The following is a 144,179-nucleotide window of genomic DNA, read 5'->3' as shown; positions in this document are numbered from 1 at the left end:
ATGGCATGCAGGCAGGCATTACACCTCAGCACACTTGGCCCTTTGCAGTATCTTCACCCTATCTTTAAATATTTTTGGAAATTGGGAAAAATGAATGTGATCTGGAACGATGGAACCAGAAAATGCCAAACACTGCGTTGCCCTATATGCAATATAGGGTATATAAAATATATACCCTATATATATATATATATATATATATATATATATATATATATATATATAAAGAAAAAATAAGACCATTAGGCTATTGTATGAAAAAAAGTAACCAACTATATTACTGTTAAAAACAGCCCAAATTGGCAAATTACCTATACAAAAAGAGGCTAATATTGTGGTAATATCTGATCTTTGTGAGGTGTTGTGAGCTTGTAGATCTGCTATTTTCAAAATATTTCTGTGTAACTGAGACAAACAAAATGTAATGCCTCAACTCTTACACTTACTATAGCTTCAACAACTGTACCCCCCCCCCCCCACACACACACACACACACACACACACACACACACACACACACACACACTCTCTCTCCAATATTTGATCTAGGCTGTGTGCGGGGGAGAGCCATCATCATCAGGCAGACTTGTCTTGTGTCAAGAGCCCCACACATTATAACTAACCCTAACCTCACACTAACATATCATTGTACAGACTATTGCCCCCCCCCCCCCTTCCCCTCCACAATTCAGGGTCCAACTCAAACTGGTGTCTGTGTCTACCTGCAGTAATGAATGTCTAACGCTGTGACTCCCAACGGTACAATGTGTGACGAATGGACTGATCTAAAAGGTTTTGGACAGTTGAGCGTACACTCTGGACGGTGGCATGGTTTATGACATACATATAGTGTCAGTGGGATGTGTGTGTGTGTGTGTGTGTGTGTGTGTGTGAGTGCTGAGGTAAGGAATTAGGAACCATTAGTGGCTGAGAGCCTGAGAACAGGTGGCTTTGGCTCCAACTCCACCACACTAGCATATACCGTACACTCGATTTTGAGGGGCTCCTATATGCCCATCTTTGTGTGTTTTTGTGTACCCCATAGCGATGGTTTGATTGGTAAATGATGCATGTATATAGCACCTTTATCCAAGGCGCTTTACATAGATTGTGCATTACATTCACCCATTCACACACACACATTCACACACCGATGGCGGCGGAAACCATGCCAGGCACCAACCAGCACATCAGGAGCAATTAGGGGTTCAGAGTCTTGCTCAAGGGCACTTCGACACTAACTCTGGGGGAGCCCACAGGGTTCGAACTGGCAACCTTGCGGTTGCCATCCAGCCACTCAACCCCTGAGCCACCGCCGCCCATTGGCTGAGCAACCCATTGCGATGATTTGATTGGCGGAGCAATGTATACGTATTAAGTCGGGACAGAAAAGGGAAGGTGGAAAAGTAAGGACGGTTAGGACGCACATTGATTGGCTAGAATGAGATGATGTATAGATGTATTGATCATAAGAGCGCCCCTCACTTCACACAGATTTTCTTTTTAATACAATATAGTATTTTTTTGTGTGAATTTTGTGACGGACAACGGGCAAGGTACAATTATAGGACAAAACAAAACGCACAACATAAACCAGTAAGATGCCCTGAGGGCCTCAACCTTTAGGGCGAGAAGCGACCTCAACCTTTTGGGCATGCAGCACAGCTACCTGGGTGGCTGCAGACGGCAGACTGCATAATTATGGAATGTCAGCTCCATATATGAAGGGTTTGAGGTCAAATCAAATCAAATCAAATTTATTTTATTTGTATAGCACATTTAAAAACGACTCTCATCAAAACAATACACTCACTCAAGAAAACAATACAATACAGTGCAATACAATACATCAGTGAAACAATAAAAAAAAATCCTATGTATAAAGTGCAAGAGTAAAATTAGGGGGACTGGAAGGCTTGTGAGTAGAGGAAAGTTTTGAGCCTAGACTTAAAACTCTCAGTGGTGGGGGGGCAGATCTAACAGCGAGTGGGATGCTGTTCCAAATTTTGGGGGCTGCGACAGCAAAGGCTCGGTCGCCCCTGAGCCTCTTCCTTGTCACTGGGACATTTAGGAGTCGACTGTCTGCTGACCTGAGGGTCCTGATGGAGGTGGAATATGAGAGGAGGTCAGAGATGTAGGAGGGGGCCAGTCCGTTTAGTGCTTTGTATGTGAAGAGAAGTGTTTTGAATTATATTCTGAACCGGACCGGCAACCAGTGGAGAGAGGCAAGGACAGGGGTGATATGGTCTCGTCTCCTGGTGCCAGTCAGGAGTCTGGCAGCCGCGTTTTGCACCATTTGGAGACGGGATAGGGATGACTGGGAGATTCCGGTGTAGAGGGAGTTGCAGTAATCTAGACGGGATGAAATGAGTGCATGAATGACAATTTCGAGGTCGTGTGTGGAGAGAAATGGCTTAATTTTGGTGATGGAGCGGAGGTGGAAGAAACTCGTTTTGACTATGGTGTTAATTTGTTTGTCGAATTTAAAGGCGGAGTCAAAGAGCACCCCGTGGTTTTTGGTGTGGGGTTTGACAAGAGGGGCGAGGTCGCCAAGGTCATTTTTTATTTGTGTGATGGAGTCAGGTGGACCAAATAGTACTATTTCAAATTTACTGTTATTTAATTGAAGGAAATTTTGAGCCATCCAGCTTTTGATGTCGGAGAGGCATTTATTTAAGTTGTTTAGTGTGGATTGATCGTTGGGTTTCAGAGGGAGATATAGTTGGGTGTCATCTGCGTAGCAGTGGAATGAGATGTTGTATTGTCTGATGATTTGACCAAGGGGAAGCATATAGAGGGAAAACAAGATGGGGCCTAGGATGGATCCTTGAGGGACTCCGCAGGAGAGGTGGGCAGGGGGAGAGGAGAAAGTTCCCATATTGACAGAGAAAGATCTGTCCTTGAGATATGATTCAAACCAGCCCAAGGCTGTGTTTTGGACTCCAGCATGGGACTTGAGGCGGTGCAGTAAAATGGTGTGGTCCACGGTGTCGAATGCTGCGCTGAGGTCCAGCAGTAGTAGGACACCGCAGTCCCCAGCGTCAGCAGATAGGAGCAGGTCGTTGTGGACCTTCAGGAGGGCTGATTCTGTACTGTGGAGGGGTCTGAAACCTGACTGAAATGTTTCCATTATATTATTGTGTTGAAGGTATGGCATTAACTGGGAGAGAATTACTTTTTCTAGGATTTTGGACAAAAATGGAAGTTTTGATATGGGTCTGTAATTGCTGGGTATGGAGGGGTCAGTGTTGGGTTTTTTCAGGAGGGGTTGAACTACTGCATGCTTGAAGCAGTCCGGGACTATGCCAGTGGCCAGGGAGCTATTTATTATTGCCAGGATGCTGGGACCAGCGGTGTCGGCAACCTCTTTCAGGAGGGCAGAGGGGACAATGTCAAGATGACAGGTGGAAGGCTTCATGGTGGAGATTATCTTGATGAGGCTGGGGAGTGTGGTGGGAGGGAAGCTGTCTAATATGGAGGTGCAGGCCGATGGGGTCGATAGGTCAGATGTGGGTGGGGGGATATTTTGTCTGATGTTATTTACTTTTGTGATAAAAAATGTAAGGAACTCGTTACATTTTGCAGCAGAAATGTCCGTGTTATTGCCGGGGGGAGGGTGGATAACTGAGTTTATGGTTTTGAAGAGGATCTGTGGATTATGGGAGTTGTCAGAAATGAGTTTAGAGAAGTAGGTTTTACGTGCTGCGTCTATTGCATCCTGATAACTAAGGAGGTTGTTTTTCAAAATGTCGAAGGAGATCTGAAGTTTGTCACTTTTCCACTTCCTTTCCGATTTTCTGCATTCTCTTCTCAGGGCTCTGGTGGTGTCATTTAGCCAAGGGGAGCATTTTGGTTTGGATTTTTTATGTTTTAAGGGAGCAATATCATCTAGGATTGTGGCGCAGGTGGAATTAAATAGGGAAAGAAGTTCCTCTGTGTTCATTTCTGGTGGTGGGGCCTCAACAATACAGGTGTTTGGGGCAGCAGTGAGGGCCTCTGAAAAAATCGCAGCAGTTTGGGAGTTAAAGTGACGTGAGTAACGAGTTGGGAGATGAGGTTTTGACAGGGGGAGAGACAGAGCGGCATCAAATAAAATGGTGCAATGGTCGGAAAGACATGGAGCTATTATCTCCATGTTAACTATATTAAAACCACAGGATAGAACTAGGTCCAACGTGTGACCCAGCCTGTGTGTGGGACCGGTGTTAAGGAGTGAAAGATTAAAAGACTCAATTAAATGACTAAAATCGTTAGCTAGAGGCTTATGAGGGCAACATAAATGGACATTTATGTCACCTAGAATCAAAGCCTCGTCAAAGTTGGGCATAATGGTTGAGAGGAAGGCAGAAAATTGAGAAATGAAGTCCTTGGACTTTGGTGGGCGGTATACGAGAATAATTAAAAGTGGATTTTCAGAGTCCACTCTAATGACTTGGACCTCAAAACTGGGGTAGTGATCTGTGTTAACTAGGCGGCAGTTAAAGAGTTTCTTAAATATAGCCGCTATGCCACCACCACGTCCGGATCTGGGTGAACTGAAAAATGAGTAATTCTCCGGGCATGCTGCTATAAGTGGTGAACATTCATTTGTATTGAGCCATGTTTCAGTTAAAAATAAAAAATGTAAGTTATGGTCAGAAAGCAGTGTACTAATAAAAGCAGTTTTTTGGGTTATGGATCTTGCATTATATAGGGCCATTTTAACTAGGGTTGGGTATTTGGGTTGTAAGGGTTCTCTTTTCAAGGTGGAGAGGTTCTGGAGAACTACACCGCGGTGTGAGGTACAAGTGTTAATATTTTTTCTGTCTAAAACAAGGACAGGAATGGGTTTCACATGTGTGGGGACATATGGTGTGATTAAGGATCTATATTGATTATGGCTATTTTTGGTGGATTTATGTAGGGGGGGCAGGGTGGATGAATTAGGTTGTTAAACTCAATTCCGTGGGATTTGGGGTTATAGTGCGGTCGTTGGCCGATTTGAACAGGGATTGAATACTGTGTGTGAGTATTTATGGAATTAAAAATGATGGGTGAAGGTAAAGCGAGAGTGGTAGGAGGACCGCCCGGCCAGAAGGGGGCGATATAGCGGGTACGGGTTGTCAGGTGATGGTGGTGAAGGTGAGCCGAGGCAATGAGTCAATGTTGTTGTTGTTGTTGTTGTGAAAAGTTGTTGTGGGCAGCTACGGAACGGCGAAGGTTACGTTTGAGCATTTCACAGCCAAGTTTGCTTGGATGTAGCCCGTGAACATAAAAGGAGGGATGATTGCAGAACAGAAAAAAGTTATGGACGTAATGGAGGTTAGCGGCGAGACAGGCAGATTGTAACCAGTAATGTAGCTGAAGCAATCGGCTGAGACGCAGGTCGCCACGATTCCAGGTGGGAAGTGGACCGGAGATGTGGATTGAAAGACCAGTGCTTCTGAGGAGTGTGAAAATCAATTTGAAGTTGGAGCGGGTTATTAGCGATTGCGTGTCATTTGTTCCAACGTGGACGATAACGTTGGTGACGGTGGATGGGAGAGAAGCCAGACATTCGGGGAGTTTAGTGAGGATGTCGGCGGTGGTCGCGCCCGAGAGAGAGTGGTAATGACGTTCGGAAAACGGACAAACTTTATCTGTGAATCACCGATGATGGCCACCGTGGGGGTGATCAGGGGGAGCGGAGTGGACACGGGACGCTGCGACAAGGAGGACAGTGGTCCTGTTGTTGGGAGGCTGCTGGCCAGCGTGGGGGGGGTCAGTTTGGCAGGGAGAGCTGAGACCTTTCGAGTGCCTGGCGACAGCCGTCCTCAGGAGTTTACGACGACTGGAGGGACCATGCCAGACTCCAGGGGGGTGTCGATGCGAGGAGGGGTTTCGGGGACATCGGCCAGGAGGGAGAACCTATTTTTTAAAGTTAATGCTGGTGGACGAGGACGGGGCATCGTATCCCGACCGCGACCCCGGCCAGCTGTTCTCCACGCCGGGGTAGAGCTGGCCACGGGCGGGCGCTGAGCATCCTTCCGGACCCAGTCCAGAGGGACCGGAATGGTGTCGTTCAGTTCGGCAGGGCGCCTGGGGACGTCTAGGACGGGCCCAGGAGTATCCAAGCATGCCGGAAGAGTGTCGTCATACACAGCCGCCACTGGAGCGGGTCCAATTGAGATCTCGGAGGGGTCCGAGGTCGGTCCTTGGGTGATGTGGACTCGGAGTATGGAGTCTATGAAGAGTTCATTGTCGCGGATTTTGTACAGACTGGAGATTCTGTCCTCGAGTAGGGACACCTTCTGGGTTAAGCGGAGGCAGCTGTCACAGTCGGAGGATGATGAGGTATGTACTGTTGTCATGTTGTCTGGGGATAAAAAAAGAACTATGGCCAGTAAAAGTGTGAAAATATGCAAGTTACAGTGAGGTATTGGGTGACAGCAGTGCCGGTTCTAGGCCTTTTGAGGCCCTAGGCAACATATTATACAGAGCCCAAAATGTTTATAAACAAATCACAAATGTTTATAAACAAATCACAAATGTTTATAAACAAATCACAAATGTTTATAAACAAATACCAAAATGTTTATAAACAAATCCCAAATCCCTTGGTCCTACCCCCCCGACTATGAGACTTACTACAGGTAAACTGGTAGTGGTCCTACCCCCCCCCATGAGACTTACAAATCCCAAATGTTTATAAACAAATCCCAAATGTTTGTAAACAAATCCCAAATGTTTATAAACAAATCCCAAAATGTTTATAAATAAATCACAAATGTTTATAAACAAATCACAAATGTTTATAAACAAATACCAAAATGTTTATAAACAAATCCCAAATCCCTTGGTCCTACCCCCCCGACCAATGAGTGCCGGTTCTAGGCCTTTTGAGGCCCTAGGCAACATATTATACAGAGGCCCCCCCCCTCCTGCTTTGCCACGCCGGATAAAAATTGTAAATTTGCCATGAAAATGCTTCAATCTGGTGCACTTTGAGATCAAAATTAAGAAGCTAGGTGGGGGCCACATGTGGCCAGTAGCCCATGTAAGGGATACATGAAAAAAAAAATCTTCTCCCTGTGACGAGGCCCCCTCAGTGGTTGAGGCCCTAGGCGACCGCCTAGTTCGCCTATGCCTAGAACCGGCCCTGGCCGACTCCATATATGCAGATCTAGGTGATGATCCAGTCTTCTCCATGTATGGTTATCCATTAGTAGAGGGTTTGATGATGTCAGATTGACATGCGTATGGAGCGTGTCCCGAGGTGTGATGGACTGACAACCATACATGGAGATCTAAGGGTCTTCATGATGTCAGGAGGCGTGACCATATATGAGATGTGATGTCACAAGGCGTGACCATATAGTGTTCTCTCTCCTGATTGGATGAAATAAGGTGTCCCGCCTGATCATGTATTTGAAACCTGTATACTGTCTGTCAGACTTTCGTGTGTGTTTTTTTCTCACACAGCAAGGTTCATTCTAAGAGCATGGGGCTGAGCCTCCCCTCCCAAACAAACGAGACTCAGTCGCACGAGATTTTATTTGTTTGCCTTTAGCCGTGGCTTCTTGTGAGGCGCGGTTTATGATGTTTGGTGAATTAATGTCTTTGTCATGCCTGCGGTCGACTCCGTGAGCTCAACATGCACTCTGTACTTTTGTTTTGAACGTATAATTAGCAAATAAGCAAATGCTGTGTGTGCTCTTGGCGTACGGAGCAAAATGTATTCCGTATTCTTTTTTTCTCGAGATGGTGAATTTATTTTCAGGGGGAAAAGCGGTGAAGTTGAAATTCAGCAAACAAGAAGGCAACAGACAATGAGGATAGGAACTTCTGTTAATTTTACTGGAATATAATCAAAACATGCTTAGCTAATGGAGGGCAGATGACCTGGCTGTATAATCTACATTTTGATTAGGGTTAGAGTTTCACATTGGCTCTGTCGAGGTTTAGGAAGCCAACATTTCCTCCATAACTGGCAGTGGTGGAAATACTAAATGTAGCAATGCCACAATATAGAAATACTATACTGAATGCAAGTAAAGGTTCTGTATTCAAAATGTCACTTGAGTAAAAGTATAAAGTATTGGCGTCAAAATCTAAATAGGAAACGTAATGCATTGTGAGCAGATGTGATGACCTATTTGTGAATACCTGAAATATAGATATTTATTTTGTGTATTGCCAGATGTCCAGTTCAACGTTGTGTTAGCCATGCCCTTGTCTTTGGCCGTACGTTGATGAGGCCGGCTTCTAAAGGTGGTCCGTATAGGGAGAAGGTGGTAATTGATATGTTCAGCAGTCTGCTTATACGCTCGCCGCACTCGCATGCTGAACCTCCCCTTCCAAACGAACGAGCCAGGCCCCACTTCTTCCAGGATTTGTTGTTGGATTTGTTGAAGCATCCGACCCTCCGAGTGTGCGTTAGCAGCAGGGATCTTCAATGTTTTTGGGGCAAGGAGGACCCCTTAGCTGAGAGAAACATGAAGCAGGGACTCTACATAATTTGTATACAAATGTGTTGCAGATTAAACTTTTTCATAGATAGCTTAGACCTGTTTGACTGACAGCACTAGGCATATATCATCAGTGTCATCTTTTCTACTACCGGTCATTATTTTGGCCTGTTAATGTGTATTTTCAGACTTTTAACCACTTAAACCCTCAATATACTAACCAAGGGTTTAACGCGCTGCGTTGTGAGCTTGTAGAACTGCTATCTTTGGCAAATGTTCCCACTAAATATGGATGCTACGGTTCATGTAAAAAATCACGACCATGTGAAGTGAGGGGCGCTCTTCTCCATCATAATACATTATCTCATTCTGGCCAATCACAATGTTTGTGTTTACACAAACACTCAAAACTAGTCATAGGTGGTGTACAGGGGGTCCCGGCAACCCTGTTGAAGACCCCTGGTTTATACAGGTCCTCACTCCACCCACCTATAGAAAGGAGCAGCTCTTGTGCCTCCTTGTCGTTGAGTCTTGAGTTTGCCCGGGGGCACCGCTGTTGTGCATGTATCATGCAAGTGCCAGACTGCCAGTCATGTTTCTGGACTTTCCTTGCCAGGTCGAGGGTAGCAGGCTAGCAGCCTCCTGTTGGAGGCCCGGCTCTGGTGATTCCCTATGGACTGGCGGTATAGAACACAATTATGGGGTGGGCTTCAGGGTCCTTGAAATAAAGAAAAGATTGAGAATCACTGGTCTTCACTATATGTGCATGTGCCTTGACATACGGTATATTGTATTTGAGTGTCGTGAGAGTGTACAGCTCCGTCTGCACCATTCATCTTTGTGTGGTTTGTGTGTGTACGTATGTGTATGTGTGCGTGCGCAGGATATTGGAGTCTGTCATGCAGACAAGCTGTGTGTGTGTGTGTGTGTGTGTGTGTGGTGCATTTGGATATTGGAGTCTGTCATGCAGACATGCGTGGGAAAGCTTTGTCGTGGCCTGACGCTATGTGTTTATTCATGGCCACGTCTGTTATTCACAGCCTTGTCTGTTTAGTGCTACAAGTGTTGTTGTTATTTCTTTTTATTATTCTTTTTACTTAAGTGAAAGTATCACTACCACAATGTAGAAATACCAGGCTGTTACAAGCAAGAGGCCTGTGTTAAAATTTTGATTTTTATTTGAGTAAAAGTACAAACCTATTGGCATGAAAATAGATTTACAGTACCAACGTAAACGCACACATTAAAGCACCCAAAATTGTACTTTAGTATACAGCACTCGTGTACTGTAAATGCACTTAGTTACTTTCCAGCAGTGTCGATCTGTTTTTGTTTTGTCTGTGTCTAAGGAACTGTGTCGAGCGGAACTTCACCTCCAGCCAGTACGTGTTTAATTATAAAAACCACATCCATTTAAACACCACTTTATTATAGTTGTCACCTTGGAAGGCAAGACAAAGAAACACAACAGATAATGCTGTAAAGTTATTTGTTTCATAGCCGTTCACTCACGCCATGGTGGCCCTTTTATGTGTTGACTATAAAATAAGAAAGAGTTGTACAGACGATTATTACTGATGTTAAATGATTTAGAAAACAATATAAACCGTTTACAAAGTCATTGACATGCAAGAATAACAAAAGAAAATCAGAATCAGTTGAAAACCAAGAAAGCAATTAAGGTACCACAGCGTAGGAAATTAAGAAAAATATGAGAATACAATTATAAAATAAAAGTATATCTTATGACAGCATCACACAAAAACAAGTCTATAAAACAGTATGAGTCTATACAAATAGGTTTTAAGAAGTGATTTAAAGATGCCACTATTTATGTTACACTATGTTATTGTTCCTCATCTGGTAGAAATCAGTGATGTTATGAAACCCTTTATTACATATTCATTTCTCACAAATCTGTCTATGACACCAATCTGTGGTGTACAAGTACATTACTTAAATTCTGTACTGGATTTTCTATGCAATTATTTAAAAACTTTAGTCAGTAGATACTTGCGTAAATCTAGACCAGGCGCAAGCAACGGTTTTGGCATGAATGTATTCATAGTCAGTGTGCCGTTTCAACATTAGGTTTAATTATGACACCCCATCAAAATAAAATACTTCTAACATATTTGTATTGTTCATAACCACACCTATGTTCCATGATCTCTTTTACTAATCAGTCAGGTCAGAGTTTGCATATACCTGGACACATGACGTTTGATTGACAAGATCATGTTTAGTCTCAAAGTGGCATCAACCCCCCCGCCGCGGGTGGGAGAGGTGTGAAGAGCATTAGAAGAGATGCAGGGAGAGAGTGGCCAATGGAATTGCACGAAAAACATGGTCATCCTGACCGTTTGCCGTCAGAGTAGTAAGTGAGTTGAGTTCAGACATGCTAGTGTTAACAATGTTGAACAAACACAATTTCAAGACAAACATAAAGAAAACCATATATTTATCTATGAGGGCTGGAGTGCCTAAACATTTGCATTTTTTTGTCTCCTTGTTGTACACAAAACTAAATGGGATAGTCTGAGGAAGGATTATGTGCAACTAGGCGAACAACACGTTGCATTGCAAATATGTGGTGCAAGCTTTTACTGTAGGCCTAGATTTCGACACATTTTGAAAACTTTAGAAAAAACATGTTAAATGAAAATTCCAGACAATGACTACTATTACATTTGATACTTTGAGTATTAGGCTATATATAGTATATTGGTTACTTCCTCAGTGTCACTTGCCTGTTTTCAGCAGCTTTTCTGGCCTTTAAAACTTGCATTTCAGCCGCCAGAGTTTAAGGCAGCCCTTTTCTCAGTAAGCTGTAGTTTATGATGTCGAGGCGGACTGGACTTGGAATAGGTTCTAATCTAGGGCGTAGCGTGGGGGCCCCCAGGGGCCCGGTGTCGTGATGTTGTGTCTGACATCAGTGCATTCTGGCTTTCGGACTCCTACTGTACATAATCCAGTTTGTTCACACACACACACACACACACACACACACACACACACACACACACACACACACACACACACACACACACACTGGTTTGTGTGTGATTTAGTCTTGTTTTCAATTTTGTCCGTGTTTTAAGATCACAGGAAAATGTTGCTCTACATAAAATTACATAATTCATAAGCAGCTTTTGAAGTCGTATAAACAACTCTGCTAAGACACACACACACACACACACACACACACACACACACACACACACACACACACACACACACACACACACACACACACGGCTTTGAACCGTAAGATGAAGCTCTCCATAACTCATGTGATGTATTCTTTAAATGCCATTAACCAATGTAATGGATCTCTGTAGAATTTAGGCCTGAGTTGTTAAGTGTGGTGCTCTGTGTACTTCAGTGCTGGGAAATAAGTGAGTATATTTACTCAGGTATATACTGTGTAAGTTATGTAATTTGAGGTACTTTTTACTGTCTTTTACTTTTTATTATTTCCCCCCTCAATATTTTATATATTTATATATACTTATACGCTATACAGTACATCTCAGGCAAATGTGGTATACTTAATTTTTTACTACACTACAATTATATGAAAACTTCTTTGTAGATTCTTTTCATTATTCTAAAACATATATTCACTGAAAACTGAATATGTACCAATTTTGATCCGGTTTAAAATGTCATACTTTAATGCATTAATGCCAATTAATTGTCAATAGGTTTTGTACTTCTACTCAAGTAATTTAGTTGAATACAAGAGTTATACATTGAGTTATTTGCTACGTTTACTTAGCCTAAATAAAAGTATCTTCCTCCAGAGGCGGTCTGGTTCCAGCAGAGCCAGGTGGTCCTGAGTTGACTGTAGTTATGTTTAACGATCTATTGTGACCCGCTGGGATATGGGGATGGATCCAGGGCAGGGGAGTGGTGAACACACTGAAGACAGATGAGGACACGCACGCACGCACGCACGCATAGCCTACACACAGACCAATTCCTGTACATGCACGACATATAGATACCCACCCATGTGCACACACGCATGCACACACATATTCACACACACACACACACACGCAGACACGCACATATGCATGCACGCAGGCACCCATGCACGAGCGCACTTTACTTCCCACTCGAAGGGCCCTGTGGGATTAATGGTGGTTTCTTGGCAGAGAGCCTGTGTGTGTACGACCACTTGTTGGTGGGTCCCATCTTAGGGTGGGGGTGGGGGGAGGGAGGAGGGGGGGGGGGGGCATAACACACTTCTTCATCTAGTTCTCAACGTCTGGTCCATATATATCCGGGTTCCATTATACACACTTTCAGAGTTAAATTAACACCGTGGTTTTTAACAATGGGGGGAACATTGGGGGGGAGCCGAGATAAAAGTGTTATCAAATGGGGGTCTGTGGTCCTAATGCATACCAAAGTGTAAATGTTGAAATATGGACTTAATCAAGTAAAGGAAAAGTAGGCTACCTCAAACTTGTGTGTTGAGTGTGTGCAGGATTATAGCAGCACATCAGGGCCATGTTTCATTTCACCTCTAGCCGCACAACAAGAGAGTAATGGAGAATATTAATACTCCCCCAGCATCTCATCTCCCCACAGCACTTCAGCACAAGCAGCAGAGTGGGAGTGCGTGTGTGTGTGTGTGCGCTCGCCTGTGTGTGTGCATGTGCTCGCGTGTTCCATGTTATTGTTCTTCTGCACCCAAGTAAGCATTCTGATTGGCAGGCTGTTAACGTATATAAAGCGCACGATAACGTGTGTCTCTGAACAACATAAACACTAGTTTATATAATCCATCCATTTTGTATTCTCTTCAAAACACTAATCTTGCTACTATACTGTACTGTATTGCTACAGATTTTGTTCAAAAAACACCATGGACAGTGCCGACGTGCAACACAGTTGTTGTGATGAGTTCTTTCCCCTTTTTCCCCTTTTTTTCCTCGTCCGTCCATCCTCGTGACACGGTCCATATATGTCCAATACAGAATTCATTCCCTATGTTGATCTGACCTCATCTGACCTCATCAAACTCTGTACACTCAAGACACTGCCCCTGCTGCCACCCTAGGATCTCAATATATGGAGATATACCTGTTCTGACATTCCATATGTTGACCTGACCCCCCCATGCCACTAAATGGAACAGAGCCTTCCTTCATTGGTAAGGCCCAATTTCATCATCCCGTCCTTCTAATGTTCATAAAACCTCGGCTGATGAAATGAACAAATTCATGCATCATAACACTTGTGCACGCACGCACGCACGGATGGACACACCAAATGTTTAATGGTTTCCGTGGAAAGTTGCCAACCACGCCAAGAACTCCTTCCCTCTCCCTTCCTTTCTCCCACTTCCTCCATCCATTTTTCTTTTACCCATCTCTCTCTCTCTCTCTCTCTCTCTCTCTCTCTCTCTCTCTCTCTCTCTCCATCTCCTTCACTCTCTACCTTTGTTTTTCTGCACCCACCCACCATATCTCCATGTTTCTCTTTCTCTGTTGGACAGCTCTTATCAAGCGCCCACCCACCCACTCATCCACGCACGCACGTACGTACGCACGCACGCACGCACGCACGCACGCACGCACGCACATCCTTATAAAAGCATCCAGGAGAGAGAGAAAAGATGCTGCAATCTTTCATCATGCCCGTGAGTGTCACACACACACGCTCGCTCACAGTCGCACAAGCTGCACGCGAGCACGCACACACACACACACACACACGCACACAAACACACACGCTCCCTCACAGTACCACACCATCTCTATATCATCTCTCCTCTGTGGGCTAAAAGCACTTGGACAAGATCGTCCGTTTTATTTCTTGGCATTTCTCATCAGTGATTTAAACACAGAGGTCGTCACTGAGGTTATTGCAACAAGCCTCGTGCACAGAAAGCACTGAGGAGGGGTGGGGGTGGGCGGGAGTCGGGGGTAGGAATGTGGAGGAGCTATCCTGCATTGATAAAAAGTTTGCCTCAGACCACTTCCACCACCCACCCCTGTGTCAGATGGATTTGTTGCTGCGGGAATGAAACCTTGTATATCCATAAATCTTTTTGTTTTTTGTACTTGGTGCCACTTGTCATCGTATGACACTGTCAAAAATAGTGAAAATAGCAGGTTCTTAGCTCACAAGGTCACGATGCAAAGCATTGTGAGCTTGTAGATCAGCATTTGTTTTGCAATTTTTGTAGTTTTACCTTTTCCCCCCCATTTCCTGAAGAGTGAAGTTTATTTTTTACATGCAAGGTTTCCACCTGACAGCGGTGATTTAATTTGCTGTGTGCTGCCTGCGCACAAAAAGCTGTTTTAAGATGTTGGAGATAACACCAGGACATGACAGGGTGTCCACCAGTATAAGGGAGTCAGATTGGGTGGGTGGGGGGACTTGCTGGGGGGTTGAATGCCATTACAGGGACTTTAATGGTCTGTATTAACCCACTGATAATAACCTGCTACACATTAGGAGGTGTTTAGCCTAATCTTCTTCACATGACACCCTCCATCATCACCATCATGGCACCTGCCTGCCTGTCGGGTCCAAACCTCATATCTCCAAAGATGTTACTTTTCAGGAAATGGAGGAGAGAGAGAGAAAATAACGTTTCATTGGTTGGATTTTTTTATTACACGGCATGGATGAGCTTTATTCTGTGACCTGCATGTCAGTCATTTCTTGATAACAGACCGCTGCATGGACAGGCAGCTGTTATTAACGGAGAATGTGCAGCTGAATCAATCAATTTACAATTTAAGCATTTAGCAGCTCTTAATCCAGAGTGATTTACATTAAGCAAGAACAAGAACATGGCAATACATAAAAAATAGTAATCAATCAATCAATCAATCAATCAATCACATTTCTGGCATAATCTAATAGACTTTTATCTTTACCATGAGAAAGGAAATCCCTTTTAAATCAATGAAATCAGGGTCGCCACAGCACAATTTACGGTACACCTACAGTAATTAGGCCTAATAAGGTGTAATTTGTTATTAGACAGAAGTTATACCTGTCACAGTATGTGGCTCTGTGTTGCCATACTGTGGCTGTGTGTGGGTGTCGGCTTTCCTCCCAGCTTCCAGCCTTGGCACACCTGTCTGTGGTCACCTCAATTGACACACCTGTCAGCCATCTCCACTACTCCTGTGTTAATTTGGCTCTGCTTTTGGGTTCAACTTTCTGCAAACCATGACAAACTTATATGATGTGCTCCATAGTTTGCTCCTCACCACATGCACACAGTGGGCTTTGGGCTACTGCCCCATTTGTGAAGGCTGGCCAAGCAGGGGCCATGTGTAACCGTCCAGTCCTGAACCTATTGAGCGTAGACCACTGTCTCCTTGGGAGGGTGGTGCCAGGGACCTGTTGGTTGGGGTCCGACACCAGGTGTTTGTTTGGGACCTCATTGGACTCCCATTCCCTTTTCCAAGCTGATTGGATGGTGAAGTTAGCTGATGGTTCCTCCAAATTGGTCGTCTAGATGGGAGTCGAGCAGTGGGTGGGTTGTATATGTCTGCATGGATTGGTAGATGGGGAGAGTTTTTTACCTTTTGAAGCATCCTTTGAGAGACTGCTGCTCGCCGGATGTGTGAGGGTGCTATGTTTGATAATACTGGGAGCCAGGGGAGTGGTGTGTAGCGGTTATGGTTCTCATGGTGGTATTGAGCTGGGTGTCCACTTGGTGTGTGTGTGTGTGTGACACACATGGTCTTATAAGAAATTGCATAAGAAAGCCTAATAACATGTTCTTTATTATGCTTTTATCTCGTGTTATTTCAGGGACATTATATCTAATTAAACATCTTCTATACTGTAAATTGAACAGTATAGAAGTTCTGTAGCCCCAACTTCTATAGCCTAGATAGATAAGTCCATTTTCCTGTGAGGGAAATCCAGTCCAGAATAAAGAAAATATAATTTCTAATGAAGCCTAAGCAGTGTTCATGGAACATGACTGGATTTCTCTCAAGAGAAAATTAACGTCTATCTATAGAAGTTGGGGTCATGTTCAATTTACAGTACAGAAGATGTTAAATTAGATATAATGTCCCTGCTAGTAAACGGAAATAATTAAAAGCATAATAAAGAACACATGTTATTAGGCTTTGTTACAGTAGGTCTTATGCGATTTATTATAGACCATAATTTAGGGGTAATTGTATATAATTAGCGTATAACTTCTGTCTATTAACGAACACATTATTTCTAATTATGTCTTATGTCTAATTAGGTGTACCGTAAATTGTGCTGCAACCGAAATGGGTTTGTAGTTATTTTACGTAGATTTATTTCTTTCCGTAGGCTATTAATTAGGCTAGTAATTAACAAGCTGTGTAAAAGTGTGGCCGTTGTGGTCCCACAGACACACTTACAATACAACACATGGGCATTTCATTATAGGCACAATTTTTCTAAATCATTCAAAAATAGCGTACATTTTACATACTGGCTCACACATTATTTGTGCAGTTTTTGGCTACTTTTCTGCCCAACACTGCCATATAACACTATAAAGTATAGGCGATAAAAAGTATAAAATAGAATATAAATCTATGGAAAAAAGATGAAACATGGAGATACAAGGTTTCTGCCCAACAGCGAAGATGTTGAATGTATTCCACTGTACTCTAAGTGACTGTACTCATTGTGAACTTGTTCTCTCCACATTCACCTCGTATCCCCCTCTCAGTTTCCTTCTCCATTTCAGGAAAATAACCCCCCCCCCCCCCCCCCCACACACACACACACACACACACACTTTTCACGCTCATCCTTTTAATGGTTTCCTGCTCCTTTCGGCGTGGCAGGAAGTCCCACGCCACGACCCAGCTGAGTCTAATGACAGGTCAGCGGTGACACACGACACAAAGCGCTCACTGACTGATTTTCAGGGGGCAGCCCTGGGGGTCCTGAACTATAGAATGAGGTTTGGAACCTCTGACCTATTGTAAAATTGCACCTACTGTATGTTCTATCTACAGTAGGATATTGCCCTATAACTGCCTGAGTGCCTTAAAAAAATTAACCCAAAATATTGGGTGCTCAGGTGAGGCAGTGGTTAAAGTCCCTGCCCCCCCACTACAGTAACCTGACTGTCAGATGGGGGCGGTATTGAGTTCACAATACAGCCTCCATCTGGGAATGCAGGGTGGGTGCAGTGGCTTAGGGGTAGAGTGGCTGGTAGAGCTCGTTCGATCCCGGTCTCCCCCAGAGTTGGTGTCGAAGTGTCCTTGAGCAACACACTGAACTGCTCCTGATGAGCAGGTTGGTACGTTGCATGGTTTCTTCTGCCATCTGTGTATGAATGTGTATGAATGGGTGAATTAGTGCACAATCTATGTAAAGCGTTTTGGATAAAAGCACTATACAGTAAATGCACTATTTACCATTCATTGCGCATGCAGGCATTGGCATTGCAACCAACCCCCACTGAGGCATACCAATCAGCGGCGGCTAGCTAATTGAATAGGATCTAGGCGAGAATGGGTGTGATGCCATCGAGAAGCACTTGTTGCAATTGTATTTCAAGCGAAGACATGACCTACACATCTGACACGATAGTGAGGTTTTTTTTGTGATGAACCTAATGCTATCAGGCCTTCGTTAAAATGTATATTGCTTACAGGGATTGTTGACATATGGTCCCATCCAATCACATGGCAAGTAGTTTTAGCGATTGGGCTACAGAGATCTAAGATGGAAGTATACGTTGTGAAACAAATGTGATTATGAAGCAATTAATCTCTTCCATCTGGCGGAGTCAGGTTACCACCACAGAGGTTGTGGGTTCAAATCCACCGTGGTGCAGCCGGCTTTGTCAGGTGTCTATGCGGACACGATTGACCCGTGTTCGGGGGGAGAAGCTGAGCAGGGAGGGTGATGATTGTCACTGCATGTACGTATATCTAGGATGAGGAGTAGGATGAAAGCCCTATATCCTATGGGGGAGTAACAACATAAAAATGTGTTTGTTAGCTCAACCTACCTGTAGGCTGCCAAGCCAGCCAGACGGCGTGCCGCGGGTTTGACTCCCGAGCCTAACGGCCTTTGCCGTGTGTCACTCTCCATCTCTCTCCCCCTTTCCTGTCTGTCTACTACTGTTCCCTATCAATAAAGGCATAAAAAAGCCCCAAAGCAAATCTTAAAAAAGTGTGTGGGCAAGAATCAATTGGCATGACGACTACATTTGGGATAAAAAAGGGGGTACAAAAATAATTGGCTGTATAGAAAAAAATAATATTGGGCACAGTCGTAGGGTGCGGTCTGAGAAAAAGTAAACTGCAGAGACTGTGAGCTTTCGCCTGCTTGTGGTTTTTTTCCCCAAACGAGGGATGCCATTATGTTGTTTTGTTTGGAACATAACGGCTAACATTTGACGGTTTTTGTTTCTCATCGATTCTGAGATGTCAAGTTGACACTGAGGGGAGGAGAGGATCGAGGACGTCACTGCAGGGCGTCCTCGACGTGCACTGTGTTCTGTTCCTCATGGTGCAGATCAATGGTGTGACCAGCGGCACATTGTGGGGGCCTTTAAACCAAATCAGATGTGTTGTGGTTTTGATCAGCGAAACCCGGCGAAGGGGGAAATCAAACACTTCCTCTGCTCGTCGTAACACATGGATCTGCGTTGGCCTTTCATGATCCATCATGGCCCAGACATAGCGGAACAACGCGGGCCATTATAATAGCTCCTTTGATAGCGTTATTAAGGGGATATATATATACGCCATCGTTGTTTAAGCGCTGTGACACATCCGTCTGGTTTCTCATCCTCGTCTCACCAGATCAGATGGTCCTCGTTTTCGGCTGCATGCATTTCTTTTTTGTTTTTTTCCCCGGCCACACAACATGCAGTGGTGGTCCTATAGGCAGTGGTGGACACAGTAACCGTTACTGTACTTGAGTACTGTACCTAAGTAACTTTTTTGAGTAGGCAAATGTCTAGGATTGAGAAAGGGGGGAAGTAAATTATGACATGAGAATTATTTGAGAACCATTGGTTTAAACAACATTAGGAAACAAGCCCAAATAAGAAACTACACCAAAAAAATGCAACTAACAATACTTACAGAAAAACAAACCGAATTCACTTCGTAATAAGCAGTCATGGCAACTCTACCCAGTACTGTAGCTCAGCTGGCACTAGTACAGTACACTGGTTGACCTGGACAGCCTCCAGCCCAGGTGTGAATGAAAGTATTACTGCATGAATGGAGACGCAGGGTGTGCGTTGTGTGTACTCAGCCTTTCCCTCCCTGGATAAATACAGGTAAAGGAAAGGAGAAAAATAAGTCATTGATCTCTGAGACTCTATGAACAACATAACCGCTTAAGCCCTATAAACTTCCTACACTCAATAGAGAATATGCTGTAAATGGTGCTTTTATAGTGCCTTTATCCAAAGCGCTTTAGGTTATATACATTGTGCATCATTCACCAGGAAATCATACAAAGCATGAGACTGCTCATCAGGAGCAATTAGAAGTTAAAGGACAACTTCACCACTTTTCAACCTATCTTCATATAATTGGTCCTCACTAATGTTCATGTTAAAATGCCACAATGTTTTTTCTACTCTGTCTCATAGGAGGGATGTGGGGTTGTGGGCAGTTCAGAAAGTTTTAAAAAGATTAAAAGAAAAAAATAACTTTATTTTTATTATCGTGAGAACGATGCATGGCTTCATTTTCGCAAATATATAGCTGCTATTTGAACTTGTTGTGCAGTTTGTAGATGGGCTATTTCTTATGTCCCGAAGGCAAGACCCCTACCTACTGAGCTAGAGCTATCCGGACACAATCAGTTGTTGTATTGTTAACAGCAAAATCATTCAAGAAGGCAATAAGCAAAAATACTTTGAGTACCAACGCATAAGTACTCTAACAGATCTACATGTGTAACACCCAGGATTTGAACTCAGGCCTCCTGCGTGAAAGTCCAACATCTTAACCACTAGACTAAAGGGATATCCCTCTGGACTGGGGGAGATATTAGACTTTTGAGGCCATCAGGCCGAGGCTCTGAGCCAGCTACACATGCTCATATAACACGTCACATCACAGATCAGCTTTGTAACCATTTTTGTATTAACAATACAATATGCAATAATACGATTACTAAAGCTATCAATTGCTGTAATTGTAGTTGGGTATAATAAATTAACACCACACCTACCATCAGTTCCCAGGACTTCCAGCAAACTTGTAGCACCAAACCAAGCTAATCGTCATACACGGAGTTGGCAGTGCCCAGATTTGAACCCTTGACCTTGTGTTCCAAAGGCGGTAGCTAGCTCTACCGACTGTGCTGTCCAGACACAATCAGTTGTTCTATTGTTAACAGCAGAATCATTCAGTGTTTGTGATGACAATTCCGTGTGTCCCCTGGTGCATTATTCATTACTGTGTTCGCTGTTCATGTTTTTTTAAGGCTGGTTTCAGTGCTCATTTGGCATGACCCTCTATCATATGTAAAGCATATGACGCTGCATGTATGTAATGGGGACAAAAGAAGATTTTTCACAAAACGGCAATTTTCATTGGCTCATAAAACCTTAATTTTTTCACTTACTATACTTTCCCGTGTCCGTATAGGTCCAAAGTTCACGTGTAGAACTTTTCGTGCATTTTGATCCAAGATCCCGGGAGGAGATGCATTTTAGTAAGAGCACGAAACTTGTTCGGCATGAGGAGGGATGTGTATCGAAGATTCATTGCCCGACGGTCAAACGATTCATGAGCTATGCGTGGTCAAAGTTTGCATTTTCAATTGAGTGCTATAGCGCCACCCTTTGGCTAATGGTTGTGGGCTTTGCATCCTCACTGTTTGGCATGGCCCTCTACCATATCTCAAAATTTTGAATAACCGACTGCGACTGCACGGTTCAGCTAGAACTGCTATTTTTGGCGGAAGGAGAAAGAGGAGAAGACAAAAAGAGTCCTTTCAGGACTGCTTGGTCCTTTAATAATAATACATTTTCATTCTTAGAAGTGTTAAGCGGCATGGGCAGGGGTAAGGCGATATGCAAGATACGGCCCTATATGTCTTATTCAGTTTGACACTCGGCAACCTTCCTTTTTCCCAAGCTGCCACGCTACCTCATAAGCCACTGACAAGCTCACAACACTGTTTAAAAAAATACGTATATCTCTCCACTTGTAGTCTGATTGACCATGGTCTCTTGTCTTGGCTAACCCCCAGGCTGGTGAGGGGAAGGAGAAAGCATCCTAGGAGGCGAGAGGCCTGGTTGTGGGAGTTCTTAGCCCCCCCTCCTGCTCTCCCTCCACTGCATGGGTCTCCCAAAAACACATCCTTAATATCGTTACTGTCGGGCTGAAACCTTGTATTTCCAGATTCAAACGTTCAATGTTTTATATCTAACGCACTACTTCATACAGGAGTATATGACGCTGTGTGATCTGTGGGCTCACAATGCGTTGTGATGGCGGGACTTGCGAGGTTTCAGCGACGATATAATAATAAAGCAGGTCGGCTGAATGGGTTTCTGTGCCGCTGCAGACGGGGGGGGGGGGGGGGCGGGAGGGGTAATGCTCTGTGTTTTCTAACCAGGGGGAGCGGAGGAGGGCCTTTCAGAGCGAAAACATGCTGATTACTGTATTGTAAAGTGGCTTTTGATTCCCCCCTCTTGTCTCCTTTTAATCCCCGGGACACAACAGTACTCCTGTCTCCCCCCCCACCAATGGGGCCAATTGAGACTCTGAGAAGACTTGTATTAACAGCGAACGAGCGGGAGGGGGGGATTAATTGTGAACCCGATGGGTCATTAAAGAAGGCAGGGACGACTGCATTGAGACCTCTCAGGGCCCGGTGGAGTCCTCCAGCGCTTTTGACCGCTGTGCCTCTTTCTTCCTGGTACTACGGGTTCACAGTTTGTTGTTTCAAAACAATGCGTCCATCCCTATAGGATGAATACGAACCCCCCACCACGCCCAACTATAGGGTACTTTCTTCCCCCCCCCCCCCCCCCCCCCCCGCCTTTTATCGGGTTTTTTTCACCCTCTTCTCCTGTCGTGGACTCTTAAGGAACGCAATTAAAAGTGGAGAATTTGTTGATGGGAGTTAGTGGCAGTGGAGGGGAATTGGAGGGGAGAGAGAGAGAGAGGGCCAGTCAGGCTATTATCCATCTCATAGGGCTGAATGGCTGCCCTCCTCCACCACCACCACCACCACCACCACCACCTCCCCACCCCAGTAAACACAAAAAGAGTGGTCGGAGGCGCTATATCTGAAGAACAGTGCATCCACTCCACTGGCCTCACAGTTCAGGATGTCCACCTCTGCTCTCAATAATTGATAAGTTGATCACATGATAAGATGGCATGATGTAACCATTTCAGTAGTTCTATATCACATGTCCCCATTAGGGGGGAGGAGGGCGCCTAGAGTGTTCATAGACTCCAGGCAACTGAAGTGTATATATAGGGTTTAAGTGGTAAAAAAAACCCAATAACAAAACCATGAAATTACAAACAAATCTAATATCCATTAAATATCCTAACTGCAGTCTCTTTAGATTGTTATTGCTTCAAGATTAAGTGATCTTTGCAAAAAGGTGGCACAGTGAAGGAGTGACAGTGAAAGTCACAAAAAGACGACACACAGGAAATAAACTAAAGTGGTGAGTCGCACCGCGGTTCTAAAACCCAAATTGCGCCGTGACCTTGATCCAACCTTGATGTTGCGGTCCACGCATCCGTCATGTTAAGTGACGCATGACTCACACGACACACGGGAACACAACACTCAGCAGAAGCCTTATGAATAACATACAATACCGCACACCACAATGGCCCGTTATGGGGACAAGCCAGGCTAAACCTTTGGCTTCGGGTTTTGGTTGTTTTTTCACCCCCTCTGAGACATTTCGGACGGATTTAAAAACTGAATTGGCACTCCCTTTTATCCCGGAATTCTTCGTCCGGGCTGCCACACTCAATCCCCGGGACAATGTGGATTGAGGACATTCCAGGGCCCGGTCGACCCACTACACAAAGTACAAATTTGTTTGGAGCACCGCAATAGGCTCTATGCCATATTGGAAATAAATTGGGCCTCTTCCTTCACAGGTGTTACTAATGATACTAATGATGAAGGCTCTGTTCCATGTAGCCAGTGGTTCTCAAACTTTAATTTCAGGGACCCTCAATGAATTGAATTGAATTGAATTGAATGGGGCATTGGGGTGTTGTGCTAATTTGCTTATTTCCATCGCTCAAAATATTATTTTTTCTACATATCCTCTCTTCTTAATGTAAATAGTATCCCAAGCGGCACACTTTAGCACAAAAACCCAACCCCCAGTGAGTAACAACTACTAGCCTTCTAGCATGGAATTCTCCTTTAATATATTAGAGTTAGATTAACGGAGGTTACACGTAAAACATACCTGTATGTATTCAGTTTGAGTCGTTGTATTGTCAGGTAAAAATCACACCTGTGTGAAGTGAGGGGCGATAATATATTAATGTTTGTGTTAGTGACTAAACTAACATTAATTTCTCTTCATTGTCAATGGCGTTTTTAAAACAAACATTGACCTAAACACAAACATTAAACCTGTATATTATAGGAGGGGCTAGCGCCGCTCAATAATACAAAAATCACACCTGTGTGAAGTGACGGGCGCTCTTATCATCGTAGCCTACATTCATCATACATCAATACGTCAATCAGAATTTGCCTCCTCACTTTTGTCTTCAATATATACAACATATCAATGTTTGTGTTACGCAAATTTGTGTTTACACTATGATGTAAAATTGTTAATGGGAGTTGAATGTTTGTGCAGGACAAAGTTTGTCCTTTTTTGAGCGCCCATCATCAACGATTTGGAAATCCATGATTTGATTTGACTTTCTAAGATCACGGTTCCATTTTCTTTTTAAATTACACAAAATGAGATATTTCTTATCCTGGTGACTTTTTGCAAACTTAACTACCAGTGCACACTCTTCACATCAAACAGCTCTTTTTGAGGGGTGCTAGACCCTCCAACATGCCTGGCTTTTAGAAATTAAGCCTACGTCATGTGGCAGCCAAGTCTATGGAAAAAAAGTTTTGAAAAAGAAAAAAAAATGTCACTTGTGTGAAGTGAGGGGCGCCCACTGTGGCTGGCAGTAAAAAGCCAATTTTCTTCTTGTGCTTTAGTGGTGTGGCTAACAGTCTGACACTATCATCATCATCCTCATTGTCCTCCATGAAATATGAATGCAGTTTGTTATTATTGTATAAAGCGGAATCAGTCACAAGATGTATTTATATTCCTAAACAAACATTAAAGTCCATAGACTTGGCTGCCACGTGACGTAATCTACAAAAGCCATGCATTGGCGGGGCTAGCGACCCTCAAAGACTGTCTGTTTTTCCTATATACAGGTTTAATGTTTGTTTTTAGTTCAATATTTGTTTTAAAAACGACATTGACAATGAAGGGAAAATTTACGTCATCTTGTCCCTAAGACAAACATTAAATCCCATTAACAATAAAGATAATTTAATGTTTGTTTTGTCACCGTTTGTTTTACATCACCATCACATCACCTAATCAACATGAGTTAGACTTTAATATATTAGCGACCCTCACTTCACACGGGTGGAGACTGGAGACTCTGATCCAGGACAGGCTTCAGACGTGCCTCCTCAAGAGACTAGAAGAGAATAGAAAATATGAAAAAGCTACTACTGTGGAAGGGTTATCATGTATTCATTTACTTGTATTGATCCTATAAACAGTTTAATATAGGGTATAGTTTGCCCACCAATTTTGGAGCTCTAGCTCATGGTCTAAAAACCAAAAAGAACTGAACCGGTTCCCATCGGGAACCAACCGGTGGAAAGGGGGTCACAGTGTAGTGTATAGTTCCCCCTCCCTCCCCCGAACACATACGGCCAGTATAGTGTTGGTGCAGATGCACAGCAATAAGCCACCGTGTTCTGGAGTTATGAGGGGCTATGCCCAGCTTTCCGGGTTTCTGTAAACACAAACATTGGCTTGTGATTGGCTGATCATCCCATAGCAACGATTTGATTGGCTGAGCAAAGTACACATATTGAAGATAAAAGTCAGGGCAGAAAAGTGGAGACGGAAAGGCGAGGACACAGATTGTGATTGGCCAGCATGAGATGATGTATGATGATAAGACCACCCCTCATTTCACAGGGGTGTGACTTTTAAAGATCCACAGTGGTTGGGGTGCATGTACCTCACCGTTGCACCACCCGATTCAAGTATTCAATGATTGATTATTCAGATTTGTATTGATTTCGGTGACACCTTTGAGTATTCTCATGTTGTCTTCTGCGCGCTAGTAAACCACTGGTCCAGCAGCGTCTTGCTGTAGTGGAGCTGCCAGCCATGCAGCGGCACAGCGACCGCCATCACCAGGCACATGACCACGCCCAGCACGTGGAAATAGGCCTCGCCGTGGCGGTGGAGCCACAGCGCCACGGGGAACATCTCCATGGCGCCGTAGAGGAGCGGCGCCACGCTGAAGAACCCCACGCTGATCATGGAGACGACCAGGCGCTTGGCGTCGTTGCGCGGCAGGGCCATGAAGCTGAGCGCGGTGGGAACGATGCTGAGGAGGTACAGGTACTTCCACTGGAACGGATCGGCCAGCGCGCCACGGTGGGACGTCGGGCTCAGCTGGCTGGCGATCACCTGAGCCGCCACCAGCAGCCAGATCAGGACGTGGGCCGCGTTGAGCTTACGGATGGAGGACTTCAAGGCCACGCACGTCTGGTAGCGCGCGGCGACCGTCTCGCGGTGCTGGAAGTCACTGCCGTCTGTGCCCTTCACTCTGGGACCCGCTCGGGATGCCATGATGAGCGATATGGCCTTCTGTTCCAACCTCTGAGCCCAACGCTGGTTACAGTTTCCTTTGGGATCAAACTAAGACGACACTAAACCATGTGGGCAGCCTGTGACATCGGTCACCTATGACATATATGACTAAAACACAACGCAAAGGGACTGGTTGTCCGACTCTGGGAGTGGAGTCTGGCGGGAATGTAACCGAGATGTCAGTCCTGATGATTAAGAACAGTGGACCTGAAGAACCCTGTACAATGGCCGAAGCAGTTCTAATGTGAACTTGTGTCTTGGAGATAGGCGAGGATTGACTTAAATACTTCTTGCTTCTGATGGCCACCCGTTATATAGTGACTTGACTGGATCTTGTGACGACATTAGCATGATGTCAGGCTTGTCAGCTGCATTAGATGTCTCCATAAAATATGGAGCTCTATAGATCATCCATGTCCAAATAGGTCTCTTAAATATTCCACCCACAAAAAAGAGGCTCAGGGGGCGACCGTGCCTTTGCTGTCGCATCCCCTACACTGTGGAACAGAATTCCCCTCGCCGTTAGGTCTGCTCCCTCCCGTTGAGTCCTTTAAATCACAACTGAAAACGTTTTTATATTCACAAGCCTTTGAATCCCCCACATGATCTTGTACCTTTCTGTTTTAGATTTTGTTTTAAGTGCCTGTTGTTTTAGTATTGACTGTCTTCTGCATGTATTTTACTGCATTGTATTGTATTGCATTGCATTGTACTATATTCTGACTTGTGAAGCACTTTGGTACAATGAGAGTTGTTTTTAAATGTGCTAAATCATTTTAGTGAATTGGTGTCCTCACTTTTCTGTCCTCACTTTTTATCCTCAATGCGTACATCGCTCAGCCAATCAAATCATCGCTATGGGGTACACACAGACACACAAAGCTGGGCATAGGAGGGGCTAGTGCCCATCAAAAACGTGTGTGTGCTATTTACACTTAGCATATGATATCCATCCATATATGTGCATGAGGTTTATGTATATACGGGAAATGTGTTATAGGAGAGTATGTGGTGAGACCAGCTATGTTGTATGGTTTAGAGACAGTCGCACACGAGGAAAATACAGGAAGCAAAGCTGGAGGTAGCAGAGACTAAAATATTTTGAGGTTCTCTCTGGGAGTGACGAAGATGGATAGGATCATCAGAGGGACAGCGCACGTTAGATGTTTTGGAGATTAATCCAGAATTTAATTGGACATTGTACAGAGGAGGGATAGTAGTATATCTGTATAAGGATCGGATGCTGAGGTTGGAATTGCAAGGCCTTATAGAGGAAGGGAGATTAAGGTCTGTTACTTTTGTGGCAGCGCTGGTGTCGGTGAGTCACAGACTGAATTGTAGGCAAAGACATTTTTAGGCTCCTTCTTTAATATTATTATATTATAACTTCCTTTACGATCAGTGCTGCTACTGTAGCAACATGTATCTTCCATAGCGTAGCACACATACAGTACAGAACAACAACTTATTATTACTTCCCTCCAAACAGACATGCATGTCGTCACATCCCCCGAAGTCCCTCTCATTCGCTGGCACTTCCCAGAATGCAATACACCAGCAATCCGCAGCGGGCCGCTGCACTAAAACGTAGAATGTCGAGAGACATGTGGTGCGACGCCTCAGTCGACAGTGATGCTGATTTTCTTTTTTGTGTTATTTCATTCTGACTTTTCTTGCCTTTATTGATAGACCACAGTAAAGAGAGAGGAAATAGAGAGAGAGAGAGTTGGGGAGTGACTTACAGCAAAGGTCTGCCACTCCTACACACACACACACACACACACACAGGCACGCACTAGCCTACTTTAAATTCAAATGTGCCTGTTCACAATGATTTTCCTCTGCACTCTCACGTTGCTTGCTCCTTTGCGTTGACACTTTGTAAAGCTGTTTTGCAGTCCACCGGCGGCCATCACATTTTCCTTCCCATGTCACCCCTCTCTGCCTGTGACACACAGAGGGGACCGCGAAAAAAAAGGTCAGGTCTTACGCACTTTCACCGCGCGCGTATCAGGAAAAATCGTTACCCTGCGGCCGCAGAGGTTTAAAAACAGAGTGCACAGCCAACACGAAGTGAGTCTCCCCGCTATATTGGGCTGTGTGGTGGAGTTTACTGTACTAGGGGGGGAGAGAGAGAGAGAGAGAGAGACTTGGAGTGAGACATGATGAGTGCATTGCATGGCAGAGAATGGGAGACAAATAAAGAGGGAGAAAGAGTGTGTGAATGATAACCTTACCCCGCCACGCCGCGCCCTGGAACACTGCCATGTTAATAGTTTCCACAAGGGCCGAGAGACCATGCAGAGAAAGAGAGAGAGAGAGTGTTTCTGTGTGTATGTGTAGTGGAGGATACTTCCTGTGTGGCTTGATGGGTGCTGGCCACAGGATGGAGGAGGGAAGCCCAGCTGGATGCTGTGGAAGAAGTGATGAAAAGCACCCTCCTCTCCGCAAATACAAATTGTTTATGGTCTTACCAATGGGTTGGGGCTGGGTGGGTGCCCTCCTCCTCAGGTTGCTATGACAACGGGTCGGGGCTGGGTGGGCCCTGTAGCAGCTCAGCAAGGCTACCCCACAGTCACAGAGATGCCTAATTGGGCACAATAGTTAACTTTGTTAACGGGCCGTGTATTGCTTAGAACAGTGAGTTTCATGTCAAGGACCCCTACACCGATAATTATGTATTTGGCAGCAGACCACCATCTGAACATGTTTTGTGTTGGACACAACCTTTGACACGATCATGTTTCTGTTTTGACACTAATTAAGCAAGCAAGCCCTATAATTGGCTCAGTAGTAGAAATGCGGTGGAAATCCACGGAACAGAAAATGTATGTGAAGTTACAGTTGAACTCAGAGTTATTGACCTGTGAGGGTCCATTTAGAGCCCTGGTGGTCCCTGAACCCGATGTTGAGAACCAGTTGCTTAGAAAGTCGCCTCGTGTTTACAGAGAGTTCCTTTTTCACTACTTTGGAACTTTATGGACTGGTGATTTTACACATATAATGTCAAAAGGCTCATGGAGAGTCACTGACTCTGAGTGAGTGGCATGCTTGTTCATTGGCCACGCACAGGTGTGGGAGGCTATATAAGAAGAACTATAGCTGCACTCATTCCCTGATGCATGCTCAGATCACCACAGGTCGCCAAACCAAGTCCTCTGCCTCTCTGCCTTTCCTTTATTGTCAGCCTGGCTGGTGGCCTTGCCTGTTCCCCACATTTTCAGTCACTATATCTGAACTGTTTCCCGAGAGACAATCTTTCACATAAGGAAAGGACAAAGGAAAGTCTACCTCCCTCCCTCCCTCCTCTCCCTCTCCTTTCTTTTCCTTGTGAGTTTTTGGCTCAGGGGCCGGATGGTAACCGGTTGCCAGTTCGAACCCGGGCTCCCCCAGAGTTAGTGTCGAAGTGTCCTTGAGCAAGACACTGAACCCCTAATTGCTCCTGATGTGCTGGTTGGTGCTTTCATGGTTTCCGCTGCCATCTGTGTGTGTGTGTGTGTGTGTGTGTGTGTGTGTGTGTGTGTGTGTGTGTGTGTGAATGGGTGTATGTATACTGCACAACCTATGTAAAGCGCCTTGGATAAAGGCGCTATATAAATGCAACATTTACCATTTATTACTATGCTGCTGTATTGTCTGAAGATAGCAGACCAAAAGTATACTTTTAGCCTACTCTTATGTACCTGTCCACAAGAACCACCGTGAATCAATTTTCTTCTGTGCATTCTCGTGGCTTTAACCACAAGAACCACAGGTTCTGTAGGAGTGGTGAGTCATGGAGCCTCTTACCTGGCCCACATCGGCCTGGTTTGGCCCTGTCACTTCTGGTCCTGTTGGACCAAACCTGATCAGGATGAACTCTGCTTGCCAGCACTGCTGGAAAGTAACTAAGCGCATTTACTCACATACTGTTACTTTAGTACAATGCTTTACTCAATATTTACTCACATACTGTTACTTTAGTACAATGCTTTACTCAATATTTCTTTCCCCATTTTTCCATTATTATCCATTATTATGGATGAAACTTTTATTGTTCTAAAACATACTGTTAACACCTTTTGTGAGTGTGTAGATTTTTGAAAGAAATCGTGAAATGGGCCATTTATAATGCATACTTTTTCTGAAGCACCACAACTATATACCCTTGCATTTTTAGTCAAGTAAAACATTTTAATACAGGCCTTTTACTTTACTTATAATAATAACTTATAAATCAATAATTTGGCTTCTTCATCCACATACAAACCTTTTACCATGTATTTGCAGCTGATATTCAATATGATGCCCATTGCTGTGGAAATTCTTTCATGAGTTGGTGTAGGGATCGATGTAAATAGTATTGTCAAAAAAGGGTAAATAAAAAATATTGAAAACCATATAAATCAATATGACAAAATGTTTCTGTATTGATTGAGTGTGGACCTACTTCTTGCACCAGTTGATTGCTAGCCTGCATGTCTTTCTCCAGGGTTCCTGCCCAGACACAGACTAGACTGCAAACCCGCCAACTATAGAAATACATAGTGAGAATGAACCATGATAAATGACCAGTGGCTTTGTGAAGGCTTTCATGAGATGTCCCGCGTTATATACACATATTATAAACCACATGAACCAAAGCATCCCAAGTCTGGGCATATGTCATAACATAATATGTGAACGCTCTGTGGAAATTCCACATGTACAAGCTCACAACAGGTCACAATGCAATGCATTGTGAAGAGGTTTGTGAAATGGGATACCGGATAAACAAGTGAAATTAGAAGTAATGATACAAAAATTAAATGAGCAGCCAAATTTGGAACTGGAACATGCATTTTCTTTCGTTTATTGTACATTATGAGAGAAGGGGAGACCAAACACGTTATAGAAATGATATTGCAACACAGCTTTAAGCTTTTTAACAAAGAAACCTTTTTGTTTTTACAAAAAACATATCACTTTAATCTAAATAGTAGTTGATTCGCACTCCCTCTGAAATGCGTCCTATTACAACAGAACACAATGCAGGATCAAGTGCTCTTAAGACGTGATTGTAAAGCAAAACCAGTAATCCACACTATCCCCCCTTCTCCTCCCCTGCTCTCCCACCACCACTACACTGTAAAAACCCTGAGTGTTAACTTAGCTCTGAGAGTGTATCGATGCTGTCAGGCAGTAACCTCGTATCTCCATATATATATTTATTTTTATGAAGCAATTCACCATACGACAGTGTCAGACAAAGGCATAGCCATTGCATTGTGAGCTGGTAACTGCTATTTTCACATTTTATTTGTATTTACGTATGTAATAATAATAATAATCAGTCTGCTTCCGTATGTCCCGTGCCAGCATATGACGTCATATCTTTTGCTGCTAAGGGACATTGGTACATATCTTCATCACGTCATGGGACACACGCTTCGTAGCATGACGGAAAACATACCTGCACGGTCTGCTTCGTGCCAGCATATGACGTCATATCACATGCTGCTAAGGGACATACGCATCATAGCACCTGACTGATAACATTACTTGCACGCTCTGCTTGCGCAAGTAATAATGATACAAAAGGAACAATATTGGGACATACAAGGTTTCCATCCGAAACCTTGTTGGTATAATCCGGTATAATCCAGAGTCAAAAGAACACTGAGGATTCTTACTGTGTACATACATGACATGCAGTGAATCATGGAGCCAGACTCTCCTGTCCTCAGGTGGTGAGATATGATTTCGGAGCCCGCGAGACAAAAACAAACTTTCTGGGGCCTGTAGCTGCTCCAAACCACCATAGGCCTCCGGCAGGTCGAGGTTAGGTCTCGGCTGGTACACACACAGCAAACTCCACAGTGGTGCAAGAAGGAGTTACTCAGATTAGTTTTACTTAAGTAAAATAGCAATATCTCGATATAAATAAAACATATTCTGTCAAGTAAAAGGCCTGTCATCCATGTACTTGAAACTTGAAAGTAAAAGTACACACGTATTGGCATCAAAGCATACTTGCAGTACCAAAGAAAAAATGCAAAACAATTCTTCAAATTTATTCAAACTTTTTTTTGGTTTGTTTTTAATAGCAGCTCTACAGGAAAAGCTCACAACACGTCCTGATGCAATATGTTGCCTCTGAGATGTAGAGGTAGTTACATACTACATAATATACTAGTGTGTAATGTATGACGTGTAGATATATTTTTTACATTACTGTAGATTCTGGAGTAGCCTATAAAGTATCCACAAACATTGTGCAGTAAATGTACTCAGTTACTTTCCACCACTGTGTTCCACTAACTCGTTGTGTGTAAAAACATACTTTATTTTTCTCCTTTCTTTCTTTCTTTCTTTCTTTCTTTCTTTGCATTTTTGAACACAGAGGATTTAACTGCGTGGAACAGCAGAGTGTAGTAAAATGCATGTTGAGGTGGCCCTTGCAAAACGGTGGCTTTTTGAGAAAAGCCTCGGCTTCAAATTCCCTCGGGGAGATCCATGACCCCGGGCGCAACCGAGGCGCAACGGCGTTTCTCCGCCTATAGGGGGGGGAGAGGCGCTGCTGTGACACCCTTCCTTATAAGCGCTTTCAAACCAAAATTGCAAGGAGTATATTTAGTGTGAGTCAACATCTCCGGCTGAGAGCCCTATGCTTGAGTGAGAAAGCCACAAGTGTCTTAAATGTCTTTATTGTGCAAAATATATAGAGAGGACAGTCGATTTTGAGTGACGTGCATAATGATCCCAGACTCTGAGTCTGTACTTTGCTTTGATGATAAGTAAGGGTTGTATTATGTAAATGTAACGTACCAGTGGTGTGTTGCGATGCCCACTTAACTGCAAGACCTACACATCATGTAACATGATGTGTACAGTAGGTATAACATCATGTTATATCGTCCTTGTGTGGAAGAAACCTCTTATCTCCCTATTCTAAATGTTGGTGTTTTTTTTCCGTAAATGAATGCCCTATTTGATCATACTACAGCATCACACAGAAGCATCATGTATAACCTCAAAACACCACGCAAAGCAATGTGTTTTGTGTCGTGTCTGCACGCTGGTTGTGGTGGGCCAGTCTGGGCCAAATTCCGCGAAAATGTCCGGGCCGAATTATTGTCTCAGTCCAGCCCTACTCATGGGAGGGCTGTGAGCAGTTCAGAAACCCGTCCACGAGTGACATCATCATTAGGCAGATTTTTTTTAAAACAAGATTAAAAAAAGATAAACATTTAGATTTTTATTATCGTGAGAACGATTGCTTCCATTTTCGCAATGCAACTTTTCAGGAATAGAAAGCCTGCAGTTTCTATTAGCTTGGATTCACCATTGATGATGTCACTGGTGAACGGGTTTCTGAACTGCCCACAGCTCTCCTATGAGACACAGACTGAGACTTATTTTTGCTATTTTATCATGGTTATTAGTGAGGACCAATTATATGAAGATAGGTTGAAAAGTGGTGAAGTGGTCCTATAAATGCTGCTGTTTTTCAGCCCCGTATGCACGCACGCACGCACACACACACACACACACACACACACACACACACACACACACACACACACACACACACACACACACACACAATCATTTATTTATTTATGTCCACATAAGAGATACAATAAAAGCACACAAATATTTACAAGGTGCTGTACAGAATGCAATCAGCAAATCCCGGACAAATACCCACACACCCTTCAGGGGGTACAAGTAACAGTGTCTTCGCCATATTTGGCGGCTATCGGTAGTAGAAGAGATTGCACAGAATTGGTTGTTGGAAGCCTCTTACAACGAACCTATGTAGTATGTACATGTCCAAGGCTGCCAAAGATAAAGTCAAGTCAAAATCGTACACTTAGTCACACACGTTAACGCTGTGAAATTTGTTCTCCACATTCGACCCATCTCTTGGAGCGGTGAGCCACAGCGTGCGCCCCAGGGAGGCATTGGGTCCCATTTCTACAGTCTTTGGTATGACCCGGCAGGGGATCGAACCCCCAACTCCCAGTTTCAGGGCGGACACTCTAACCACAAGGCCACTGTCTGGTGTAAACACATGCAAGATTGCATAGCCTAGCTCTATGATGGTCTGGAAGAGCGGCTGGTATTTAATTACTTTGGTCATAAAGGCTTCTTTTAAGCTAGAATCAAAGGTGCAGACCACTTCAAGAATGGAAATCTGTTATGTTCGCTTCATTGACAATAACAACATCTGGTGTGTAAGCAGAGAGATGTGCAAAGATTTCATGGAAGGTTTGACACAGGAATGTTTGTACATTCTCACAGACAGTGTAAAATGTTTAGATGTGTCCTTTGTTATGAGATCAACTATTCTGTCGTGGCGTGCTATGTAAAGCCATTTAGGCATAACAGACATTCAGAATGTGTGACATTTTCTGTAACAAGCCCTGTAGTGTGATGCAAGCAATGATACTTGCATTTGTGTGCGTGCATGGGTGGAAGGAAACCAGAGGGAAAGGTTGAGTTTGTCGGGAAGGATCTGTAACCTGGCTTTTACTGTAAAGGTGATAATGTCCTCATTTAGAGCAGTGTTCCTTATAGAAATGAATGGAAAACAGAATGGTCAGCATGGGGAAGGCAAGCAAGTTTCCCCTGGAGTTTAAGTCCAGTCCAGTGTTGTTCTTGGCGATGTTGGAATATATCCAACAGGGTCAGCCGGGCACCCTTAGGTGTCAACAGGTGAGCGTGTCCGCTGTAGGTCACTCACACACACAGACGCACACACACACACACACACACACACACACACACACACACACACACACACACACACACACACACACACACACACACACACACACTACTGTTTGATAGAATCTCCGTTGAGAGAGAAGTTATAATGACATTGGACGATTTGTGTAGGCCTACTGTGAAATTTCTTGTCCAGGTGAGGTGAGTTATAGCTCTTACCTGCAGTCTGCTTGTTTCTGATTGGATATTGGCTGACAAGCTGCAGAGGAGAAATGTCCGTTCTTCTGCGTTTGGCAGTAGCTGGCCATAGTGATTATTTTCTTCATGTGTTCATGGACGACATCTGAGACATGAAGGCGTGTGAACACACGGGACAGGACAAGACTGGGTCCCTCCTGACTCCTTTCTGGAGCTCTGGTTCGTCGTCAAAGCTGCTGCTATACATGGACGAGATGGGGATGGAGAGTAGGTCTTTTGGATATGAAAATTCCTCAGGGCCCTCCCAAGACAATGAATGTATTAGGATAGTGTGGTACTGGGGTGTTCTCAACCAGGAAAGTCTGGCTTTATGATCCAGGTGTGTTTATGATGCGACTACAATATTGTGCTTGTCTTTCTGCATCCACTATAATAGTATCGTTCAACCGGTGACTAATGCATTGCAAAGCCGAAGGCATTTTCACACCTTGTATAGGCTGAGCTGCTGTGGTATGACATCAGACACCTGCAACCAATCATGCATGCCAGACTGACTTTCCAAAGATGCACCCGCTTGCATGCACACACACACACACACACACACACACACACACACACACACACACACACAGAGATTACACACGCAAGGCATAGGGAGCCGGGGACCACCAGAGAGTACAAATGGACCCTTAGGAATGAAATAGAGAAGGCATGTGTCAGTGTCAGTGGAGTGGGATGTTCTGCAGCCAGATTAGAGAAGGCATGTGTCAGTGTCAGTGGAGTGGGATGTTCTGCAGCCGGATTAGAGAAGGCATGTGTCAGTGTCAGTGGAGTGGGATGTTCTGCAGCCAGATTAGAGAAGGCATGTGTCAGTGTCAGTGGAGTGGGATGTTCTGCAGCCAGATTGGAACTCGTACATTGATTTATTTGTGGCAAGATACTTTTCAACCTGTTCAAAGACAATTTTTTCCATCACTTTTGAGATGGAGCTTAGAATAGAAATAGGGCGGTAGTTGCCGTGGTCTAATTTACTCCCTTTCTTGTGCAAGGGGGTTACTTTGGCCAGTTTAAAATCTTGGGGGACCTTTCCCTGTTTGATGGAGAGATTTACTATGTGGTTGATGATTGGAGCTATAGAGATGGCTGAGTCTCTGAGAAATTTGGAAAAATCGTCTTTACAAACACCTATAGGTTTCTGTAGAAAGTGTGCTCTACACCAAAGAGCCCAGAGTGGGAGGGCAGTTTCTTAACCAGAGTTGTTGCTATGTTTGTAAAGAAGATATTCAAGTAGTTGGCCACATCAAGCTTGTCAGTGATGAGAGTGTCATTCGATTTCATGTTTGAAAACCGGGTTTTTAGTTTCTGACCGCAGCCTAGTTGATTGTTTAGTAGCTTCCAGAGCTCACGAGGATTGTTTTTGTTTTCCTCTGCTTTGATAAAGTTACTTTTAGCTGATTTAGTCATGGTAGTTACACTGTTTCTTAGCTTGTTTCGTTGGGTTTTTAGGTTGTCCGACTGAGCTTGGAGATCACTGTCGAAGCGCATGGCCAGCTTTGACTTGCATTTTAGAAATTCAGCATTTTTGTCTCTGGCTTTCATTGCAGTCAATATGTCCGAATGCATCCATGGTTCCGAGCGGGTTTTGACCCTGATGGTAGGTTAGAGTAGGTTTTGAGGTCCCTTGATATATTTTGCGGGTACAGAATATCATAAAATAGCATACAATAACACCTTTCATGGAGATTCTGGATTTGTCCGAGGTCAAAATGAGATCAATGACAGTTTGAGTAGAAACACACACACAGTGGGTTGGGTAATTAGCTGGCTGACACTATGCAGATCACAAAACCTACAAATTTATTTGAAAACAGGCGCCTCTTTACGTTGTACGTCCGTATTCAGATCGCCCATCAGGATTTTCTCTGCACCCTCATCCTCAGCTATGCATCCCTCAAGAATATCATAAAAGCCTTGCTGGTCGGGAGGTCTGTAGACTGTGCCAACTAGTACTGATTTTGCAGACGTAGCCTAAGGTCTCCCATTTTCAATTGCTTAAAACACTGTCTTCTACCCGGAGCTTTCCAACCCAAAATGGTTTGGAAAGAGGTGGGTCAAGTAGTCAAATTAGTTTGTTTTGCAGTTTAATGTAAAATCTGTTGTTTGGTATTCAGTGAGATGTTTTATAAACCAGCAGTTCTAAAACCTTTCCATGTCAAATTAAGTTCTGGCTTGGATCAATGGAAACAGAAACAACATCCCCGACGGGGTCAGGCTGAAATCTTAGGCTCAAGTAGAGGCTACTTCCTACATAGTATCTCCTAATTCATAGGAAAAAGGCCACTGGGCGCTCATCAAACCCTGTACAGTATATTCAATACACTGCCCCCGCTGCCACCCATAGGTCTCCATATATGGAGCTGACCTGTTCTGACATTCCATATCTTGATCTGACCTCATCACACCCTGTACACTCAAGATACGCTCCATATATGGCCAGTGCACCTTCTCGCCCACCAAAGGCGTCTTACTGGTTATCATTAAAAAATCCCACTTGCAATACCCTCGCGGCCCACCAGTGTTCCCCGGCCCGCATGGGTTGAGAATCACTAGGCTAGAGACAGATTGAGGGTCCCCAGGTTGGGAATGGCTGACGATAGAGGAGGACAATGGACGGTAATTCCATTGTCAAAAGACAGACAGAGGCCATCGAATCCTTTACACAGTGGCAACAGCGATACAGAAAGTGGAAGATGAATGTATGTCAACGCCACTCACTGTCGATGCCACACAGCGTGATTCCTTCGCCTCAATGCCGACCTTTTGGCCTCTCTGGACTCCATTCCTCATCGAAAGACAAAGTAGCATTATTTTATGATTGGCCACGCGTCATTCATCAGGGCGCTGTAGCGGATCATTTGAAAACAATAATTCTACGACAGAGATTTGACCTGATGCCGACCTCCGTCTTGGGAAAACTAACATGTCTTCGTGTATTGTCACACTGAAAAAGAAACACGTTTCATTAATTATGGTGAGGCTCTGTCTATAAGACTGTCTGTCTGTCCCAAATTTGAATTGGACATTCTTGCATGAGCAGTACTTTTGGTGCTTGAAGTACATTTTGACGCCAATACATTTCACGAAAGTCAAAATCGGAATAGGCCTACAGCACTTTTACTTTTAACGGATCACAATACTTACTTCCTCCACCACGGTCGGTGGATAACGGGCTGTTATTGGATGCAGTCTTGTTTAATTTCCTTTGCTGCCTACACCCTTTTTGCTGAGAATAAGACGGCAAAATTGTGAGTGCGTTCAATGAGGGCTTTTTACTGTGAAGTCCATCCATAAACGAGCAGCTATCATGTGGAGTAAAGTGTGGGGAACAGAGATTGACAGTCTCTGGTTTTCTGTGTGTTTTTCTTGCTCATCGCTCTTCCTGCTCACAGATATGTCAGGGAGTGTTTTTCTCTCTCTCTCCGATCCGGTCCAAGGTTCTGTGTAATCACGGCTGAGGAAGTCATCGGCCTGCCTGTTGCGTGAGACCCGCATGGTGTCTGTGACGGAGCTCGTCAGCGCGGCGGCATTAATTAGGAAGAACAACAAAGCATAAACAACAAACACGAGGGTCCACAGAAACCACAACTACCTCCCTTACCAATGCAGGATGCTGCCAAAGAAAGTAAATAGAATAATCCTTTCAAGATTTTATACTGCAGCTCCCCTCTCCTCTCCTCTCCTCGCCTTTCTCTCCTCTCCTCTCCTCTCCTCTCCTCATTCCAGCAGGGTTTAAGTGAGATGCATTATTCAACAGATCGGAGCGTAAGGATGTCATTCATTGGAACTCAAGCAGAGCGGCATTAGATGCTATTTCACATGTCAGCCTGGCAGCAGCTCGGTGCAGATGTGCAACTTGGCACGTCAAGTAATTTCTAAAATAACCTGTTTTTGAGTTGTGTGGGTCTGGGTCTGAGACACTTGTATATATGTGTGTGTGTGTGTGTGTGTGTGTGTGTGTGTGTGTGTGCGCGTGTGCATGCATGCGACTGTGCGTGCGTGCATATTTGTGCGTGTTTGCTGGAACTGTGTGTGCAGGTTTTGTGCATGTGTGTTGTGTGTGCGTGGCGGGCGTACAGGTGTGTGTGTGTGTGTGTGTGTGTGTGTGTGTGTGTGTGTGTGTGTGCACGCGTGTGTGAGTGCGTGCGAGTGCGTGCGTGTGTGCGTGCGTGTGGTTGAATGGGAGTAAGTGAGTGCATGCGTGCATAGGGCTGGGTGGTGGTGGTGGTGGTGGGTGGGGGGGTGGAGGGGGACAGCTGTAACGGAATCCCTCTCATAAGTGAACTAGCACTCCTTGTACAATAGCCAGCCACAAACCAGAGCTGCGGTGCAAATGTTTTTCCAACATGGCATGGATTTATCCCTGCATATTGACATAAAAAAATGCATTTTTCACTTCCTTCAAATGAGAAGGCCCAAAGAGAACAGAGAGAGAGAGAGAGAGAGAGACAGACAGACAGACAGACAGACAGACAGACAGACAGACAGACAGACAGACAGACAGACAGACAGACAGACATGAGGTTAGAGAGACAGATAGTTTTCTATGATTTGACATGTCCTTCGTGACTCATGTCTTCAATGGAACAATATCATGAGTATTGCTTCTACAGCAGTAGCACCGATACAGTTCTTTTCTCTGCCTTTCTTGATAGAGATAGTAGACTGACAGGAAATGGGGAATTGACACGTAGCAAAGGTGATCAGGAGTCGAACCCGCGACCCGCTGTCAGGCGGCATTATAGCAGCCTATAGGTTGTATGTATAGCCATGTACTATATTTTTAAAGACGTTTTGCAGTAGCTGCCTGCACTGCAGCCATGAGGATCTGGCTATTTCAGGGTCCTTGGCATCATGGAACATTTTGAGAAGCGCTGGGGTAATACAGTACGGTCCCAGCGACCCCTACTGAGACACGTTCACCAAGACAGGCCTTCAGAATGCCACTCGTTGTCCCGTGAAGACAGTCCCATTGACGTCCAAATAAAAGGGCTGCTGAAAAGCATTCGTTCTACATCGTCTCACGCGGAGAGGCCCTATTCCGCAGCACTCCGCCGAAGTGCCCCCGACGTTACAATGGCCACTCTCGCCCCTGCATTTTCTAGAAAGGCCTTATTGAGTGCAGAGCCGAGGGGATGAACTACATTCCAGAGGCCTGCTGGGAGAAAACAAGATGGCCGTGTGTGACATGTGGCTTTGTTGGCGGGCTCGGGGATGTGCCTCCCATGGCCATCAGGGTGTCAGGGCCGGTTAAGTCTAATCACTGCTGATGTGCTGGAGAGGGTCCCGGGGACCACAACCACCCGGCCTCGTGATTCAAATCGCAGCCGCTCGCAGTAAAGAAAGGAGAAAAAAAAGGCACCACGACCACACATTGACAGATTAACATTCCGTATATGTTTAACTCATATCTGGGGAAGGAACTGTGAACGAGAGGGCGACGAGGGCCCAGCCCGCCCGCCCGCCCACCCGGATTCCGGATCACATTGTTCCACTATTTTTGTTTTGTTTTTTGTTTTTTTTCACCCTCTCCTCCTGGCGTGAACCTGGGAGGGAACAGCGGCCGTCGGAATGTCCAGGATGGAATTCCACACTGAATGGCCATTTGACCTGACTCACCACTTAGTGTGGCCGTGAGGAACATATTCAATGATTAGCTACTGGAGCATGGTGACCGCGCACTATAATGGCTGTCGTGACCCGGGCCTTATGACTGGCGTGGCCACTTATGGGAATAGGCAGGGAAATCTCAGGGTCCAGGTTTTTCACCATTAGCATTGACCTTTGCACTGCAGTGATAGAGCGGAGAGTGGTTGGGTGGTATTTTTCTCTTGGCTGGCAGATTCATATAAGCCTGTAAGATATCACCATGGCAATAAGCTGTTGAGTGGTTTCTGGTGGCCATTTTGTGGAGCACACAAATCTTGAATATTCCATTATTCTCTCAGAGATTTTTTTTTCCTCAGAGGAAATTGCTACGTATCCTCTTGAAGATGCCATCATTCAGGTTTGATAAAAAGAAAAGCTCAGTTAATTGGTGTGTGTCCTCTTTTAATATACGCCACAAACTCATTCATTTGCTGTAGTGACATTTGTTTTACATCAACTTGGTGACTGTTTGTTTACAGTTGTTACTCAAGCTCATCTCCTCACCACTGCTTTTTTGGTTTTTTTCGGGTTCCAGATAATTTTACTCCATTAAGTTGTCGTTAGTCTCTCATTGTGATGAAAGATACATCTAAAATCACATTTATTCCAAGGAAGGACTTGCACTTGGAAGTATTAGCGGAGAATGGCAACCAAGCAGAGCTAGCAACAAAGTCAACAACAACACACTTTCCAATATAGGCTAAATATGGAGAAAAAAAAAAGAAAAGAAGGAAACATCCTGGTATGCTGCTTTGATCACTGGAGCCCCTGGTAACAAATTACAAGTGTTTATTCAGTGTCTAATTACATTGACCACTAAAAGCATTCCACAGGCGGCAAGCCGTATGTCCAAATGAAAATTGCATGGCTGGACAATCTTCAGTTGAATAGTTGTGTTGTGACATTTGTGATACTTAATCAGAAAACTCCAGTAGCCTGCTTGAGGCCAATGAGCTCAGCTCAAAGGTAGAGTTAGCGCCATGTCATCCTCCCTATAACTACAGTAACTTCCTGCTTCCTGCATGACTGTCATAACAGGCCAATCCTGGAGTCATGCCCATTAACCACTTAAACCATGCACATACTGTAAATGTGACATGACAAATCTCAAATCTATTCATATTCATCACCCATTTTCAACCAGATCTTCACCAATTTTTGCAGAATTGCCAAACAACATGCCCAGAATATAGGTTCACGTGATTCAAAGAGTATGGAACATAACCAAAGAAGAATTGTGTGAATATAAAATATTGAATCTTGAATCTCTGAAGCAGCAGTAATGAAGATTCTGCATTGTTGCGTGCTTTCGACATTGCAACAAAGCTTGAAATAGTCGGGTATACTTTACATAGCCTATTTAAAAGGGACATGATCTTCTACTCCAATACAGAAAGAGAGCCACTTCTATTGTTCTCCTCCCCCCCTTTTTTCATTCCAATTTGTTGATAATGTGTAGAGACAGACACAGAAATTTGTACGGCTAAAAAACAAGCAAAGAGTGGAAACCAAATCCAGTAGGAGCACAGCACACGTGCTGTCGGAAGGCAAAGCGAGCACCGCTGCCAACAATCTGAGGCCTATTCCCTCACCGCCGCTACCACACATGACTCTCTCTCTCTGTGTCTCTGAGTCTCTCTAGAGAGCCTCTGGCACGGGCCCATCGCTCTACTGTGCTGCTATATCAGTTCTTAACTTCTTCATAAGCATGCGTTTCCATGCACCGCCATCCTCTCCTCACCACCATCCACAAGGGGCTTTATGTGGATTGGGATTGATAGCTGGGTTTTAGTTGTAGAAACAAGATTCTTTCCATGAGTTGGAGGGTGCTGCACCTGTTTATCCCAAAGGCCCCCGAAACACTGTCAGAGCTATAGGGCGCTTGTGGAAGACGACGACGATGCTCCGTGTTCTGCCCCGCGTCACAACGGGTGTCTGTAAGGGTCTGATACGTCTCATTCGTTGGCCTCGCCAAAATTGCAGAGTGGAGTTTTGTTTTGCTTTCCACACGCAAAAACACGCCACGATGGTTTCATTTACATTGATATGTGATCACAGATTGTCATAATTGGGAAGTACAGTATCTCTTTTTGCCGTTTTTGTGCCAGCTATCACTACATTATGGTCAGAGAAAACCATCACTGCGATGCAAAAATAGATTAGATTAAAAAAAAATATATATAAAAAAAAAGATTTGACTAGGATTCAGTGTTCGGGTTCGTATGACAGCATCAATTTGAATTCCAAGAACTCTTAACATTGCTCTAACCAATGACCATTAATGGTGCCAGAGATTAGCTGGTAAAAGATGGACGGACACACACATGGACACACGGACGGAGTGCAAAACATACTCTCTCCCCATGCCTTCGGCCTGGTGGAGACTTAACTTTTGGAGGTGTGCGTTATAGAGGCCCGTCAATATGTGATTGCCATTTGAGTAGAACAGGACTTTGCGTTCAACATGTGCTCAAGTGTGGTCTGGGGACCCCCAGGGGTTCTTGAAGGGTTCCAGGAAGATATTGTTGGGAACCAAATGGATCAAATGTTATATGAACCAAATATGACCCTTTACAGGTCTGTAACTCTCAGAGTTATATAGGGGCCCGTATAGCCTAATGCAGGAGTCTTCAATTGGGACCCTAGGAAAGTTTTTCTTTCCTTTTTTGTTTTACCACTTGAACCCCTATAGCATCCTTATTCTGGAGGGAACATTTGCAGAAAAGGGGGAAGAAGAGCAGACCAAGGTCAAGTTCACAAAATTGTGGTCTTAAGTGGTTTTGATATTGCTGTCAAAGGGCATAATGAAGCTATCTATGAAATCTATGAAAAGGTTTATACAAAATGTAGTGGTCTTCAAAACGTTGAAGACTCCGTGCAGTATGGCTTATTAAGACGTACAAAACTACATACTGTAGTGTGTGTGCGTGCGTGCGGTCTTTCTTAAGAAAGACGTAGTCCTGTGGGAAGGTGGTTGCTATTGTCCTGACTGGAACGCAGCCGTAACAAATGGAACCTCAACAGAGGTGCAGCAGAGCCACATTGGGACCACAAACAAACAACCAACATTCCTGGCTGGATGGTAGACGGGCTGAGAAAGAACGGGCGTGTCTGTCCGTCTAAATGACAACGGGTCTGCCAGCCAGAGCCAGAGGGACAGGTCTAAGAGAGCCCGAGCATTCACACACAATGGGCCCGAGAGGCTCCTTTCTCCCCTGTTGGCAGGCCCTTTCACATACCCCCACCAACCCCACCTCCACCCCAGTATACCCCCTGAAACACACCGTTTCTCAATGTAGGGTCCGGGGACCACCAGTGGTCCGAATTGACCCATACGTGTCTTGCGAGTGTGCACTGCAAATGGAAGCGCATTGGGGGCTGCAGCCCCAAGAAGCCTGCTGCTGTGCAACTACTCTTATTTCCCCCCGTACCTCTTCCTCGTGCCCTGACAGCTGCCCTGGGTAGACAACCAGCCGGAGTGTATTATGCCCATGTATTCGAATGCCCAGATGTGGGCATATTGTTTGGATCGGTGGTTCTGGACAACTATCCAAACTACTTGATGGCAGGCAATGAAAGCAGTCCCTCAAGCTGCACACAGTTTGAATTTAGTCTGTCCCATACATGCACATGCCTATATATGGGCATAGCATGTCTAGGACGGGCATTGTCCAGAACCGCCGTTGCGACCAATATGCCCATATATAGGCTTTTATGGAGTTCAGGCTGTTCGGAAACGCAGATCCGACCGTTTTGTGTACCGATGACATCAGCGTATTGGGCATACATGTAACATGGACGGGCAGATATGGAGATCTTCATTACAGGCAGGCAGGCAGGACTTGGCGGTTCTCCACACACGTATATGGAGATCCCTGGTGTCATCAATATGATGTCATAGTACTGACAAAGGCAGACTGGCCCCACTCTGGACTGGCCTCAATCATTGCTATAGAGTGTTTGTTCAATAACAGCTGGGTCCCTGTCTCTCCAGCTCTAAACAGAAAATACATTTTCAGGTAGGTGACATCAGGACTCGGGAGAGAGTAGCTATTTATGAGTTTAATATTTATAGTGTTCCTGTTTTTTGTGTCATCACTTACAATTCCACTTCTCACTTGTAATCTGTATCCTGCCTTCTCTATCCCGATTGGAGAAAATTGGTATTTCAGTTTCTGAAAATGCTTTTTCTGGAGAAAAAAAGGCTGGAGAGACATATTGAGACGTACTCCCGTTACTGAACAATCACTCTATAGCAATAAGTACTATCACAATACAGAGCTATTTAACGCATATTTTAACCAAAGAAAATCACTTACACTACCTTTTAGGAGGTCAGGAATATAAGAAGGAAAATGAATCCTAAAACCTATACAGGGAGCCAATGAATGGGGGGGAGATGTGCTCACGCCTTATGGTTCCCATCAGAAATTGTACATTTTGTGTATGAGCCTATAACATTATTTTAAAACACACATTGTAAGTTTGAGCCGGGGGATCATTTAACTCACCGGGTCATCACATGGAATTGCCTGCATGCTCCACACAGTCCTCATGTTGAACTCCATGCAGAGTCAGCAGAACTGTGCTGGTTAGACCCTGCATTATGCCATGTGCTCATATTATGGCCACCCCCCCTGCTGCCATCGTTGGGCCTTTAAAGCATGCACCAAAGTGTTCGAGCTCACAGTTTGTTTTGCTTATACGTCCAGCCTCTAATCGCTGAGATTTATATACCTCGTCCTGCCCCTGTAATTAACGGACTTCCTAATAACTCAAACTCGTACATATGTAACATTTATTGCCCTCGTATATATCGGCACGACTAGGGACCTATTGGGACGTCAACTTCAGAATGTAAAATACAAGGTCGTTGCCATGGTGACAGTCATCACTCATACGTCTCTCCGATGTCTCAAGCTGTGTCGGCCGTTTCTGTGGCCAAAAAAACTGAAGATCTTGCCTGCAGGAAACTCGGAGCCTTCAAGTAATATTTTGGGAGCGAGAGGCCTGGGGCCTTACAAATCATAGCTTTTTGCAATAGCTGCTCAGGCAACTAATAAGAGATTAATCAAAGAACCCATTTAACACATGTGTGAGAGAAAACCCCCAGGATGCTTCACGTCAAAGAATTATTCACATGCCGAGAGGCGAGCACACCCATGAAGCGCTCCGTGTCCGCGACCGTCTCACGGTCCCTGAGCGCTGCCGTGCGCCAGCTGCTGAGACTGAGACGGCGCTTCGGGCCGCCGGGGTCAGCTCCGTTCCTCCAACGGACGCGGCCAGGCGAGTGTCTGGTCGAGAAACCCACTGGTCAGGCACCACGCCCCGGCCTACAACCGCCGTCTGACAGCTGCTGTTGCCTCACCATGCAACCAGCTCGACCTGGTTGAGTGGGGAAAAAATTGCACGGAGAGCCAAGCAGACAGTGGGGACCGACATGGGGTTAGAGGGAGGGCCGGCGCTGCCCGCCCCATCACTCTCCCTCCACGTGGGGCAAGGCGGTAGTCTTTAATGGCCAGGGTGATGAGAGGTGTAGCTGTAGGTCGCTGGCCAGCAGGCCGGCCCGGGACCTTAAAATGGATCTTTTACTGCCACTCCGAGAGAGACCTAATGGCACTTCCCAACGAGACCTTAATGCGTTTATGTATTTGTGGATTACGTTTTATTGCAATATGGCCTCAATAAAACAGAGACATGTAAGGGCTTAAGTTTTCTTTGGAAAGATGATACACATATGCAGAAACCATGAGTTGCTCAAAATTAGAAACGTATTAATTTTTCCTCTGCCCCGAGGGCAGAGGAAAAGCCCCGCACTAATTGATAGAACATATCGTCTGCTGTCGGCGGGCAGAGAAACCTTGTATTTCCATATTTCAAGTTGATGCTCGTCTTCGCTGTGCAAGTGTGTCGGAAATAGTCCATCTTAAAGCTCACAACTGGTCAGGATGTGGCGCATTCATTGTGCTATAGTGGTGAGGTGATGGGGTAAAGGAGCGTGCTATCTGACTATTTAGTGGTGAGGTGATGGGGTAAAGGAGCGTGCTATCTGACTATATAGTGATGAGGTGACGGGGTAAAGGAGCGTGCTATCTGACTATATAGTGATGAGGTGACGGGGTAAAGGAGCGTGCTATCTGACTATATAGTGATGAGGTGATGGGGTAAAGGAGACTACCGGTATATATACTGGTGAGGTGATGGGGTAAAGGAGCGTCCTATCTGACTATATAATGGTGAGGTGATGGGGTAAAGGAGACTACCGGTATATATACTGGTGAGGTGATGGGGTAAAGGAGACTATATAGTGGTGAGGTGATGGGGTAAAGGATGTTAAAACCATGTTTCGTTTCCCATCCAATGCACATGGTTTTTGAATGTAGTCATAGGCCATCATGCTCAAAGTAAAAACAAAATGCATTTATTTATTTTTTTGCTAGTGTTCCAACTCATATAACATTGATTTGTTGTTTTTACAGAACTCAAAGCTAAGCGGGCAGATTAACACCATTTAATGATAAACTACGCCCTTTTATTCTTGAGCTATAGATTTACAACACATGTGGCACTTAAGTTTATAGATGTGTTCTAATCTCCCAACCACAGAAGTTAATTGGTTAAACAAACCAATGAGTCATTTTCAGACATGGCTGAAGACCTTTTTTTCATATTTCATTTGAACTATGAATGATGCATTTTTAAACGTAAACCTGTCTGACTTTAGTTGCGGTTTCTATTTAGTTTGATAAAATGATAGCATCCTATGTGGTAGAATATGCCTCTATATCCATGCAATGGATTGAGATGTTATATGGTGAGTAACAGGTTGACGTGTGTGATTATTGTTATTATGGAATAATCCTTTTCCCTAGTTACAGTGTATACTACATGCTACCTAGTACTTTATGCATTCTTAAGAAAAATACACAATATATAACTGATGTTACTACAGTGAGACTTTCTTTGGCTTGAGAATTGGAAAACAGAATAATTTTACTTGCCTAGAACTTTGGAAGAAAGTGTGTAACCGGCCCGGCGAGCTTTTCCTAAGGCCTTGAGAACATTCTACATGTCTGAGACAGCTCAAAGTCCTTTTCCTAAGGCCTTGAGAACATTCTACATGTCTGAGACAGCTCAACGTCCTTTTCCTAAGGCCTTGAGAACATTCTACATGTCTGAGACAGCTCAAAGTCCTTTTCCTAAGGCCTTGAGAACATTCTACATGTCTGAGACAGCTCAAAGTCCTTTGAAAAGCATGTAAGAAAGCTACTTTTTGTCACAGTATCTTGAGGAAAAGATGTACAACATGGTCGTCTTTGAGAACGTTGGTAACCCGCAGTGTCATCACAGAGTAAACGGGGACGGAGCCAACTGACCAAGAATTGTGTAACACCACCACCGCTCGTATAATGGCGCCATTTTGTTTGTGTGAGCCTGAGCCGGCACTTATATTTTTATTTCATTATTTTTGCGCTGTGATCTCCTTTTTTTCAATGGTGATTTAAGACTATAGTTTGTTGAAGTGGTGGATCAGATCTGTCAAGAAACGGATAAAGGATGATTAGTTGAATTTATGGATGTCACTTAAAGCTGCAATCCGGATCTCATCTATATGAATAAAATGTTATTCTAACTCGTTCATTCTATATGAACCTTTATTGAGAAAGGATATCCCTTGAGATGTATCATTTTCGAGGGGGTCCAACAACAATTGATGTGCAACATCTGTATCTGCATGGTCGAGTACTCTATGTTAATACAATAATATACCTGCAAACAAACACTGCACATGTACATGCACAGTGGTTTGCAGGTGGTCTCCCTACTTTACTATTGAGACGTTGTTAAGTAGGCCTAGGCTATAGTATACTTGTCAAGTATTCCTGCCTGAAGCTCACAACCCCATTGTCTCACCTGGCTAAGAGGAGATTCAGTCTGCAATGAGTGGTAGATGCTTTGTTTCCAATGCGGGAGACCTGGTTTAGAATCCTGGGCTTTACAGTTGCAGTTTCCTCTGCATCCGGAGAGGACGTACCGATTATACCTTTTTGCTTATACTGAGTACACTGTAATCCAGACGTTTCTTCTAAGCATGTCTTGAATGAAATTTTAAGAAAAATAATTTATGTGCTATATGTAAAGAGACAGAGAGTGAGAGAGAGAGAGAAAGAGAGAGAGAGAGAGAGAGAGAGAGAGAGGAGCTTGGCAGAGGGCTGTCAGTACCAGGCTTTCCCTTAAACAAAGACATGTGTTGCCAAGCCAAGGCCCATGAGACTGCCTGCTCCTCAGCTCTGTCTGTGTAACCTGACCACCCCCCTCCCCCAACGCACGCACGCACACACACACACACACACACACACACACACACACACACACACACACACACACACACACACACACACACACACACACACACATCCTTCTTTCTTGAAAGTAAAGGGTTAAATAAAGCTGATCAAAGGTTTGGTGACAGAGACAGACCAGAAGGATTTGTCAGCGTGGCCCTCGATGCATGCATCGGCCAATAGGACATCAGGGTTGTGGAGGAGAGGAGAGGAGACATAGGTTTGTTTGGGATCTGGATGGAATGGGTGACTTGTGGGAGATATTTACAGGCGAGGGGAGGAGAGGGGGAGGGCTGGTCAGCATACGTTTGGGCACTGGAAGCGTGGCATGCCGCATGGGGGAGGTTTGGACGTCTCGGGGTACTGGGGAGCTTTTGCGGCAGTAATGCCCGAGTTATACTTATAGTTTTACACCGGTGTTGCACTGTGCACACCGGAAATAGCCAATCGACAAGCTGTCATGCAGCGATTCCAGCGGCTATTTTCGTTGCATGGCACCCCGTGTGCAACAAAGCATAACTTGGGCTTAATGGTGTAACTGGGGTCTGGTATAATAGGGGGAAAATAGGGCCGGCTGATGTCAAGAAAAGAAAAGGGGGGAAACTGTGCGGGGGGAGAGGGGGTATTATAGCCCCAACCATCCTTTCATTTCCCCCCCAAACCACACTGAGCCGGTGTCCAATGCTCTACATATTCAGAGACATGTAAACCACACTGAGCCGGTGTCCAATGCCCTACATATTCAGAGACATGTAAACCACACTGAGCCGGTGTCCAATGCCCTACATATTCAGAGACATGTAAACCACACTGAGCCGGTGTCCAATGCCCTACATATTCAGAGACATGTAAACCACACTGAGCCGGTGTCCAATGCCCTGTATACATATTCAGAGACATGTAAACCACACTGAGCCGGTGTCCAATGCCCTACATATTCAGAGACATGTAAACCACACTGAGCCGTGGTGTCCAATGCCCTACATATTCAGAGACATGTAAACCACACTGAGCCGGTGTCCAATGCCCTACATATTCAGAGACATGTACGGGAGCCCAGTTTTGTCCAGTGACACAGATGGAGACAGAAATATACAAGTGTTGGGCAACCAGCGCCTCTGATGTTGCTTTCCATGCGGTGTGCTCTGCTGACAGCACGAGTTAGCCGTCAACCCCCGAACGGCTGAGATGGACAAGTTTTGCATGGTTTTAAAAAAAAACACCTTCTTGTCATACGCACGACGCTACCGATTTGAGAGGCATTTCTGTTATTGCCGAGTCTCTTCGGGTTAAACGACTCGTTCGCGGAATTAGGTCAGACTTTCACCTGAAAAGATGGGAGGTGAAAGGCTAATTTTGTTTGAACAACAGACCTCAGTGTTTCTCCAGCGCCGAAGCGAGCGAGCAAGCCACGTGTTGAGCTTGAACGGTCTGCGCGTTGTTCTGCTGTGACCCCTCTCTCCATCCCCCCCATCCATGGAAAAGCAGAGGGTTTTCTCTGCAGAAGTTTCCGTGCGGAGGGACCCACATCTGGGGGCCCACGGCTGCACAGCGATCGTCGCCTCCACCGCCGGTCTGTCCACAGACCAGACAGGGAGGGATGATGATGCACTGGCTCTGTGTACCGGTGCTGTCTATTCCTGGTCCACTGAGTGGAATCTGCTCTCTTTTAAAGGAGCGCTTCATACCAGGAGAGCAGACGGCGCACACAGCTGTTTTATTGTGAACATACAGTCATCTCCACTCAGTCCTTTAACCACTTAAAGAAGGATTTTATTATTTTCTCTCCGCCAGGCCGAAAGACTGTTTTGCACCCTGTCCTAACTAAACATTGAATAAAATAGCTCTCTCAGGGAAGCAGTACAGTGGTTCGGGATCAGGACGTAGCGTTTGGTTCGATCCCCAGATCATCCTGGCGTAGTGTGTCCTTATAGCAAGACATTGAACCCCAACTGCTCCCCAGGTGCTGTTCAATTGTTGGCGACTGCTCCTAATAGTTAACATATGTGTTAAATGTCACATTCCAGGTCTGTGCAAATGCAAGTTGGCAATACAACATCTAAAGGAGACACATTTATTGTATTGTTTATTATTTAATACTTTAACACTAGATATATTTGCAGTTCAATAGGCTACGGTGCAATGAGGCCCGATCCATGCCAAACTTTTGGCACACACACTCCCTGGATGCCAACGATGAACCTCTGCCCCAAATTTTCCAGAACGGCCTGTTATAGCGCCACCAGGAGGCCGACTTTTGTAAAACATTTTTTTTTCTATTACTCCTCCAGATTCTGTCCCGCACATCGTTACATAGTATCTCTATAGTCATGTGCTCAAGACGGATCTCTCCGATATTTCATATTCCATCCTAATTGGCCAACATTGCCTTTCAAAGTTTGCAGGACTGGCCCGGTTTGAACAAAAAGCCTAAAATCATGAACGCAGCGTGCAATTTACGTGAAATCTTTCGCGCACTTTCCTACTAGGCTGAGGAATATATCCCACCCTTTTCACATTGGCCTGTTATAGCGCCACCAACAGGTGGATTTGATCAAAACACATTTTTGGAACAAAATGCCATCAAAGGCAGAAGAACAAATGACACCCTTTTCACATTGGCCTATTATAGCGCCACCAGGAAGCCACAGCCTGACCTGGCCTGGTGGAGACCTGTGCCCTGAGGGGCACTTTTTCTAGTTTGATTTTGATGATTATAGGCCTACAGACGATCTACAGCTCACAATGCATCGCATCAACTTATAGATCTGCCATTTTCAAATGATTTGTATTTGAAAACTTGAAATGGGACATTCTGCATAGTGAGTACTTTTACTTTTGGTATACTTAAGTGCATTCTGATGCCAATACTTTTGATACTTTTACTTTGAATACTTTTCCCCACCCCTGCTTTCAGTTTGAGCCTGCAGATCACATATTTTCTCACGGATCCTCGACGATGGGATCTCTTGTGACGCAATTAAAGCTCTCAAACACCAGTTGCAATCTCATGAATATGGTCTGAATCTTCAGCCTCTGAAACACTTTCAAAAGTTTTCTTGGAAGTTGTTGACTACATCTCGCGTGCTGCACGAGTTAACCGAAACATTTAAAATGCAAATATTTCCCAAATGTCAGCTGCAGAGTATCAAGTTCTGTGGTCTCAGCTGTGTAGCATATTGATGTTGGTTTATCAATTCACAACAGATCACTCAGAGTACGGCAGTTGGGGGCCGCTCAGAATGTCAATGGTTTGGACTCCGTCGATGCAAGGATATCTTTTACACAGTTCAACTTTTATTGCCGTCATTCAGATGAAACTCTGAATGCACCTGCAATGGGGTTTAGAATGATGTATGGCTCGGTCCACAAGTCCATTTTACACTCTTGGAGTTAGTTAACCCCTTGCGTACCTATTCTGGAGTGAGTATTCGGGGAAAAGATTAGATGGGGGGACGACGACGACGAACAAACCTATTATATAGGCCTATCCAGCCCCTGCGGCTGTATAGTACACTACATAAGTGGGCAATCAAAGCATCGCATGACAAATGGCAAACATATCTCCAAGCTTGTACTGTAGCTGTATACGTCCTACTGTATACTTTCACTATTTTGGAACATTTTGATGTAAAAATAATAATCATATGACATGCCCAAGATAGGGATGCCAGGTTAACAGTGGTTAATAACACACTTTTTCCGGTGTTTTTTCCAGAGGTCCCCCCCCCTCCCCCACACACACACACACCTTTTCATGGTGGAGGTCATGGAGCCCTGAAGGGTGCTGCAGTCCAGACTAGGGCTTAGCGGTTACCGTGTTTGAAAAACACTAGCGTGTGTGTGTGCATTTGTGTTTGTGTGTGCTGTGCGTGTGTGTAGGTGGTGGGGGGTCTCAGCTTAATTGTGGCAGCTGTAAGAAAAGTGTGTGTGTGTGTGTGTGTGTGTGGGGGGGGGGGGGGGGGAACCCCTTGGCCGGAAGGGTCCCGTAGCCCCTCCCCTATAGGTGGAGTCTGCTTTTAGAACCCTCGGACCTGCGTGGCTTTGTGCAAACAGAACGTGAGGAGAAAAATAACCTCAAGGATACGCCGTGGCCTGGCCCACCACCGGCCTGGCCCACCACTGGACACTGAGTGTGGGCCGTCCTCGAACTCTACCCCACCAACAACGTCTCCGTGGGGAGGGAGGGAGGGAGGGGGAGAGAGAGAGAGAGAGAGAGAGAGAGAGAGAGAGAGAGAGAGAGAGAGAGAGAGAGAGAAACCCATGCACTTCCCTAAAGGATCCGTCTGTCTGTCCGTGTAGGCGGGCTGCACTGTGCAGACACACAATATACAGCATATGTAAAGCAATAGCATGCGGTTCTACACCAGACACACACACACGCACTCACACACACGCGCACACACACACACACACACACACACACATGCAGGAACGCACGCTAAACATATTGTCTTGGACGGGTGGAAACCTCATTATGTCCAAAACTGTTCCTTTTCAGGATTCAATTTTACAAGCATCAAAAGAAGCAGATCTACAAGCTCGTTTGAAGCTTGCAGATCTGCTGTACTTTTGATGCTTTGGTGTGACGCTGTAGTATGTTCAAGTGGGACGTTAATTTACGATCACTTACAGACAGACAGACAGACAGACATATGCACAGTTGCACACACACACACACACACACACACACACACGCACACACACACAGCACGGGGTTAGAGTTAGACCCATCCCGTGGCCTACAGACTGCTGATGCTGTCCTTACTGCAGCGGTGGGCCTGCGAGGGCGTCACCGCATGAGCATTAACCTCGCTGGTGTTTTACGAGCAGTGCTTGCTGGCCCGCTCCAACATAAACAGGTGTGAGGGCCAAATTGGGCGTCATTACTCCCCAGGCTAATGTCTTGTCTGCCTGCAATGTAGCCAGAACTTTCACGTTGCTATCTCTGAATCAGCACCGATTTATTGTCCTTTCTAATGGACTTTCATCTCTTTTTCATTTAGTTTTTACACCCTTTTCACAGGCAGAAATACAAGGGTGCATTACTTGAATCACGCTGGTTCATTTTAGTGTCTGGGACCCCCATATTGATACATTTGTCGTCGTCGTTGTCCCCCCCCCCCTTGAGAAGATTTTGTGCAGTGGCTATAAGAGATTCCTCTAAATGTTTTGGAAATAAATTCATTATTGGATAATGTAATTGTGAGCTTGTAGAACGGCAATTTGTTTTTATAACCCAAATATAAAATGATTAAGCCTGTTGTTCCTCATTTTGCTAGAGACCCACTAGAGCTCCCACATGGACTTCTGAGGTGGTCCCTGACTGTACCTGACTTATATCCATACGCTGTAGTTTGGTTAGAGAATTTAACTTAAGCGTAAAGAATTCACTGCATGGTGATTTGTCAACGTCGGCTGCTGGACGACTGCTAAGGGTCCAAATGATCCCTTTTGGGCCTGTATTCTGTAACTCACAGACAGTTAAATAAGCGCTGAGGACATTAAAGTTTCCCCTTGTTTCAAGTGGTCCGTAGTCTCGCGTTACCAGACTGTTGCCTCCGCGATTTCCCAAACGCTTCTTGTGGAATAGTTGTCTGGCTACGCGAGACTAAGTGGTCCGTGGTCTAATGCATTTCAAACTAGGGGTCCTTGGAAAAAAAGTAAAGATACATTAGACACAGAAGAAAACCCAACTCCGAGGTCGTCTCAGATTCAAACCATTGTCACATTTACATGGAAGGGGGCCCAGTCGCGTAAAGGAAAACCTTGTTGAAAAGCAAGTGTCAGAGAGGCAGTGATCCGGCCAGGTTGTCTGTGGCTTCACCGTGCAGAACAATGCAGAGATACAGAGCGAGGACTGGAAGAGGAGAGAGAGGCGAGTTCAGGTACAGTGTTTGGGACTGCACATGGAAGCCTCGGGGGCTGGGGTCTTGACGATCCACACTCTCTGCCTTGTGGTCTATGATGTCACACAGGGCTCTGCCTTTGAATGGCCATGTGTTCCCCACCACTAATATCAAACAGATGATGAGAAAAACCTCCAAATGATGGTCTTTCACTGAGACAAGCAGTCAAAACAAAGTCAGAGGAACACAAGAAACACCACTCCAACCGATCATCAGAAGAAGAAAAAACAGAGGACTATACGTTCATAATTGCTGCAGGCTGTGTTGCGGCCAGTGTTTAACCGTGTGGTATGCTCTGTTGCTTTGTTTAGAGAGGGGTTGGGGAGGTATTAAAAGGTTGGGACTTTTAATCAAACAACATTAGCATATAACAACTATTATCTTATTACGGCATGATTTTTCACCAAACTGAGCTTTGCTGTTTGTTTAGCACAGTAGTGCTGCTTCCGTATTTTTCTTATCACCTTTACGAACGCCATGTCATCCCCGGAATAACAAACTTCAAGGCTTGAAGGAAATGATTGGATTCCAGGGGCATTCTCTCACACATGCTCTTGTTTTGGGTTTAGAAGGAGTCTGTTATTGATAAACCGTGATGTCTGGAGTCCTTTTCTCCTCACTCTGTGTCTGGCTAAAGTCAACCGTCAGCTCGGAAGACCTCTAACTCCATGATTTTTAATTTCATCCCTCCTTTCTTGTGTGTAATTTATTATTTATCAGCGCTCTCTCTCTCTCTCTCTCTCTCTCTCTCTCTCTCTCTCTCTCTCTCTCTCTCTCTCTCTCTCTCCCTCTCTCTCTCTCTCCCTCCCTCTTGCAGCTGTTGCCTTATCTCTAGCGGGGGGCAGGCCTCTTGCTCAAAAGGTTCTTGTCTCACTTTGCCAAAGTTACAAATGGCTGTCAGGGAGTCGCAGGCTGCAGTCAGACCAATCTGCACGGCTCTGTTGCTTCAACCTGAAGGGGGGAAAAAAGCCATACCCTATATATTGGTTGGTTGCGTTTTTGTTATTTGTTTTTCCGTGTCCACCAATGTGGTTCTTTATCTCTCTCTACTGGTGACATCAAGGTCTCGCTTGGCTGAGCAAATATTAGCTCAGAGTGGCATAATTCTTTCGCTGGGTCTTAGAACAGCGGTTCTCAAACATTCATGTCAAGGACTCCCCAAATTGATTAGTATTTGGCCGCCCACCCAAGATTACTGTTGTTGTTATTTTTGACACGATATTACTGTAACTGATTTGGCTTGGGACCCCCTCAAATCCCCTCAAGGACCCCTGATGGTCCCTGGACCCCACTTTGAGAACGACTGCCTTTGAAGTATCACAGATGATATATAAAAGTTGTCAGTTCAAGAATAACACATAACAGTCTAACTATTAGTCTTGGAAGAATTTCTTTAGGTCTGACATTATCACTTTTTTAGAGGCCAATTAAAATGTGCAGAAACTCGTTTAATTTCCTGTCCTTGTGGTCTCTTCCTCTGTGTGGGTTTCTAGTTTGAATTTGGCACTCTTTTAAGTCACTCATATCCTCTCCAGAGTCGAAGTTAAAAGCCTCAAAGAATTGCTGTTGTTTGTCTTCCCCTGTGGCCTCTGAATAGCCTGGGATGATAGGCCTACTGTACATTTGAAGCTGTATAGATGTATGGCACTGGATGTAGCATACTGTAAGCACTGCCCCTTCCCACTAATGTTGGTTTACATTACTTTGCAAGAGTCTGTCCCGCCGTAAACTGGACCAGTTGATTTGGAAAAGCAGCAGCATTGTCGCTCCCATGCAGGGGGAATTAGACCAGAAGCATTAGCTTGCAGAATAAATCCAGATGAACAAATGATCCTGACACCCAAACAATGGCCCGCTTTGGAAGAAGGCACACACACAGGCAGGCTCTGTTTTTCTATGTCATATTTTTTAATGACAAAATGTTTGTCAGAAACAAATGGATTTATTTTTCTCAATCCAGGGTATAGTACTGGGAGCTTATGTTGTTCCGGTCCCCAGGGCTTCAGACAACTAACAAAACACATCTTACTTCTGCTCTGCTGCCCGCCCGCAATGCTTTTCACATGCAGGCCGACGAGTGGGATCGTCCAGCCAATGGGTGAATGAAGCTATAGCGGCCCTCATGCAGCCCTCGTTTCACTGCGCCTCTTCACACACACACAGAGAGAGAGAGAAAAGGTCGTTTTCAACCTGTCAGTTTCGTCACCAGTGTTGGACAAAGTGCGCAACCCGTCCCCCAGTATACCAAAGTGTACTGTAGATTAAAATGTCGGAAGTGTCACATTTATGATTTGAGTTATAAAGTATTGCAGTAGGCTATTCGAAAGTGCAAATTACAACGTTTTCCAAAGAGAAGACGAAAGGAGAAAGAAAGGCTTTCCAGAAAATGTAAGAATAGTTGATATTGTAAATATATATAAATTCAAATACATATCGATAAAATGTTTGAGAACCACTAACTTTTAATGTTATTTTGCAAGTTTGAGAACTTGCAACTAATGTTAAAAGAACGTTAATGATCTTGAGAACCATCCAAGCAATTAAGGACCATGGTTTACCATGCTCAGCACATGCTGCTCTTCATAAACCCAACTTTCACACACAAACACACACACAACAGCCTCCTCGCAATTATCTCCTCTCCCCACTAACCATCCCTTTCAGTGAATGGCGGAAAGTAACTACATTTTGAAGTGCTTATACTTTACTTAAGTATTTCAATTATTTCAAACTATATACAGCTTTAGATACACGTTACTTCACAAATTTGGATTAAATATCCCAGTGCTATTTTTTAAAGATTTAACTATATATATTTTGTTTGTTTGGTAATTTTGAATACAGGACATTATCTAACGGAGTATACATTGTGGTATTGCTAATTTTACTTAAGTAAAAGTACTTATTCCAGCTCCCAGCTCTCAATTAGCTCTTCTAAATAACCACTATTCACTCGCTGTTTCCGGCTGAACATGCACCTACTTGTTTTGGCCGAGGCCTTGCCGTCCATCTCAAAAACACCCTCACAAAAGAACCACACTCTTGTTTGTGTGTCCCAAAAAACACAAGGGGCACACTGAGCCACTTCCTATTCACATCATGGGGTCCATTTGCATATGGGTCCACTTTCCTTCTGGTGGTGACTCTCCTCACGAGTGCCAAAACGTGGGGAGAGGATTGAGTGTCGAGGGCCATTAACCGTTTCCCAATATAGTAGACCGTTCAAACCTGGTGGTCCCAGAGATAAATATGGGGGTCCGCGGCCTAATGCATATCAAACTGGGGGGTCCTTGACATGAAAAAGGTTGAGAATCGTTTCATTTTGAGTGCGGGGGATTAATGTTTTCTTGTTTGTGGCGCTGACCTCCCAGTACCGATCACATTGGAGCATCATGAGAACCAGGGCTTGTCTTTTCTCCCTAGGAGAGATAATTAACTTCTGTTCTCGTGCGTGCCACAATCAAGGCAGAAGACCACAGCATATTATGAACATGTGCTGTGTACCAGAAAAATAATGTCAAAGTCAGCACAGCCGCTTGATTTATTTATTTTTGATTTTTAATGATTTATGCTTCCCCAGCTACGTTGCCAATTGCTACATTTAAGGGGTGGTTGGAACGTTTGAACGTTTTGGCTTAAAACACTGGACACCACGCATGCACGCACGCAAGCAAGCACACGCACACACACACACGCACACACACACACACACACACACACACACACACACACACACACACACACACACACAGTCACACACAGGCAATGACCAGACTTAATATGCATGTTTTGTTTTTTTGTTTTGTTTTTTCATTGAAGAGAATTTATGAAAATAATAGCTTTGGATATTTGTTGGAACAAAGAAACATTCTTGTACCAACATGCGTCAGGCAATAAAATGAAGAATGTGGAATCCATAATACCCAAAGAGCTAACGGATAAATGTTCCTGTTAGGTTAATACAAATCAACATTAAAACTAAAGACAGATATATGCCTTAGCACTGTTAGCAGCACACATGTGGTTGTGAAAATGTATTTTCTTTTTTCAATCCATGTGAGAGAGATACTGTGTGTGTGTGTGTGTGTGTGTGTGTGTGTGTGTGTGTGTGTGTGTGTGTGTGTGTGTGTGTGTGTGTGTGTGTGTGTGTGTGTGTGTGTGTGTGTGTGCGCGCGCGACTGTGCGTGCGTGTGTTTAAGTGCATTCATACAGTACATCTCTAGTAGAAGTTGATTGAAGGCATATGAGACAGAAGATGTCAGATGTAGGCTATTTGCAGGATATGTTAAAAGAAATTGCTGCACAGATACGTATGTAAAACTATTTACTGCAGGCCTACTGTTTGTTGTATTGGACTACTGTGTCTCCATAGCACCTCGACTGAAACCACATGTGTACACAGGGTTACATTTGCTGGGGGAGAGAAGAGGTGATCCGTACTTCTGCTTTTGATATCCCCCCCTCTTTTGGACATTCATTTGTATGTGACGGTGGTCGGATATGTTTTATCACTGCTCCTGGTCAGACTGAATTATACATACATGCATTAATATCCGATGTTTGATTATGTTCACTTATATATGATAATTTAATTAAAAACATGAACGTTAACCACATTAAGCCCAGCGTCCATATTTTGGGCAATTTGTCAAAAATAAAATATTGAATAATGGCGATTAATAGGATTTGTACAGATCTACAAACTTGCAATGCATTGCAAGCATTAGTTATTCTCACTATTTGTCATTGGAAGAAGTACAGTACGGGCTTAAGACAATGTACCCCCCTCTGTTTTTTAAACAAATAGGACCCTGTGTGTAAGTTGTGGACTCAACTGACATGGAGACTACAAACTAATTAGCACCTCAGAATTATACATACCAAGTGCAATCTACAGTATAGGTTACAATGGTACTTATCTCAAGACATGAGTGGTTATTATCGTTTATTGTGCACACAACCTATCATAGATATATTAATTAAAATGTAAACCCAAGAGAGTAAACAAACTGGCCTATGCAACGTGTAAACCTCACCTCACTATGGAAACATGATGGATCAGAGGCTAACGCTTTACTGCAGAACACCACAAATATGTTAACACAACTACAAGTGGTTATTATTACATAGCGTTGCTGTCGGGCACAAACCTCTTATCTCCATATTCTAACTTTCTTTTTGTAAATGAACACCCTATTATGATCACACAAACGCATCAAAAGTAGCAGATCCACAGATTTGTATTTGAATCCTGAAAAGTAATAGTTTTGGACATATGAGGTTTCCACCCGACAAAGACGATAAAGTGCCACCGTGGTGTGTGCATTTTTTTTGCGCCACACATGTCTTAGCCCAATGCAGCGTTATTGTGGCCCAGGGGCCAAGAGCCCAGAGTTTATTTAGCTAATGTTCACGTCATCTATTAGCCAGCGCCAAGTAGGCTACTTAAATGTTAATGTTACACCTGAAAGGACATGGTTCATGGTACCACAGCAGGACACAGCTAGGTGTGCACGAATGGTAAATTATTATACTACTTACAGGGGAAACTTAGCTGATTTTGAACCTAAAACGCATTATTCTGATGCTAGATCATATAGTTTGTGTATTCTCCCCCAAAATCCAGAATTGTGCGTCCGTGACATGTTTATAATGTTTATGAACGATCCCCATTAGAAACACATGAATGAGTTGTCTTCTTGGAGTCCTGAACAAGGCAAATACGATACAGACTTGGCAATTAAAATACACATTAAAGTCAAATTAAAACATCAAATGGTCGTCCTTTGATTGCAACCAATAGTGCTCAAACGACTCCTTTCTGATGTCATGGATGTATATTTGTGGCAGAGATTCACAGAAGACAGCTATATCGCTATATCTATACGATCTCCTCTCATCAGAACAATGGGATTATCGTACAAAAAAAGTTGAAGAATGTGCCAGTGTCTCTCTCTATACCCCCCCCCCCCAGCTCAAATTGAAAGGCAGAAAATAACTTTATGAACCAAAGTTCAACAGTCTTCAACTCAGGTTGACCAGTTAAAAACTGACGTTCCACAGCTCGGCGCATAATCGATGTCCTGCGCTTCGTCACGCTGCTGGTGATGTTTGTAGCACATCATAAATTAGTGATTCTCTAACTTTTATTTATTTATTTCAGCGTTTCGGAACCGTGCACCCTGGCCGCGTTCCTGTGGGTCTGGAACTTCCAGGGACCCCCCCCCCCCCCCCCCCAGGGACCCCCACACGGAGTTGCACGACTCACTTCACGCAGGTGTGTTTCTTTTTGTTTAAATCTGTCGTCCATGATGTCGGAAATAAGTCCATAAGACTTTTGTCCTGGGCTTCCGTCTAAGGCTATAGCAAACGTTAGACCCCATCCTCCATCTTACTCGGAGCAACAACGAGAAGGACAGTGGTTAATGGATATTATTATCATTATATTATACGGTAAGAAAACAGCTACCCTGGAATTATCCTTTAAATAGCTCTATATTCTGATACTCATCATTGCTATAGAGTTTTTGTTCAGTAAAGTTCACGTCTCTCCAGCACTTTATTACAACAGAAAATGCATTTTCAGGTCAGGGTATCAATTTTAATTAAATCAAGATATAGAGAACTCAGTCCGGATACAGCATAAACAAGTGAAATTGGGAGTGATGTCATAAATAAATGTCAAAAATTGGAACTGGGACACTATGAAAAAGGAGCTGATAAGTGGGTATTCTGCCCTGGTTAGCTGACAATTTGCCACCCACCTGAAAACAGTATTTTCTGTTTATTATAGACCTGGAGATATGGGGAGACTCATGTTACTGAACAAACACTCTATAGCAATGATTACTATCAGAATATAGTGCTTTAACCTTTTACCAAAAAATATCACTTACCCTACCTTAAAGGACCACTTCACCACTTTTCAACCCATCTTCATATAATAGGTCCTCACTAATAATCATGATAAAATGGCACACTTTTTTTTCTACTCAGTCTGTGTCTCATAGGAGGGCTGTGGGCAGATCAGAAACCCGTCCACCAGTGACATCATCGTTAGGCAGATTTTTTATTTATTACAAAAATAGATTTTTATTATCATGAGATCGATGGCTTCCATATTTGCATTGCAACTAGAAAGCCTGCAGTTTCTATTAGCTTGGATTCCCCATCGATGATGTCACTGGTGGGTGGGTTTCTGAACTGCCCATGCTGCCCTCCTATGAGACACAGACTGAGTAGAAAATAAATGTGCCATTGTATCATGATTATTAGTGAGGACCTATATATTATATGAATACTAGGGTTGAAACGTGGTGAAGTGGTCCTTTAATAAGCATATGACTGGGGGGGCTAATTAAATTGAAATACATACATCTCCATTCTTGTCAACATTGGGGTGCCATATATCTGTGATTCAGTGTGAACGTTTAATATTCAAATGATGTTCCAGCAGGGACATATAATACATTGACAGACTGTAAAAGGTTTTGCACTTATTACTGACACATTTAATTTAACTTTCAGTCCAACTTCCACAAGTTGAATTTTTGGGGGCTATTTCGTTTTATTTTTTGTCAAATCTAGACCTAATATAAACTGAATCAAATGTGGATTTTTGCATATTTTCCTCAGTGGAAATATGTTCTTTATCCCTACCCTTGGGTGTCACATTACTGCTGTGTGTATATGCAAGTACACTAGTATGTGTGTAGTTGTTACTGGCGGCCCATATCCATTCAGTTGCGGGAAAGTGCAGTTTTGCAGATGTTTTCTGAATGAATGAATCAATATAACCAATAGTAGACTCTACTTGAGAGGACATTGTAGCACATGGATTTCAGAAGTGAGTCAAATGGGAGTTTTATTTAAATTCTCATTCCATAAGTTGTGTCTGAATAGAAAAAATAAATCAGTGCAGCACTCGACAACACGCCCAGCAACATATTCGTTTCAGGGGCGAATCACTTTCAACCAAGTGACAAAAAATTATAATTGTTTTTCTTTTTAATATAATTTCATGAACAACAAAAATAGCATTCTACAAGCTCATGTGTCATGATGGAACATGTGAGCTTGTAGATTGGCTATACTTGCTATTTTTTATAGGGCTTAAGACAAGTGGTTAATGAATTGAGGAAGGACCTCCAGTTAAAATGGCGTTCCTTGCTACTGTCAATTTACGGAAAATGCCAAATGTGTCCAAACAGATGTGTATGTTTGATCTGCAAACAAAAGCTACCGATACAGTAAGGCTGAACCAAGATGATAGAATGTTGAAGTACATTGTAATGATGATGAATTGTTGTCAACACACCAGTTGCAATGAAACCATTAGGCCTATATATTTTGTCTATTTCTTTCTTTCTTTCGTCTTTTTCTTCTTCTTTTTTTTTATTTTTTTCTCTTTTTTAAGAAAAGGGGAATTGTTTTGGGGGGCAGCATTTTCTATAACACACACATCTTCAGTCAGTTTCTAAAAAGTATTTTTTCGTTTTTTACACTTAGTACAAAAAAAGACATCTCTACCCGTTAGTGCTTTGTTTTTAAGATACTATAACATAAATAAACAATTTATTTTCAGTGTTCAAACAGACAGTTCCAGTGTGACTGGAAAGCTAACATGCTCCACCATTATTCCAGTTGGCAGCAGAGGGCCTATAGCGAACAGAACTCTCCACTCAGCTTTTGGTGTGCCCCCAAGGGGGCACCGTACAAAGTGTTCTTCATTTCTAACAGACTTCCAAACATAGGACCTGTCCAATGTGAGGGAGGGTTAAACACTCACTGCTGTCACCCCCCTACCACCACCACTTTAGTGGAAATAAGACAATGTTCTTTAAAGTTTATACTCTCTCTCCATCCATCGGCCCCTCAACAGTCTGTCATGTCGATGTCCTTTCTTTTTCCATGCAAGAGTCTCTTGCGGGCATAAAGAACTACAATTCCCAGAGTGCAAAGCACAGTTCCCCGTCGAGGGCACCATACGTTTTCCTTGTAGTCCCAACTTCACCACGAATGCATCAGTACTTCGGGAGCCCACACATTTCTGTGTGTCGGTAAAGTTCTGGGGTACTTGCCTTTTTTTCTCTTACTTTCTCAAAAGCAAATATAGATTCTGCTGTGCAAAACAATGCCATGAAGAGCTGATAGTGTAAATTCCATTCCTTTTGCTTTCGAAACCTCTCAACCGTTCCAGGAGGAGATTTAGATTTGCTCTGTCTTGGGTCGTTCCTCATACTGATAGTCCCTTGGTCCCGCTCCCCAAGGTTCCAAGTCGCCTCGCTTTTATTTGCAGGTAAACACCTCCGTCCGCTCGCTGCACGTGTTGCATTTGACGAAGCAGCACCACTGGAACTTACAGTTGCACTGCCACACTTTGGTGTACTGGTGCGTGTTGTAACCCCGGCCGCAGCACATGAGGTCGCAGCCGTCCGTGTGCAGCGAGGTGCGGTTGCAGAGGCGCCCCTGGGTGCCCACGCTCCCCGTGGCGGTGTCCTCCTCGCAGTAGTTGGGCGACTTCTCGATGTAGACGAGGTCCATTTCCATGGGCTTGCGGTAGGTCTGCTTCACCTTGAGGTGGGTGGGCTGCCGCAGGCGGCTGGCGCGGACCACCTCCACGTGCACCGCCTCGTTGTACTTGTCCTTCAGCACGTAGCCGATCTCGCGGAACTTGGGCAGGGTCGTCCAGCAGGTCTTGGTGGTGCAGGACCCCGAGACGCCGTGGCACTTGCATTCCAGTTTCATCCTCTCCTCTAGGACCTGGTGGGAGAGGAGGCAAGAGAGGAGACGGCATGGCTTTAGAGACGGAACACATTGACAGACAAGAGCATGCCCTGTAAAAGGGCTGTTCTCACCATGAACAATAACTATAATGAGAACTATAAATGTATCATTTTGAAACTAGTTCTGTTGTAGTTAACTATAATAGAGCTCCGAAGTCTGCCAGCACTGCCGCTAGACGTCATTCGATGTAAATGCAACTATAAGAATGCAACTCTTTGTTGCTGGTGATAAATTGTCATCAAGAGAAGATGCTTGTCTGATTAGTGATTACCTGGGGCCTGCAAATTAAACCACAAGTCAAAACCACACAGTTTGCAAAAACTTTGCACCATGTGTGGCACATCGCTGACATGTTCCTCGAGGAACCAGATGTTGGCATGGGGCTCTATCTAGCCTTGTGTTCTTTAGAAAGGGTTTAAGGTCAGCATTACACCAACACATCCCTGGTTTGTTTTCACTTCAGTACTAGCGAAGAGGACATATTTATTTGAATTGAACATTCAGTTTATTAATGTCTAACAGTGTTTTTGAGCACATGGTGACTGAATACCGCCTTTGTTTTGGAGGGTGGCTCATTAAGTGGAAACGGATGTGTAGTATCACAGGAGACTATTATTTTTTTTGAATTCTTTGAGTGCCACATTAATATTGTGTTATTAGAACGACGGCACATGCAGTCGGCGTCCAACACTTCTAGGAAGCGATGTTTCCTAGCCACCGCGAGCCCTTGTTATAATATAGTTCAGCACATTTAGGCCGCAAAAGGCAGCATTTACATTTTGAGGGTCAAACATTTAGCGCTCGAGCAGAGTGCAGAGTGACGGACTTCAGTGAAGTGGACCAAAGCGTGCACATGTGAAATTCTAACAGGGTGACTGGTGCCAGCGGCTATATGTCAGGGGACATGCAGGGAGAAAAGAACGCAGTTACTGGTAGAATCGTATTCTGTCATTTTACTCTACATTCCTAATGTAAGAGTAAAAATAAATAGCTGTCTCATATAACCAGTGCCATACACAGTTACAGTTTGTCTGAGTGCTAACGATTCTGGAGAGCGCACACTCAATTTCAATTCAATTCAAATTGCTTTATTAGCATGAATGTAACATTTACAGTATTGTATACTATACAGTATACACTCGCTTAAATACTTAAATTCACACTAGGGATCCATAGCATAGTGGCTGCGTATCATTGATGTCGGGCAGAAACCTCGTATTATAACTTTTTGTATGTGTGTGTGTGTGTGTGTGTGTGTGTGTGTGTGTGTGTGCGTGCGCGTGTGTTTGTTTTTTGTTGTAAATGAATGCCCTACTTGATGGCACTACACTGCAGCATCACACAAAAGTATCATAGCAGATCCATAAGCTCGAAACGCTGCGCAAATCACAACTCTTGTAGAATCAAGATCTGCTACTTTTGAATTTAAATCAGTTTTGGATGTTTGGATGTCGGGTGGAAACCCGACAGAGATCATTTCAAACTACACTCCACAACAGCAGTCCACTATTAACTATTTACATCTGGACCAGTAGAGTCTACAAGACTGAATAGACCAGTTTGATGAATGCCATTGTAGTGTATTCTACTTTATGTTACTCTAAAAGGGCCTTCACAACATCACATTGTTATAGTGGATTCAGGCACTTACTGTAGCCTATAGGCAAAGCACTCATTATGTACATATGTATCTTGCCAAAGAAAGTCTAATGTTATAGTCCAATTAGCTCTGTGGGTCTTAATTTTGAACTTTGCATCTTCCATCTCCAGTTGTAGGGCAAACCTCTACCCTGAGCTGCCTAAATCCCTGGGGCATCTGGGAAATATTGTGTCCACAAACATTAAAGTGTCAAGACTGAGGCAATCCTTGTACCGTGGGAGGGAAAACCGAAAAACCTCAAAAAGTACAACGATATCCTCCATTTTATGTGTTTTAACTATTTTGGTGGGCAGAGGAACAGAGGAAAGTGGGGGATGGGGTTTGAATGGGCTACATTAACACCTCTCTTAATGGGTCCCGTACAGGACCCCTTTAACCCAATTAAAGGAAACTCGCAGACTTGCTGTGTACTTGTTGCATGAAATGTACAGTTTGGTTGGCAGGGCATTTTTCCAGTGAAGCTTTCTTTCCTGGCGGTTCGCCTCGTCAGCGCTACTAGTAGTCATCGTTTCTATCAGACGGAAGAAACCAAATAAATAAATAAAATATAAGTTGCTCATTAGCAGGGTTGGATTTGCTGGGGGGAATGGGAGGGGGATATACATTTTTTAAAATGCACACACACACACACACACACACGCACACACACATGCACACACACACACACACACACACACACACACACACACACACACACACACACACACACGCACACATTTTCTTTCCTCTTTTTTACAAATGGAACCTTGCATCCATGCATTCTGTGGTCAGGAGGGGTCCTCCATTTGGGGACATTTGATTGAAAAAACATGAGTCCCCCCCCCCCCTCCCTTAAGTAACATAAAGGTCAGGGTCAACTGACAATCTACGTCTCGGATGTTGATGCAAAAAGGAGAACTCCCTCCCCCCCCCGCCAAAGAAAAAGAAGAAAAAAGAAGAAGCAAAACCGCAATGAATGCCTGGGTAAAGGAACCGGGCCTTCTGACGGACGCATGGAAACATTTACTTAAAGCGTGTCCATCAAAAGTCTCCGCTCTGTTACCAATTAGTCCAATGTGACCGGATTCCCCTCTTAAAGATCACTTGTCAGACGCAGGGCCTTCCACAGATGAAAGGGATCAAATGATTCACTGGGTGTTCCTGTTACATCCCCCCCCCCCGTTCAGTCACGGAATCCATTGAGACCATGTAAGTTAGTGTCTCTCTGCTGGCTTATCGGTGATCTCAAACAGTGCTTCTCAAAGTGGGGGTTCGTCGCTCGAAAAGGTTCCATGCGAGTACTCCAGGATAAACGTATTATTCCAAAGATGAGGACAATGTGGTGAAAATGACGTCAGGTCATATTCTTTCTCTCTCTCCACCTGCAGTGTCAGAATTCCGTACTAAATCAAATTTAACAGCACAGATCTTCTCTACGGGGGGGTCCCTGACTCCCTGCCCCTGGCACAAAGCCTTTGCAGATGGACGCCTGTGGCCAAATTCATATCAATTTGGTACTTCTTGGCATGAAAATGTTTGAGAATCACCGACTTAAAAACAAGTCCATAGATTTGGCTGCCACATGACATCATGTCACGTTGGAGGGGCTGGCGCCACAGAAAAACAAATTGTACTTACTTTAGAGGGGCGCTAGACCCTCCTATATGTCCAGCTTTTGATGTGTGTCCACAAACTTTGTCCTACACAAAACATTAAATTCCTATTGGCAATGAATGGAGAATCTTACGCCATCTATCTAATGAACCATGTCTGTCTGTCTGTCTGTCTGTCTGTCTGTCTGTCTGTCTGTCTGTCTGTCTGTCTGTCTGTCTGTCTGTCTGTCTGTCTGTGTAATCCATGTAACTCGAGAACCGTTCACCCCACCGAAGTCAAGTGTGTCAAGTCGGTCGGACCCACGGTTGTCTAGAACCGCCCCAAAAAGGCCTCCGTCAGGATCCATATATGGAGCTGGCCTGTTCTGACATCATTCTGACGTCTGCATAGACTCCTTATATGGGCATGCCTGACAAAGAACTCCATATATAAGCATAAAAGGGACACAGACATAATATCTGGGTGGGGCATTAATTAACATGGCATGCCACGTGTGTGTGTGTGTGTGTGTGTGTGTGTGTGTGTGTGTGTGTGTGTGTGTGTGTGTGTGTGTGTGTGTGTGTGTGTGTGTGTGTGTGTGTGTGTGTGTGTGTGTGTGTGTGTGTGTGTGTGTGTGTGTGTGTGTGTGCGCGCGTGTGTGTGCACGTGCGGTCAGTGCGTGCGTGTGTGGTGTTGCGCTTTCACACATTGAATGGACGCAGTCAAATGGCAGCGACATGTTTTGGTATGGCGTGGGGAGAACTGCAATAATATCCTGTTCCTGGACTTGACACCCTTCATAATAATCCCATGAAAAGAACCAGAGGGGTCGGTGGTCGGGGGTGGTGGCAAACCTCCCCTCCCAGTGCACCATGGGTTATTAATTAGATCCATTTGTCACCAAAGGTTCATCTCTTCTCTGCTTGTCACGCCTCCCTCTTCCTTCGATTATGAGATTTCAGTTGACGTGTGTTTTGTGGGAGGGCAGGTCAGGTTGTGGTCTCCTGGTGGCGCAATGATAGGCCAATGTGCCTAGTAGGAAAGTCTGTGAAAGATTGCACTTAAATTGCACGCTGCGTTCATGATTTGAGGAATTCTGTTCCAAAAATGCCTTTTGCAAAAATCCACCTGTTGGTGGCGCTATAACAGGCCAATGTGAAAAGGGTGGGATATATTCCTCAGCCTAGTAGGAAAGTCTGTGAAAGATTTCAAGTAACTTTCGTTCATTTCTGACCCCTCTATCACACGAAATTATGTTTTTTGTGTCCATATCACTATGCCCAAAAAAGAGTTCCATGTGATAGAGGGGTGAAATTATTTTAGGAATAGGTCAACAATACAAATTACGTTAGTTTTTGATCTCATTTACTTTTACTGCGTGGCCCCAGTGACCCCACAAAGTGCATTTGACCTCCTGCCTTTGACCAGTCTGTTCTGCATTTGGGGTCCTACTTCTGAATTGCATCATGACAGTGTGGCGTGTGTGTGTGTGTGTGGAGGGAGGTCCTCCATTCACACTGTTTCAAAAATCACAGATCGAGCCTTGCATGGCCTGACAAAACCTTTCAGTCATGGGATTTTAATTTTACTAGTCCTAACCTATAATCGATCATCCAATGCAGGACACAAGTCCCTCCCTTCCATAATATGACACCCTGGCCAACACTCCCGCAGGCGTCTGTTTTCTTTTTCATGTTTGGGTTTTGTTGACTAGGCTCCATGCAATTTGCTCTGATGTTAGACATTGTAAGTCACTCTTAGATAAGCATGTCTGATAAATGTCTACAAATGTAAATGATCTCTCTCTTCTGCCGCTACCATTAATCTTCTGCTCTGTGATGACGAAGAGCAGACAAACATGTCCGCGGTGACGTTGCCAACCCACGCCTTTCGGGGGGATGAAAAGGACACCCCGCTAGGGTGGAAATAAAATCTGCGAATGCGGTGATCAATCAAGGGGTGATTCAGCCACCCTACTAGGACCCTCGGGAGGCTGTCATCCGCAAGCACTCATCAAGACACTTGCGTTGCATATCTTTAATGTCCCCCACAATGCAGAAGCACACACACACACACACACACACACACACACACACTTAAGTGTGACATAGATGTCACAATACTGATTCTCACAGATCGTCTCTGTCGGGTGGAAACCTCATACCATGTATCCAAAACTTACTTTTCAATTAAAAAATGGCAAAAGCAGATCGACAAGCTTAAAATATGTCGCTTCGCGCCCCATTTCCAGCTTGCGGATCTGATACTTTTTATGCTTTTGTGTGACGCTGTATTATGATCAAGTAGGGCGTTCATTTACGAAAAAGCACAAAAAATGAATATGGAGGTTGCTGCTCGACAGCAACGATATAGGTATTTCTCAAACATATTAGGAACATAATACCAAAGAATGAAATTGAATGATGAAAAGGGAGGGACATGTCTGGTATCACACAGACCTAACCTCTTTCAACATGGCCAACATAGCAGATGTACAAGCTCACAATAATCCCACAACGCGTCAAGCTGCGACACGCTGTGAGCTTGTCCATTGGCTATTTTCAGCTAAAGCACACACTATAGTACAGAGCCTGGAAGGACTCCCACCACACAAGGGGGTCGCGTTTACCTTCCTCCCCGCCTCGTTGTTGTGCAGGTTCATCAGGCGTCGCGGCGTCTTCTTGATCTCGCGGGCGTCCACGAAGCGGCGGGAGAACTCGATGCCGTACTTGATGTCGGCCGAGCAGCCTCCCCACTTCCAGCCCTCCTCCTGGTTGTAGTAGCCCTGCTTCTCGCGGTCGCAGCCGCACTGCGACAGGTTGCCCTGGCTGCAGGCCGCCGTGATGGCGTGGGCCACGGCCGCGGCTGTGATGGCATAGGTGAACGCCGCTTCCCGGCTGCCTGGAAGAGAGGCACAGAGAGAGGGTTCAGGAACACTGAAGAGAGGCACAGAGAGAGGGTTCAGGAACATTGCCTGGAAGAGAGGCACAGAGAGAGGGTTCAGGAACACTGAAGAGAGGCACAGAGAGAGGGTTCAGGAACACTGAAGAGAGGCACAGAAAGAGGGTTCAGGAACACTGCTGCCTGGAAGAGAGGCACAGAGAGAGGGTTCAGGAACACTGCAGTGACACGGCATAGGTGAAGGTGAACGCCACTTCCTGGAAGTACCGGGGGGGGAAGGGGGGGGGGGGGGTAGTTTCCCCCCGGCCCGTGACTCCAGAGGGCCCGGGGCTGTCAGATGATCCATCGACGACCACACAGCATTACACAGTCACTCATGACACATACCCATTCAAAGCGTTATCTCTCAGGGCGCTACAAATATATCTACACATCCTGCAAGTTCACTTAATAGCACTTTACACATAATTATGCACTTTGAATGCATCAGCACTATCTCCTGCCAATGTTGCCTGCTCCTTTTACCTTTTCATGTTTTTTAAAAGGCTTTGCCTCTTTTTAATGTGTCTATTGTTTTTAAATGTGAAGCATCAGAATGGTATTTTGCTCCCCTATATGCCCAGTGTATATTGTGGAAGTGACAATAAAATCTGATTGATTGACTTAAGAAATAAAACTAGTGTTGACTAATCATTACAAGTATAGCTCTTATTTTGAAGAGGAAGAGGAAGAGGAAGTCTGTTCAGTTGTAGCCTGCCCTACTTTCATGACAGACAGTTGTTTTTCAGATCATGATGCCGGGAGGGAAGGACTGACAGACTGATTGTAAACATTGATTAGAAGTGATGGTGGTGGTGGATTGCTTTTAGCCAAAGTTTACCATATTATGAAAGCCATGATGCTGCCCTTCTTTGACTTAAACAATGTGTACACACTTTGGAATATACGTTACACATGGCAGAAGTGGATCCTATCAAGCTACTGCGGCGGTAGCCAGTATTAGGTGAGTCATTACTTGTAAAAGTATCACACTGACCCTGGTAAAATCAGCAGCAGCAGCTGCCCAAAACATTTAACAGGTAGGCAGGCAGGCTACAGTAGGCCTACAGTACTGTCACTGCCTGCGAGGATGTACTTGGAACTGTTTGCTCGACTGGCCGCCGTGCCATATCATAAGTGGGTCCACCTTTTACCTGCTGCAGCTCTGCGGTCTGGTTCTTGCACACATGCAGCAAGCATACAAAGAACTACGATTTGTAGCTTGTCTGACACCTTAATCAAGTTGAGAGAGCAACTTTGTCACGGGGAAGCCCCTGCCCTATATATATATCGTACAAATGACATTGTTATTATTCCACACAATGATTGCAACAGGTTTAAATATGTTTATATTTGGATTGACTGATACTGAAGTTGCATTGGTACTGTTTGTTTGTCACCAGCTGCCTCTCCTCTGCAGTGCTGGCACTCTAGATTGGAGGGTGCCAAGTATTGTAGAGGAGGAGGGGTGTTTGTTCCTGTGTGTATTATGTTTGGTCTTTATGTTAGGCCCTGTGAAGTGTATATTCCTCTAAAGTATAGTAGTGTGGAAGATTACTCGTAGGCCTTAGTTGGCCGTGTGGTTGAGTCAATTAATTGCCACTTGCTGATTAGGGGATTGTTTGCCCCACCTGTATAAAAGCAGGATTTCTGCAGGTGGAGGCAGTTCAGTATTACCTGAGGCTAGGAGAGACATCAGGGAGAGCTGCAAGCCAGGACCTCGTCGAAGGTTAAATAGCCTGTAACAGTCTCTCAAGATCTGTTGTGTTTTCTTAAAGTTTAGCCAGCAGGTGTATTTTGTCTCCTAATTTTGGAATGTTATTTTGGCCAGTATTTATTACTTTTTGTATTGTCACTGCACTTTGGAGGTAACTAAAATGCCTGAAATATACTTGTGGACCTGTTCCGCCTCTGGCACAGAGAGAGGGTTCAGGAACAATGCAGTGTGGGGCGACAGTCAGGGCTGGTTGGGAAGAAACCTCTTATCTCCATGTATTAAGTGTTTGTGTTATTGTTTTTTTGGGGGGGGGGATTAATGGCCCTATACCTGATCATACTGCCTGTAGCATCACGCAAAAGCATCAAAAGCCAGATGTACAAGCTTGAAACGTGACGCGAAGTGATGCGTCTTGAGCTTGTAGATCTGCTATACTATACTTTTTTGAATCCTGAAATGTCCCAGGTTCATTTTTTCTACCCGACAGAGACGATATATATTTAATTATAACCAAAATAATGACTATGTTTTTGTTTTGTTTTTAATAATAGCAAAATGAACATATATCTGTGATAACCCAAATGTGTTTTATGCACACTTTTGGAGAATATTTTACAGTTTAACAATAAACTGAGATCAGTGATCACATGATCATCAAGTACTAAGATTATACCAGGAAAAATATAACAGGAGAAATTATGTTTTTATGTGGCCACACCCACCAGTTCATTAAGTATACCTGGTTTTCACCTTAGAGAAAAAGTACAAAAATCACGGCACTCCATCTTTACGTTGAGAATTCCATCTCTTTTTCAATTTCAACAAATTCACACCTGGCCTGGGAGCTGACCAGTACAGCCACAGTCTTCTACTGTTGTACTGGTAGCTGACCAGTACAGCCACAGTCTTCTACTGTTGTACTGGGAGCTGACCAGTACAGCCACAGTCTTCTACTGTTGTACTGGGAGCTGACCAGTACAGCCACAGTCTTCTACTGTTGTACTGGGAGCTGACCAGTACAGCCACAGTCTTCTACTGTTGTACTGGGAGCTGACCAGTACAGCCACAGTCTAAAACTGTTGTACTGGGAGCTGACCAGTACAGCCACAGTCTTCTACTGTTGTACTGGGAGCTGACCAGTACAGCCACAGTCTAAAACTGTTGTACTGGGAGCTGACCAGTATACAGCCACAGTCTTCTACTGTTGTACTGGGAGCTGACCAGTACAGCCACAGTCTAAAACTGTTGTATTGCAGGGAGCTTTTGTCAGATGCGCTTAACTAGACTGACTGAGAATCATTTGTACACACGAGCATGTGTGTGTGTGTGTGTGTGTGTGTGCGCACACACACACACACACGTCATTATAGTAGGACACGAGTAAACAACCAGGTAAACAATGGACCTATAGCATCTGTCTAAATCATTGGTTCTCAAAGTGGGGTCTGGGGACCCCCAGTGGTCCTTGAGGGGGTTCTAGGGGGGTCCCCAGCATAATACAGCCTCAGAATCATTTTAACCACTTTATCCACTCTGCAAGTTTGTAGATCTGACCTGAGATCTATTGAAAATGTTTGGAACATTCTGAATCATTTATTTATTTATCTTCAATTTTCCACGGCCGAATACATATCAATTTGTAAAAAAAAAAAAACGTCCTACTATAAATGCGCCACGTCTCTGCGTACGTGTGAGACATACAAGCAATTTCCAGCCTCTGCCTCAGTCAATTGATTGCCATGGCAACCCCACACCTGACAATTATTGATTAGCCTACTTAACCAGTCCACTTTTCACAGTCTGTATCTGCCTGTGTCTGAAGAGGGCAAACTGAGTCCACTTTTCAGTTTGCCCTCTTCACACACGGGCATATACAGAGATCTCCATGTGGGACACAGACAGATAGTTAAAACGGGTGCTATGACAAGTTGACAACGGGTATTATTAGGTTCCCAAGTTGCATCGTTCTCAAGTAGGCCGGTAGCCGACGGGCACGAACAGGTCTAGGTTGACTAACCAGTGGTCTAAAAATGACATGGTATCTACATCTTAACATTGTGGGGAGCTCGGTGTTGGGACTACACTACATCCCTGGGCCCATACAGCCACCACACACTGCATCTCTGGGCCCATACAGCCACCACACACTGCATCCCTGGGCCCATACAACCACCACACACTACATCCCTGGGCCCATACAGCCACCACACACTGCATCCCTGGGCCCATAAGGCCACCACACACTACATCCCTGGGCCCATACGGCCACCACACACTGCATCCCTGGGCCCATACGGCCACCACACACTGCGTCCCTGGGCCCATACGGCCACCACACACTGCATCCCTGGGCCCATAAGGCCACCACACACTGCATCCCTGGGCCCATACAACCACCACACACTGCATCCCTGGGCCCATACAACCACCACACACTGCATCCCTGGGCCCATACGGCCACCACACACTGCGTCCCTGGGCCCATACAACCACCACACACTGCATCCCTGGGCCCATAAGGCCACCACACACTGCGTCCCTGGGCCCATACGGCCACCACACACTGCATCCCTGGGCCCATAAGGCCACCACACACTGCATCCCTGGGCCCATACGGCCACCACACACTGCATCCCTGGGCCCATACAACCACCACACACTGCATCCCTGGGCCCATAAGGCCACCACACACTGCGTCCCTGGGCCCATACGGCCACCACACACTGCATCCCTGGGCCCATAAGGCCACCACACACTGCATCCCTGGGCCCATACGGCCACCACACACTGCATCCCTGGGCCCATAAGGCCACCACACACTGCATCCCTGGGCCCATACGGCCACCACACACTGCATCCCTGGGCCCATACAACCACCACACACTGCATCCCTGGGCCCATACGGCCACCACACACTGCATCCCTGGGCCCATACGGCCACCACACACTGCATCCCTGGGCCCATACAACCACCACACACTGCATCCCTGGGCCCATACGGCCACCACACAGAGCAGTGCTGGGTCCACAGAGCAGGGAGGAGAGCCCGTCTAGGTGCTCTGTCCAAAGTGCTGAATTCCTTCGCAGGAGCACCTTGGTGCAGCTGGCCATGATCAAAACACAGCTGGGGTCTCTCTCTCTCTCTTTCTCTCTCTCCCTCCCTCTCTCGCACTCTCTCAGTGGCTCAAACGTTTACATTTCCATATGTAGTTCTCGGAGTGAGTTACAGACCGGTAAGGATCCTTGTGGAACCCCCTCAAGGAACCCTATAGGGTCCCTGCTGGACCCCACTATGAGAACCACCGCTCTTACAGGGCTCCGCTGCCTTTACTCATTCTGCTCCCCACTGCAGAACGGTCCATTTCACTGAGAGTGAAAAAATCAACCTGAAAATGGAATCTGGTGAAATAAGAATGAAATTTTAAACACTTTTACAGTTCACGATCTAAATGAATGTTTGTGTTATGGACAAGATGACGTAAATCTTCCCTTCATTGTCAATGGCGTTTTTAAAAACAAACAAACAAACTAAAAACAAACTTTAAAACTGTATATAGGAGGGGCTAGCACCCCTCAAAAACAATCCAGTAACATCATTTTACGGGCATAGCCTACCTTCTGTCTCACACTGACACAAAACCAGGAATAATATTCCCAAAACGGTTAAATTGGAGGGAATGTTTATGTTTTCCTGCAGCAAATTACAACAAATTCAGTGGAAATTATAGGGGGAACAAAAACACAGAACGCCTCAGACATGGGAGAAGGTATAGAGTAAAAAGGCCCATGTCATTTTGCCCGACCAAACAAACTTTTAACAATTTTGAAAGTTACTTAGACGTAAAATCACTGCTTATTTTACCTTGTTTTACAGGCACAAACACTGTGGTTAGATAGAGTGAAGGCTGCTGGTTGCGAGTTGGAACTCGGCCTGGCCATGACTACTGTGCTCTAGGTTAGGAAAGTCACTTTTGGTGTTTTTTCGGGGTTTTTTGCCTTCCTTCAACTGATTTAGTGGTGTATTTTTCAACATTTATGAGGCAATTTACATTAATGCGATAATTGTGGCTTTCAGCCGATTCATAGTAATTTGCGTTTTGTATCGCAGTCTTTCCCTCTTTTCCAGGAGCCTTTTCTTTTTTTTGCATCCATAATTTACATTTCGGGAGAGATTTTTATGAACTTCCACGGGCATTTTTCTGCTCCAAGAAAGACCCACTTAATTTCCTATCCTGGCACCGCAGTGGAGCTAATCCTCACTGTCGTGCAGTGGAAACCTTGTATGTCCAAATGCCATACTTTTCAGGAAAAACCTGTGTCGCAATGGACCCAATGTATTCACAAGTTCTTCTTAATACTTTTCATTGGTTTAATATGTAATAAAATATCCACAAAGTCACGAACACACTTAATTTATGAAAAAACTCAAAAGGTTATAATAATATGCAGATAAGAGGTTTCTGCGCGAAAGCGACAATGATAAAATAGGGTATAGGCAATTGATTTACAATACAAAAAAAGACAAATAAGTAGAAATATGGACATACAGGCTTTCTGCCTGACAACGGCAACCAATGTAATGCTCTATGGCCACTCTGTTGCCTGCAACAGGGACTGACTCACAACCGCTCTCTGGTTTAGCTGCACTGAGCTGCGCCCCACCAGCCTGTGGTAGCGTGCAACCACCCACCCCCACCCACCTCTCACACTACATGCACACACACACTAGACGTATACGCACGTACGCCCGCCACATACACACTCGTGCATTCACGAGTGAACGTATACCACGTTAAACACACACACACACACACACATGCATAGGCTATACAAATAGAGATACCCGCTGCGAGAAAAACATTGTGTGCGCGCACGCACATACGCACACACGCACACACACACACACACACACACACACACACACACACACACTTGTGTTTTGTATTGTATTACTATACTTTTGAGGACATCAACATTTTAGGAAAATTGAAAATAGCCGAACAATTGCCGGCAAATAGCAGATCCACAAGCTCACAGCATGCTGCAGATTGGCAGATTGTCTGTGTGTAACATCGCCACACAAACATTTATTTAGGTAAAACCCTAACCCTATCTCTACACAACTTTACCATTTATCTTGTGGGGACCAGCAAAGCCGTCCTTACAATGTCTATATTTCTCCAATTCTACTACTTGTGGGGACAGATGGCCCTCACAAGAATAGCAATGCAAGTGCACGCACACGCGCACACACACACACACACACACACACACACACACACACACACACACACACACACACACACACACACAGTGAGTTTAATGGTAAAAACAGGAACAAGGCAGTTTCCAGAGAAAGGGTGTTTCCCTGTGTGCCATAGATGCATGCCTGTTACTGGAGACCAATGACCCTCCACTGTTCATAGGGAAAATCATGATGATGATGATGATGATGATGAGTGTATTGGTTGTCACCCCCCTTCCCACCCCCCCGTGGGTCTTCTTGCCACTGCCAGTGCCCCGCCTGGCCTGGGCATCATCGTAATGAGAGACAATTACGCCATCAGCCGGCCAATGGAACTCTGGGCAGCGAGCCCCCCCCCCCCCCCCTATTCCTGCCGCTGAGAGCTTTTCAACACTTTCATGTCACATCAAACAGTTCCCCTGAATGTCACTGAATGTCACGGAAGCCATCATCAGCTTCTCCAGACGACCTCACATTTAACGGCGGAAGAGGAGGAGTTTGGTGTCGACATGTACGTTCGCTGACATTTCTCACTTCCTATATTGCACTGGAGTGCGGGGAGAGCAAACTTCCATCATATCGGTTCCGCTACTGTAATTAGCTTATTTACGCGTGCCGGTATGCACCTCCCGTTAGAACAGTATGACGGGGTTACAATATGTTTTGTCTTTGGATGGGAGGATGTTGTGAGCACAGTATGCAAAGCACCCATAACAGCAGCTTAAAAACCCCTAAAGCGCTCTGGTCGGCCCCAGAGCCCTGACAGGCCCCAAGCTGTAACCACCCTGGGATAGTCTCGCTGGCTGCCAGTGGAAAATTGGAGTGACCAGAAAAACCTCAATGAACTTGGAGAGGTCTGGGCGGAGAAGAATAGGGTGGGGAGGAGGGGGATTAAACCAGATGTCTAATGGAGTTTAGTGGCAAGTGTCTGCGACACTGTCCAAGATGGCGGGGGGTGGGGAGACCCGAGTGCCGTCACGGAAGGTATAAAGGGCAGGCAAACTGGATGAAACGTAATACACCTATTTGGAGGCCTGAAGTCCCCAAGGTGTAGTTAGGTATAGCAGAGACCTTTTTGACGTACAAGCAGCCCCAGTTTGATATAGTCACTGATTAGGCCCCGGACCCCCCATTTTATACAATGTTTTATCTCTGGGACCCCCAATGTACACTGTACAATCCTCAGGTTCCATCTGCACAGTGTACACTCTTAGAGTTACAGAACCGTATATGGGTCCACAATATTTGGACTCGATCTTAGAACGTACAAGCGCCGTGTCCCCCCCCTTCACATCGACTGACCACGTCACTGTGGCCAGCGGCCAGGCGGCCAGCCTCTCTCTCTCTCTCGTGCGTGAGCGCCATAGAGATTCTATGGCCTTCGCGTCTCTTTGAGCAAGTCTTTGGGTGAACGCAGGAACGCGCTGGAAAACATTTGCGGACGCATGCGGTGTCCCCAGGGCCACTCGATCTGTGTTTTAGAGCCGGATGGCGGATGTCGTGCCACCAAAACAAACGTCACATGACGAAGCACACGCAGAGATTTACAACCTGAGAGAGTACAGGCAGTGCTGTGCATGCTGGGTGTACACACAGCGGAGAGAGAGAGAGGAGGCCAGCTGTGGTAGCAACACTCGCTCTGACCTCGGCAAGCTCTCTCTGTGTCCTCACAGGCCTTCACCACCGACAGGCCACTGCTGCCGCATGCCGCGGTGGGGAGTAAACGACAAGTACATTTACTCAAGTATACTCAGGTCAAATCCAGGCTGGTGCAAGTGCATCGCAGGAGTATAAGTATGAAGAAGGAAACGGCACTGGAGAAAACTCCGACAATTTAAATCCCTATCAGGTCACCGTGACCTGATGACCTCGAAACATTGTCAGATTATTTGCATGCACCCTGTTATTACAGACGCTTTAAACTGTCCCAGTTCTCTCCGACGCCTTTCGTCCTTTACTCAAGTATTGCAAGCTACTTAAAGAGATAGTTCACTTCCCAAAAATGAATTCATGGAAATCGTTTAGTTTTTATCGCATTCCTGAGCCAATATTCCAATGTTTGAAAGTAAACAGTAAACAGAATTGGACAAGCTTAAAGCACACACACACGCACGCACACACACACGCACACACACACACACACACACACACACACACACACACACACACACACACATTATATTACTCGTCATCAAGTCCATAGATAAATTACACATTAGGCTTCTTCTTCTTCTTGTTGTCGTATGTCTGCAAGTCGGTCAGTTACAACATAAGATGTGGTTGAGCCACAGCTGAACACATTGCTGTCCCTTCTCAGTGAACTCTGAATGTAGCTTTAACCTTTTAACAAGAATCTTTGAACATTAGGATAATAAACTGTATATTCCTCAATATATGGACTGTACCTGGACAGTACTTTTCCATATAGTGTCGCTGTTGGGCAATGACCAACTATTTCCATTTTTATTATTATTATTATTATTTATATCAATAAATAGTTCAAACATAAACAATGTATGAACATACATACGTTAAAACTATATTTTTTTTGTTAAACAATTAAAGCTGTATATTATGATAGCAGCCATTGCTATATAATAGTGTTTGTTCAGTAACGGGGGTCTTCCCGTCTCTGCAGTTCTTGAATGAACACACAATACATTTTCAGGTCGGTTGCAGATGTTCTCCCAATCAGGAGAGAGTATCCATTCATCAGCTTCATTTTTATAGTGTCCCAGTTCCGATTTCATTTCTTAGTATCATCATTTCCTATTTCACTTGTTTAATCTGTATTCTGTCTGAGTCTGAGCAAAAACGCGTGGCTAGATGTGTGCAGCACTGCAGGTCATTGTGTACATTTTGTTAATTTTGTATAAATATGAATCCTGAAAAGTAACTGTTGAGTGCTTCTCATGGGGGGGAGCAGTTGTGCTTAAGTGCCTTGCTCAGGGACACCTTGACAAATTGCCAGAGGGATGTCTAACTCTGAGAGTACCGTATAACGATCCATTTGGTTCCTTAACTAATCAGTCATTTTGCTGGTGGAGACCACCTGGAACCCCCCTCAAGGACCCCTGAGGGTCCTCAGACCCTACTTTGAGAACAAGTGTTACAGTTACAACTGAAACAATGTTAGGCTAGGTGTTTTCATGGATACGTTGTCCCTCGTTTGATCACAGAGTGATGGAGAGTGATGGACAAACAATAGCATCCTCACAGAGAACAAAGGGAAAAGTGTCACCTACTGGTGATCATCTGCCTCTGCAGTTGTGGTTATTATTATGGATTCGAGTTCTCAGTCATTTCAGAGTCATTTGTATTCCGTGTAAATCAGCATATCTTCTATATGGAATTATGTCAGCGTAAAAAGCCTATCCATGCTTGTAGCTAGATAGCCTTTCTTTTCGGTTATTTAAAGACTCTTGCAATAGAAGTTCAATCTTCCAGAGAACCCTATTGAACCCGATATTTCAAAAAAGCAAAAGGTCAAAGCCAAAATCTGCAATTTCTTCCAACTGGCTGGCTGTTGGGCTACCAAAATGTCATTTAATTGTACATAGTGTGCTAATTGTTTATGGAGCACAGTGCTAAGATGTGTGGGGGCTCCTTTCATGCCATTTCACACAATTTGTCAAACAATAGGACTTGGCCGAACAAAAGTTTCAGTCATGAGAGATTAATCCCTGTAGTTATGTGTATGGTTTTATAGTTTTTTCCCCCCCACCATAACTCTGAGAGATTGGAGTCGGTTGTATTTGTGCACTCTCTGGGTCCATTTGGAATCTCCTCAAGGAACCCTGAGGGTCCCTACAGACCCCACTTTGAGAAACACTCAAATATGAAATGACTTAAATGTGTTGATGTCTTATTATATTATTCCATTCACTCCAAGCCCATACTGTATTCAGTGTATTGTAACACGTTGCCCTGTAAGCTGCTTTGGGTACAAGCATATCAGGAATGAGTTAGAGTTAGATATTAATCTGTTAATATTCTATGCCTTGTTGATGAATTGAATACATAGGACCACAATGGAAACAAGTCCCCAGGACATTTTTGTGTTCCTTTAAGCCTATAATGTTTTACTGTACCAGTATTATGACTGACAGCATTGCAGTATAATTTGTAATCATGCACATGTTATTTATCAAGAAACTCACATTGACATATATTTCCAGTATAGATAATTGCAGGTACATTTGCATTTAAATAGACGAAAATAGACAAACTAGAAAAAGTGGCCCTCGGGGCACAGGTCAGTCTGTGGCCTCCTGGTGGCACTATAACAGGCCAATGACAATGTGAAAAGGATGTCATTTGTTCTTACACCTTTGATGGCAATTGGATGTTTTGAGGCATTTTGTTCCAAAAATGTGTTTTGCAAAAATCCAACTGTTGGTGGCGCTATAACAGGCCAATGTGAAAAGGGTGGGATATATTCCTCAGCCTAGTAGGAAAGTCTGTGAAAGATGTCACGTAAATTGCACGCTGCGTTCATGATTTGAGGCTTTTTTTCAAAATGGGCCAATCTTGCACACTTTGAAAGGCAATGTTAGCCAATTAGGATGTAATATAAAATATGGGACAGATCCGTCTTGAGCACATGATTATAGAGATACTGTGTAACGATTTGCGGGATTTTTGGACAAAATCTGGAGAAGTAATATAAAAAAAATTGTTTTACAAAAGTCGGCCTCCTGGTGGCGCTATAACAGGCCATTCTGGAAAATGTGGGGCAGAGGTTCATCGTTGGCATCCAGGGAGTGTATCAAGGGTCCTGAAAGAATATTTGGCTATGCATTGTATTTGGCTATTGACTTCGTTTCCAAAACATGTCTAACATTGCATGAAATATAATAAGTAAAATAAGTAGTTTTTCGCCGAACTGGGCTGCATGATTGGTGATTGCAGTCTAATGTATAGCCTGGCCAGGCCAGCATGCTTTCTGGTCTAGTGGGGTGGGCACACATGGAGCATGCGCTGGAGAATAAAAAAACTCAACAAGATTGCGCTGCATTTCCAACTCGTCGATCTGTCTGTCCCTCCATAAAAATATATAAAATAAAGGCGAAAGCCACAAAAAAAAACATAAACAAAAGAAAACCAGTTAGGCCGGGCAGCTGGTGCAGCCGTCTGGGCACCTATAGACCTAACAGCGTGGCGCGGGTTCCACTCCGCCGTCTGGGCACCTATAGACCTAACAGCGTGGCGCGGGTTCCACTCCGCCGTCTGGGCACCTATAGACCTAACAGCGTGGCGTGGGTTCCACTCCACCGTCTGGGCACCTATAGACCTAACAGCGTGGCGCGGGTTCCACTCCACATCCCGATGAGCTTTGCTGCGTGCCGCCCGCCATCTCATCCCATTTCCTGTCAACTTCCAATCTATCAATAAAGGCAAGGTATACCCAAAAAAACAGTAACAGGAGATAACCGCCGGGACAGGTTTCTGCCTGACAACTCTGATATATAGTATCAAATAAAAAGTGATTATATATATATATAGTTCAACCATAAGCGGTCCTTGCATTGCTGGTGCTGAATCCGTGGCAACAGGGCCCCATGTTAAAGGGGGGGGACGGACAGAGGGGAGGACAGACGGCATAAGGAAAGCCCCTAGCTTTGTATACCAATCGCTGAACTGACTAATGCAGCTCCACTACTGTTTTCCGTTACGCTTTATGTACCGTTGCTATGAACATATGCTCCCAGCAAATTATAGACAAAGTTGTGGTCCATGAGGTTTGCAGCTAGAGGAATTAGCGCAGCCGTGTCCCTGTACAATAAAATAATATTGTTTTACCAGAACTAGGGCTCTGTACTGTACTGTAACTGTACTGTACATACTCTCACTCTATTGCCGCACTGTGGCGGCCTATACGCCGTAGCTGTACTTCCACTGTCGCCTGGAAATCGCATTTGTTCTGAAAAGCGTTACTTTTCAAGGGAAAAAAATTACCTGTGTTCCCATCATGCGTTCCCAGTTTTCGAGCTTGTAGATCTGGTAGTTTTTATGCTGTTGTGTGGTGTGACACTGTAGTATGATGAAGTATAGGTGAGGGCGTTACTTTACGGAAAAACACAAAAAGTTAGAATATGGACAATGACATGAGAGGTTTCTGCCTGACAGCGATTCCTAAAACACACAGACACATTTAAACACTTTCACGAAGAACACACACCCCGCCACACACACACACACACACACACACACACACACCCCGCCACACACATACACACACACACACAAAAGAGATAAGAGGTTTCTGTGCGACAGGGAACGACAGGGGGGGGGGGGTAGTTGGGGAATGAATGACATGCTTTGGCAGAGCCGTGCACCGTAAGTTCCTGAGTTTGATTCCGATAATAAGGAGGGCTTGAAGCAGTAAAGCTAAAAACAATTATGGGGGTATTTAAACCGTCGGTGGCATTAACCCATTTTGGGCGGGAACCCCTTTTGCTGTTTTAAACATTGTTATAATTTAGCTATTGAAAAATAGCAGATGGAAATATTTATTTCAGAAAACTGGAGGATTTAGAATCATTTTTTTTAAATGTTGAGGTCAGGCCTAAATGGGTTAAAAAACACTGAGGATCCCATGCACTAAGCTGCCTGCGAGGCATGGAAGGAAAGGGCTCTGCTGGCACACACACAACCTATATAGAAAAAGGCATATTTCTTTTCTTGACTGATCTCCCCGGGGTGCAAGAAGATGAAATGTTTTTTTTTTAAACGAGCAGTGCAAGGCTTGCTAAAACAAGCAGAGAATCTTTCTAACCCACACCCGCTTTATCCTAATAATGATACCAGAAGGCCTCACCTGTGTGTGTGTGTGTGTGTGTGTGTGTGTGTGTGTGTGTGTGTGTGTGTGTGTGTGTGTGTGTGTGTGTGTGTGTGTGTGTGTGTGTGTGTGTGTGTGTGTGTGTGTGTGTGTCACGTGCGTGCGTGCGTGCGTGCGTGTATGTGTTACTGTACAGTACTTGTGAGGACCAAATGTCGCCCACATGTATACCAGAATATGATAAACAGACCATTTTCCTGTTTTATGGCGAAAACAATACAGTTCATAAAATTTAAAATGTCCTAATGTTGATGTGTGTGTGTGTGTGTGTGTGTGTGTGCGTGTGTGTGTTCAAGTTCAAGTAAGGGCTGCAGTGCGTTTTAAGGATTTCCCTCGGTCGCAATTTGTTTCATTGTCAACGGGAAGCCCGTTGCTCGCAGTGCCGTGATATACTGTATATCACGTCGCACAGATCTCATCGCCATCATCATCATCATCATCATCATCATAACTATATAATCAGGGAGTCCAATAAAGCCACAGATGACATGTTTCCATTCCCGTAACAAAGAAAAACATCCAAAAATACTGGCATTTCCATATTCATTGATATTCATCAAACCTACAATAACACTTAAACCGTCTCAACAGCTTCCCCCCTTTCCCTCCTAAAGTCTCTACACTCGCACACGCAGAAGAATAATGGTCCTTAGATGGTTCTTTAAAAGGCTGTGGTGATGAACCAGCACCTACTGAAGATCCATTTGATTTAGTGAGCGGATCTTCATATTGGCCTTTTGGTTATTTGTGACACTATGAAGGTGGTTCTTTGAAGCACCTTTTAACCATGCACTTACACCGTAGTGTCCCCTATTTTTGGCATGTCTCAATAGGCAAACATTTGTCGTAAGCAGCATGATTTTTGCCAGAAGTGATTTGGGGCGGGGGGGGGGGGGGGGAGGAGTGGACCAAGTATAGACTAGAGTCCTGGGAGACACCAGTTAATGGTGTTAGATCGATAGGGTTTAATGATTAAGGGTTCTTCAAAAGAACCTTGGTCTGAAAGGTTCTTTCGTTGAACCAGAAAAAGCATCTTCTAATCAATGCATGGCATCATCACTTTGAAGAACCAGTTTCGGTTTCCACTTGACACCTTTATTTTTCTGTGTGCATGCAGCAGCCTCCCCAAACACCCCCCCCCCCCCCCCGTGAACAAGAGACAGCAAAACCAGCAGTCAATACCTCACCCAAGAGCCGGAGAGAGACCTCAACACCAGACCCGATCGGGTCCCGTAAGATACAACACACATACCTACACACACACACACCACACAGAAAGAGGTGACTTCTTAAAAGCCATCAGAACCATGAACAAATTGATCATAAGTACACATCATCTGCAGAATGTAAATTCTTCTAGCAGACCACCAGCGAGTATAGCAAGGAAAACCCTTGAACTCATAAATTTGATAAAACCAGCTCTACCAACGGCTAAAACCACCCTATTACTCGAAGGGATATCCAGACACTGGTGTCACACAACCATCTTAGCCTTAGAAGAACACTACACCACAGTCTTAAACACAACCAAACAAGAGTTAACAGATAACTTAACAGAGGACGAGGAGAAAAAAGCCTTTACCATAGCAATCAGATGGGCTAGAAAAAACTTAGGGAAAAGACTAACACATTTGGAGATAAACAAAGCTCAACTGATGATCACACAGCTCAGATCAAATAGAACTGTCATTTCTACCCCTCCCCCTCCTACTACTGTCTCTCTGCCTATTCCCACTTTACCCCCACCCCTCCCTCCTCCTCCTTCCTCTGATCCTGATATACCTATATCCACTCCCCATCGTTCTCCAAAAAAACCCCCCCCTTGTGTATCCACTGCCCCCCTCTCCCCACCCTCTCTGACCTCGACCCCCCCCATGTTCCCCACCATACTTATTTCCAAGACAATACTACCAACCATAGTACAGGTCCCCCCTAGAACGGATCTATCGGAAGTAGAGTTCCCCTCCCTGACCCTACCACCACAGAAGAGCCCACCACAGAGGCAAACACGAAGTAGGAGAGCCAATCCAAATGGCACGCCAAAACCCCAGAGGACTGACCACAACAGGACGGAACCAACAAAGAAGAAGACTACACAGGACCGGACCCAGGACACAGAAGCAGCCCCTAGGAGGACCAGGACAGACCCAGGAGAGAACCGAGAAAAGGAATCAGATGAACCAGAAATAGACGAGCCAAGGACCCCAGGGGAAGTCTACAAACACATCAACACCGGGAAGAAGAACCAACGTTGGAGACTATTCCCAAAGAAAAGCATCCTCATCATAGGAGACTCAAACATGAGCCAACTTCCATCTCTGACACGACCAGATCTGCAAGTGGATTGCTACCCAGGAATGGGCTTCCAACATACGAAGGCCCTACTAGAGAGGATACCGAGCAACACCACTGTAGCCTATTGCATCCTGTCGGTTGGGATAAACGAGAGAGGCCACGCTCCAAAACAAGCGCAGAGGGCATTGAGAGAGGCCATCGCAGCAGCACAGAACGCCTTCCCAACTGCAAGTATCCATGTCCCTTTAGTCAACTACTCAACTAATTTCTCAATAAAGGATAAGGATAACATGAGAGAGCTAAATCGCAATATTTTTACCTATAATTACCTCCCTAAATTGGATGACAGGGAGTTTAAAGTGGTTCCTGATAACGTACATTGGACAACAGAGACAGGCAAAGCAATGCTTGTAAATTGGCTTACTAGTTTAAACTTATAGACCCCATAAACCCAGAAAGGAGGGGGGGCAAGTCAAACATAATTAATCTGTCCCATTACTTCCAGCCAGATCAACACCAGACCGAACTGCTGGAAAAGGGACTTTCCTTTGTCCCGACACTGGATATCTATAAACAACAAACCAACAGGTTAAAGAAAGACCTTTCTCAGTATCACCGCAGATTGAAACTAGCTACACACTTTGGAATGGACCAAGGAACGGAGATACTGCCTTTTCGACCAAAATCAAGCTGGGAACCGTCTGAGAATTTAATCCCAAGCAGTCTTAAACGACTGATGCAGAAGGACATGAATACGGTAACACGCATACCAGGACACATTAAGGAAAAAGATAATCTCACAATAGAACAAACCAGGGCACTTAGGGAACTAATCAACAACAAACAAATCATTATCAAACCAGCAGACAAAGGCTCCTGCATAGTAATTATGGATCGACACCAATACCTTTTAGAAGGTGAGAGACAGCTCAACAATCAGGACCATTATAGGCAATTAGACCAACCCATTTACATGCAGACAGCTACGAAGGCCATAGCCATCATAAACAGTCTTAAGGACAAAAGGCACATAAACGCCAAACAACACCAATACTTAATAGGACAGGATAGCCCACGGGCTAGGATATTTTATCTTTTACCAAAAATACACAAAAGCCCGGATTCATGGACAATACCATATGAAATTCCACCCGGGAGACCAATTGTGTCGGACTGTGGCAGCGAGACGTATCAGACAGCAGAGTTTATTGAATATTTCCTGAACCCACTGTCGATAAAACACCCCAGTTTTATAAAAGACACTTACGATTTTGTGGACAAAATTAAAGCTATTAAAGTAGGAAAGGAGGCCCTTCTATTTTCAATAGATATAGACAGCCTCTACACAAACATTGAAACAGAATCAGGACTCCAAGCAGTCAGGGAAGTCTTTAGTAAATACCCAGACACAAGTCGACCAGAGGAGGAAATACTCCAATTACTAGACTTAAATCTAACCCAGAATGATTTTTCCTTTAACAACAAATTCTATTTACAAATCAAAGGCACGGCCATGGGAAAGAGATTTGCACCATCTTATGCAAACATTTACATGAGCATATGGGAACAGACCGCACTAGAAAAATGCAGACTTAAACCGACACATTACTATAGATTTCTAGATGATATATTTGGAATATGGGAACATAGCCAAGAAGAATTCCAGGAATTTATTGATGTTTTAAATAGCCATCATAGATCCATAACGATAAAATATATGACACACACAGAAAGGATTGACTTTCTTGATGTAACAATCTTCAAGGGCCCAAACTTTAACACAAATGGGAAACTAGACTTAAAAGTATTCTTTAAAGAAACAGACACTCACGCCCTATTACACAAAACGTCATTCCACCCGACACACTCCTACACAGGAATAGTCAAATCACAACTACTAAGATTCCATAGGATTTGCACGCAAAGAAGTGATTTCAAAATAGCTTGTAAAACTCTATTTAATGCCCTCAGACTAAGAGGATACACTAGGACCTTCCTCCGGAAAGCCCAAAAAACCTTCTTAGAAATAAAAGTGCGAGATACAGGCCCCAAATTGGCCCTGATAACCAGTTATTCAACACAGAGCACACTAGCCAACAACAGAATAAAAAGGAATTTTGAGAACCGAACAGACGATCTTCTAAAAGATTATAAAATTATATCGGCCTACAGAAAAAATAAAAACCTTAAAGATTATCTAGTACACAGCAAGCTAAAAGAAATCAACACACCAGCACGCCAGGGACCAGAATACTTCAAACCCAAACAATTAGTAAAAAATAGAACCACAAAACGCGTCTTGGAGATTAAACAACAAATAACAGCCAGAACCAGCAACTGCATTTATTTAATCACATGTGAAAAATGTGGTTTACAATATGTCGGAGAGACAGGTAAAACAATAGGTACTAGGCTGGGACGACACAGATACAATATTAACAATGCCAAAAAGACAACCACAAGATTGGTGCAACATTTTATGGCGCACGGCATTGGAGCTCTAAAATGCGCTGGACTTCAACACAATCCTAACTGGACAGTAGGACAAAGACGTTTTAATGAAAAACAGTGGATTAAGAACCTCAACACGGATTTTCCTCGAGGCTTAAACATGCCTAAAATTAGATCTTGAACACTAAAAAACTTAAACTCAGGATTAAACTGGAGAAATCTAAAAGTGATTGGATCAGACGTCCTTCGGATACATGGCGAATGCATTTATTCCTTGCATTGTGCCTACACATGTCGCGACCTGCGGTCGCGACATGTGTAGGCACAGTGCACTGAAATCTTTTAATTCCCCCCCCTTCTCTCTCTCTCTCTCTCTCTCCCTCCATCTCTCTCCCTCCTCCCCCTCGGTGTGGCCACAGTAGCGGTGTGATTGTTGGCACATGTAAATGTCCAGTGTGGCTGCCCTACTGCGTGTAGAGAATACAGTGACGGCCCTGGGATTGTGCGAAACAAAGCGCGCAGTGAGATTACAGTTGATCCTCTCGCATCCTGTTTCCCCCTCGCGTCTAGAGCCACGGGCGGACACAGAGCTCCCGATCCCACTGATAACACCTCCACACACAGCACCCCAGGGGAGAGAGGAGAGGAGCATGCAAACGCACATGCACACACATGGGAGGGAGGCTGCAAGATCCCAAATTGTGAGTTAACTCTCTGAGTTAAATCTCCCCTCTCGGTGGGAGAGGGGTGGGTGAGGAAAAACATACAGTCCCCCTCCCACACACACACACGCACACACATACATGCACACACACGTTCACACACGTGCACACACACACTACCACGCTGGGTGTGTATGACTGGGTGTCATAGAGAGGCTGGGTGACTCAAGCACACGGGGGGGCCAGTTGGGGGCAGATAGGACTCTTTGGTCACCCCGCCCGAGATACAGCAGATGCTTTACAAAGCTATGGGGACCACGACCCACACACTGCAGACCGCTGCCAGATGACCCCTATCAGATAAAGTTATGGAAAAGATCCCACACGTTTCCATTTGGTCAAACGCATACACATACACAAACATGCACACACACACACGCACGCACTCACACACACACACACACACACACACACACACACACACACACACACACACACACACACACACACACGCCCCCATGCATACATACAGTACATACATACCGTACCCACAGATGGACCAAGTGTGTTTTCTCTGGACTGACAGGGAGGAGAGCCGAGGATTAGGTCTACCCACATGATGATGGGTCGAAAAAAGGGGGCTTTTATCCGATTCCATTCCACCATAGCACAATGCAACGCATCATTTCCATGGCGTTATCCACAGGGTATCAACTCCTTGGCTGCTTTAAGAGGTCGTCCGCAGCTTTGGCTTGGGCGCTATGTTTGTAACGTCTGTAGATAGATATTATACTACATCTACGCTATACCTGTGATAGTGTCGGCAATGATGCATGAGTCTTTTTGCGATAAATTCACGGATTTAATCTGCGAAGGATAACATAATTGGTTGAATGATAACATATTGTTGCTGTCAGGCATTAGCCTCTTATCTCCATATTCTAACTTTTTTGTCAATGAACGGTTGATCACACTACACTGACTACAGCATCACACAAAAGTATCAAAAGTGGCAGATCTACAAGCGTGAAGCGGCACGTTTTAAGCTTGTATATCTGGTACTTTTGCTATTTTGTCATTTTAATCCTGAAAAGTAACAGGGTAATCCCAGCCGTCCTTGAGGGGTTTCCAGGGGGTCCCCAGGAAAAAGGCGTTAAATTAACATAAAAATCTGTTTAACCACTTGAACCCTATTGGCTAATTTATTTTCAATATATCTTGAAAACAATTGAAAACATTTGGAATATTTTTTGAAACATTTGAACAAATCTTCTATGAGGAGTTCCCCGGGCACAAAATATTTTCAAATGGCTGTCCAGCCGCCTGCGGCCTAGATTCATGAACACGTTTGAGAGCCAGTTCTCAAACCACGTCCATTGATTGATGGGATTCTGGGAGAGTTCACCACTGTCAAAATATCCACTTGTGTGTTCTTGAAAAAGTCCCTGTTTTGAAGAATGAGTTTTTGACTGTCTTTATTAAACGTATACACATTCACATACACAAGGGAGTGGACCTTGCAAGGTGCTATGTAAGAGCAACTTGCACAAGCTTAAGGGGGGGGGGGGGGGGGAGTATATTATCTCCTTTCTTTTCTAAGCAGAAAGCAGTAAAATATGAGAAACGGAACGAGTCCAGTGAGCATGTAGGTTTATAAAACACATTACTGTTATTTTACACAGTACTTTGTAAGCCCTTACTTTCAGTCATGGCCTTTTTTTCTTTACAGGGGGCTGCCATTATTTAGCCTCCTTGATGGATTTGCCTTCAAGGAAGGAATGTTTGTCCTGTAGTTGATATTTAACGGAAACGTTCTCCTTTTCACTCTCAACCCTGATGTCTATTTTTACGACCACATCAACCAGATTTAAAAGGGCCATTGTTAAAACTGTCCAGCCCGGTAAAAAAAAAAGAAGCTATTTCTCAAACGTGCTTTTCTTTCACTTTGTCAGACATGCACGTCAGATGAAGCCGCACAGCTATTTGAATGCCCTGCTCTGGTTCAAACGACCAGCCAGTTCATTATTAGTCTTAACTCTGACTGTGCTGAATGTTGTGTCCGAGGCATTCAATGGGGATACAGTTTCACCACAAATGACCATCAGGAGATTCCGAGGAAGGGCGCTACCACCCCGTTGTACTTCAGCACAATATCCATGTCCTAATATTGAACCATTTAAGCCATTTAGGCCTGATGTCGAAATAAAATAATAAGTCTAATGAAAGAATATATGTTCAGTTTTCAAAGATTTGTGACTCATTTTCACGATTTTTCAAAAATAGCAGACCTACAAGCTCGTAGCGTGTGTGCGTTAATAGTCAACCTACAAGCAGTGCAGATCAGCGGTTTTAGCGATTTGTCGTATGACAAAGAATATACTGTATAAATTGACCACATGAACTCCAGTGTTTCTATTCTGCTTATTATACTAGGCAAAACAAAAATAGCCAATGTATAAGCTTGATCGGCTATTTTAGGCAAATAGATTTGATGTATGAGGGAAAATATAGAGTATATAATTTAAGTGGTTAGTAATGTGGATGCAATTAATTGATAGACTGACTGCTCTTTGCAGTGACTGTGAGAGACAAGGCTATATGGCCAATAAACTTCATTGATTTATTCCAGAACTGCACTGCGTGGCATCTGTCTTTTCTTACACTGACATCCACAATGGTGATTTGCACTGATAGCTGATAGTTTGCACTGCTTGAGCCAGTAATTGTCTGCGATAATTACAGTGCCCAAAAGACACCAGATTCAGGGAAAACACAAAGCAGCATATTTGCAATGCTTCTGGAACAAGGCTAAAAAACCACAATCATCAGAGATCTGATCAATCTAGGGCTGTGAGATTGTATATTAACTGCACTATGTAGTTAGTGGTGTGTGTGTGTGTGTGTGTGTGTGTGTGTGTGTGTGTGTGTGTTGTGTGCGCTTTTGTGTTGTGTGCTTGTGCATGTGTCCGGCCGTCCGTGCGGGCGTGTGTGCGCATATCAAAACATGCAGGAGCAACGACACAGCACATTGACAGTCACTGACGTATGGTAACCAAATTTAAATGGAGGCCAGCTTACAGTTTTTCACAGGGCTACTCTGCTTTTGAATGGCATGCCTAAACCTTAAACCATTTTAGGCAGGAACCCTTTTTGGTGTTTAAACATTGTCATAATTTAGCTATTGAAAAATAGCAGATCTACAAGCTCGAGCTTGTGGGTCTGCTATTTTTCAAAAATCGTGAAAATGTGACGCAAATCTCGGAATATATTCTTTCAGAGCGAACATTTTTAACTCAAATCTTTGCATCTGGAGGGTCCCTGGACAAACATATGTTCAGATGGGGGTCGGCGGCCAACTTCATATAATTCTGGGGGTCCTTGACATGGAATATTGAGAACCACTGACATAGAAACATGGGTTTTTCGAGAAAACTGTAAGGATTTTGAAGGCATTTGTAGAATCGTTCCCAGGTCAAAATGGGTTAAACCCTGCACGAAGAAGCGACACATGCGATAACATGCTGGCTGAAGTGACAATGATTGTGACGACGATACCACTCGTGATCAGTAAACAAATACAGTCGGGCAGAAGCCTCTCCTCTCCATTTTCTAACGTTTTGTGTCTTTCTCGTGAATTGGCGCCATGCTTGATGATCTACATAAAAGTAGCAGATCTGCCAGATCTAAACGTGTTTTGAGCTTGTATACTTGCATCTGGCTACTGCTATTGACAATGAATGTATACCACCTGCTCCCACTATAAAAAACAAATATTCAAATCCAAAGGAAAAAAACATCCTTATTATACCTGGATTGTTGAAAAGCAATATGTACAGTATATTACACAAGTTGATATTGTGATCCGGTACATTGTGCAGCAGTAATAAACCCTGCATCCACAATCATCCCCTTCACACTCCCCCTCCCCCCCCCCCCCCCCATGTTTTAAACAGCCCATTAGAAATAGAGTCCAAATGTGTGGAAGGAAGCACACACATTCAAAAAGTGAAAATTACAGGGTCTGGACAAACATATGAACACTGAGGGAACATACAGTATAACACACTGTGTGTCAGCTCCCATAGGAGTATTTTATTAAGGACGTTTTGACATCATATTTTCATGCTTCATCAGATTGCATCGGCCTAACCGTAACCCTATCACAAACCCTTGCCTAACCATAACCGCTATATGAAACAGTTAACCTCAACCTCACCCCAACGGCTGTAGTTTCTAGACAGTGTGAGAAGGCGCTGAGAGAGACGAGCAGAACAGACTGGATAGCAATGAGTGAAAGAAACTGACGTAAAGCGGGAGATGTACAGTATACCATTCTAAATCCTACACGGGTTGTTCTTTTAACCACGCCCACTTCTGTGGCCAACGTGAGTGCCTCTCGCCTATCAGCCTCTCGCCACTCGACCTCTCGCCTCTCACCTACAACAACTGCAGACTAGGCCTAAATATACCAGTAAGACGCCCGAGGGCGAGAAACAACCCTGCCCTAAAGGGCGAGGTTGTGTGCACTGGCCCTACTGTATATGGAGCGTGACTTGAGTGTACAGGGTTGATGAGGTCGGATCAACATATGAAAGGAGGTATAGGGCCCGCACACCATTCAGATCAACATATGGAATTCAGAACAGGTCAGCTCCATATATGGAGATCTAAGGGTGGCAGCGGGGGCAGTGTCTTGAGTGTACAGGGTTTGATGAGGGCCCAGGTTGGGCCGGGCCTTAATTTTCGGGCCTGTTGAGAACTCTAGTTTTCGCCGGCTGCACAAATAACATTGGGGCAGGCCCGTCTAGAGTTTAAATGGACAGGTATCAGTCAAAAGGGAGACATCGAAGAGGAAGGATGGATAGGGAAGGATAAACATATGCAATGTCAGAAGAGATTCTGACGTATATTATCCATGTACTAATATTGTTGACATCAGGGATCTCCATCCCTGATGATGTCACTGACTGACTGGCGGGAAATGCACAATTCCGTAGTTAACTGCGACCTTCGGTCGCAATTACTCCATGGACTAAACCGTGACGGAGGCCCGCCGTCTCAAGCGAACTTGAGCCACGTGAAACACCACCATACTGGCCAATCACAGCGCGTCCTTGCACAACCCGTGTAGGCTTTGGAAGGACGCGTAGCAGTATAGAGGGAGGGATTAGGGTGGAGTCTACCTCAGAACGAGTTATTCTGGTTGCCATTTTCCTGCCTATACGAGTAGGCCGTAGGCTGCTAGGCTACATTTTCCAGCCTCACTGTGGAGACAGCTATACCATTGTTGATGTAATGTAATTAAATAAACACTGTATGGTTTGGGTGTCAGATGACAAAATAGCATAACCTTCAACAACATTCAATTTCACAAGATAATTGGTCCGTCACATAATCCAATTTCACAGTAACAGCCTTGTTTTGATTTAAGAGCTGCAGTAGACGGGGGACCCGTTGGTCAGAGTCTGACAAGCAAAGTTGACCATAAACGGGACAACCACGACATCATGTCATGCTCGTTAGAGCACAGATAAGAGCCTACAGTATGTGTGGGGATGTTGTTGAAGGCGTTTATTCAATTACGTAATATCTCCGACCGACAGTCAATGCGAGGCTAGGTGAGGCTAGCTCGGCTAGGTGGCTAACAACACATCTACAGACAGATCATGATCTGCGTAGTCACGGTGCAACGTAACACTGCTATTTATTTACTGCAGAGAGAACACATTTGCCTGATCACTCTTGTGTTTTTGTCCACATGTCTTCATGTCAAGTAAGTTGTCAACATTGAGAACTGTTTTGACATGAGGGGAGGGGTGGCGGAGATCATCAAACCCCCTGAACATTTTCTTACAGCGAATTATAATCATACCACCGTCGTTCCAGAGCCATTGAGTAGGAGAGTTGTGACAAGTCAAAGATAGTAGAGAGATAGAAGATGGTGTACTGCAGTGACAGTCTACACACCAGCGTGTGTCACTGACAAGCAAACTTACGAACTACAGACTGGCAGCCAAGTAGCCTAGCAGCCTACTAGCCTAGGAAGATGGCGCCCAAGTTGGCGAAGTTAAGCCCAAATCCTACCGAACGTGTCACTGTGCCCTCCCACTATATTGGCTCAGAGCCTCTGCCTAATGACCAAAAGCTTTCTTATCTTTCCCTGTAAAGTCCCCCCCCTGTGAACTGAGGCCAACTGAGGCCATTTCCCACCTGGCAAATATGACAAGGCTATAGGACTATTCACTGATGTTCCACTGAAGGCTCTCTGAAACTTTGGAATGTCGCATCTGTAAACGGAGCCAAACGCAATCTTTCACTCGAGTCTCACTAGACAATTTGAAACGTTTTGATCCTCACAGTAGCATAACCAAGACAGCATATGGATCCTGGATCCTCAAATTAGTGTTGATTTAATCAATGATAATATGTATCATATATATATGTATTGTATTGATATATATGAAAATATATATCAATACTTTAATCAAATCTATCAAATCTGTAGGTTAACACCCTCCCCCCTCTCTCTCATTCTCTCTCTCTCTCTCTCTCTCTCTCTCTCTCTCACACACATTAGCAGGCAACAGTGCAGCACTATCTCTCTCTGTTTCTGGCACAACAGCGCCCCTACTGGTCTAGTCATACTGGTGCTCATAGGTAAACACGGGCATAGTCACATAGGTGAACACGGACACATAGTCACATAGGTGAACACGGACATTGCTGTTCCTTGGAGTGGTTGCACCACTTAAAAAAAGTCAAGACCAAAATGTGCTGATGTACAAGTTCACAATGCATTGCGATGTGAGCTTCTATTTTACACTTATTTTTTGCACGCCACCGTTGTGTAAAGAAAGTACTATGAAACTGTGTGACCGTGAAATGGAAAACAACGGCATTGCTTCAGTGGTAACAAAGTAACAAACTCACCTGCCCCCATACCCCCCACCCCCCCACCCTAGTCCCTCCTGGCTGCATCCATTCTTGTGCAATGAGCCACGGGGGCAGCGCCATTGAACTTGTGCAATATTTCACCGCCGGCACAACAAGAAACCTCTTTCAGATGAAAAAGCATGAATCAGGACGGTGACAAACTGGCTGGAAAGTCAAACAGAGAGTAACCAGAGCAGGCCAGTTTGTGATGGGGTGTGGGGGGGAAGGGGAAAGGGGGGGCTTTTGATGCCTGAGTGTAGCTGTTGAAAGGTGTCCATTTTCCGAGCACTAATCGCTAACGTCAAGTGCACTGCCTATTTGAACTTGCATGTGTGCTGCTCGCTTGCAGTCAGTCGGGTTCTTTTACGCTATGGAGAGGAGAGGGGGGGGGGGCATCTCTGTTACAGGTGGTTCGCCAAAAGAATGTGCGATTGTGCACCGAGATAAGGCTTTTCCCAAGTCAAAACATGTCATTTAGAAAAAATGCTAAGTGACTTGGAAATAGAGGGATCATAGATACTCAAACAATAGGCGGATTCATCACAAAAGGCATTTAGGTCATATTAGCGGCAGTGAGTCAAGTTAAATAAACTTGAAGACAGAGCACTTTTATAACATGCACAACTTAAGGTACAGGGGCTGGAATAATCTTTTTGGTCTATAAACAGTGATTCTCAATCCTTTTTTTATTTCATGGACCCCCAGTTTGATTCAACTTTGTATCTCTGGGACCCACCCCAATATACACTGTAAAATCCTCAGTGTTAATTTAAGACCCCTAAGGGTCCATTTGAACCGCCTGGTGGTCGCCGGACCTAATGTTGAGAAACAAACAGTGATCTAAAAAGACTTCTACTGGCATAGACTACACTGACTCTATACACCAAAACATGGGCATCTTTGAAATCATTGACTCATCACTGTGTAGGCTACAATTGCATGCAAAGTATGCACAATAAATACCATGGGGGGGCAATACTGAATATAGGAGAATGACTCATACTCATACCAGGCCAAAGGATTACATATTTTAGAGTCCATGTTTGCCCGCCTTGCAACCAACCTCCTCCCTCCACCGCGGACGCGATGAAGGATTTGACTCTAATTCTATTATTACGGTCTTAATATGCTGCAACATGCCACTTCATAACACACATCTCCGTTAGCGCTGGATAATTCACTCCACATTTCATGGACTTGTATGTACTCAAGGCGCCCATGCGTGCCAGCGGGCTCACTTGCAGTCGCAGTGCAATAGAATAGGGCACAAGGAGGAAGGGTTGCTAAATCTTGCTTTTGTAGAGGAAGCACAAACAAGCTCAAATTGCCAGTTTCGAATCCCCGGGCCTTGTTTATGGAGTTGTTCTCCAATTTGTCAGTTAGAGGCATAATCAGACAGCCAGCACTCCTCTGCTCAAGAGAGCCGTTCGTTGAGGGACGGAGGCCTCAATTCGAAACGGAGCCGTATCCATTTTTCCATCAATCCGTCCACCCTAAGACTCATGTTCATGTCTCTGAGTGTCAAAAGCAGCCATATTATAAAGGGAATGCATATTTTCTCATTTACAGTGGAATAGAGACATAAAATACCGAATTTTCAGAAATACGATCCCCCTTTCCCCCCCTTGAATGAAGATATTTGGGGGGTTCTATAATGCTCAATAACCCGCCGAATTAATGTGTGCTCTCTTGGAAAGCAAACGGAAAGCTCCAGAACAGGCAAGGCGGCCTCCAAAAGTAGGCAGCGCGGAGAGAATGCATTAGACCTGCGGTCGCCTGATCTTTAGCTCTTGAAAAAAAAAAACGATGGCATCTCCACTCCCGCCAATCCAAAAACGTTGGACTGGATCACTGAGCAGGGGGAAAGGTTTAGTGTTCATAATTTTGGGGGGATTTGAATGAAAAACTTCAATGGGGCGAGCGGGACACGGACAACTTTTCCTCCCTGTGCTTGATTAGGATGATGATGTGGGCATTTTGCAAGATTGGGAGAAGGGATTGGAACATTTCATCGTTGAAGTGCGTGGGGTGCGTTCCATGATTTCATATGCCGTCCGTAATGCGTACGGACACGTAGGTCGGAGGGAAGAACATGGTTACATCTTCAATCCACCCAGTGACAAAATGGCCACAGACGCTGGGGAAGCATCAAAGGCGCTTGGAGAGCACACAGTGAGCGAGCGCGCTGCTGCGTGCCGGTGGCACTTTGACAATAAGGTGTTGAGTGAGCACAGTTAAATGGCCCACTTTTCCACATTCCCCCCAATTGGCAGAATGGGAGCAGCAGCAGTAGCATTGTGGTGTGTCTGTGGTCTTCCATGATGACTGAGTGGGGACACAACGTACGCAGCTGAACGAGCTCGCTGATCACCTCCGGCGCAGCAGTGGAGAAGCTTGACCTCGCCGTAAACTGGATCACAGATGCCTCTCTACTGAAGCACTGGTTCAAACTGGATCACAGATGCCTCTCTACTGAAGCACTGGTTCAAACTGGATCACAGATGCCTCTCTACTGAAGCACTGGTTCAAACTGGATCACAGATGCCTCTCTACTGAAGCACTGGTTCAAACTGGATCACAGATGCCTCTCTACTGAAGCACTGGTTCAAACTGGATCACAGATGCCTCTCTACTGAAGCACTGGTTCAAACTGGATCACAGATGCCTCTCTACTGAAGCACTGGTTCAAACTGGATCACAGATGCCTCTCTACTGAAGCACTGGTTCAAACTGGATCACAGATGCCTCTCTACTGAAGCACTGGTTCAAACTGGATCACAGATGCCTCTCTACTGAAGCACTGGTTCAAACTGGATCACAGATGCCTCTCTACTGAAGCACTGGTTCAAACTGGATCACAGATGCCTCTCTACTGAAGCACTGGTTCAAACTGGATCACAGATGCCTCTCTACTGAAGCACTGGTTCAAACTGGATCACAGATGCCTCTCTACTGAAGCACTGGTTCAAACTGGATCACAGATGCCTCTCTACTGAAGCACTGGTTCAAACTGGATCACAGATGCCTCTCTACTGAAGCACTGGTTCAAACTGGATCACAGATGCCTCTCTACTGAAGCACTGGTTCAAACTGGATCACAGATGCCTCTCTACTGAAGCACTGGTTCAAACTGGATCACAGATGCCTCTCTACTGAAGCACTGGTTCAAACTGGATCACAGATGCCTCTCTACTGAAGCACTGGTTCAAACTGGATCACAGATGCCTCTCTACTGAAGCACTGGTTCAAACTGGATCACAGATGCCTCTCTACTGAAGCACTGGTTCAAACTGGATCACAGATGCCTCTCTACTGAAGCACTGGTTCAAACTGGATCACAGATGCCTCTCTACTGAAGCACTGGTTCAAACTGGATCACAGATGCCTCTCTACTGAAGCACTGGTTCAAACTGGATCACAGATGCCTCTCTACTGAAGCACTGGTTCAAACTGGATCACAGATGCCTCTCTACTGAAGCACTGGTTCAAACTGGATCACAGATGCCTCTCTACTGAAGCACTGGTTCAAACTGGATCACAGATGCCTCTCTACTGAAGCACTGGTTCAAACTGGATCACAGATGCCTCTCTACTGAAGCACTGGTTCAAACTGGATCACAGATGCCTCTCTACTGAAGCACTGGTTCAAACTGGATCACAGATGCCTCTCTACTGAAGCACTGGTTCAAACTGGATCACAGATGCCTCTCTACTGAAGCACTGGTTCAAACTGGATCACAGATGCCTCTCTACTGAAGCACTGGTTCAAACTGGATCACAGATGCCTCTCTACTGAAGCACTGGTTCAAACTGGATCACAGATGCCTCTCTAGTAGTCTCTACTGAAGCACTGGTTCAAACTCATACCTTTTCATTTCAAGGACCCACGTGTGCGGTGGTCCTCAAATGTTGAAATGTCAAGGACAACCCCTTAACAATTTACAATTTAGGCATTTAGCAGACGCTCTTAATCCAGAGCGATTTACATTAAGCAATAACTAGTTATCATGAAACATGCGTAAGCTAAGAACGTAACAGTGGAGTATCTATGTAAACTATACATACTGTACTATATTATATATTATACCTGTGTACTATAAAGTGCTATGACTACATTAACTCTGACACGACTGACAGTATACAAATGGAACCAAATTGAGCTTAATGGGTTAAACCGCCCTCAAGGAACCTGAGTCCCTGAGAACCACTGCATTATAGAGTCACAGACCCCCCATATGCCAATTGTATCTCTGGGACCCCAATCCACACTGTAAAATCCTCAGTGTTGATTGCACTTGAGTTGTACAAATGCTGTGTAGCATTTTTACACTTTCCGAGTTACAAACCCATAAGATTCTTTGGGAACCACCGGTCTAAGGTAGCCAATGGCAGGCAAGCTTTCTGCAATGTGTCATGTTACAGTGGCCTATCAGTGGCCGGGGTGTGGTTCAAGTAGAATATTTCAGCCAATCAGTGTCAGAAACGAGCTAACACACTTTATCCCATACCCTCCTTCAAAATAAAAATCCCTTTGCATGTTGAGAGAACAAGCTTAGAAAACAATAGAAAATGTGGGTTCCTTCTGTGTTTAACTGTGAATTATTATGTAAAAATACTAAGACCCTCTGTGATTGCAAAATAACAATAACAAATCGTTGAAACGATATATAGAGAGAAGAGGCAATCATTGCACGCAGTTCTAGACTTCTAAAGGTATGTGAAGCCACAAGAAAGACAATGTGGGGGGTGGCAAAAGAAATCAGATGGATTCCAAGACAGTGCCACAATTATTACAACAAAGAAATGCCTTTTCTGTGGGGGGTAGGGGGGAGGGTGACTGGAGCAAAATCAGTCACTCCTCAAGAGCAGTGATTGTTCACAGAGCCACCGGATTAAATGCACAGCCCAACCGCACTGTAACGGCAACAAAACAGTTTCTAAATGAAAGGAAATGTATAAAAATCCCTGTAAAACAAAAGCCGTGCAAAAGAGCTCTGTGGAATGCCAAGTTCCTCAAGCAAAATAGGAGAAAAATGAAGAAAAAAAAAGAAGAAAAAAGAATGAAAGAAAGCAACTGTAAATGTTTGTCCAGTTATAGGACCTTTCTACATATATGTACACAATAACATGAACCCGCGCGGGCTTGGACACAACCAATTTAGTCCGATTAACAACAGATGTGTCCATCTATTTTCAGCGTCGACACAAAGCATTCTCTCCGATAATACCATTAGTTGTCTCCTCATTTGCTAGATCATTTTTCAAACCCATACGTTTTCCCCATTAGGGGCTTGAGTGCCTTTCGGTAGCTTTTCCATAACTTTGGCGCGGCCCAGGGATGGTCGGCATGCTCCTAAACCGAGAAGGTTTTGACGCGGGTTCCTACATCAACAAAAACCAAAGAGACAGAGAGAGAGGGAGAGAGAGAGAGAGAGAGAGAGAGAGAGTGCTGCCGCCGCACCACGGCACGCCGCCTGGGGAACTGCAACAGTGTCAACTGAAACGGGCGGCGACGAGGAGAGAGGATGGGGCTGGAATCAATGGCAGCGCATTATTGGAGCCGCGTCTTCTTGAGCAATGCCAGCAAAAGAATGGTTATACAATAGAGTCAAAGGGAGTGTGTGATGCTGGTTTGAGTTTTCACTGTGTGATGTGTGTAGCTCGGGTTTGGCTTTGTGCAGAGCCATATTTCACAGGGCTCAAAGGGGTGTAGGGGGGCTGGTACCATTATTGTTGATGCATACTCTGTCTGGTACTGTCTGTATCGGAGAGAAAATATGATGATGATGCTCCTCGCTTGTTATGTAACCCTCTTTTCTGTCTTCAGAACAAAAAAACATCCCTGTTACTACCACGCGACTATCTGTGTCCACAAGCCACAAACGGGCCTAAAAAGAACGTTCTTGGGATTTTCACCTTGCATACCAATGTGCGAGACATCCACATGTTATGTCATATACGCCGTATGACCATTGCATTTTTCTGTGTTCAAATATTCATAAGATAATCCAGGAAGATCCTAGATGAAAGCAACACTGCTTGAAACATTCCAGGGCCGCCCCACCACCCAGCGCAATGCAAACACATAATATCCACATACACATGTAAGCACAAACACATGCCAAACGCTCACTCACAAGTACACGCACACACACACACATACTGCCCTCCCTGAGTGATGCCTATATATCATATGCTCCGTCGTACAATGGCGCCGTGTGCCGGAGACTGCAGATCTGCAAGCTCAAAATGTGCCGCTTCCGTGGCGCTTTTTGAGCTTGAAGATCTGCTTATTGTGCGACGGTGCGTAAAGGCGCGGCGGTAGTACCCCAGACTGACCTACTCGCAGCTCCTGACCGAAGACGGTCCTCTCGCCGAGGGCCGAGCAGTTCCACCGGCCGTAGCGGAACTGGTACTGACATTCATTGATGCCCAGCTGGGCGCCCTCGCCGACCACTATGATGGCGTCCGGGCGGCTCTGGCATATGGCCCGCTGGCGCGGCGCCAGCCCAGGAATCTTGTTGCAGATGATGTTGGCACCCAAAGCTACCACCGAGGACAAGGCCCTGCCAAATTAAAAGACACCATACACACACATAGACACACATATATATCACACACCGCACCACACACAGACCATCACATGCACGCACGCATGCGCACGCACGCGCGCACACACACACACACACACACACACACACACACACAAACAGCGAGTTAGAATTTCTGCAGAACGGTCAGACTGACTCACTTGTTTGAAACTCTCCAGAGTAGGATTCAATTCAGCCAGTGATTGATGAATCTGCGGTCCGCAGAGCATCGTATTGCATGAAGTATAGCTATTTATTGGATTAGGGGTAAATCAAAAAGAATATCTGAGAATAGTATCCAACATCAAACGTAAAATAGAGTATCGTGCAGCACGCTATATCAGCCTGGAAGGGGGAAAACGACATGGTGCTTATTTGCTTACTGACAATGCCATTCCACATTGGTTTGGCTGCCGATAGAGCACCACGTTTGGGGTTTCGTGTTAATTGTTACTGTAGGTAACTGTGGGCCCACGCAGATACAATGCATACCCCAATTTGTAACCGAGCCTCTCAAATTTATAGGCAAGGTTCACGTCTTAACCAGAAAGTCACACAGAATGTTATGCACGATGATTTCTAGAATTATGCGCCTGAAACACATTCTCGGCGTTTAAACACTGTCTATAAATGTCTTGCTATCCTCAAGCCACAACTGGGAATGCATGAAGAACATGTACAGCTAGCTATTGACACAAGTCAAGTTGTATCGCAAGGTTATTATTACTCCATTATGAATTGCAGTACTTGTCCCTAGTGTCTGTGCCTGTGCACAAACTGCACATGCGTGTGTGCGTGTGTGTGTGTGTGTGTGTGTGTGTGTGTGTGTGTGTGTGTGTGTGTGTGTGTGTGCGTGTGTGTGCGTGCATGGAGAGGGGGGGGGGGGGGGGGGGTTGATCTCGATTATTGGTTTGATGTGATAATATCAACACATGCTGGAGATGGGTTAGTTTGTGACCGCAAGCGAGAGTAAAAAGAAAGACGGAAACACAGCTAAACAAAACCCGGGGCTTTCACCAGCGAATGTTGTTTATAACCAGTCCGAACCCTGCAGATACATACTTTAACCAGTGAATGTTGTTTATAACCAGTCCGAACCCTGCAGATACATACTTTAACCAGTGAATGTTGTTTATAACCAGTCCGAACCCTGCAGATACATACTTTAATGTTGTTTATAACCAGTCCGAACCCTGCAGATACATACTTTAATGTTGTTTATAACCAGTCCGAACCCTGCAGATACATACTTTTAATGTTGTTTATAACCAGTCCGAACCCTGCAGATACATACTTTTAATGTTGTTTATAACCAGTCCGAACCCTGCAGATACATACTTTTAATGTTGTTTATAACCAGTCCGAACCCTGCAGATACATACTTTTCAAACATGTCAGGGACGAAGGAGACATAAACGAGTGCGGAGGCAAATGCCAGCTTTGAAGTATGACGTCTGCCTCCAAGGGTTTCACCACAAGCGAGGCAGGCCGACGCAAGCAAGTTGTGTGTCAGCAAAAAGAAAGCAACGAGAGAAGAGAGAGCCAGAGAGAGAAAGAGGGCTTCAAAAAGACCGGGGGTTGATAGAAGGGAAAGATAGTGAAAAGAAGAGAGACAATTCTGTGGATCCCCCTTCAGAAGAATCGCTTGTAGGAGACCTCTCTGTCCCAGACGATCGTACATATTTCTGTTCGATCCCAAGAAGATAATAATTCCAAATGTTGCCCCCAGAACCACTCAGAACAAAAGATGTGAATGTTGATTTGAACTCGCTCGTATAGCCAACCACGCTCTCCGGTCCGGTTGATTGACTGTCTCCACAAAGATAGAAAAAATAAATCTCTAAATTCAAAGCCACATGTTCAAATGAAACCATAACTGCAACAAGGCATGTATCTCTTACAAAACGGAGGTTTTGTTCACACAGTCTCATGGTGTGCTCTGTAGAGACAGAAGGGATGATGCCCTATAGTGATGGTTGCTGCGTTCAAGAATAATCTTTGAGAACAGTTCATTTGATTGAATCTGCTTGATTTTGCTTGAATTGAATTGAAGAGTTGCACCACAACAAGAGACTTATATTATAATACAGTGAAAGTGGTACAGAACATTGTACAGATAAACATATGTGACACACACAGGACAGGTGTGTCTTGTTTAACATCCTATTCCAGGCCTTTGCTTGTTTTGACACCCTCTTTCACCACGTTGTGGAACACGTCACTCGAACCACACTGACCTTCCCTGACCCTCCCCCTCCCCCTGCCCCTCCCCCTGCCCTGGCCTACATCAGTGCTTCTCCAACTTTGTCTGAAGGCTGAATTTTCTCCCAGTGTTGATAAGAAATATATATATATCAAGATTCTTTGGAAATAGCGGGTGTACTGTAAAGCTCAAAGTGCATCACGTTATGACACGCTGTGAGCTTGTAGATCTGCTATTTTCAAACGCATGTAGGGGGTTAAAGTGGTTGAACTGATGCTGATGCTATATTAAGTCATTTGGCCGGGGACCCCCGTTGGAACCCCCTCAACGAACCCTACGGGGGTCCTGGGATCCCACTTTGAGAACCACTGGCCCATACAGTACATCGACCTTCAACGTCTGATGCTTGTGTTTTCGGTAAAGTCTTTACAGCAGTGGTGCTGTCGGTACGTAAATATTTGTGGGGGACAATATAATCGAGATTGAGAGTTGAGACTAGAGAGCAACTGCAGTTTACGGCACGTGTTTAGTAGGATGTATAGCCAGAATGGTCATTGTGGCGAGAGGCAAGCAGGCAGCGGCAGCAAATACACAACAACGATTGTGTCTATAGTAACACACCTCACAAAGTCAGTCAGTTTCCTTAATTAGGGCAATCTGTGACAGCTGCTTAAAGTTGGGGTACCTGCAGTATACGTATTTGCAGGCAAAATTGACACCTTTTAATTCTGAATTCTGCTCTCAAGTATTATGTGAGGGGTCAAACTAGGTTTTTTTTATGATTCCGAATCCATTGCAAGCATTTGTTTTGCACGAAAAAAACTTGCTGTTTTGTCATGAATAACCCTAGTTTGACACCTCATGCTACTTAAAGCAATAGGTTATTAATGGTACCCCAACTTTCAGCAGCTGTCACAGATTCCCCTAAGGAAACTGAATTTTTAATATGACAAATGACAAAAGTGGAACAGAGCTGGCTTGAATGCGCCAGGCCAAGATATAGTGTGTTGATCTCAGCCGCTCCGTTGCGGCCAGTACATCATGCATCTCTTACAGTTGTGCGGTCTGTGCTGTTTGTTGTCAAGTGCATTAGTTTGCTGTCTCGTTGTGTGTTCTGCTTTGTCTGTGTGAGTCCAGTAGTTGTGTGTCACTTGTTGGCAGCGCTGTGTTAATCGTTTAATGCTATGTGTCAAAGCCAACTGCTTGTGTGAGCCTGACGCAGTTTCCAATTCTCGTTGTGATCAAATGGCTATTCCAACTCGAGCTTGTATAGATAATGCAGCTATTTTTGCCTATAATGATATGCCACAAATTTGCACTGATATTTTCATAGTCGGCTCCAGGACTCGGGTCAGAATAGAGCGTGATGTTTTATTAATGTGAGGTGTGATAAACTCTCCCCCTGTGGCCCTTGTAGATATCTGTCCTTGTCACTTGGTTTGGTACACCTGCTAATTCACAGAACCACTGTTCTATTAGGCCAGACAGCAACACAGACCATCAGACAATGCAAAACAGAAAATTCCACAGCTAAGCTTTTAAATCACTGCATCATCAAAGAGCACAAATGCGATTCTGTTTGCTTAGCGATGAGTGTGTGTGTGTGTGTGTGTGTGTGTGTGTGTGTGTGTGTGTGTGTGTGTGTGTGTGTGTGTGTGTGTGTGTGTGTGTGTGTGTGTGTGTGTGTGTGTGTGTGTGTGTGTGTGTGTGTGTGTGTGTGTGTGTGTGTGCACGTGCGCCAGCAGCTTGGAGAATTATATAGTCACAAATGTAGAATCTATATCTGTACAAACTGCTAATATTTACAACTTACACCCAGCATGTCAGTATATATTGACCTGTTGACGAGTTGGCCTAATGTTACACCAATGCTTTTTCGTTTCTTTTTTTTACTAATTAGTAATTACCAATGCCAAGAAAAAAAAATACTCTTTAGAACCAGTAGGCTACCATCACTGAAATAAAACAAAGGTTTGATTTACAAAAACTGAAGACGCTGCCATGAATGCCTCGAACTAGAGCAATGAATCCTAACCTATAAAGTAAGACATTTTGAAAAACTCTAAATATTTCAGCCTCGTGAGAAGGTATAAATTAAAGCTGCATGTTCAAATGCAGAGGCATGCATGCACACCCACAATCCATTAATACTTAGAGAAATGCACTGAACTCCAATTGCTTGCTTGCCTTCTATAGGCTATAGGCCTACCTAATACTCTAGAGAGAAATAGATTTCCACTAGACAAAATCAGTTGTTCTAAAAAATAAGAGATTGAAGTGTTATTACATTGCATGCACATTGTATTTTGAAAAACGAATATAGGTCTGTTTGAGACTAATGTTGGCTTAATGAGGTCAAGGTGCTACTGTTTTTTTTTTATACTATTCCAAATGATTCCCATTCCCAGTGGAACTCTGGGTGCTGTGAGTGTTGAAATCAGCTATATGTCTCTGAACAGACCCCATAACGTGTGTTGACGGCTCATCATCTGCCACCCATGCAGCTCTGCACATTTCACTGTGAGTTTAACGCGCCTAAACATTAGCTGTGGATATGTAATGAGAGACTGCAGAATACTTGGAGGATGGGGGGGGGGGGGGGGGTAATAATATCGCATTCCTTTTCCCTTAATCCACGGTTTAAAGTTTCTCCTTCAAACATATCATTTTTTTTATGGCGAAACGCCGAACATAAAGCATATTTTAAAAATTATCAAAACAAACAATGGTATGTCGTTTTTAATGTGCAAACCCAACACTAAACTTAGCCGTAGCTCCCCACTTTTAACTGAAACCAAAAACCACATCTATTTCGGCATCAGGTTTAGGGTCTCCTCTCAGTCAACGGGAGGAAGAAAGGGAGCATGGTTGAGAAATTCTTTTTGGAAAGGATTTAAGAAAGCCAACGTCCCCCCACCCCCTCGTAAGAGTATTTCTCGTTTAATTCAAAGCCGCAACATATTATGGTGTCAATCACGTGTAGCGTCGCAGGAAGATGTTTTTATTCCGCTTGTTTAAGATGTGGCTTGAAATTATAAGTTAGGAATACTGAGAATTAGACGGCGGTGATGTAATGCATAAACGTAATCCCTCCACAAGTTCTGACAGGTAAAGAGGGCTCGCATGCGTAAAAGCTGCCCATGTTTCTCCTCTTCACAATGACAATCTCAAAACATCTAATTGTCTTGAACATCTCTGCCACTCCGTGGCCAAAGGAAACCATGGCGCAAAGATAAGAAAGCTTTTTTACACCCTCCAGTTCTTTTAACATATAGCCTATAAGGCCTATATATATTTTTTTTTTATCTTTATAAAATATCCACCTCGCACGGGCCGCGCTTTTATCCACCTGTAAGCGTGTCAGTGCGTGCGTACTGGTTAGCAACTAATTACTGCATGTGTTCCCACGTGGAAAACACACTGACTGGGTTCTTAGGCTATATTGCACAGTGCACACATATCATCTAGAAATGTGAATGTGTAACACATTTAAAACGACAGTTTGTTTTTGTTTAATTTATTCGAAGTGCGCACTCATCATTGGCCTATATCACAAGAGTTTGATGGTGAATATAGCTGGCTATACTTAACTTAAAATATTATTACTGTTTATATTTATTAAACGGACACAATGATCTCAATAAAATACCTGTTATATCCCACGGTTCCCACCAGCATTTTATCTTTGAGACACGGAGCAACAACCGGGAATTCTAAAGTAAACGATATATATAAACCCAAATGCATCATCTCTGGTGTAGAGAGACGCACGCAAACACACACACACACACACACACACACACACACACACACACACACACACACACACACACACACACACACACACACACACACACACACACGAGTTAATGCGACTGGCTAATTGCGTCAACTTACAGCCAGGTCTGTGTCTCTGGGTGCATGAATTCAATGATTGGTTCCATTCGCTCATACACTCTCAGAGTTGAATAAACGCTGCTTTTACAGTAGATTGTACAGTAGATTTCGGGGTCCCACTCCGACCTTAAAATGAAATGGGGGGGGGGGGGGGGGGCAGTTGAAATGAATGAATCAAGAGACTTACAGGTAGCTGCCACTCGTGAGGATGAGGAAGATCTGAGGATAGTAAACTGACAGCAGTACACTGCGCGACGAGAAGATGATCATGATGACATTGAACAAAATGCCACTTTTTTCAGATTCAGAATGAGAAGCAGATATAAAGAAGAAGAAGAACAAAAAACAAGAAAGGATCAAGGATATAAACTCCGTAATAATTCCCCCCGGGGCCGGGCGCGCGGCGTTTTTATAAGTTCCTCTATGCAGGGCTCCAACAAAAAGAGCGGTGCGCGTGTCTCCCTGCTGTCCGCTTGGAGCGACGCGTCAGGCGGCCAGTGGCGTGTTGGCGTTTGGTGCTATGCAGCTCCGAGCTCCCAGCAGGGCCGTGCGTGCGTGTGCGGCGGCGGACAGCGCGCGGATTGGCTGCTCTGTCATGTCTCGGCGCATAGAGACTGTTGCAGAATGTGGTTCCCGATCCGGAATGGTGATGGTTTTAGGGATTTCGGATGGCAGAAGAGCGTGCCTTTCTCCGCTCTCATGAGAGTCAGTGCCTGCCATTGGGCAGGGGAGGGAGAGAGACGCTGCAATCCGCCCACTTTGCAGCCACAAACAGGACAATGCAGTGACACTGATCCACTGATCCGCTGGACAGACAGGCGTTTCATTCATCACACAGCCGCGGCCAAAAGTAAACAAACAAGAGACACTGCTGCATGCATGGGGCTGCAGCGTGAGCCTCAGCCTCGGCTCGCACCCATTCACACACCAAAACGCGCAAAAATCCACATTCCAATCTGCCTTTTTTTTCTTTTCTTTTTTTGGACTGCTGCCCTCTGGGCCTGGCACGTGGTTCTGAAGTGACACACAACAAGTTATTAACTTATAAAACGACTCCTTATAGGCTTTTTTAGTATACGATGCCAATGCCATGCACTATTGTTAGAGATAATAGTTATATTTCTGGCACTCTTTGATATTGGAAACACATCTGTCTCGTGGGTTTTTTAAGTAGTGGAAGGCTATATGGCTGCAGCCCAAGCATTTCATTCGTCACCTGCAGAGGCTCCATCACTGTAAAGGAAGAGGGTATCATGACAGATTTGACCCTGGGTAATACGGGAAGGAATGATCTAACCAGTTTAGCTTGATAAATAGTGAGATTAGGCCAATGTGTGAACGCCTCGATTACCCCCCCCCCCCCCCCCATTTGAGCTGCATGTCATTTGATATGATCATCACTGGAACTCGAACTTGGAAGTGCAGGTTTTAGAGGCACGGTGCGCTGCGAATTGAGAGGAGAGGAGCCCCCTCGCCACCTGAGGAAGGACACATTTTTTATAATAATCGTATAGTAACAACCTCGACCGAGATAAGCTATTCTTTAGTTCCTTATTTAATGATCTATCTTGTAGTAGGATATATACTGTAGGTTAAGCTTGTAGATAAGGGATATTTTGCTATGGGCCTATAGCTATTTCACTGGTTCTCATTAGTGGGGTCCTTCCGCGGACCCCTAGGGGTCCCTGAGGGCGAGAGGGGGTTGTATGGTGTGTACTGTATGTGTATAGTTATAGCCACCAAATAGATCCGGTGCATTTGGTTCAATTTGTACACTATAGCTCTCAGACGTAATTTAACCTGAGGATTTTACAGTGCAGACTGACTCGGAGATGAAATAATTAAATCGAAAAGGAATCAAATTGGGATGGGGCTCGTGGCCTCATATAGGGCTGCGTGAAATTAAAATAAAAAAGGTTGAGAATCCCTGGCCCTATATATTATCATTCACCTGCTCAACATGGCCCGTTCGCCTTTTGCGCAAAAGGCGCGCGCAACTGCGGACTGTTGCGTCTTTTGCGCACTGTGCGGAGCAGGCGCACTCCTCACAGCATGTCTCTAATTCCAGGATTCATAACAGTCCAGTGTATATATTAGTAGGCTACAAGGTGGTGTGTGATCATATGATGGTAACACAGCTGTGTGCTACAGTATAAGCTGGTGGGGGCAGCAGAGGAAGCACTGAAGCAGGGATAGAATTCCTCGGTGTTTATGCATCCAGCCAGGTGAGCTATTGCAAAACAGGTAAAAGACTCCGTCTGGCCAATGGAATGTGGAAATACAACTCAGTGTGCCTGCACTGCACTGCCGCTATTAATGAAGGTATGCATGCAGGAGACAGCGGCTCAAATTATCTGCTGCGACAAAGCAAAAGCAAGCGGCTATAGTTGGGAGCCGAACGCAAACACCGACAGTGTATGCATGCCCACTGGCCACTTACAATAGGATCGGTGAATATTAAAGGTATTCTTGCCTTATCGTCCCCATAATATGATATATATCACAGCCCACGACGCTTTACAGAAGTAGGCTATAGGCTAGAGGCATTTGAGAGGACTAAAACTGCAAAACACCTGCTGAAGATTAATGTGCAACCTCATGCTTTAAAGTTGATACACACAGGCGTTTTTTATGCCGACTTGTGCTTTAAATATATATTTGTGTGTGTGTGTGCTAATAATTATAATAATTATAATTGGCACAGTGCCACATTGCGTTTGATAATCATGTTTTACGCAACGTGCAAACAGCAATATAGTCTAATTACATGGTTTAGAGACTCACCCAATTCTCAGGTATATGATGCCAAAGCACAGGAACACGTATAAACTCCACTTTCGGAGGGGTCTGTGCATGATCATTCCCACTTCGTGCAGAGGCCATGCACTGAACAGACACTCTCTGCGTTCACAACATTGGCAGGTTTTCTCCTCTTAACCTTTCCAGATGCACGTACTATATCGGCCGTCGTTTCCCGCGACACAGACGTGGTGAAATGCCTTAATAGTATTAGTAATCTTCACGCGTCTGACATCCATGATCCCAAAAAAAAGCGCTCAGGTGAGGTGATGATGATGACGAAGAAGAACCTGGAAAGGTGGTTTAGTTGAGGATTCCAAACTGAAACTTGAGAGAGAGGGTCGGAGCTTGACAGGGTGAATGAGTTCTCGAGTGGAGCGTTGCTTTGGGAAAGGCTGGATTCGGTCCTGCTTTTTGTTTTGTTGTTGTTTTTGTTGCAAAGTGCAGCTGCTGCTGAACTTAAATAACATTTGTTCCTTTTTGTCGCGTTAAATTGTCCCCCTATAATACAGTAACAGCGTCGATCGGGTGCATTCGGTCGGATCTGAAGCTCTGGCAGCTCACCGCTCTCTGTTGCCTGCCTTTTGACGACATGTTAAACTCAGGTCCCATGTAACCAAGTGCAGCCAGCCAGGTATAGGGCAGACTAATACAGGTAACAAAAGGTCTATATACACGCCTCCTGCGGCATGTTGATGGGGATGGGACGGGCTTCCAGTCAGAGCTCTCAACTGAGCACGTGTAGTTGTTGTACAGAAAACTAAAGGCAACGATCTGAAACGGCCTTTTTATAGGCCTATAGTCTGGCTGTTATAGGTTGCAACACTGTGGCAACAGCGCTGTACAGATGGCTTAGCCCTCCTCGGCTGACTAGACCACAACAGTAATGGTCATAAAATAAGGGCTAATTGGAAAAGAATGGGGCCCGCTGACAACGACTCAAAACTATGTATCAATGTTGAATGAATAATGATTCCCCCCCAGTCCCCCACCCCCCCTGCACTTTGCAATGCTATACGTAGGTCTATCTACATGCAGTGACTAATATTAATGAATGGGTTTCTGGTGAAATCATTGTGACTTTGCAGTTTCAGGGCAAATGAAATTAGCACAAGTTTTGATACTGAGTCTGAGTTCGACCTGCAGCAATGTTCTTATTCACAGTCAAGTCAAGCTCCCCAGGGAACCGTTCTTTGTAATGGTAGACTCCCTCTAGTGGCTGAACCTTGCAGTTGCTTTTGCTGAGGCTTTGCTGTCAAGGAGGACCCCTAGATGAAAATGCATATTGAATTTGACCGTGGACCCCCATCTGAAAACATTTGGTGCCAGGGACCCCCATACAAGAGTTGTGTGGCTAAAATGCTTTATTATTATTTTCAATTTCTTTGAAAATAGCCTATAGGAAAATAGCCATAGGGGTTAAAGTGGTTAAACCAATTGTGACGCTATATTAAAACATTTGTCTGGGAACACCCTGCACTGTCTGATATATATTAGACCTATACAGCTTGAATCATTAGTGTTAATTCACCATCTGATAAATAATACATTAATTTATAACATTCCCTTCCCTTTTCACATAACACACATATTGGAAGGCTATGGCGCGCCGCAAACCAAAAATCAACACCAATTACAAATAAGTATAAGGATCTTTAATTACGATAATAGTTGCTTGTCATGCTAGTAATTAAAATTTGATTCAGTGTGTTGTGCTAAAAAAAAGGGAAAAAAAGAGTGAAGCTTTCTCCTTAAGGCATGTTTTATTATGCCGCAAAGTTCCAATTATTAGTGTTACTTTAACCCTGAGAGTGTAAAACACACCGATAATGGTTTCTTACTCTGTGTCAAAGATAATTTGATGACACAGACTTTTTTTCGGTTAGTTTTTTGTTGTTCTTTGGCTCTGTGTGTAAATTTTCTTAAAACAACTCATGAACCCAAATCAACTTATTTAGAGCTTATGCTTCAAACGCAAACGGATGAAAAATGTCTAAAGGGGCTTTAATAATTACAGCATGAACTGAAATTACAGACATGCAGGGCCGGGTCTGCAGTCTGCTGTTATTGACGGGCGGCAAACAGCCAGACAGACTTTTGTTTGGAGACGTCCCCCCCCCGCCCTCCTTCAAAACACGGCCATCTAAAACAGGCCTGATTTACACTTTGGGTGCTCGTCCGTGTCAGAAGATCATCTAACAGCTCGCCATGACCTTGTAGATCTTCTGTCTTTGGTTGCGCTGCACCCCAAGCAACCCAGTATATATATCAGGCTTTAAATTCCAGATGGATTTTTTAAGTTTTGTTTTTATTTAGTGGGAAATAATGAAAGTCGACATGCAGACATGCAGCATTGACATAAAACGACACGTATTTGATGTCTAACCCCGTAAAAGATGGCCTTGTTGTTTGTCTTGAACATGTACGGTACATAGCTCATCGTAGCACAGCGATGCATGGGCGGATTGAGCAGGCCTTCATTAAAATTCTTCAAAGGGGATACTGTCTTTTATTATGGCCCGGATCACGACCAGGGGACGAAGTGCGTCACAGTGCTATTTGTCACCCAAAACCATTGTCAGGGCAAACATGTCACACACACACTCATACACCCCCACCACCACACTCGCGCGCGTGCACACACACACACACACACACACACACACACACACACACACACACACACACACACAAACAGCAATATGTTAATTTGTATAACAAATGACCCATACGAGTGGGTTTGAGTATCAGTTTTTACACTCTCATGCACATGAAATGAAGACTAAGGATTTTACTGTGTAAATGACTACACGCGCACACACACACACACACACACACACACACACACACACAACCAACCATATAGACACAAATACCACAGGCACACACACACACACACACACAGACACATTACATGTAGACACGCGCACATACACACACTCACACACACACACACACACACGCACACGCACATACACACACACACACACACACACACACACACAAAACCAACCATACAAAGACCACAGGCACGCACACACACACAGAGAGACACTCTTACACGTTGACATGTGCACATACACACACTTAGACACACACAATCACACACACAATCACACAGAGACATGCACTCACGTGCAAACACGCGCAGAAATACATACACGCACGCACGCATGCACACACGCACCCACAGACACACACAGACACACACATCCTGCAGAGCTTGGGTGGCATGGTGAGGATCCTGTGACATGGTGTTTATTTAACTTCAAAAAGCCCAGGCAGAGATGACAGCATGTGGGCCATGAGGACATATCAATCTGCTAAAGTCATACTGTACTGACTGCATGTATGCCACATCACTAGTTACTAAATACTCTATTACATATCAATCTGCTAAAGTCATACTGTATATACGCGTGCCACATCACTAGTTAATATATATACAGTATGTATATACCATGTATTCTGTATGCATGTATGTATGTACCGGTATGTATGTATGTATGTATGTATGCATGCATGCATGTATACAAGCTATGCATGCATGCCACATCATACTCCAATATGGGAAGTTGGGAAAATGGGGACACCACCATCTTTTGTATGTTTGTATGTTGTACATTGTATGTTTAAGGTATAGTGGTGCGGCCTCTTTTACAGGCCATTGTATATGAGCACTGTTTCCATGCCTGGCGGAATATATAGGGCTTATCTTTATTCGTTTGGGATACTTCAGTGCTCCCCTTGTGTGAAGTTGTGTCTGTACCTACATCCTCTTCTATCTCTCCGTTTTGTCTGTGATTGTAATAATTGGACGGCCAAACTATTTAAGAAAAAAAATAAGCTAATTTTACTATGGTACTATATCGGATCCTTTTCATCTGCGCGCCTCCCCCCCACCCCCCAGAGAGAAGGGGCACGGGAGGAGAGAGAGGAAATAAACATATTTTTTGGCAAGCTTGGGATGATATGTCGCTCTGTCTTTATGAATATTATTAAGTGATTTTGACCGACAACTAAATAAGAGAAGCCTGCCGGTTAGCCATGTGTTTGCATGGGAGCCACTTCAAGCTGGAAACAGTGAGAGGCCTGCAGCAGTCGGTCCGTGCCAAACCATGGAGTGGAGTGGCGTCTGGGGCCGGGGCCACCGCATCTTCACCGGGCCCTAAGGCAGGAGGGAAGGGGAGGGTTGGCGGCGGCTATTATGCACACTCATTATGCATATTCATATTATGACTCACTATTTCTCTATTGATTACCTTTTGATTAATTGAATAATCGAGCCATTATACACGCACACACATGCACACACGCACACACACACGCATGCACGTACACACACACGCACACGCACGTACCCACACACTGTATGCTGTCGTGTCGGGCAGAAACCTCTTATATCCATGTTGTATCTTTTTGTATTTTTTGTCAATTGTTACCCTACTACTTGATCATAAACTACAGCGTTACACAAAACTATCAAAGGTTGGAGGTCTGTTTGAGCTTGTAGATCTGCTGCTTCTACTATTTTAGAATTTTAATCCTGAAAAGAAACAGTTTTGGACAGTTGGACAATTTTAAATAAACTAGTTTAAAAGGTCACAGGTTAAAACTCCCAAGCCTGACCAATGGAATTGACCTTTGACCTGGGCCCTTATGCAGAGCTGTAGTGAGGAGCAGGGAGAAAGGGCCGTGGTTTGATTCATTCCCCATGACCCTCCGAGAGAGAGAGAGAGAGGCCCCTGGAGGGGGGTGTGTGTGTGTGTGTGTGTGTGTGTGTGTGTGTGTGTGTGTGTGTGTGTGTGTGTTCAGCAGAGTGTGGAGACATGTCCCACCCTCCTCCCACTCTGACTGATTAGCTGGGATGAAATGCTGCTCCATGCCCCTGTGTGTGTGTGTGTGTGTGTGTGTGTGTGTGTGTGTGTGTGTGTGTGTGTGTGTGTGTGTGTGTGTGTGTGTGTGTGTGTGTGTGTGTGTGTGTGTGTGTGTGTGTGTGTGTGTGTGTGTGTGTGTGTGTGTGTGTGTGTGTGTGTGTGTGTGTGTGTGTGTGTGTGTGTGTGTGCATGCTCCGTGCCCTTTTAATGGAAAGAAGGGCTGACTGCATTTGCCAGAGCCCGATGCCACATCAGGAATTTGGGTAAAGTGGTATAGGGGTATTTATTTTTAATTTTTTACTTGAGTAAAAGTACAAAATCTTAATATTCTTACACTACCAAAGTCAAAGTACAAAAACAGTTTTTTAAAATAAAAAAATAAAACTTTTATATAAAGCTTTTAGATTGGAAAGTTTCTAATAGCCTAAGCCTATAATAAAATATGGGCTAAAGTGGTAACTAGTAACTAAAGATGTCAAACAATTGTGGTGGAAAAGTATAAAACATGTAAATACTCAAGTAAAGTATATACTCCTCAAAATTTTAGTAAAAAAAAGTAAACAGTACTTTCCACCACTGAAAGAGATCGGCTCCAAACTCAAACGGAAAGCAGCATTTCCTTCCCTTTTTCCCCTCCTATTTTCATGTTAAAACCATCTCACTAATTTCTGATGTTTCTATTTTAAATGGAGCTCACTTCAAAATAGCTGAAAATGAGAAGGCCGTCTGCCAAACTGTCACAGGCCTTTTCCTGATCAGACCGGGTTGTGCGGCAGAAGAAGGAGGGGCGAGATCGATTTACCCAAATCTGACAGTCTGGGACGCCACGCCAACGCAGTCGCTCTGTGGAAGAGCACACTTAGAAAAATGAATAAAACGGCTTCATGTGAGGGAAGTGGAAAGGAGTTCAGTTTCAAGTTGGAGAGGCCTGAGATGGACTCAGATTAAGAATGTTTTGCTACTGTGCCAGGTGTCTGCAGCGCGTATGCACTGTGATGATGTCGAACTGCACATACGTGTACGTACGTTAAGTATGTGCTTCCTTGAATGTTCTTTGTTTTGTGTATTTGGGGTATGTGTTACAAAAAAACTTGAATACCGGTAACTAAAAAAGGTGTGCACATCTCCGCCAGGCCTGCTCGCTTACTCAGGGCGGCGTCAGTCGTGCAGTGCAGCTGTCACGACTCAAGGAATATATAACCATGTATAACCATTTCTTTCGCATTTGTGGTGGAGGTGCGCTCTATAGAGGCCCCTCAACCTGTGATTCCAATATGGGTTTGATTGGATGCTGTGTTAATGATATATGGTGGGGGTTTTGTAAGAAGTAGGCCCCACCCACATAACCCACAAGACAATCCGTGCCTAATTTGGTGGGAAACAAATCACATTTCTCATACTGTATGTGGTGTAAAACAAATCACATTTCTCATATGTGGTGGAAGGCAAATTGGTGTTGGCTCTGGGTTGTTCATGTTCAGGGGCTACTCAATGTGGGATAAAGTAGGATCAAGTAGGGCGTTAATTTACGAAGAAACCATGAAATGAAAACTGTTGAGAATAATCACTGATCTGGCTGATGCAACAATCCCGACAGAACTGAATAGTACAGCCCTGCCTGTAGCCCACAAGCCTAATGCTTCCCTTCACCCAGCCAGGGCAGCGGATTCCCATTTGGCCCTCGCGGTATACTGTAGATGTTTGGTTTGTGGTTTGGTTTCCGCTGTTTGGATCCAGATGGTTGCACAATGTAGGCACAACAACACATCTGTATGCAACTGTCGGGCAGACAACTCTTATCTCCATATTCAAACGTTTTGTGTTTGTCCTTAATGCCCTACTTGGTCATACCACAGTGTCACACTGTCTCACATAAGCATCAGAAGTAGCAGATCCACAAGTTCAAAACACGGCCTGAAGCGAAACGTTTGAAGCTGCTACTTTTGGTATGTTTTTATTTGAAATTGAATCCTGAAAAGTAAAAGTATGAGATTTCCACCCGATAGAGACAATATATTTCTTCTTCTTCTCCTTCTTCTTCTTCCCTATTATTGCACAAATATTATTCTCATTATTCAGTCCTGGAACATCATCAAATTGAAAAGAAAAAAAAAAGAGAAGAAGAAAGCTAAACCACATTCATTATGCATACAGTAAGCATACATTTAGATGACATTTCCCTCATTGAGAACAACCCATGCCAAATACATCTCTTACAATAGTGCCACTGTATGAGTTCAGAGTTGTACTCTTTCCTGGCAGGCTCCGTGCACAGACCTACTTACTCACTGTTGTGATTGTATTGTCATATAATCTCATGTGGGTAGGGCTTTTGGCATAAAAAAACCCCCCACATTCATTCATTCATTCATCCATCCATCCATCCATTCATTCATATGAGTCAATGGTAGACGGTCTGTTCTAGACTCAAACTGGCCACGTTGTGTAAAAGTTATCTATCATAATATACAGTATAGTACGGTGTACTATATCATATAGTAATTAGATTCATGACTAATGTAAATTGCATTATGATATGGTCTTTTCAAGACAATTCAACACAATCGTCCTAGCGGGTTGTTCGCCTCATTAAACGCTGCATAAACACCGCCTGCAGTAAGCAGTTCATCGTTTAGCACTTCATCAGCAGGCAGATGTCAAAGCAGGCAAAGGTTCAAAACAGACTTCCAAGTGGCGGCGTGTGACCTGTGACCTTATACCGCACTGTCGCTCGCCGCAGGGTGCTAAAAGTGTTTGTCTCCGTGCTCTGCTGTTGTTATGGACATTGTCTCGGTCAGGTGGAAATCTCCAAGTCCATAACTGTGACTTTTCAGAAAACAAAAGCAGCAAACATGGCAGTTCGACAAGCTCAAGATGCGTCGCTTCGCGTCGCGTTTAGAGCTTGTCGACCGTGTACAATTGATACGTTTCATGTGTGACGCTGTAGTATGATCAAGTAGGGCATTCATTTACCACAAAAGTTAGAATATGGAGATAAGATGTTTCTGCCCGACAGCAACAACATGCAATACTTTGTGACTCATTTGTTATTTCTCTGTGACCCTTAACGGAATGCAAACGGAGCACATTATCAATGAATGGGGCCTGAATGAATGGGGGAAAACCACGGGGCAAATGTATCAAGGTGCATTGCTGGGATTCTGGTTGGATTTCTCAATGAACTTAGCCCTTGCTTTTGTTTTTTCTCCTGAGTGCGCTGTGAGGCCAAGCCTTCCCCTCTGTCTCTCTCTCTCTCTCTCTCTCTCTGTGTATGTGTGTATGCGTGTGTGTGTGTGTGTGTGTGTGTGTGTGTGTGTGTGTGTGTGTGTGTGTGTGTGTGCGTGTGTGTGTGTGTGTGTGTGTGTGCATCCTCACAAAGGCTCGGCCCACGAGTGTGGTTGGTTGAGTGACTCTGGGACGGAAACACGGCCTGTTTGAGCTGGGCGCAGTGCAAACACAGACAGTGCATGGGTCATTGTGTGGGAGAGAGAGGAGAACCGACCGACGGCCCACTCTCTGCACACTGCAAACACTCCCAGCTGTTCCAGGAGAGTTGTGTGTTTGTGTGTGCGTGCGTGCGTGCGTGCGTGCGTGCGTGCGTGCGTGCGTGTGTTATACACAGTATGTACACAGCATATATACTTCATATCGTTGCTGACGGGCCTAAACCTTGTATGTCCAAACCCATTCCTTTGCTATTACTTTAAAAAAAATTGTATATAGTGAAAATTGCCGATCTACAAGCTTATAGATTGGCTATTGCACTACTTGTGTGACATATAGGGTACTCATTTATGGAAATACACAAATTTGAATGGAAATACAAGGTTTCTGCCTTGCAACGATGCCTTGTAATGATGCGTGTGTGTGTGTGTGTGTGTGTGTGTGTGTGTGTGTGTGTGTGTGTGTGTGTGTCCACGCATGTGCGTTGTCCATGGCTGCGGTCGGATACAAATACAAGTGGCCGCGCCTTAAGTCAATGCTCTGTGTTTAGCTTCCACAGGTATGTAAACTCTTACGCCAAGAAGGCACACATTTGATGTTGTCCGCCGAGGTTTGCCCAGAAGGGGGAAAGTAGTTAATATCTAATTCCAAGCTTTGCAGCATAATCTCATCCACAATCAGTGGTGGACTGAAGTATACAATATACTCAAGTAAATGAAAAAAGTATTCAAAAAGTACTTTAGTACATTTTCACAAAAAGTGGAACATAGCAGATCTACAAGCTCACAACGTGTCACGCTTCACTATATTTGAAATTGGGTTTAAGTGGTTAATTCATAATATATCTTTGGTCCCAAGAGTCCTAGAAATATTTCGGAGTCAAAAGCACAATATTTTAAACGTAAGCTGAGTGAAAGTCACCAGCTTGCAAAATGCAAAGCAAAAAGGAATAGGGCTGCTTCAGTGGTTGTCAAAGTGACGAAAACCTTTTCAGATGGTGGTCAAATACATATCAATCTGGGGGACCTTGACATGAAAAGGTTGGACCAATAGTTGTACACCACTGATCCTGACATATTGAATCATGTTCACAGCTTTTACCAATTGCTCTCACATCCAGTGACACCCTATTATATGCGTGTCTTATATTTCCATGCAGGTCTTATGCATTAATTAAGTCATAACGCCACCATCTTATGTGCAATCACTACTTAGTATTTTACAAGTCTCGCTGAACGCAAACACGTGGCTAGCATATTTACCCCTGGGGGAGTATACGGCGTCGTCCTCCTCTTCAGATGGTGTGGACCCTGAGTAAGACACGTGACTCCTACCAGCTGTGTGCTCATCTGAGCAAGCCTGCGTTGTGAAAGCAGAAAAGTAAATTCCCTTCCCCTGGGGACCAGTAAATTAACCCTGGGACCCTTACAGGTGGACGTGAACAATATATTTAGTTATTTATATAGTTATAGATATTATAGTGCTTGGTGACAGCACTTGAACCCCAGCATCCACATTAATTTGCCAAAAACAGCAGATCTAAGCTTGTGAGCTTGTAGATTCGCTATTGTTGGCCAAGAGATTTGACCAGCTAACACAGTCAGAACTGTCTGAACTGTCTGAACCTTCCCTAAAACATCCGACCAACACACGCTCCACACATCCCAGACTCTTCTCTCTCCTGGCACCCAAACAGTGGAACAAAAAAAAGCTCCCCATTTGCAGTTACTGTAGAACTGCAGACTCACTCCCAATTTTCCGCTGTAATCCGTAGACGCACCTCCTGAGACTCCACTTCGCCCCCTAGCACTTCGCTCTCCCTGGCCTGTATACATTCCTGCCACCTTCTGCCTTCATTGATGCTAGCGACAGATGAAGATATGGCTACCATGCAGACATATCTTGGTCACTCGCTCTCTTTTTGTTACTTAGGTTTGTTTTCTTGACCACAATGTTAAGAATGTAATTTAGATAGCACATTATTATTTAGGCTCATTGTTTACCTAGTAGGCCTCTTCTAGTTTCAATGTAGTACTGATTGTTATTGTGATAGTATATTGTTTTAGACTGATGCTATAGGTTCTTGGTTTGCCTGGGTTTCTTGGGGCACGACACTGTCTCTTTAAAATGATGTATATGTGTTTACCTTGCTTACTGTACGTCGCTCTTTAATGCCTACATTATAAATTGATAAGTTGACTGAAATCATACCCAATTACTATACAGTGCCAACTCAGGTCCATTTTTACCATTAAAGTCTCTAGGGTTTAAGTGTTTAACAGTAGAGGACAGGAGTGGTCTTAACAAACCTTTACCCAACCCTTGCAGACGTCCTATAACCCTCGTGTGTCCCTACAGTACAATAAAGTCCAGTGAGAATATTTCCGCACCCTTACATCCAAGTAATTTTCATATTATTATTGAGATTCGAGACTGAACAGCTATCCTTGGAATCACGTGTGTCTCCTACCCACATGTCAGAGACAATAGGTTTTTAATATACCCATAGCCCAGTGAATTGGCTCCGTGCTGGGGATTATATAAAAAACAAGGTTATGTCCAGAGCTTTATGAAGATCATTATTACAGACATAATAATAATACACATTATGGTCTTATTGTGAGCACGGCCACATCCGGACAGAGACATGTCAAACATGCTTATTTATTGTGTGCTTGAGTGTGCGTACAAGGACACACACACACACACACACACACACACACACACACACACACACACACACACACACACACACACACACACACACACACACACACAGACACACACACAGACACAGACACAGACACATGCATATGCACACACAAATGCACGTACTGTATGCATGCACACACGCAAACATGCACACACACAGGCACATTAAAACCATCTCCTGTGTGTGAACCCTTGTGAGAATCTATCATAACGAAATCAGTCATGAAGGACCAATGTTCCCTAATTCTTTCCCCTCCAAACAGACTATGTCTGGCCGCCCCGACCGACCGACCGACCGACCGCTTGGAAGAAACAATTTGTATGCAGATGCAGGGAATTGAAGTCAGATGGACAGGAGGAACTTCCCGCCATAGTTTGTGGACAGCGCTGTCAGTGGGAATGAGCGGGGGAGACGTCCGCTGAAGAAGCATGTGTGTTGTGTTTCTAGGGGGCGTGCGGTAAGACGGGGCCCAGTTGCATTAAGGTTTCGTTATACTGCTGTTTTCATAGGCTCACATGGACACAGTTCAGTTCAACTTAATGGTGGACACACACACACACACACACACACACACACACACACACACACACACACACACACACACACACACACAAAGGCTAAACTAAGGCCAGGGAGTGGCTTAAAGCACAAGTGAGTTCATCACCCAAAAAAACACAACATAAAAACAATAAAACATAAATAAATAAATAAAAACAGCCTCCATGATTTGCTGATCCCCGAGAAGCTTTACACCGCATTCAATCTCCTCGGTCAGAGACTGCGGGAATCTGCAAAGCATTTACATTCACAATAAAATCAGAAAGGACATGCATGGCCTTGTGTCTGTATAGTGACGGGTCAGGCCGGGCCGGGCCGCGGACCTTCTGTGCAGCGGGGAGCGAATTCAAGCAATCCTCTCGCTCTGTTGGTAGCCTATACTTTTAATAAAGCAGAGGATATGAGAAAGCGGACAGACAGATTGAAGAGGGTGTTCTGGCCTTCTGGGACCGGTTTTCATCTGTAATATTAATATCATAACATGTAGCCACAATGCACAATGCTACAAGATGAGTGAGAATCTGGAGTTAGAACTAGAAGATGATGTCAGAGTGAAGTTATTTGTCCTCTCCATCATCTATGGTGAGATTGCGACTCACTGAATCTTCATGTTGAAAGGACAAACTACCTTACATAATGCCAGCTCCATTACGACCTGTTAGACCGTCAGCTGGTCACAGACACTCAGCCTCTGCAGTACTCAGTTAGAGTCTATAACTGAAAGTGACTGGAGTCTGTTTCATTTCTATCCAAAAGCCCTTGAATGATGGAATATGATTAAGGATTACTGTGATTGTGGTAAGCTCACATTTCACACAATAGTAATAGACGGCAAAGTAAAAATCTGAATTATTTCGCGGACCCCCTGGCTATGCAACCCCACTTTATGAACCGTGGTGTTCAACAGAGCATTGGTTATGGCTGAGAACTTGTGAATGGGACGTGCCGACCAGTGTGTCATACCCTTCCCCCCTTGCCCCACCTGGTGACAGTAGTACTGATGATGAGTGGAGCCAGTTTGGAGAATCAACAGATTCAGATGAAGAGTAGCGGTCCATTCGTTTAATAAATAGTCATTGTTTAAGACAAAAGTTGACCTTTTTGATCGGTGAGATGACCTTTGAGATGACCTCTGTGTACTTACAGTTTTACTGGCATCAGCTTGAGCTTTCATTAGAGCCTAATATGATTCTATGAAGGTTCTACGACAATGATGAAAAATGTACCTTTCACAGCTGAAAAAGGAAAAAACCTTGTCACGGAAATATCTGAATTTCCCCACTATTACAGAACCAGTATCTTTTATAGGGCCTCCAAATACAGTGGTTACTTTTTTAACAGACAGAAGGCAATTGAACTTTTCACTTTCGGAAAATAATATTGAAGAAACTCGTTAATGTGTGTACCGTCACTTTAAAAGCGTAATTTTGTTTACCTGGTCAGCGCTGGTTGGCAGGAATCAATACACTTTTAGACCGACATGTTTGTTGGTGATTAGATTTATTTCTTGATCGCCTCTTGTCTTGATTATTTAAACATGATGTCATGCTGCTATGCTTGATAACAGACTTGCACACGCACATACACACGCACACACACACACACACACACACACACACACACACACACACACACACACACACACACACACACACACACACACACACACACACACACACAAACACAGATATCCACCGACCGACACACACCCACCCACACTCACTGTCTGACCGGTGATGCATAGCAGTGAGCAATGACTTCTTGTCAGTAGTGACTTCTGTCTGTCTGTCTGCCTGTCTGCCTGCCTGCCTGCCTGCCTGCCTGCCTGCCTGCCTGCCTGCCTGCCTGCCTGCCTGCCTGCCTGCCTGCCTGCCTGCCTGCCCGCCCGCCCGCCTGCCTGCCCGCCCGCCTGCCCGCCCGCCCGCCCGCCTGCCTGCCTGCAAACCCAGTGGATTCTGGGTAAGTTTGTCGTCACAGGGTAGGTATAGTACATTCGGGTTCTGTCACAGTTGGTCTGTGGTCACATCTTGTTTTCTCTTTCTTTTTCTTCATATAGTATATCAAAATAGTAAAAAAAAGAAAAGAAAAAAGTTTAGGGATAAGGGGTGAGGCGGCGTGCAAGATAGGGCGCTAAACCTTTACAGATGGGGGTCCGTGGCCAATACACATTAATTTGGGGGTCCATGGACATGAATATGTTTGAGAACCAATGGTCTACAATGGTTCTGGTCATTGTGTCTGGCATGGTGGCGGTATAGGTGACAACAGCGGGCAACAGACTAGAGACAGACACAGAGACAGAGAGAGAGAGAGAGTGTGTGTGTGTCCTCCAGGCCATTAGCCATTAGCCATTACCTCACCATGCTGCCACCAGGATATAATATGTGTGACAATGACATTTTCAGTCCTCAGCGTTAAACCCCGCCATAAAGTGAAGCTAGCAGCGACATGAAAGGCAACCCCATTTGGCTTTTATTTCTCTGCGGTGCATGAGTTCACCGTATGTGTGTTTTCTCTGAGAATTAAAAGGGACAAGTCTTTTGTCAGAGCTGTCTTACGACATTCCAGGCGCAAAACGTTGAGTGTAAAAGTCATCATCATACATAGCTGCAAAGTTGAACGGCCCCCGTAATGGTGGAATGGCTACAAGTAGGCTATGTCATATAGAGCAGTGGTTCCCAAAGTGGGGTCCGGGGACGCCCAGGGGTACCTGAGGGAGTTCCAGGGGGGACCCATCTATTTTGTTCATGTTCATAAAGTGCTAAAGTGTTTAAAGCAGTGGTTCCCAAACTTTTTCATGTCAAGGACCCCCAAATTGACACTACTTAGCCTGTGGACCCCCATTTGAAAAGATATGCCAGGGACCCCCATAAGAGAAGACGTACACATTTAGACGTCTACATTTAGACGTCTACATTTAGACGTTCTGTATACATTTAGACGTATACATTTAGACGTCTACATTTAGACGTCTACATTTAGACGTCTACATTTAGGCATGGTGGCTACATTTAGACGTCTACATTTAGACGTCTACATTTAGACGTCTACATTTAGATTTAATCAAAATTGCGGCCTGTGCCCAGCACCATGCCAAAGCTTTTTCCTGCAGGAAACACTGCTTGTGGTTGTAAATATATTGTTATCCGTGTTGCGAGGATGAGGGGGTACCTGGAAAAATATCTACCCCAAAAGGGGTACCTGGTCCAAAAAAGTTTGGGAACACCTGATATAGAGACACTGAGTTATGAGTTACAGTAAGCCTGCTTTAGACATAGTCGTACAGCGGTGTCCCGTACTGGAAATAGGCAATCTACAAGCTCACAACACAACAGTAACGAAACACGTTGTGAGCTTGTAGATCGGCCATCGGCAACACAACCATACGGCGGATTATAATAGTATTAGTGTGACTCTATACACAACCCAGAGACAGTGCTGGAAGAAATAATATGAAAGAAATACTCTGTTTACAAGTAAACGGTGCCAAAGATTTATTTGAGTAAAAGTACCAAAGTATTGACGTCAATACATACTTACCGTTCCACAGTTGAAAGCAATGTGCCACAATGTTTTTTCAAATACCCAAACAAATACCCGTTTTATGGGTATAGAACAAACTCCGCCGGTCCAGAAGAGGTGGTAACCATGATGTTTTACTCAAACAGCATGAAGCATATTGGATCCATACACTGTAAACCCACCCTAAAGAGCTCAAATGATGAATTGTTACTAAACGTGATGTTGTAATTTATTTTTAGGGTTATTACTTTTCAGGGCCCCATGACTGTTATGATCTGACTGTGAACTGTGTACTGTTACCCTTATTTTGTAGTGTGTCTTAGTATTTCCGGTTTTGCCTAGTTGTTGCCTGTCTTGTCTCGCCTCTTTCCCTGTTACACACTTGTCTCCATTTCTGTCATTAGCCTGCAGTTTGCCTTTACCATGCCTGCCTGCTTGTTCTGCATCTGGGTCCACAACCTGACACACATCGTGACACCCACTTCAGAACGTCTTGCCTGAGTAAGTCATTTTTTGGTTTGTGTATATTCATGTAATTTTCCACTCTCTGTCAATGTCTGTATTTTTTACTTCCTTATTGTTTTTTTATGACCATTGCTCTTTGCATCATTGTAGCTTTGTTTTGTATAATGTTTTTAGAACTAAATCGCAATTATGTTTTATGGTCACCATATTGATCATCATCACAGGCTCTCTTGCAATCACCGGCTCTGTTTAGTGGTTGATTTTGAACCAAATTATCTTTGTATATGTAAGTATATTTTCCAACTGCTGTATTATCCCTGCAGGTAATAATCAGTGGCCAAAACTTTGCCTACTTCATAATAAATCAGTTCTAATCTGTTTTAGTGCTTGTAGATCTGCTATATTGATGCTGTTGTGTGACGCTGTAGTATGATCAAGCTGTGTGTTAAAGGGTTAGTTCAGATTTTTGGAATACGCCAGCAGCAGCACCCAAACATAGCTCCATGTGCAAGAAAGTTGAACGAAAGTTGTGCTATAGGGTAGAAATAGGTCAACAATACAAATTACGCTAGATTTGTGGATTAACTTAAGTAAAGTAAAAGCACCTCAAATCATTTTACTCAAGTACAGTACTTGAGTAAATGTACTTAGTTCCTTTCCACCACCACTGATGTGCATTAGTCACAGATCAGGCAGGGAGAACTTAACTGGACCTGGTTAAAACGTTTAATGAAGACCAAGCTTCTTTTCACCGAATGAATGTTGTGTTATTGATCTTGACGGGAAGCAGAACAGAATGGCTGATGATTAGTTCAAGAGCAACAGACAATGAAGGCCTGTGCTGCTCCCTCACCGCAACATTTGCCTACATTCTGGAGACTGTGATGAATTCCGTTTTAACCACTTAAAAACCCTATATCAGTGGTTCTCATGACTTCTATTCCACGTCAAGGAACCTCAAATTGATCATCTGTATTTGGCTGAGGAGGGATCCACCCCCATCTGAAAGGGTTTCGTGCCAGGTGACCCCCAGAATACAGTGCCTTTGCTGTGTTGGCACTGAAGTTGTGGAACCAATTGGGCATCAAATCTTCCCCCACCCTATAGGGACTTTTAAAAGCATGCTAAAGACCTACCTTTTTGTTGTCTTGTGTTGTCGGTTGTGTGTAGGGTTGTCCCGATCGGATCGGGTGATCGGAAATCGGGGCCGATCACGTCATTTTCAAATGATCGGAATCCGATCGGGAGCCAAAAAACGTGATCGGGACATCCCTAGTATCAATATTATATCCATATCATGATATTAGACTGGAAATTGTCTCTGATCTGGGATATTGTACTATTGTGATATGGCATGAACGTGTTCTATAAAATATAAATATCAGATCGGGTAAAATCGGTATCGGCATGATGCTCAAAATCAAATGATCGGATCGGGGGCAAAAAAACGTGATCGGAACATCCCTAGTTGTGTGTGTTTGTTTAGTTTTAGTCTTCTCTGTCTTCTGCTATATGTTTTCTCTTTCCTTGGGCTGCACCCTAGACCAGAATAGACAGAATAGGCATGTGTTTAACAAGTTCACTAGGGATGCGCCGGTATGTCAGCCGTATATTGGTATCGTCTGTCTGACATTCGCCTTGTTTGACTGCCATCGGCATATCGGCAAGTAAGTTGGTTTATGAGGTTTCCAGGAAACCTCATAAGTCCAAAACTGTTACTTTTATGAATTCAAATCCATGAAGTTGCAAAGGTAGCAGATATACAAGCTCAAAACGTGTTGATTCACAACGCGTTTCAAGCTTGTGGAGCTGCTATTTTTGACACTTTTGTGTGACGCCATATGATTTGGGCAATCATTTACGAAAGAACACAAAGTTAAAACATGGAGACAAGAGGTTTCTGCCTGACAGCAACGATAAGCTACAGTAGGTTAGTACATAACATACCGCCATGAGGCAAGGTAAAAAAATAACCCACAACAAACAAACAGTGAATTAACTTAATATCTGGTACAATAGACGTTCACTAGAAGTAGGCCTTAATATCTGGTACAATAGACGTTCACTAGAAGTAGGCCTACAGAACAGCACTGCATTGAAGCCATAGTACTGTACACCCAAAAAACTGACTATAAGAAACACAGACGAAAATATTCTTTTTCCTTCCCCACACTTAACAGTGTGCTCCTCAGTGGATTTATTTCTTCTTTACGAGAATTTATTTGTTTTTGGTCAAATCGGTCACCTTCCACATGTCTACACCAATATTACACCAGGGAGTGGTTGTTCCAATGAGTGGATTAAGACTTTTCCATTGACCGGCGGTTTTGCAGAGGTTATAATCTTGCGCCCCAAAGAGACGATTTCCCGTCAGGTCCAGGAAGCCTGTCAAACACCACTTACTGGAATCCACTGGAAGTTCTGTAGCGAGCCGCTCGCTGGCAGCGCCACGTGGACGCAATGCACACAGGAAGTGGCAGATAGCACATGGTGTGGACAATGCGATCTCTCTCCCTCCCTCTCCCTCTCTCTCTCTCTCTCTCTCTCTCTCTCTCTCTCTCTCCCTTAATTTCTTTACCCATGATCCAACGAGCAGGGGTGGACAAAGAACTCAACCCCACTATACTTGAGTCAAGGTATAGATAGATATACTCCTCCTGGTCAAATATTACTCAGCTGCCAGTGAAGGCTGCTTCGTTAAAATGTGTACTATATATATTCATATTTTGTCCAATGTTAGATGGTAGAGTATGTTGTGATACAATATCACTTATACAAATTGGGGTGGTTGTATTTAGTTTCCCCGCTCTTCTATTGAGACATTAATATCGTGTCAAAGGTCATGCCTGACCTAGACACATGCTTTGACACACATTTTGACCTGAAGGTCTAGATTCAATTTATCCTGAGCAAGCAGGCATAGGCTCTATTAGCTCAATGGTAAAAATATGTGGCACTTATTGCACAGGAAACCCGGTTCAAATCTGAGGTAGAAGAGGAAAGTATTTCAATGTTCTCCAAAAATGTTTAAAAAAATATATATCAATAAGACCTGTAGATCCGCTAATTTCACAATATTTGAAATAGGGCTTAAGTGGTTAATTCATAATGTACTTTTTCCTCCATCCTAGAAATTAAAAGTACAATATTTGACAGAACAGGGAAAGCCTATATATAAAAACAGAACATGCAAATGAATACTCAAGTAAAGTACAGTAAGCACAGTAAATGTACTTTGTTACTGTCCGCCACTGCCAACGAGGCAATAAACGACCTTTTTTATCATCATTTAGCCAAACTCAGTTGTAACGGCTCCCAAATGTACGGTGGGGATGGCGCCGTGCACTGTCAGACAGATAAATCATTCATAGCCAAGTGATTAAATATATTGAGGGATATATTGGTGCTTAATGGGCTGGTTGAATCCTGGCAGCACTCTGAGGTTCAGTCTTGACCACTAGTGTCATCAGGAACCCATTCCTTTTCATGGCCGCTCATCTGTGAGAATTACCACATTTAAAATGATGATGTGCTCACTGTAGAAATGTAATGTATAGCCTACTAATGCACACCTGATCGATATCATGACTGTCACGCAGAATCCTTGTTTCTTATTTAAACTTTTTTTTTCTTTTTTTCTTCCATAAATGAATGCAGTAGTTTTTCATATCAAGGACCCCTAAAATTGAAATGTATATGTGCCAGGGAGACTCCAGAAGAGAGCATATAATGTTAAAATTATTGAACATTTTCCAAAAAATAGCCAACAAATAGATTGTTTAATTTGTCTTATAAGAGTCTCGCCCAAAAGTAACAAAATAGCAGATCTACAAGCTCACAGCATGTGGCATCGCAAAGCGTGGGGAGCTTGTATATCTCCTGCTTTCGTTATAAGTGAAAGTGGTTTAAGTGTTTGGGTTTTGAAAATATTTAACCAATGTATTAACAAGAGCTTTGTGACTAAATAATAACTACATGTATACATTTTGATTCATTGTGCAGCACTAACATAGGCCTACATATAGTTTCTGAAATGATGACAACATTGTCTGCAGTTGACTGCAAACGTTCTTGTCTCACAGCCGGCCCCAAAGGGTTTAAATGTGAGCAAATATCGCATACGGTACTTGACGTCTCTGTTTGTTCTTAAACTAATGTCTTACTTGATCATACTACAGCGTCACACAAGTATCAAAAGTAGCAGATCCACAAGCTCAAAGTATGAGCTTGTAGATATGCTAGCTAGCCTACTTTTACTCCTTTTGAATGGTAACATAAAGAAATAGGAATTAAAATAATTCCAAAAGGGCAGCACATCCAAAAATGTAATAAATGGTGGACAAGGTACTCACATTTCCAATTCTTTATTGGCACACACCAGAAAGGAACGCTTACGCGTTTCGGCTATGAGCCTTCATCAGAGCATGGTAACAGTTTTGGACATGAGGTTTCCACCCGACAGAGACCTTATCTGAGTATTCAGATATTGATGATTATGATTTGATGATTTATTGTATAAAAGTTTCTTGAAATCTACATTTAATATTTGGTTAACTAGGACATGTTTTGTGAGAGCATGTCATGCATTCTGGATAACAGTCTTCCATGGCTTCCAGTAGATGGAGCCAAAGTCTTCTGAAAGTCTCTTACCTTCAGCTTCTGTTTTTTTGTCTCCACCAGGCCAAAGGCATGTGTGGTAAATAATTCTGGGACACTCTATTGTCCCTACCGTGCAAAATAGACTGTTAAAAACTGGAGAGCAACCGGAGAGAAAGTTGTGACACAGCAGACAGATTGACAGAGATTCCTCGGTTGTTTATTTCGGACTCAGAGTAAAACAGCAAAGGCTCACGCCAGCCAGCAAAGTGGCTCCCACTGTCCACACATGGCTAAACGCCCAACTGACCCCTTCTCATACAAAGTAATGATATTAAGTGTTGTAGTATACAACATGCTGTGTACTTGTACGTGAATATGCAATGTACTTGATATGCATTGTGTACTGCCTGGAGAGGAACAGACTGACTGTCTTGTTAGCCACTGGAGACAGCACATAGAGCAAGGTCAACTTGCTGCTAGCTGATTGTTATTGTGATGTCTCTGTGGCACGTCATTAGGACACCAGGATCCAGAGCTATATATGATTCTGTAATGTGTAATACATTTTGTGAACGTTTAAATGTGACCAGTCTCGTGTCATGTTAATCTTCTCACGGGCCGGCCCGTCTGTCTGTCCGCCGCCGAAACAAGGAAATAATCAACCGGGTCGTCACACACCAGAACCAGACGAGGGTCCAATACTTAGAACAGTATCATAACATTAAGTACAGTTAAACAGACAGAGGTGAGGATATAGGCGTGTTCACTGCTTCTCTGAAGATGAGATTCAGATTTTATGGGGGACCGTTTCGAATTGCAGCCGTCCGTAGGTGCCCTTTGAGAGCGGTTTTGAAGGAGTCAAGGGATTCGCTTGTCTTAATGACTGTTGGTAGGGCAGTGTTCCATTCACCTCCACCATCTTCTCTCCCCTCCAGGTAGGATTGTATCCAAACCAATTGCTTTAAGATTGGTAACCAGTATGGAGTGGTTCACGGTGTCAAAAGCCTTTTGGAGGTCCAGCAGTATTATGCCGCAGTATTTGCCAGCATCCACCTCATGTTTGATGTGGTCGCTCAAATAGAGAAGGCATGTGTCAATGGAGTGGGATGTTCTGAAGCCAGATTGGAACTCGTACATTAACTTATTTGTGGCAAGATACTTTTCAACCTGTTCAAGACTATTTTTTCCATCACTTTCGAGATGGAGCTTAGAATAGAAATAGGGCTGTCCTATATTTCATATTGCATCCTGATTGGCTAACATTGGCTTTCAAAGTTTACAGCATTTAGGCCCTTTTTGAACAAAAAGCCTCAAATCATGATGCAGCGTGCAATTTACGTGGAATCTTTCACAGACGTTCCTATAGGCTGAGGGATATATCCCAGCCTTTTCACATTGGCCTGTTATAGCGCCACCAAATGGATCCTTACAGGTCTGTAACTGAGTGCACACATGGAACCAAATGGACCCTTACAGGTCCAACGCTGTTTTTGTTAATCATCGAATGAAATGTGGGAGGTCGGAAAGAGAAAGTTAAAAGAAATCATAGCAAATATTTTATAAATGTTAGTTTTGTGCATCTGTGTTTTTCTTCTTTATAGAGCCTACCGTTATTAATTATTGCTAGGGATGTCCCGATACACTTTTTTCATTTCCGATCCGATTCCGATCCAACAATTTCTGTGTACCGATACTGAATACCGATACCAGAGTGCTTTAAAAAAAAGTACTGTCTGTAACTTAAGTTCACTTCAAACAAGTAGGTAGGCAGCACAATTTAAGCAGCTGTACAGCAGTGGTTCTCAACCTTTTTTAACCAAGTACCACCACCAATATGTCCAGCATTAATGTTAAAATACAATGTTAATATTCAGCTATATCACACAGGATGCAAATTTATTCCTAATAGGGATTTATTTTTTCCACAGATGTGAGCTACAATTATGCTACAATCATGCTGTGCAAAACTGGCACTTTAAGTCTCTCTCTCTCACTCTCACACATGTGACAGATCTACAAGCTCTCAAGGCGCCGCGTCCTGCCTGTTTTTGCAGCTCCGTTCGCTAGTAGCCTGGGCACCATTTCATTTCGGTATATGATCCGAGAGGGAGCGGATGATATGGTTACGTCATGTTGTAGTATTGTTTTGTAGTCGCCAGACAGGACACCTTGGCGGCGGCAACTTCTTAAACTTAAAAAAAAAAAAAAACATGGGTTATAGCCCATCGTTTTTTGAAATTTTGAAAAAAAAAGTTAGCCTCGTTTCTCATCATTTTGGACCATGGGCTATAGCCCCTATCGTACGGCATATTATAGCACGCCGTTTTTCATCATTTTGGAGGATTTGAAAAAAATGAAAGAAAAAAAAAAACATGGGTTATAGCCCATCGTTTTTTGAAATTTTGAAAAAAAAAGTTAGCCTCGTTTCTCATCATTTTGGACCATGGGCTATAGCCCCTATCGTACGGCATACTATAGCACGCCGTTTTTCATCATTTTGGAGGATTTGAAAAAAATGAAAAAATAAAAAACGATGGGTTATAGCCCATGTTTTTTGAAATTTTGAAAAAAAAAGTTAGCCTCGTTTCTCATCATTTTGGACCATGGGCTATAGCCCCTATCGTACGGCATACTATAGCACGCCGTTTTTCATCATTTTGGAGGATTTACATTTTTAAAAAACAAAAACAAACATGGGTTATAGCCCATCGTTTTTTGAAATTTTGAAAAAAAAAGTTAGCCTCGTTTCTCATCATTTTGGACCATGGGCTATAGCCCCTATCGTACGGCATATTATAGCACGCCGTTTTTCATCATTTTGGAGGATTTGAAAAAAATGAAAGAAAAAAAAAAACATGGGTTATAGCCCATCGTTTTTTGAAATTTTGAAAAAAAAAGTTAGCCTCGTTTCTCATCATTTTGGACCATGGGCTATAGCCCCTATCGTACGGCATACTATAGCACGCCGTTTTTCATCATTTTGGAGGATTTGAAAAAAATGAAAAAATAAAAAACGATGGGTTATAGCCCATGTTTTTTGAAATTTTGAAAAAAAAAGTTAGCCTCGTTTCTCATCATTTTGGACCATGGGCTATAGCCCCTATCGTACGGCATACTATAGCACGCCGTTTTTCATCATTTTGGAGGATTTAAATTTTTAAAAAACAAAAACAAACATGGGTTATAGCCCATCGTTTTTTGAAATTTTGAAAAAAAAAGTTAGCCTCGTTTCTCATCATTTTGGACCATGGGCTATAGCCCCTATCGTACGGCATATTATAGCACGCCGTTTTTCATCATTTTGGAGGATTTGAAAAAAATGAAAGAAAAAAAAAAACATGGGTTATAGCCCATCGTTTTTTGAAATTTTGAAAAAAAAAGTTAGCCTCGTTTCTCATCATTTTGGACCATGGGCTATAGCCCCTATCGTACGGCATACTATAGCACGCCGTTTTTCATCAATTTGGAGGATTTGAAAAAAAGAAAGAAAAAAAAAACATGGGTTATAGCCCATCGTTTTTAATTTTGAAAAAAAAAGTTAGCCTCGTTTCTCATCATTTTGGACCATGGGCTATAGCCCCTATCGTACGGCATACTATAGCACGCCGTTTTTCATCATTTTGGAGGATTTGAAAAAAATGAAAAAATAAAAAAACGATGGGTTATAGCCCATGTTTTTTGAAATTTTGAAAAAAAAAGGTTAGCCTCGTTTCTCATCATTTTGGACCATGGGCTATAGCCCCTATCGTACGGCATACTATAGCACGCCGTTTTTCATCATTTTGGAGGATTTGAAAAAAATGAAAGAAAAAAAAAAACATGGGTTATAGCCCATCGTTTTTTTAAATTTTGGAAAAAAAAGTTAGCCTCGTTTCTCATCATTTTGGACCATGGGCTATAGCCCCTATCGTACGGCATACTATAGCACGCCGTTTTTCATCATTTTGGAGGATTTGAAAAAAATGAAAAAATAAAAAACGATGGGTTATAGCCCATGTTTTTTGAAATTTTGAAAAAAAAAGTTAGCCTCGTTTCTCATCATTTTGGACCATGGGCTATAGCCCCTATCGTACGGCATACTATAGCACGCCGTTTTTCATCATTTTGGAGGATTTGAAAAAAATGAAAAAATAAAAAAACGATGGGTTATAGCCCATGTTTTTTGAAATTTTGAAAAAAAAAGTTAGCCTCGTTTCTCATCATTTTGGACCATGGGCTATATAGCCCCTATCGTACGGCATACTATAGCACGCCGTTTTTCATCATTTTGGAGGATTTGAAAAAAATGAAAAAATAAAAAACGATGGGTTATAGCCCATGTTTTTTGAAATTTTGAAAAAAAAAAGTTAGCCTCGTTTCTCATCATTTTGGACCATGGGCTATAGCCCCTATCGTACGGCATACTATAGCACGCCGTTTTTCATCATTTTGGAGGATTTGAAAAAAATGAAAAAATAAAAAAACGATGGGTTATAGCCCATCGTTTTTTGAAATTTTGAAAAAAAAAGTTAGCCTCGTTTCTCATCATTTTGTACCATGGGCTATAGCCCCTATCGTACGGCATACTATAGCACGCCGTTTTTCATCATTTTGGAGGATTTGAAAAAAATGAAAAAATAAAAAAACGATGGGTTATAGCCCATGTTTTTTGAAATTTTGAAAAAAAAAGTTAGCCTCGTTTCTCATCATTTTGGACCATGGGCTATATAGCCCCTATCGTACGGCATACTATAGCACGCCGTTTTTCATCATTTTGGAGGATTTGAAAAAAATGAAAAAATAAAAAACGATGGGTTATAGCCCATGTTTTTTGAAATTTTGAAAAAAAAAAGTTAGCCTCGTTTCTCATCATTTTGGACCATGGGCTATAGCCCCTATCGTACGGCATACTATAGCACGCCGTTTTTCATCATTTTGGAGGATTTGAAAAAAATGAAAAAATAAAAAACGATGGGTTATAGCCCATGTTTTTTGAAATTTTGAAAAAAAAAGTTAGCCTCGTTTCTCATCATTTTGGACCATGGGCTATAGCCCCTATCGTACGGCATACTATAGCACGCCGTTTTTCATCATTTTGGAGGATTTGAAAAAAATGAAAAAATAAAAAAACGATGGGTTATAGCCCATGTTTTTTGAAATTTTGAAAAAAAAAGTTAGCCTCGTTTCTCATCATTTTGGACCATGGGCTATATAGCCCCTATCGTACGGCATACTATAGCACGCCGTTTTTCATCATTTTGGAGGATTTGAAAAAAATGAAAAAATAAAAAACGATGGGTTATAGCCCATGTTTTTTGAAATTTTGAAAAAAAAAAGTTAGCCTCGTTTCTCATCATTTTTGACCATGGGCTATAGCCCCTATCGTACGGCATACTATAGCACGCCGTTTTTCATCATTTTGGAGGATTTGAAAAAAATGAAAAAATAAAAAAACGATGGGTTATAGCCCATCGTTTTTTGAAATTTTGAAAAAAAAAGTTAGCCTCGTTTCTCATCATTTTGGACCATGGGCTATAGCCCCTATCGTACGGCATATTATAGCACGCCGTTTTTCATCATTTTGGAGGATTTGAAAAAAATGAAAGAAAAAAAAAAACATGGGTTATAGCCCATCGTTTTTTGAAATTTTGAAAAAAAAAGTTAGCCTCGTTTCTCATCATTTTGGACCATGGGCTATAGCCCCTATCGTACGGCATACTATAGCACGCCGTTTTTCATCATTTTGGAGGATTTGAAAAAAATGAAAAAATAAAAAACGATGGGTTATAGCCCATGTTTTTTGAAATTTTGAAAAAAAATGTTAGCCTCGTTTCTCATCATTTTGGACCATGGGCTATAGCCCCTATCGTACGGCATACTATAGCACGCCGTTTTTCATCATTTTGGAGGATTTAAATTTTTAAAAAACAAAAACAAACATGGGTTATAGCCCATCGTTTTTTGAAATTTTGAAAAAAAAAGTTAGCCTCGTTTCTCATCATTTTGGACCATGGGCTATAGCCCCTATCGTACGGCATATTATAGCACGCCGTTTTTCATCATTTTGGAGGATTTGAAAAAAATGAAAAAAAAAAAAAACATGGGTTATAGCCCATCGTTTTTTGAAATTTTGAAAAAAAAAGTTAGCCTCGTTTCTCATCATTTTGGACCATGGGCTATAGCCCCTATCGTACGGCATACTATAGCACGCCGTTTTTCATCATTTTGGAGGATTTGAAAAAAAGAAAGAAAAAAAAAACATGGGTTATAGCCCATCGTTTTTAATTTTGAAAAAAAAAGTTAGCCTCGTTTCTCATCATTTTGGACCATGGGCTATAGCCCCTATCGTACGGCATACTATAGCACGCCGTTTTTCATCATTTTGGAGGATTTGAAAAAAATGAAAAAATAAAAAAACGATGGGTTATAGCCCATGTTTTTTGAAATTTTGAAAATAAAAGGTTAGCCTCGTTTCTCATCATTTTGGACCATGGGCTATAGCCCCTATCGTACGGCATACTATAGCACGCCGTTTTTCATCATTTTGGAGGATTTGAAAAAAATGAAAGAAAAAAAAAAACATGGGTTATAGCCCATCGTTTTTTTAAATTTTGGAAAAAAAAGTTAGCCTCGTTTCTCATCATTTTGGACCATGGGCTATAGCCCCTATCGTACGGCATACTATAGCACGCCGTTTTTCATCATTTTGGAGGATTTGAAAAAAATGAAAAAATAAAAAACGATGGGTTATAGCCCATGTTTTTTGAAATTTTGAAAAAAAAAAGTTAGCCTCGTTTCTCATCATTTTGGACCATGGGCTATAGCCCCTATCGTACGGCATACTATAGCACGCCGTTTTTCATCATTTTGGAGGATTTGAAAAAAATGAAAAAATAAAAAAACGATGGGTTATAGCCCATGTTTTTTGAAATTTTGAAAAAAAAAGTTAGCCTCGTTTCTCATCATTTTGGACCATGGGCTATATAGCCCCTATCGTACGGCATACTATAGCACGCCGTTTTTCATCATTTTGGAGGATTTGAAAAAAATGAAAAAATAAAAAACGATGGGTTATAGCCCATGTTTTTTGAAATTTTGAAAAAAAAAAGTTAGCCTCGTTTCTCATCATTTTGGACCATGGGCTATAGCCCCTATCGTACGGCATACTATAGCACGCCGTTTTTCATCATTTTGGAGGATTTGAAAAAAATGAAAAAATAAAAAAACGATGGGTTATAGCCCATCGTTTTTTGAAATTTTGAAAAAAAAAGTTAGCCTCGTTTCTCATCATTTTGGACCATGGGCTATAGCCCCTATCGTACGGCATATTATAGCACGCCGTTTTTCATCATTTTGGAGGATTTGAAAAAAATGAAAGAAAAAAAAAAACATGGGTTATAGCCCATCGTTTTTTGAAATTTTGAAAAAAAAAGTTAGCCTCGTTTCTCATCATTTTGGACCATGGGCTATAGCCCCTATCGTACGGCATACTATAGCACGCCGTTTTTCATCATTTTGGAGGATTTGAAAAAAAGAAAGAAAAAAAAAACATGGGTTATAGCCCATCGTTTTTTTTAATTTTGAAAAAAAAAGTTAGCCTCGTTTCTCATCATTTTGGACCATGGGCTATAGCCCCTATCGTACGGCATACTATAGCACGCCGTTTTTCATCATTTTGGAGGATTTGAAAAAAATGAAAAAATAAAAAAACGATGGGTTATAGCCCATGTTTTTTGAAATTTTGAAAAAAAAAGGTTAGCCTCGTTTCTCATCATTTTGGACCATGGGCTATAGCCCCTATCGTACGGCATACTATAGCACGCCGTTTTTCATCATTTTGGAGGATTTGAAAAAAATGAAAAAATAAAAAAACGATGGGTTATAGCCCATGTTTTTTGAAATTTTGAAAGAAAAAGGTTAGCCTCGTTTCTCATCATTTTGGACCATGGGCTATAGCCCCTATCGTACGGCATACTATAGCACGCCGTTTTTCATCATTTTGGAGGATTTGAAAAAAATGAAAAAATAAAAAAACGATGGGTTATAGCCCATGTTTTTTGAAATTTTGGAAAAAAAAGTTAGGCTCGTTTCTCATCATTTTGGACCATGGGCTATAGCCCCTATCGTACGGCATACTATAGCACGCCGTTTTTCATCATTTTGGAGGATTTAAAAAAAAATTAAAAAATAAAAAACGATGGGTTATAGCCCATGTTTTTTGAAATTTTGAAAAAAAAAGGTTAGCCTCGTTTCTCATCATTTTGGACCATGGGCTATAGCCCCTATCGTACGGCATACTATAGCACGCCGTTTTTCATCATTTTGGAGGATTTGAAAAAAATGAAAAAATAAAAAAACGATGGGTTATAGCCCATGTTTTTTGAAATTTTGAAAGAAAAAGGTTAGCCTCGTTTCTCATCATTTTGGACCATGGGCTATAGCCCCTATCGTACGGCATACTATAGCACGCCGTTTTTCATCATTTTGGAGGATTTGAAAAAAATGAATGAAAAAAAAAAACATGGGTTATAGCCCATCGTTTTTTTAAATTTTGGAAAAAAAAGTTAGCCTCGTTTCTCATCATTTTGGACCATGGGCTATAGCCCCTATCGTACGGCATACTATAGCACGCCGTTTTTCATCATTTTGGAGGATTTGAAAAAAATGAAAAAATAAAAAAACGATGGGTTATAGCCCATGTTTTTTGAAATTTTGAAAAAAAAAGGTTAGCCTCGTTTCTCATCATTTTGGACCATGGGCTATAGCCCCTATCGTACGGCATACTATAGCACGCCGTTTTTCATCATTTTGGAGGATTTGAAAAAAATGAAAGAAAAAAAAAAACATGGGTTATAGCCCATCGTTTTTTTAAATTTTGGAAAAGAAAGTTAGCCTCGTTTCTCATCATTTTGGACCATGGGCTATAGCCCCTATCGTACGGCATACTATAGCACGCCGTTTTTCATCATTTTGGAGGATTTGAAAAAAATGAAAAAATAAAAAAACGATGGGTTATAGCCCATGTTTTTTGAAATTTTGAAAGAAAAAGGTTAGCCTCGTTTCTCATCATTTTGGACCATGGGCTATAGCCCCTATCGTACGGCATACTATAGCACGCCGTTTTTCATCATTTTGGAGGATTTGAAAAAAATGAATGAAAAAAAAAAACATGGGTTATAGCCCATCGTTTTTTTAAATTTTGGAAAAAAAAGTTAGCCTCGTTTCTCATCATTTTGGACCATGGGCTATAGCCCCTATCGTACGGCATACTATAGCACGCCGTTTTTCATCATTTTGGAGGATTTGAAAAAAATGAAAAAATAAAAAAACGATGGGTTATAGCCCATGTTTTTTGAAATTTTGAAAAAAAAAGGTTAGCCTCGTTTCTCATCATTTTGGACCATGGGCTATAGCCCCTATCGTACGGCATACTATAGCACGCCGTTTTTCATCATTTTGGAGGATTTGAAAAAAATGAAAGAAAAAAAAAAACATGGGTTATAGCCCATCGTTTTTTTAAATTTTGGAAAAAAAAGTTAGCCTCGTTTCTCATCATTTTGGACCATGGGCTATAGCCCCTATCGTACGGCATACTATAGCACGCCGTTTTTCATCATTTTGGAGGATTTGAAAAAAATGAAAAAATAAAAAACGATGGGTTATAGCCCATGTTTTTTGAAATTTTGAAAAAAAAAAGTTAGCCTCGTTTCTCATCATTTTGGACCATGGGCTATAGCCCCTATCGTACGGCATACTATAGCACGCCGTTTTTCATCATTTTGGAGGATTTGAAAAAAATGAAAAAATAAAAAAACGATGGGTTATAGCCCATGTTTTTTGAAATTTTGAAAAAAAAAGTTAGCCTCGTTTCTCATCATTTTGGACCATGGGCTATATAGCCCCTATCGTACGGCATACTATAGCACGCCGTTTTTCATCATTTTGGAGGATTTGAAAAAAATGAAAAAATAAAAAACGATGGGTTATAGCCCATGTTTTTTGAAATTTTGAAAAAAAAAAGTTAGCCTCGTTTCTCATCATTTTGGACCATGGGCTATAGCCCCTATCGTACGGCATACTATAGCACGCCGTTTTTCATCATTTTGGAGGATTTGAAAAAAATGAAAAAATAAAAAAACGATGGGTTATAGCCCATGTTTTTTGAAATTTTGAAAAAAAAAGTTAGCCTCGTTTCTCATCATTTTGGACCATGGGCTATATAGCCCCTATCGTACGGCATACTATAGCACGCCGTTTTTCATCATTTTGGAGGATTTGAAAAAAATGAAAAAATAAAAAACGATGGGTTATAGCCCATGTTTTTTGAAATTTTGAAAAAAAAAAGTTAGCCTCGTTTCTCATCATTTTGGACCATGGGCTATAGCCCCTATCGTACGGCATACTATAGCACGCCGTTTTTCATCATTTTGGAGGATTTGAAAAAAATGAAAAAATAAAAAAACGATGGGTTATAGCCCATCGTTTTTTGAAATTTTGAAAAAAAAAGTTAGCCTCGTTTCTCATCATTTTGGACCATGGGCTATAGCCCCTATCGTACGGCATATTATAGCACGCCGTTTTTCATCATTTTGGAGGATTTGAAAAAAATGAAAGAAAAAAAAAAACATGGGTTATAGCCCATCGTTTTTTGAAATTTTGAAAAAAAAAGTTAGCCTCGTTTCTCATCATTTTGGACCATGGGCTATAGCCCCTATCGTACGGCATACTATAGCACGCCGTTTTTCATCATTTTGGAGGATTTGAAAAAAATGAAAAAATAAAAAAACGATGGGTTATAGCCCATGTTTTTTGAAATTTTGGAAAAAAAAGTTAGGCTCGTTTCTCATCATTTTGGACCATGGGCTATAGCCCCTATCGTACGGCATACTATAGCACGCCGTTTTTCATCATTTTGGAGGATTTAAAAAAAAATTAAAAAATAAAAAACGATGGGTTATAGCCCATGTTTTTTGAAATTTTGAAAAAAAAAGGTTAGCCTCGTTTCTCATCATTTTGGACCATGGGCTATAGCCCCTATCGTACGGCATACTATAGCACGCCGTTTTTCATCATTTTGGAGGATTTGAAAAAAATGAAAGAAAAAAAAAAACATGGGTTATAGCCCATCGTTTTTTTAAATTTTGGAAAAAAAAGTTAGCCTCGTTTCTCATCATTTTGGACCATGGGCTATAGCCCCTATCGTACGGCATACTATAGCACGCCGTTTTTCATCATTTTGGAGGATTTGAAAAAAATGAAAAAATAAAAAACGATGGGT

The 144,179-nt window shown here is 43.7% G+C and overlaps 2 protein-coding genes across 3 annotated transcripts; both read right to left on the bottom strand.

Moving 5' to 3' along the window:
• Positions 1 to 25,746: 25,746 nt before the first annotated feature.
• Positions 25,747 to 26,283, bottom strand: LOC308314428 (protein jagunal homolog 1-B-like; the record flags this gene model as incomplete). The annotated part of the gene is made up of 1 exon (XM_080762059.1): positions 25,747 to 26,283. The coding sequence occupies one exon, from the start codon at positions 26,281 to 26,283 to the stop codon at positions 25,747 to 25,749; it is 537 nt and encodes a 178-aa protein (XP_080618185.1).
• A 36,369-nt stretch (positions 26,284 to 62,652) lies between these two features.
• wnt7bb (wingless-type MMTV integration site family, member 7Bb) lies at positions 62,653 to 113,309 on the bottom strand. 2 transcript variants are annotated; one of them, XM_080761253.1, is made up of 4 exons: positions 112,730 to 113,309; positions 103,595 to 103,821; positions 70,801 to 71,072; positions 62,653 to 64,915 (listed from the first exon to the last, which is right to left on the bottom strand). In XM_080761253.1, exons 1-4 carry the CDS (start codon positions 112,804 to 112,806, stop codon positions 64,442 to 64,444), a joined length of 1,050 nt encoding a protein of 349 aa, XP_080617379.1. In that variant the 5' UTR covers positions 112,807 to 113,309; the 3' UTR covers positions 62,653 to 64,441. The 2 variants fall into 2 exon arrangements, with proteins under 2 accessions (XP_080617379.1, XP_080617378.1); XM_080761252.1 differs by lacking the exon at positions 112,730 to 113,309 and adding an exon at positions 110,133 to 110,569.
• Positions 113,310 to 144,179: the final 30,870 nt, after the last annotated feature.

Source organism: Protomyctophum bolini (genome assembly GCF_963924005.1).
Source record: "Protomyctophum bolini genome assembly, chromosome: 4".
Classification (NCBI taxonomy): Eukaryota; Metazoa; Chordata; class Actinopteri; order Myctophiformes; family Myctophidae; genus Protomyctophum; species Protomyctophum bolini.
This window is presented reverse-complemented; position numbering and strand designations above follow the sequence as displayed.

Bases quoted from the DNA above. Each gene is read 5' to 3' on its own strand.
- wnt7bb (XM_080761252.1), bottom strand. From the start codon at position 110,215: ATGATCATCTTCTCGTCGCGCAGTGTACTGCTGTCAGTTTACTATCCT. The intron at 103,822-110,132 runs GTAAGTCTCTTG...TTAATTTGGCAG, and splicing joins CTCACGAGTGGCAGCTACCT to GGCCTTGTCCTCGGTGGTAG. The intron at 64,916-70,800 runs GTAAACGCGACC...CTCTCCCACCAG, and splicing joins ACAACGAGGCGGGGAGGAAG to GTCCTAGAGGAGAGGATGAA.